At 42.6% G+C, this 144,179-nt stretch overlaps 1 protein-coding gene across 3 annotated transcripts; it reads right to left on the bottom strand.

Annotated features, from left to right (window-relative positions):
• Positions 1–49,716: 49,716 nt before the first annotated feature.
• minpp1b (multiple inositol-polyphosphate phosphatase 1b) lies at positions 49,717–143,674 on the bottom strand. 3 transcript variants are annotated; one of them, XR_009645879.1, is made up of 5 exons: positions 142,718–143,673; positions 120,884–120,981; positions 114,834–114,967; positions 67,846–68,602; positions 49,717–49,808 (listed from the first exon to the last, which is right to left on the bottom strand). XR_009645879.1 is itself a non-coding variant. In XM_060842345.1 (5 exons), the coding sequence occupies exons 1-5, from the start codon at positions 143,481–143,483 to the stop codon at positions 49,734–49,736; spliced, it is 1,425 nt and encodes a 474-aa protein (XP_060698328.1). In that variant the 5' UTR covers positions 143,484–143,674; the 3' UTR covers positions 49,717–49,733. The 3 variants fall into 3 exon arrangements, 2 of the variants coding, with proteins under 2 accessions (XP_060698328.1, XP_060698329.1); XM_060842345.1 differs by having other exon boundaries at positions 68,251–68,602; positions 142,718–143,674; XM_060842346.1 differs by having other exon boundaries at positions 68,247–68,602.
• Positions 143,675–144,179: the final 505 nt, after the last annotated feature.

Genomic DNA, 144,179 nt, shown 5'->3' with positions numbered 1-144,179 from the left:
GATAACTGCTGGATCACCACAGAAATTGTTTGTAACATTTACACACTGTGAATGGCCTGTTACCAAAGTCTAGTGATATTGAGTTGAACTGTTATTTACCTGGCCCACAGAGAGTAGATGGGATGGTGGCAGGGGTTCAGCAGGAAGTAAGGAACCTGGAAATCAGGATTTGCAAACACAATCTGCAGATTTCACTCATGAGGTCTCACAAATTTGTCCCCAGCTCAAAGCCAGCCTGACTGATAGAAGGGTGTCCCCTCGAGCGGGGAACCAGTTGGCAAAGGCTGCACAAAATTGGGTGTCGTCGTCCAGGGAGTGGGGATGGGAAGGTGATTAAAAAGACAGGAAGGGGAGTCGATCGTGGAAGAGAGGTGAAGGTGGAGGGGCTTGACTGGGGCTTATCTCAAAGGTCCATGTGTGACGTAAGTGAAACCCTGGACAAATTGAAGGCTGAGGAGCAGAGATCAGAAGTCTTGTGGGTAGGTAATGAGTTTGAAGGTCGGAGGAGGGGATTTGATGTGTGTGTGTGGGGTGGAGAGGTGTTGGGGTTACGGGGGTTGGGGGGGGGGGGAGCTGTGTTGCTAGTGGCAGGTATGCTGATGGGGCAAGGATGAAAGGCCTGAGGGGAGGATTCAAGGTTTTTGGCAGGGAGATAGGGCAATGGGGTTGAAACCTTGATCTTGTTTGCCCAGTCATTGAGGATCCTCAGGCTGGCATCTGATAAATGTCAAGGCATCTGCTTCCTGGTTTCACCAGGCCACTGTCTGGGCATGACTGCCAGGTTATAGTTGAAAAGCTGAATCATCATGAGCTCACAGGATCATTATTGGATTGAATTGCCCATAGGCCTCCTTGGAGTGGGTTGGGCAGAAGTGGATAGAATGGAAGCAGGTTAGAGATAGGAAACATTCAAACTTGCCCTCCATGCCTGACCCCAAGCTGTACTGTTCAATAATTCAATTGCTCTGTGTTTGATTATGTGAGCTTGATAACTGATCTAAGCTCACTGTCATTTTCTGTGCTTGATTGGCTAAACCTAGGTGTTGACTCAAGACTATAAAAGTAGACATGACAGAAGTGAGAAGAAGCTGAGATGGAAGACTTTCTAAACAGTGTACAACATTTCTAGGGATGGGCAATAAGTACCGGCCTGCCAGCAATACCCACATCCCACAGATGAGATAAAAAAAGATTTGCCACTAAAGTTCCTGCACACATTTAGGTGTGGCCATTTCTGCATTGCAAATCAACAGATGTGCAATAAAATCCACTCTTTTTATGTTGTTAATATTTCCCACATTAACACTGCACCCAGTTGCACAATCTCTTTGCTAAAACCTTTAGTGCTGACATTTACTGACCCAAATCATTTGAACAAGTGATGAGCACATGATGAGCACATCTTTAGTCCCAATGAGCACATCTTTTGATCTGTTTCTGAGCGAAACTCACAATCTCCCTGTAAGATTTTCATAAAAATGATGATACGAGCAAGCACCCAGTCCAGTTTCTCAAGCAAAGCGTCTTTCTAGAACTGGGGTCATATTTTAAAATTAAGGAGTTGTCTTTTTAAATGATAAGGATACATTTTTTCTCTCTCAGAGTTGTGAGTCTATGGGACTATCCCCCTCCCCCTCCCACTGAAAAGGCAGTGAATGCAGAGTCTTGAAGCATAAATAAGTCAAAGGTAGATCAATTCTTGATGGCTGTAGGGATGAAAGATTATTGGGGATATACAGGAATATAGAGTTGAGTTTAAAATCAGAGCAACCAACATCTTACTGAATGGCAGTGCAAGCTTGAAGGGCAGAGTGGCCCACTTTTTTTTCATGTTTTCACATTTGCAAGTTCCGTGATCTCAGTGAAGTTGATTAACAGACTTTCTCTATTGTTTGATGACACAGTTCTTGCAAGACAGTGAAGACTATCAATGGGTCTGCAGGTCTCCTTCCTTCCACTATAGGTTCCTTTTCTACACTGATTTACTAGCCCAGTGGGTCAGTTATGGAAATGCAGCTGAAGACCAGAAAAATATTTGGCTGTTTCATGGGTTGTAATTTGCAGAGAAGCGACTGAATGGTTTGAGACATCAATGAACTTTGGTTATTTTGTAATCATGAAATAAGTGATCAATACATGCAAAATATGTCAGTGATGTTTATGGAAACAGAGTAAGAGAAGACATTAAAACAAAGATGCTGGACAAACTGCTGGTTTCCCTCTTGGACAGTCAATGACTCTCTCACATACTCCCCATGTCCTGACCCATTAAAATGTGGTTGAGTGATAACGATTCTGCTGTTTCCTTGAGTTCGAATCGAGTTAATCTGGTACAGAAATCACAATGCTGGAGATGTAAGTGCAAAATACTGGTCATACTCTGCAGGTCTAATTATGTCAATGGAAAGACGAAGAGAATTAACTTTACAAGCAAAGTAGCTTTATTTTTGGTAGTTTGACACAACGAATGGGTGATTTCAGAGTGCAGTTAAGAGTCAAGTGCATTGCTTTGGGTCTGGAACCACATGCAGGTCTGATCAGGTAAGGATGCAGTCTATGCTCACCTAAAGGACATTAGTAAACTAGATTTACAACAGTTAACTATGCTTTCACAATCATCACTAGAGTTTTAATTTCTAATTTTATCAAGTTCAAATTCCAACATCTTAAGACCATAAAACCATAAGACATAAAAAATGGGAGTAAGGCCATTCGGCCCATCAAGTCCACTCCGCCATTCAATCATGGCTGATGGGCATTTCAACTCCACTTACCAGCATTCTCCCCGTAGCTCTTAATTCCTTATGACACCAAGAATTTATCACTCTCTGCCTTGAAGACATTTAGCGTCCCGGCCTCCACTGCACTCTGTGGCAATGAATTCCACAGGCCCACCACTCTCTGGCTGAAGAAATGTCTCTGCATTTCTGTTCTGAATTGACCCCCTCTAATTCTCAGGCTGTGTCCACGGGTCCTAGTCTCCTTGCCTAACAGAAACAATTTCCTAGCATCCACCCTTTCCAAGCCATGTATTATCTTGTAAGTTTCTATTAAATCTCCCCTTAATCTTCTAAACTCCAATGAATACAATCCCAGGATCCTCAGCCATTCCTTGTATGTTAGGCCTATTATTCCAGGGATCAACCGTGTGAATCTCCGCTGAACATGCTCCAGTGCCAGTATGTCCTTCCTGAGGTGTTGGGACCAATCTTCTTTGATGGAATTTGAACCAGGCTCCCTGGAACACTACTTTTTACTAAATTGGGAACGGGGGTGCACAGTGGCACAGTGGTTAGCACTGCTGCCTCACAGTGCCAGAAACCCAGGTTCCATTCCAGCCTCAGGCTACTGTCTGTGTGGAGTTTGCACATTCTCCAGGTGTCTGTGTGGATTTCCTCCAGGTGCTCCGGTTTCCTCCCACAATCCAAAGCTATGCAGGTTAGGTGAATTGGCCATGCTAAATTGCCCACAGTGTTCAGGGATGTGTAGTCTAAGTGTATTAGTCAAGGGTAAATATAGAGCAATAGGGTAGGGGAATAGGTTTGTTGGGGTTACTCTTTGGAGGATCAGTGTGCATATGTTGGGACAAATTGCCTGTTTTCACTCTGTAGGGATTCTATGATTCTATGTTAGAGGGCAAGGTTTAGGGTGAGAGGGAAAAAATTTAAAAGGGACCTAGGGATTCTATGATTTCTATGACTAAACCAGTGAGAAATATCACTGCATCACAGAGGAGGACAAAGCAGCCTGCTTGATTGGTGCCAAATCTATAAACCTTCACTCCCTCCACCATTGACAGTCAGTCACAGCACTGTGCCCTACCGACAAGATGCATTGCAAAATTCACCAAGGCTCTTCAGACCTTCCAAATCTACAAATGCTTACGTCAAGGATGACAAGTGCAGTAAGATGCATCGGAATACCGCCATCATCACTACCAAAACATTCACCGTCCTGGCTTGGAAACATATCCTCATTCCTTCTGTGTCATTGGGTCAAAATCCTGGAACTCCCTCCTGAGCAGCATTGTTAAAAAAAGAAAGTGGAAATTTCAAGAAAAGGAAAATGTAAAAGAAAGAATTAGAGAGGAAGGGAAAGAGCGAGGAGAAAGAGCATGAAGAGAACATGGAGTATCAGAGCACAGAGAGAAGGAAGAGGAGATATAATATAAAACTAAACCAGCTCTAGTTGAGGGGCAGGAATTCTGTTATCCCCATTGGGGTCACCGAATCCAGTTTGCTTATTTACTCCTTAGGTTTGATGAAATAGAGGTGGAAGTCTTCTTTTCAACCTCTTTCGAGTGAATCAGTTCAATATTGGTTCCTACTACTACAGAGTAAGCTATCAGGGAAAGTCCATGAAATCTATCCCTCTTGCTTGAGTTGAGTGCAAGGCAGCCAAAAGGGCTAATTCACGTGTAAAGCAGTTAGTACCAGGAGCATATGGTCAGAATTTTCAACCCTCAGTAAACAGCCTGACCAGGCATACCTAAAGTTTGAAAGGCCTTTTGACAAGTCGGTATGTAAAACAGAAGCCACCTTATGTCGGGACCAGTGATGATGGGAGCCACCTCTTGTTTGCCTGTGGATGAGGTTGATCTACCCCTTGGCAAGGACCTGGTGGGTTCAAGGGTCTTCAGAGGTTTTCCGAGATATACACGAAGGATATGGATACTGAACACCTGCAAGAGAAAGTGCCTGTCATGTTCCCTAACTGTGTTGTTCCCAATCTATGACTAGACAGACTGCACCACAGGAAGCTGAGACAGTACTGTAAACAGAGGATCTTTCGGTCTCATTATCTGAAGCCATTTTTGGGAACTGAAAGATCCACGTGAGGTAACACATCCATCTTCCTTGATAGTGGCTCAGCCAGGTGAGCACTGTTAAATACATTAGCTCACACTGAAGCTGAGGCAGGAGCAGGCTCAGAATGTTGCTACAGTAAAAATGAGGCGCTGATGAGGGGAATTAGTGACTCTCCCCCCCCCCCCCCCCCCCCCCCCCCCCCACCATTCACCAAGTAGAGATGCTGCAGAAGTACCTTGGGGAACAATTACAGCTACTTTTTCAAATAATGAAAAATCCAAGCTTGTGACAACCATTATTTTACTGGCCACACCTCCATGAATGTAGTGAGGTTTTGCAGAGCCTGATGGAGTACTGTGAAACCTGCACCAATGACTCTCAATGTAACTTACTTTGGTTCCTTTGATTTTTTCTCAAGTTAGGAAATACATGCAGAAAGTTTTGCAACTCCAAAGGGTTGAACCATTTCCATTAGAGTTGACATGCAATTCCCATTTTAAGGGAAGATGGCTAGATTTTCTCTTGTTGGTGATTGTCATTGTCTGCATTTGGGGTGACACTAATGTTACTTGTCACTTAACAGCCCAAGCCTGGATGCTGTCCACTGCAGGCAGCAATTGCCTCATTATCTGAGAAGTTGTGAAAGGCACTGATGGTTTTGAACTTACTGGCAAACGTCCTCACTTCTGACCTTATGATGGAGGGAAGGTCATTAATGAAACAGCTGAAGATTGTTGGGCCTAGGACATTACCCTGAGGAACTCCTGAAGACATGACCCGGGCTTGTAACAAGCACAACATTTCCTCTTGTGTTTGGCATGACTCCAACCAATGGAGTGTTTTCTCTTTGATTTGTATTGACTCCAGCTTTGCTAGGGCTCCTTGATGCTATATTTGGCTGAAAGCTGCTTTAAAGTCAAGGGCAGTGACTTTTACCTCTTCACTGGAATTAAACTATTTTGTCTATGTTTGGATCAAGCATGTAATGCAGTCAGGAATTGAGGGTTATGAAAGAACTGAACTGAGTAGTGATACTACTGAGGAAGCGTTAACTGTCAGCATTGTCAATGACACTTTGGATTATGTTGATGGTGATTATGAGAGACCCACGGGGCTAAAATTAGACTGGGGTTTCCTACTCTTCATGGATATGTACGAGGAGAAAGTGAGGACTGCAGATGCTGGAGATCAGAGTCAAAACGTGCAGTGCTGGAAAAGCAGAGCTGGTCAGGCAGCATCCAAGGAGCTGCGCAGTCAATGTTTCATAAGCTCTTCATCAGGAATGTGGGGAGGGAGGGAGCAGGATGGCCCCAAGGGGGCTGAGAGATAAATGGGAGTTGGGTGGGGCTGGGGGGAAGGTAGCTAGGATTGCGATGGGTAAATGAAGGTGGGGGTGATGGTGATAGGTTGATTTGAAGGGTGGAGTGGATAGGTGGGAAGGAAGATGGAGAGGTAGGACAGTTCAAGAGGGCAATGCCAAGTTGGAGGGTTGGATCTGGGATAAGGTGGTGGGAGGGGAGATGAGGAAACTGGTGAAACCGACATTGATTCCATGTGTTTGGAGGATCCCAAGGCAGAAGATGAGGCGTTCTTCCTCCAGTTATTGGGTGCCTTGGAGTTGGCAGTGGAGGATACCCAGGACTTGCATGTCATGGGGGAGTGGGAGGGGGAGTTGAAATAATAAGCCACAGAGCAGTGAGGTGTGTGTGTCCCTGAGATGTTCTCTGAAATGTTCCGGATGTTAGCGTCCTGTCTCCCCAATGGAGAGGAGACCACATTGACAGCTATGGACACAGTGGATGAGGCTTTCGGATGTGCAGGAAAATCTCTGCCAGATGTGGAAGGATCCTTTGGGGCCATGAACAGAGATGAGGGGGGAGGTGTGGGCGCAGGTTTTACATCTCTTGTGGTGGCATGGGAAGATGCTGGGAGTTGAGGGTGGGTTGGTGGGAGGGGGCATGCTACTAACAAGGGAGTCATAGAGGGAACGGTCTCTGCAGAATGCTGAAAGTGATGAGGAGGGAAATATATCCCTGGTGGTGGGGTCAGACTGTAGGTGGCAAAAATGGCGAAGGATGATGCACTGTATCTGGAGATTGCCGAGGTAGAATGAGAGGACCAGGGTGGGGGGTGGGGGTAGTTCTGTCCTTGTTGTGATTGGAGGGGTGGGTTCAAGGGTAGAGGTGTGGGAAGTGGAGGAGATGCACAAGAGGGAAGGGTAATTGTGGTTCTTGAAGTAGGAGGTTGAAGTAGATGTCCATTTTGAGTTGGTTGCCAGAAAGGAGATGGTGAGGTCCAGGAAGAGGATGGAGGTGTCTGAAATGGTCCATGTAAACTTGAGGTCAGGATGGGAGGTGTTCGTGAAGCTGATGGACTGTTTAACCTCCTCGTGGGAACACAAGGTGTTGCTGGTACACTGTAATGGAAGAAAAGGTGGGGATATGGTGCCAGTGTAACTGCAGAAGACATAGCTGGGACCCATGCGGTTGCCCATGGTTACCCCTTTGGTCTGGAGGAAGTGGGAGGACTCTAAGGAGAAATTGTTGAGGATGAGGACCAATTCAGCCAATTGAATGAGAGTACTGGTTAAGTTGGTGGGAGAGGAAGAAATGAATGACTTGGAGCCATGGCAGATGGATGTGTACAGAGACTGGATGTCCATGGTGAAGATGAGGCATTGGGGGCCAGGGAACCGAAAGTCATGGAGGAGGTGAGGGTGTAGGTAATGTCCTGAATGTATGTGGGGATATCTTGGACCAAGGGGTCAGGCCAGTGTCAAGATATGTGGAGATAAATTTGTGTGGCAGGAGCAGGCAGAGATGATGGGTTGACCTGGGCAATCAGGTTTGTGATGTTTGGGTGAGAGGTCGAACCGGGCAGTCTGGATTCCTGGACTATGAGGTTGGAGGCTGTGGGTGGGAGATCCCCTGAGGTGATGAGGTTGTGGATGGTCCAGGAGATGATAGTTTGGTGATAGGAGGTGAGTTAGTGGTCAAAGGGCCCGAAGGAGGAGGTGTCTGTGGGGTGGTCCTGGCTTCCGCAACGTAGAGGTCAGTGCGCAAAACTACAACTGTGCCCCCTTGTCCGCTGGTTTGATGGCAAGGTTGGGGTTGGAGTGGAGGGCTGCACATTGCAAGGGTGAGAGGTTGGTGTGGGTGAGAGGGGTAGGCAGGTTGAGGTGGTCAATGTCGCAGCGGCAGTTAGCGATGAAGAAAACGAGTGAGGGATATGTACTGTCTGCTCTTAGTGGAAAGTTGTTATTAAGGGAAAAGGATTCCAGAGACAAGCTACAGCCTCAGAATATATGGATTCTCTTGTCACCACGTTTTGAAAGAAAAATACTTCAGACGTTTATTTTTCTTGTTCATAGAATCCCTACGGTGTGGAAGCAGAACATTCGGCTTCTGACCCTTTGAAGTGCATCCCACCAGACCCACCCGTTATCCTATCCCTGTATATCCCATGATTAACCTATACATCCTTGGACACTATGGGCAATCTAATGTGGCCAATCCACCTAACCTGCACATCTTTGGACTGTGAGAGGAAACCAAAACACCTAGACACAGGGATGATGTGCAAACTCCACATAGACAGTTACTCGAGGGTGGAATAAAAGCCATGTCCCTGGCGCTGGGAGGCAGCAATGCCAACCACTGAGCCACCACTCTGCTGACCAACTTGTTGCATACCTCAAGCCTTCCAAAATATTTTTCTTCTTTTTTTAAAAATCTCTTCTTTACAACTTTGGCATATCCCTTAAACCCCAGCGCTGATATTCACTTGGAACATAATCCATTCAGTAAATAACCCTAAATTGTGTGAGCTGGAACCAAACGCTTATCAAAATACTGCATAGTGCTTTGGCAATCTCAACAGTCAAAATGGAGCCAGTGCAATCACAGGGCTACAGTTGTTCAATGTTCACCCTGCGTTAATTGCAGCGATCATGGTGCAGTTTCTCAATCCAGCTGTGGGTGAATTCACAATTAAAGCAATAGCAGAATATATAATGTACCATAACTTTTTCTGATCTGCATAAAATTGCAGGCTGATCAGGAAAACTACAAAGCTGATTCACAGAGGTCTATGCTGGGGAGTTGTCACATAAATCTCTTCATGCATTTAAGGTGACCTTTGGATCTGGGCCAGACAGCCACTGAATTCCAACTCATAACTTGGGACAATGCCAGGCCATAACATTGCCTTCTCCATTTAATATGACTGAGGATCACTGCAGCTGCCCAAGTACCATGAGTATATGCTTTCACCTGAAATTCAGCTATTTACTGTTAGTACAGTCCTACTCTTCACTCTCACAATGGACTGAAGACTTTAGCGAGGCCACTGAGTCAATCACTGGCCTTACAGTTTCTGACTACTGTCCTCATCTTCCATCTGATGTTAGCTATTGCAATGGGTTGCTATAGTGACGAAAATAGAATCACAGAATCCCTACAGTGTGGAGGCAGACCATTTGGCCCATCAAGTCCACACGAACCCTCTGAACAGCATCCCACTGAGAACCACCCTCCTACCCTTTCTCTGCGTTCCCCATGGCTAACCCATGTAGCCTGCACATTCTTGGACACTACAAAGTGATTTAACATGGCCAATCCACTTAACCTGTGCATCTTCGGACTATAATTGCCTAAATTTCTACTTGGTTTAAAAGCAGCTTTTTGTTTCTGAAATTCTTGAGCAACACTAAAGGGATTTTTTTTTGATCTTTTCCAAAAAGAATTACAATAATGTGTCGATGTTTTTAATCAAACTGTGTTACAACTGCATGTGGATCACATCTTGAAGCCAGACCTCCTGGCCAAGACACAGGGGCACTACCACTGCACCACAAGAATCTGCAAGCAGTAATCTTTATGTCCTCCCAGGAACCAGCGCAGGAAAGTATTTTCAATTTGAAGAGCTCTTTTCCCCATTTCATATCGATTAATGTGAGGAGAGCACTCCTCAAAATAACTGAGAGGCCCTGCTTAGTTCCTCATCTGGGAGTGTAGGATATGGAAAAATGCAATGAGGTGGGAATGAGTGGACAGCACAGCCTGTAGAGTGACTAGATCAGATGGGACGAGAAATCTCAATTCCCCACGACAAGTTGAAATGAGGTTGAGGGCAGCAGGTTTGCAGTGCATTGGGCTACATGCTGATTTGTACTTCTAATTACTCATTCCCACATCACAAACACTCATTGTTGTACCATTTTTAACAAAGTATGTCCCACTTTCAAGATAAAGTCAACATTACACGGGAATCTTGTGGCTCGTGGTTTGTATTTATTTAAAGGTAGCATTCAACAGTTAGTGCTAGGGCATGGAGAGTGCCAGAGAGATACAAGGCATTGCAGAGCATGGAGTCAGAGCATGGAGGACTAGAGGTGTCTTGGGTGTGGTGGAGAATGATGGGAACAGATGGCCAAGTGAAGAAAATTAGGGGTGTAAAGGGTGGTGTTAGCAACAACCAAACCCAGTCCATTTCTGGATGTTGGTTTCTTGTAAGACTTTGAGGTCACCCACAATAATTCAGTTATCCCCACTGAGGGACATCTCAAACTTTTAATATGCAAAATAGCAAGGGCCAGCCAAGTCTGCAAGTTCCGCCTTTCCCCAGACTAGTGAGTACAAGATTGGACACTAATTTGAGCATTCAATGAACACACAAATACAGCATTGTTTCTTCTCCAGTAAAGAATATCCCTAATTCAGCTGTAAACTAGTACAGTAGCTCAGTTATTCTGCAACAAAGCTAGATCAAAACTAACAATGGTACACACATGAATAAACTAATATAATTCAAATGTGAATTATACACAAGTACAATTGCAACTTGAAAAACAATCTGGCCATCTTTGTCTCCTCATGGTTTATGTAAATTTGAAAGGAGTTGACCAGAAATGTTGTGGACATATTGCTTGACCAGTTTGACCAGGAGGCTCTCCTATAGCTGACATGTACCTGCTCTGCAATTGCCTGTGCTTGCTACAGGCAATTTACATGTAAACTCTATTTGTGTGGGGGAAAAGGCAGCAGATGGGGCACTTATTTCTAATTAGCCACAAGGGGGTAAAAACAGGAATACTTGGAAGTGAATGTATTAGTTGAAATGGCCATCTATTTTGAAGTAGACTAGTATATCACGTTTGCCATTGGTAAGTTACTGATTTTTCCTCCAGAATACACTGTTGAAAAAGGCATGCCAGTACAAGTGCACAATTCTTTATCTGAAATGTTTGGGACCATCTGGTTTTTGGAATTCAGAAGTTTTCGAATTTCAGAATAGGTGGCAGTTTGATGGTGAAATTTTAAAAAACCTTTCTGAAGAACAGACTTAGTGTGAATAAAACGGGCCCTGAAACAAAATTGAGGCCTGCCAGTGCTGAGCCACGCCTCCACACATCACATCTGAGTGACACATATCGAGTGGGTGTGGAGTTGGGTTAACTATTTGCATGCTAAACAACTTTGTTAATGAGAAAAAAACTTCACAAAAAACTTCGGACTTTGGAGGTTTTTGGAGTTCGGGATTTTGGATAAAGGATTGTCTACCTGTAACACGTTATCTGAAACAATTTCTCTGCCCCGAATTGAAAAGGCATGTTACTGAGTTTTAGATCTTCACACGGGAGCAAAGTGTTTGTCCACTGAACTCGGTGAGCAGCCAGTCTGGCAGCATCAGTGAAGAGATCGCAGAATTAACGTTTCGAGTCCAGTGACCCTTCTTCAGAACTCATTGCTTCATTTCATCAGTGAACTATCTCATGAAGAATGGCCGAGAGTCTGGGTGAATGATGAGCACTCATTACTGCCGTATCACCAATGTTAACAATCACACTACATTAAGTTATAGTCCAACAGGTTTATTTGGAAGTACTACAACCTGGTGTTGTGTGATTTTTAACTTTGTCCACCCCAGTCCAACACCAGCACCTCCTCATCTTGGGTATCACTAATGGTTCAGTCACATTTTCTTCAATATAAGATGACTGTGGGTAATCCAAGATGAAGACGGGAAAAGATTATGGCTCCTTTTTTGAGTGTTTTCAGTGATGGAGCGGATTTCCTTGAATTCTAAGAGCAGTAATTACTATTTTATAAGCTGTTGGACTGTTTTGGAATTTTGGGGAAAAATATCAAACAACACTTTTAAAAGAACGAAGACAGACAAAGAGACATTTAAAAAGCTTCTGGATGGGTATTTGAACAGGAAGGATTTAGAGAGATATGGTCCAAATACTGGAAAATGGGCCTAGATTAATTTTAGATCTCTGGTCGGCATGGATGAGTTGGACTGAAGGATTTGTTTCCGTGTTGTATATCTTTATGATTCCAAATCACAAAAAGCAATAAGGAGTGTTCCATTATTCTCAGTAGGTTACTCCTTCCTTCCTTTCTTCCTCATTTTGGTTATTCCTCATTTTGAAGATACTGTTAGTAAAATAAATGGTAAGATTTACAGAGCAGTTAAAGTGCGATATACTGGCTACTTAATGCTGAACTAATTTGATAATCTAAATCACTACATCACAAAATTTGAGATAACAAATTCCTACAGAGATATGTACTTAAAAAAAATTATAACTGGTTACTAAAAGCCACATAACACTGGAAATAAATATTCTGTCCCTTCAGATCTGTACTGTACGGTAAATTAAACTGTTACCATATATTGCTTTCATAATTGCCCACACATCAACCTGCAAAAATCAGAAAAGCAGACTTAAAAACGAAATGTGCATCTGGAACAAACAGCCTTGAATTGTGTAGGAGAAAGTGAGGACTGCAGATGCTGGAGATCAGAGCTGAAAAATGTGTTGCTGGAAAAGCGCAGCAGGTCAGGCAGCATCAAAGGAGCAGGAGAATCAACGTTTCGGGCATAAGCCCTTCTTCCTGAAGTAGAGCTTATGCCCGAAGCGTCGATTCTCCTGCTCCTTTGATGCTGCCTGATCTGCTGTGCTTTTCCAGCAACACATTTTTCAGCCTTGAATTGTGACCAGGGCTACCTGCTTCAAAGTAATTGAAGAAGTTAAATAATTTTTCCCACATATAGGGCCCCAGGACATTTTATTCGTGATATAAGATTCTGCATGCTGCTATTCAGTTTGATATTCTGTGACAACGAAGATCCAAAATATCTAACATACAAAAACAGGTAGTTGCAATAAGAATGCAGTGGGATGAGAGCTTGTCACGATATGACTTGTAGTGCTTCCACATACAATGTTTTTTCCATTGTATTATAGGGTGACAAACCAAAAAAATACAATGAAGTGGCAAATCTTCTCAAAGGAGTGTGAGGTTAAATGGAAGATGACTTCATAATGCAACCTTCTGTTTGGACAATGACTACTCTGTCAGTTCCCTTCAGAGACTTAAATTTTCATCAAAATCACCTCTCATTCTGCACACTTTAATGAGTTGAAGCCCAACCTGTTTAGGCTTTTGTTTGAAGACAATCAGACCCCCATCCCAGGAATCAACCCAGTCAACGACCCCTTTCGAACCAATCGAGTAATCAAAACAACATCTTCAAGAATAGCTATGAAAACATAATCATTGTTCAAGGTCACATCCAAAGCGAGACACAAGGCCCATTACTTTAGGCTAATTCCTCATGTTCTCAAAACCCAGGTTTAAGAGAAGTTAAACTAGAGAGGAATGGTGTACCAGTGAAATATGGTGACAGAAATTGTGCAAGTCCAACTGTAGTAGTGCTCAAGTCAGACACAACTTCAAGACAACAGATTCTGGGTAATCCAAGATGAAAGACAGGAAAAAAAATTGTGGCTGTAACAGCTGCTCCTTTTTTGAGGTATTTTAGGTGTTGGAGGTGATTTCCTTGAATTCTGGGAGTCGTAATTACTGTTTTATAAACTGTTGCATTGTTTTGGAACTTTGCGGGGAGTAAGGTCAAAACAACAGCACTTTAAAAAGGAGGAAGACAGACAAAAGCAGCGACCATATGGTCAGAGGGAGAAACTTGCACTGCTGTCTGACACAGCAGTGAATCTGCACAGTTACTGCCTTTGCTGTTTGAGTTCAATTATGTCTGGACATCGGAGTGTGTCTAAGAAAAGTTAGCAATCGGTGAAATTCGCAGCTGACTTTGGAGGAAATTGAGTGGCGAACTCGCAGCACGGGATCAGATAAAGTGCATCGTTTTTAAACATAACCTTGCTGTGAATCTACGATAGTGAATAGAGTGGGTTCTTTTTTGATTATATGTTTTATTAAGATTTGTCTTTTGATTAAATTTTAAAAATATAAAACAAAGGTACTAAGTTAGCCTGGAGCAACTTTTTTTTAGAACAATAAGGTGCTATTTTCTGGGTCTGTAGCTTGTTCAGGAGCAAAGATGGCCTTTAGTAGAGTGATGTGCTCTTCCTATCACATGTGGGGACATAGTGAGAGTTTCCATGTTATTGATGATTATGTCTGCAGGAAGCGTCTTTGGTTGCAAATCCTATCAAATCACATGGATTGGTTGGAGCGGCAGTTAGAGGCAATGAGGAATCCACAGGAGCTAGGGGATGTGTTGGATGGTAGTTATAGGAAGGGAGAAAAGCCCCAGATAAAGTCAGGTAGATGGGTTAATTCCAGGAAAGGTAGGAGAGAAAGGCAGGTGGTGCAGGAGTTTCCTGTGGCTAACCCCATCTCAGACAAGTATGCTGTTTTGGAAAATGTAGGGGATGATGGAGTCTCAGGGGAATGTAGCAAGAACAGCTAAGTTTCTGGTACTGAGACTGGCTCTAATGTAATGAGAGGTGTGTCAGGTTCCAAGTGATTGATTGTGATCGGGGACTCTCTAGTCGGAGGCATAGACATATGTTTCTGCGGCTGGCAGTGATAAATCAGAATGGCGTGTTGCCTCCCTGGTGCCAGGATCAAGGATATCTTGGAGACGGTGCAGAATGTTCTCAAAGGGGAGAGGGACCAGTGAGAGGTCATTGTCCGCATTGGAACTAACAACGTAGGAAGGGAAAAGGATGAGATTCTAAAGGAAGAATATAGAAAGTTAGGCAGGAGTTTAAAAAGGAGGTCCTTGAGGGTAGTAATATCTGGATTACTCCCAGTGCTATAAGCTAGTGAGGGCAGGAATAGGAGGATAGAGCAGATGAATGTATGGCTGAGGAGCTGGTACAGGGGATAAGGATTCATATTTTTGGATCATTGGAATCTCTTCTGGGGTAGAAGTGACATGTACATGAAGGACGGATTGCACCTGAATTGGAAGGGGACTAATATACTGGCAGGGAGATTTGCTAAAGCTGCTCGGGAGGATTTAAACTAGCAAGAGGTTGGGGTGGGACCCAGGGAGATAGTGAGGAAAGAGATCAATCTGAGATTGGTACAGTTGGGAAAAAGAGCAAGTCAACCAGTCAGGGCAGGCAGGAACAAAGCAGAGAATGATTTAGGATTGATAAATTAAACTGCACTTATTTCAATACAAGAGGCCTAACAGGGAAGGCAGATGAACTCAGGGCATGGTTAGGAACATGGGACTGGGATATCATAGCTATTACAGAAACGTGGCTCAGAGATGGACAGACAGGCAACTTCATGTTCCAGGTTACAAAATCTCTAGGAAAGATAGAAAGGGGAGCAAGAGAGGAGGGGGAGTGGTGTTTTTGATAAGGGATAGCATTACGGCTCTACTTAGGGAGGATACATCCGGGGAAGTTATTTGGGTGGAACTGAGAAATAAGAAAGGGATGATTACTTTATTGAGATTGTACTATAGAGCCCCCCCAATAGTCAGTGGGAAATTGAGAAACAACTTTAGAAGGAGATTTTCGTTATCTCAAAGAATAATAATATTAGATTGGATGATTAGTTTACGTACAGTATGGAAACATGCCCTTCAGCCCAACAAGTCCACACTGACCCTCCGAAGAGCAACCCACCCAGACCCATTCACCTAACACTACAGACAATTTAACATGGCCAATTCACTTAACCTGCACATTTTTGGATGTGGGAGGAAACTGGAGCACCCGGAGGAAACTCATGCAGACACGGGGAGAATGTGCAAACTCCACACAGACAGTTGCCTGAAGCGGGAATTAAACCCAGGTCTCTGGTGCTGTGAGGCAGCAGTGCTAACCACTGTGCCACCGTGCTGAAGGGCCTGTTTCCACACTGTAAGTAGTCTAATCATCTAATCTAATTATTCTTTGAGATAACTATAAGGTGGTTATAGTAGAGGATTTTAACTTTCCAAACATAGGCTGAGACTGCCTTAGTGTTAAGTGTTTAGATGGAGACAAATTTGTTAAGTGTGTACAAGAACATTTTCTGATTCAGTATGTGGGTGTATCTACTGGATCAGATGCAAAACTTGACCTACCCTTGTGAAATAAGGCAGGACAAGTGACTGAGGTGTCAGTGGGGAAGCACTTTGGGACCATAATTCTGTTAATTTTAAAATAGGAATTGACAAAGATAGACCAGACCTCAAAGTTGAAGTTCTAAGTTGGAGGAAGGCTCATTTTGACGGTATTAGGCAAGAACTTTCAAAAGTTGATTCGGGGTGGATGTTCACAGGATGGCTGGAAAATGACAAGCCTTCAAGAGTGAGATAACAAGAGTCCAGAGACAGTATGTTCCTGTTAGGGCAAAAGGCAGGGCTGGTAAGTATAGGGAAAGCTGGATGACAAAAGAAATTGTGGTTTTGGTCAAAAGAAAAGAAGCATATATCAGGTATAGACAGCAAAGGTCGAGTCAATCCTTAGAAGAGTATAAAGGCAGTAGGAGTATACTTAAGAGGGAATTCAGGAGGGCAAAAAGGAGACATGAGAGAGCTTTGGCAAATACAGTCAAGGAGAATCCAAAGGGATTTTATAAGTACATTAAGGACAAAAGGGTAACGAGAGAGAGAGAATGCCTCAAAGATCAGCATGGCAGCCTTTGTGTGGAACCACAGGAGATGGGGGAGATATTAAACATGTAATTTGCATCAGTGTTTACTGTAGAGAAGGACATGGAATATTAGAATGTGTGGAAATAGATGGTGATATATTGAAAAATGTTCATATTACAGAGGAGATTAGATTACTTAGTGTGGAAACAAGCCCATCAGCCCAACAAGGAGGGGTGTGGAGTTTCTTAAAATGCATAAAGGGTGGTAAATCTCCAGGAACTGATCAGGTGCATCCTAGAACTCTGTGGGAAGTTAGGGGAGTGATTGTTGGGCCCCTTGCTGAATACTTGCATCATTGGTGATGTCACAGGTGAGGTGTCAGAAGACTGAAGGTTGGCTAACGTGGTGCCACTGTTTAAGAAAGGGAACTATGGACCAGTGAGCCTGACGTCGTTGGTGAGCAAGTTGTTGGAGGGAATCATGAGGGACAGGATATACATGTATTTGAAAAGGCAAGGACTGATTAGGGATAGTCAACATAGCTTTGTGAGTGGGAAATCATGTCTCACGAAATTGGGTTTTTTGAAGAAGTAACGAAGAAGATTGTTGAGGGCAGAGCAGTGGAGGTGATCCATATGGACTTCAGGAAGGCATTCAACAATGTTCCTCATGGTAGGCTGGTTAGCATGGTTTAGATCACATGGAATACAGGGAGACCTAGCAATTTGGATACAGAACTGGCTCAAAGGTAGAAGACAGAGGGTGGTGGTGGAGGGTTGCTTTTCAAACTGGAGGCCTGTGACCCGTGGAGTACCATATGGTTTGGTACTGCATCCATTGCTTTCTGTCATTTATGTAAATGATTTGGATCTGAACCTAGGAGGTATAGTAAGTAAGTTAGCAGATGACACCAAAATTGGATGTGTAGCAGAAAGTGAAGAAGGTTACCTCAGAGTACAACAAGATCTTGATTAGATGGGCCAATGGACTGAGGAGTGGCAAATAGAGTTTAATTTAGACAACTGTGAGGTGCTGCATTTTGGAAAGGCAAATCAGAGCAGGACTTATACACTTAATGGTAAGGCCCTGGGAGTATTGCTGAACAAACAGAGCTTGGTGTGCAGGTTCATAGTTCCTTGAAAGTAAATTTGCAGGTAGATAGGATAGTGAAGAAGGCATTTGGTATGCTTTCCTTTATTGATCAGATCACTGAGTATAGGAGTTGGAAGGTCACGTTGAGGCTGTACAAGCCATTGGTTAGGCATTCTGTGCAATTCTGGTCCCCCTCTTCCATACTGTGAAACTTGAAAGGGTTCAGAAAAGATTTACAAGGATGCTGCCAAGGTTGGAACCTGTGATCTATAGAGAGAGGCTGGATAGGCTGGGATAAATAGACAAGGTTTTTTCCCTGGAATTGGGGAGTCCAGAATTAGACAGCATAGGTTTAAGGTGAGAAGGGAAACCTAAGGGTCAATCTTTTCACGCAGAGAGTGGTGCATGTATGAAATGAGCTGCCAGAGAAAGTAGTGGAGGCTGGTACAATTACTTGATTTAAAAGGCATATGGATGGGTATATGAGTAGGAAGGGTTTAGCGGGATATGGACCAAGTGCTGGCAAATGGGACTAGGTTGGTTGAGGATATCTGGTAGGTATGGACGAGTTGGACCCAAGAGTCTGTTTACGTGCTATACATCTCTGTGGCCCTACATGGAGACGACAAAGTCACAAGAAATGGACTGTGGATGATGTACTGAGTCCATTACTGACTTTGCATGATTTTCATGCTGCATAAGTGTTTACAAGATCTAGTTGGAAATGTCACATGTTTATTTACCATTCAATGTAGAAAGTTAACTATTTCTCACAAGAGTCACATGTGAAATTATGCTCTTCTATGACCTGTCCTAAGATGTGCAGCCTTCCACAATGGATTGAGTTTGGGAAGCAGTTTTGCACTGCAACCAGGGCAATGTGTTGTTTATGACTACAAGAGAGAAGAGAATCTTTAAGTGTTGGATGAGGTGTTAATAAAATTCAGTGAAGCTGAAGAGGAGCAAGTGTATTTTTGTGCAATCTGTTATAGTGTAGTTAGGGTTGAAAATGAATGAAAAGCAACAACAGCCAGTGAAAGAGAATACCATGATTATCATCAGAATACCAAATCCGAAAGATATGTTTGAGCTTGGATCTTTTCCAGGCGCAATTTTATTCATGATTTATGGCTGAACTTGCAGCATTGTTAGGTCTCCAATATGCAGTGCTTCAGAAAGATGTGAAAGATGGTCCAAAGCACAAATAGATGATTATGATGCATGGATGTGAAGAGTGACCAGTGACGCTCTATTCATTCGTTATGACACAAATCACAACTTGAGACCAGTAGGTGGTACTTCAACGATGAAGATGGGGCAGTAATTAATAATGCCATACATGTTAGTCAAGAGAAACCCATTGTACTTACATCGCAGTTTCACGAATGCAAGTTTGCACAGGTTGAAAAAGAAGCAAAATTAATTCTGGAATCAAAACCTTTCACCAGGTTTTGTTAGGTAAAAACTTGAGCTACTTCATTTTTGACGGTCAGATCATAAAGATTGAGTAGCTATTACAGGAGCAGAATCTGCAAATATTGATAATGAGTTGGTGGACAGTACGTCTCTCAGCATGACTATAACATTTCATACATTAGGTTGAGAGTGAATGCTATTTGCTGACATAAACCAAGGATTCAGGTGTAGGCTGTGGAGCAGTAATTTTCACAAAAGGGTTAATAGGTGATGACTTTCCAACACTGAAACAGCATCTGTAACCCACAAACACTCTGTGTTGAAGAGAACTCATGAACAGTTGTTGAATTCATATTCAGAATTCGATAAGCATCCAGAACAGAAACCAATTGCGATAATGAGTTGCCATTTGGTTGCACCGGAGATGGTGGAGAGGAGACTTACCAGGATGTTACTTGAAAGCAGATTTGGTTTTACTGAGTTGTTTTCCTTAGAGCATTGCAGACTGAAAGGGGGGGCATGATTGAAAAGTATAAACTTATGAGGCGCATAGACAGTGTAGATGGAAAGAAACTTATCCTCTTGCTGGAGGAATCAATGACCAGGAGGCATAGATTTACAATAAGGGGCAGGAGGTTTAGGGGAGATGTGAGGAAAAGTTCTTTACATCCAAAGATTGGTGAAAATCTGGAACTCACTGCCTGCAAGGGTGGTAGAGGCTGAACTGTCGTAATATTTAAGCATTTTTTGATGTGCACTTGCGATGCCAAGGTCAAGTGCTGGAAAATAGGGTTAAGCTTTTTAGGTGGTTGTTTTTGACTGGGTTAAAAATCACACAAGACCAGGATATAGTCCAAACTGTTGGATATAACCTGGTGTTGTTATTTAAGTTTGTCCACTCTAGTCCAACACCAACACCTCCACATCATGTTGTTGACTGGAACAAAGGGCCTTGTTCTATGTTGTTGACCTCCATGATTCTATGTGGCACAGATGCATGGCAATGCAGTTGCACATTGGTAAATCCCAGTGGCATTTGAGAAATAAAATTCTGTACATTATTCCTATTTCTTTAGACAGTATCCCAATCTCACCAGTAACCAAAAATACTATGAGTCAATACGAAGGAAAAAAGCTGTCAAGCATCACATTGCTAACATGGGTATGGCTAATTTGGCTTTTTCAAAGAGTTAATGTAGACTTTTGTGAAATTGAAAATGTTAATGTCATTGTACTCATCAAGAGTCACTTGTGCAAGATGAATACAATAATACTGAGTAAGCATTAAATGTATTACAGTGTAATGTTGCTTGACACAGTTTACGGCATTCATAGCTATAGGTCAAGTGCTGGAAAATGGGATTGGAATAGTTAGGTGGTTATTTTAGAGCAATGTGGGTGCAATGGACTAGAGGGCTTTTTTTCTGTGCTATTGATCTGTGTGACTCTATGGTTTGCTGAGTGATTTGTCTTAGATAACAATGCTCAATTGCATTCTATTGCATTCTAGAATTTCATGAAACAAAATTATATCAGACATACCTTTACCTCTTTCAGCCATTGACATTAAATGAAGCAGCTGAAAGATCCACTTGGATAAAGTTAAATAAACATTCAAAAAATAAGCCAGATGCTGCAAACATGTTCAAATTTCATTACAAAACGATAACTGCCTAATTTTTGTTGAACAATTGAACAATCCCACCTTCTATCATAATGCTTCTGATGTTAGTAAGCAATGCAGATTATGTTGCACAGATTTAGTTTACTTGAAAATCTCATGCAGCTTTATTTAACACAATGTGTGGTTACAGATAACTAGCAATGCAGTGTGCTTCACGCATGCTTCTACTATTCTGCACATCGATGTTGATCAAGTGGCTTATTAGGTTATCTAGCTCTTATAACAAGGTCTTAAAATAATAATGCTAAACACTTGTACGGACAATGTTTCTGATGACAAAATGGATAGGTCATGTCTGAGTCCGGTTCCACAAAGCTTGAGTCTTTCTGGGCTTCAGTTACAATTTCAGTTGCTGTGTTAAGAAAGTCATCATCTACCTATTGTGAAAGTTGTACCTTCATAGTCTACATGTGAATCCTTGTACAGTAAGAATGATGGTATGAGAGCAATAGCATCCTCTTTCAAACTGCAATATGAACTGCTGTCATCATGCTGTCATTTGTACTGACATCACTGCATCCAGAATGTAAACTTGAACTATTACAGCTGAATATCAATAATTCATCATAAAGGTCAATATAACACAAACAAAGGGTGGCATGGTGGCTCAGTGGCTAGTTCTGCTGCCTCACAGTGCCAGAGACCCAAGTTTGATCCCAGCCTCGGGCGACTGTCTGTGTGGAGTTTGCACATTCTCCCCGTGTTTATGTGGGTTTCCTCCGGGTGCTCCAGTTTACTCCCGCACTCCAAAGATGTGCAGGTCAGGTGAATTGGCCATGCTAAATTACCCATGGTGTCTAGTGATGTACAAGGATGGGAAATTCAGGGTTACAGGGATCGGGTCAGGGGGTCGGGTCTGGATGGGATGCTCTTTGCAGGTTCATTGTGAACTCAATGGGCTGAATGGCCTTCTTTCACACTGTAGGGATTCTATGATTCTATGAAAGAGAATGCAGCTCCAGGTAAAATGAGCAGGTATGTGATTTGGATCTCCTCAAGAAGGATATGGGTAATATGATACATTTCTATAGAACCCAAAGACGTTAATGTGGTTTGAAATCGGTGGAAAGGCGAGATGTATTCCTGTAGATTGCATGATCCCTGCCAAGAATGAACTAAAACATAAGCACGATTCACTTGGTCACAAGTTGATACCAGAATCTGAAATAGGTTAGATTTCAATGTTCGAAAAATCCATTCCTGAGGAAGAAATGGAGTTAAAACTAATCACTAACATCTTGACTGCACACCAATAAAAAGATCTGCAAAGCCTTGCAAACTACTTGCCAAACAAGTTTTGTCAGTATAGTTAAATATAATTAGTCGTAGCTCTGGCAGCAAGAAATATTAAGTGCGTGTATTGCACTTGTTTGAAGAACAAAGAATCTGCGTTACATAAAATGCACAGCCATTGGTGTATGTATCAAAGAACAGAATACTGAAAATACTTCTCCTTTTAGAAATGGAAATGGTGAATTGTATTTGTGGATGTGGCAATGTTACTTAACACAAAGCTTACGTAGTCTGAAGTAATGAGATAACTACAGTAAGAACAGGTCATGCTTGGTGTCCCCCATCTTTGTTAGGAGTCATACTACAATTAGAGTTCAAAATTATAGCTCTTAGAAAGAAAAGTAATCTCAGATATCACAATTTGAAATAGAAGGTATCGACATGTTTTAAAGCACCTTTAAACTACACCTTTACTAAATGCTCAAAGGCATTATATATGAGCACCAAGAGGCAAAATGTTGCACGAAGGGCAAATTCTTCAAATTATACATTGCAAACAAGGCATCAAATTTCAGCTTCTCCAAAGAGCATTAAGTGCTCCGAAATACAACTTCAAGATTCTTGATATTGGCAACGTCCATGCAATATTGACCGTTAGCTGTGGAATTATACCCAATTTGCAGCCTTTTGGCAGACTATGGCTGAAAGGCCTCAGATATCAACCTGTCCTCATTATGCCTGTGAGGAGGAAGCCAAAACCTTTAATACATTTGTCAGCACAAAATCCTGGACCTACACATGCGCCAGTTTGCAACACTTGGTCAAGGGCAACTCGTTTGCACTCCACTCACAGTTGATGCTTGTCTTGGCACCTGGAAATAGACCGTAGAGCACAGATGGAGCTGCTCAGGTTAAACTGCAATCAAAACCACTGCATCTCTCTCCGCACCCTTTTTTGAAAATGCATAAGGAAGTGGACAACAGTCTCTTCTCCAGAACAGCTGCCTTCAGAGTGACTTGTGGAGGCACTTCGGGCATGTAGGGAGAATGTGATGGAAGCTACATCTTGGTTTGGAAGTTCTGGCAATGGGGCCACCTGCAAAATGGCTTTGGTGGTCTGCTCAGGAACCATCTGATTGAATCCTCTTTTCCCACAGAACTTCAATGACATTCCATATGCACTACTGCCTGGAGGCCTTGTGGTCACAAGTATAAAGCAATGGATTGATGGTTATTTTAATGTGATTGTGGTATACATCATAATGTAACTGTGTCATTTGCAATCATGTGCAAGAGTCTGAGAGGAGAAATGGGACAATGAAATAGTCCATATAGGAGAGAAATGTACGTACAAAGGAATATAAAATGCTCTATGATGTGACTAAAGAGGTGGTTGAACACTGGAGTTGGACCAAAGTCACTCATAGATAAAGGGAAACCCTGTCATTGCAGAAAAGGCAATAAATACCCAAGGAGAGATCCCAGGCATATTAAAGGTAGAACAAAACTATGTACACGTTTCCGTGAAGAATAGGTAATATGGCATGAAATCCCTATAGTGTGGAAGCAGGCTATTCAGCCAACCCTCCAAACAGCATCCCACATATACCCACTTCGTTGCATTGTAACCCTGCATATACTATGGCCAATTCACCTAACCTGCACATCTTTGGATTGTGGAAAGAAACCAGAGCAAACCCACATGGACATAGAGTGAATATGCAAACTCCACACAGACAGTTGCCTGAGGCTGGAATCAAACCCTGGTCCCTGGTGCCGTGAGGCAGCAGTACTAACCACTGAGCCACTGTGCTGCCAATGTGGCCCAACTGTATGGAGTGTTACATAGCATCTTTGACATGGACATCCAGTGCAACACTGGACAGAGGTAAAACCTCAGCAGGTAGCGATAATCGACTTTGTACACTGAACGTTCTTGCAGCCAAAGCGTTGTTGCATTCCCGGTTGGTCTTGAAGACTCATTAAACTATAGCTTAAAATGCCACACCTTGCCTTGAACATCATAATCAAGCCTGCAAGTGTTGCCAAAGGTTGATTGTGAAAGACTTGGTGAATTTTATTCGTACAAGCCAGAAATCAGTCCTATTCTTGTTTCTGTGTAAGAGGATTGACGTTTAACTGATGTAATAGTGATGATGTCAATACATTAGTTATGACTTGGTTTCTACGATTGACCTTTTTTTGTTACCAAGTATCTTTGAGCCTTCTGCTGCTTTGCACCTCTTACTGTGAGGAAGGCCAAAATCAAGTTTCCATTGGAAATTCAGCTTTTTTGGACAACAAAAAGGAGGGTAAAAAGTGAGGTCTGCAGATGCTGGAGATCAGAGCTGAAAATGTGTTGCTGGTTAAAGCACAGCAGGTCAGGCAGCATCCAAGGAACAGAAAATTCGACGTTTCGGGCCAGAGCCCTTCATCAGGAATGAGGAGAGTGTGCCAGGCAGGCTAAGATAAAAGGTAGGGAGGAGGGACTTGGGGGAGGGGCGATGGAGATGTGATAGGTGGAAGGAGGTCAAGGTGAGGGTGATAGGCCGGAGTGGGGTGGGGGCGGAGAGGTCAGGAAGAAGATTGCAGGTTAGGAGGGCGGTGCTGAGTTCAAGAGAATCGACTGAGACAATGTGGGGGAGGGGAAATGAGGAAACTGGAGAAATCTGAGTTCATCCCTTGTGGTTGGAGGGTTCCCAGGCGGAAGATGAGGCGCTCCTCCTCCAACTGTCGTGTTGTTATGTTCTGGCGATGGAGGAGTCCAAAGACCTGCATGTCTTCAGTGGAGTGGGAGAGAGAGTTAAAGTGTTGAGCCACGGGGTGGTTGGGTTGGTTGGTCCGGGCGTCCCAGAGGTGTTCCCTGAAGCATTCCGCAAGTAGGTGGCCTGTCTCCCCAATATAGAGGCCACATCGGGTGCAGCAGATGCAATAGATGATGTGTGTGGAGGTGCAGGTGAATTTGTGGCAGATATGGGAGGATCCCTTGGGGCCTTGGAGAGAGGTAAGGGAGGAGGTGTGGGTGCAAGTTTTGCATTTCCTGCGGTTGCAGGAAAAGGTGCCGGGAGTGGAGGTTGGGTTGGTGGGGGGTGTGGACCTGACGAGGGAGTCACGAAGGGAGTGGTCTTTGCGGAACGCTGATAGGGGAGGGGAGGGAAATATATCCCTGGTGGTGGGGTCTGTTTGGAGTTGGCGGAAATGACGGTGGATGATACGCTGTATACGGAGGTTGGTGGGGTGGTAGGTGAGAACCAGTGGGGTTCTGTCTTGGTGGCGGTTGGAGGGGCGGGGCTCAAGGGCGGAGAAGCGTGAAGTGGAGGAGATGCGGTGGAGGGCATCGTCGATCACATCTGGGGGGAATCTGCGGTCCTTGAAGAAGGAGGCCATCTGGGCTGTGCGGTGTTGGAACCGGTCCTCCTGGGAGCAGATGCGGCGGAGACGAAGGAATTGGGAATATGGGATGGAGTTTTCACAGGGGGCAGGATGGGAGGAGGTGTAGTCCAGGTAGCTGTGGGAGTCAGTCGGTTTATAGTAGATGTCTGTGTTGAGTCGGTCGCCCGAGATAGAAATGGAAAGGTCTAGGAAGGGGAGGGAGGAGTCTGAGACAGTCCAGGTGAATTTGAGGTCGGGATGGAAGGTGTTAGTAAAGTTGATGAACTGTTCGACCTCCTCGTGGGAGCACGAGGCAGCGCCGAAACAGTCATCGATGTAGCGGAGGAAAAGGTGGGGGGTGGTGCCAGTGTAGTTGCGGAAGATGGACTGTTCCACATACCCTACGAAGAGACAGGCATAGCTGGGGCTCATGCGGGTGCCCATGGCAACTCCTTTAGTTTGGAGGAAGTGGGAGGATTGAAAAGAGAAGTTATTCAGGGTGAGGACCAGTTCAGTCAGTCGAAGGAGGGTGTCAGTGGAAGGGTACTGGTTGATGCGGCGGGAAAGGAAGAAGCGGAGGGCTTTGAGTCCTTCGTGATGGGGGATGGAGGTGTATAGGGACTGGATGTCCATCGTGAAGATAAGGCGTTGGGGACCGGGGAAGCGAAAATCATGGAGGAGGCGGAGGGCGTGGGTGGTGTCCCGAACGTAGGTGGGGAGTTCTTGGACTAAGGGGACAGAACCGTGTCGAGGTACGCGGAGATGAGTTCGGTGGGGCAGGAGCAGGCTGAGACAATGGGTCGGCCGGGGCAGTCAGGTTTGTGGATTTTGGACTGGAGGTAGAAACAGGCGGTGTAGGGTTGTGGGACGGAGGTTGGAGGCGGTGGATGGGAGATCCACTTTACCCCAATATAGAGGAGGCCACATCGGGTGCAGCGGATGCAACAGACGATGTGTGTGGAGGTGCAGGTGAATTTGTGGCGGATATGGAAGGATCCCTTGGGGCCTTGGAGAGAGGTAAGGGAGGAGATGTGGGCGCAAGTTTTGCATTTCCTGCGGTTGCAGGGGAAGGTGCCGGGAGTGGAGGTTGGGTTGGTGGGGTGTGTGGACCTGACGAGGGAGTCACGAATGGAGTGGTCTTTGCGGAACGCTGATAGGGGAGGGGAGGGAAATATATCCCTGGTGGTGGGGTCTGTTTGGAGTTGGCGGAAATGACGGTGGATGATACGCTGTATACGGAGGTTGGTGGGGTGGTAGGTGAGAACTTTACCAACACCTTCCATCCCGACCTCAAATTCACCTGGACTGTCTCAGATTCCTCCCTCCCCTTCCTAGACCTTTCCATTTCTATCTCGGGCGACCGACTCAACACAGACATCTACTATAAACCGACTGACTCCCACAGCTACCTGGACTACACCTCCTCCCACCCTGCCCCCTGTAAAAACTCCATCCCATATTCCCAATTCCTTCGTCTCCGCCGCATCTGCTCCCAGGAGGACCGGTTCCAATACCGTACAGCCCAGATGGCCTCCTTCTTCAAGGACCGCAGATTCCCCCCAGATGTGATCGACGATGCCCTCCACCACATCTCCTCCACTTCCCGCTCCTCCGCCCTTGAGCCCCGCCCCTCCAACTGCCACCAAGACAGAACCCCACTGGTTCTCACCTACCACCCCACCAACCTCCGTATACAGCGTATCATCCACCGTCATTTCCGCCAACTCCAAACGGACCCCACCACCAGGGATATATTTCCCTCCCCTCCCCTATCAGCGTTCCGCAAAGACCACTCCCTTCGTGATCCCTCGTCAGGTCCACACCCCCCACCAACCCAACCTCCACTCCCGGCACCTTCCCCTGCAACCGCAGGAAATGCAAAACTTGCACCCACACCTCCTCCCTTACCTCTCTCCAAGGCCCCAAGGGATCCTTCCATATCCGCCACAAATTCACCTGCACCTCCACACACATCATCTATTGCATCCGCTGCACCCGATGTGGCCTCCTCTATATTGGGGAGACAGGCCACCTACTTGCGGAATGCTTCAGAGAACACCTCTGAGACGCCCGGACCAACCAACCCAATCACCCCGTGGCTCAACACTTTAACTCTCCCTCCCACTCCACTGAAGACATGCATGTCTTTGGACTCCTCCATCGCCAGAACATAACAACACGACGGTTGGAGGAAGAGCGCCTCATCTTCCGCCTGGGAACCCTCCAACCACAAGGGATGAACTCAGATTTCTCCAGTTTCCTCATTTCCCCTCCCCTCACCTTGTCTCAGTCGATTCCCTTGAACTCAGCACCGCCCTCCTAACCTGCAATTTTCTTCCTGACCTCTCCGTCCCCACCCCACTCCGGCCTATCACCCTCACCTTGACCTCCTTCCACCTATCACATCTCCATCGCCCCTCCCCCAAGTCCGTCCTCCCTACCTTTTATCTTAGCCTGCCTGGCACCCTCTCCTCATTCCTGATGAAGGGCTCTGGCCCGAAACGTCTAATTTCCTGTTCCTTGGATGCTGCCTAACCTGCTGTGCTTTAACCAGCAACACGTTTTCAGCAACAAAAAGGAGGAGCAATATAACATGACAGCCTCATCAGTTGAGCAAGGAATACCTGCCACTAACTCGTGTTAAAGTGCACTGAACAAGGTAGTGCTCCCCCACACCATCCAGAACAAATAGTTTTAATTGTGAATGGGTTTGATGTGCTTCGAAGGTAAGCTGTGATTTCTGTAATTATATGCTGGTGTTCTGCTAAGAAGCTAGATCCTCTACTACTCTCAGTATGCTGATCCCTGGCCTTACTGTCATGTACAGTTTAGCAATAAACAGAATCTGACTGTTAATAAAAAGTTTGGCTTGAGGTTCTGTTAGCACCTAAAGAACTAACTGTCAATTCAGAGAGGGGGGAGTATGGTGACATGGTGGCTCAGTGGTTAGCACTGCTGCCTCACAGTGTCAGGAACTCAGGTTTGATTCCAGCCTCTGTGTGGAGTTTGTACATTCTCCCTGTGTCTACGTTGGTTTCCTCCCACAATCCAAAGATGTGCAGGTTAGGTGAATTGGCCATGCTAAATGATCCCGTAGTGTTCAGGGATGTGTGCATTAGTTGGGGGGAATATAGGGGAATGGATCAGTATGGACTTGTTGGGCCTATAGGGATTCTATGATTTTTAAACATCTTTATGGCATTTTCAGACCTTGTATGTCATGTAGATTTAACCTCTTATTGTCTGAAGTTGACAACGACATAATATTAATAAAAAAAAATGCAACATTCTATTTAGGTCAAATTGTCAAAAAATCCCAAAGCCTGACAATCACTCCAAAGTGGATCATTGCACTAAGGCCCATCAACGACCATATATAAGCATACTGTGTGTACTGTAGATGCATTGACAGATGAAGTAGGCCAGCTAAATCTACATTCTTTCTGGGAGAAAGCCATTGGCCCACTTTTCCATGAAGCATGATGAATCTTTGAGGTTGAAATGGATTTCTGTAAACCCAAACAGACACAAACAGCTTACGAGATGTCTCCTTCAGTGGAGAAATGGCATAAACAACAGAATCGAGGGCACCAAAATCTTTCAAGTTCCAAAACAAATGCATTCTGGAAGAATCCTGAAACTTCCAGATCGCTTTTGTTTTGATGGGTGGGCCTGGGCAGCATGGTGGCTCAGTGGTTAGCACTGCTGCCTCACAATGCCAGGGACCCAGGTTCAATTCCAGACTCAAGTGACAGTGAGGAGTTTGCACATTCTCCTTGTGTCTGTGTGTGTTTCCTCTGAGTGCTCTGGTTTCCTCCCACAGTCCAAAGATGTGCAGGTCAGGTGCTAAATGGCCTCTAATGTTCAGGGATGTGTAGGTTAGGTGCATTAGCTAGGAGTAATATAAAGTAATAGGGTAGGGGAATGGGTCTGATTGGGACACACTTCAGAGGATCAGTGTGGACTTGTTAGGCCAAATGGCCTGTATCCCTACTGTAGGGATTCTATGATTCTACACCGTCTGCTCCTATCCCTCTCCATGACGATAGTAAAGGTCAGGGAGTTGTGATCACTATCACTGAAATGCTCTCCCACCAAGAGAGCTGTCCCAGAGGCTGATACAGCCTTAGTAGTACATTTCTGCTCTAGTATTCTAGTCCACTTGAAATGAATGCTAGCATTGCAGTTGCCTTCCTAACTGCCAGCTGAATTTGCAAGTTAACCTTAACAGAATCCTAAACTAGGACTTCCAAGTCCCTTTATGCTTCAGATTTCCAAAATGTTTGCCATTTGGAAAATAGTCTACACCACTACTTTTGCTACCAAAGTTCATAATTGCAAACTTTCCAAAATTGTATTCCATCTTCCATTTCTTTGGCTGTTCTCATAACTGACACCATCTTCGGTACAAAGTACCTTCGGTAGAAAATCCGAGATACAAAGTAGAAAAATACAGAAACAAAGTTAAAAGTTAAACATTACAGTCCTTCTTAATATAAAGTGGAAAAATAACAAAATTAAGTTGAAAGTTAAAATGTTGTCATTCTTAGAATAGTACAGGCTAAAGATTAATTCAAATACTTAACTTAAACTTAAGCAAGTATTTTCCAATGAAAATAAATCACGTTACATGTTCCAATGAATGTCCTTCAACAGATACAACTGCCTTAATGCTCGATTCTAATAGTTTCACCACAACAGATGCCAAGTTCACTGAATGATCGTGGTGTTGTTTTCTGACTTCCTCTCTTCTCGAATATAGGAATTATCTTTGCCACTTTATAATGAGAAGCGACATTTCCAGAATCTCATGACTTTTAGAAAATTAACATCATCGCATCAATCACCTCATTATCCACCTCGTTAAAACTCAAGGATGAAGTCTATCAGTTCCATCAATTTATTCATCACTGCTCCACTAATGAATGAAATTTTACCAGCTTCCTCATTTCTTTCCACATCCTAACTTACAGCTATCACTGGGATGTTTTGTTTGTATTTTCTATAGTGAAGGCAAAAGCACAGTATTTATTCATTTCATCCACTATTTCCTTCTTATCTACCTTTAATTCCCATTTTCTTCTCATCCACTTTAGTTACACTTGCTACAATTATCTAAATAAGAAAACTGTTGCTATTATATGATGACCAGTTGAGGAATTTGGGTCTGTACTCGCTGTAGTTTAGAAGGATGAGGACAAATGAATTGAGGGCATTGTCGCTAAGTTTGCAGATGACATAAGGACAGGTGGAGGGACAGGGAGTGTTGAGGGAGCGTGAGGCTGTAAAAGAACTTAGACAAGCTAGGGGAATGGGCAAAGAAGTGGCAGATGGAATATGATTGGGAAAGTGTGAGGTAGTGCACTTTGGTAGCAAGAATAGAGGCATATTTGGGACAGTCTGCTGATGGAGACATGTGTGTTTTCTGTATCTCTTGCTCGTAATTGTTCATGCTTTCAAGAGGTAATGTAACCTGTATACAGTGTTACTGCGATGTAATAAACTGTATCCTTTTATCAGGGAGAAGTGCCTCCTTTGCTAAGATTTATTCATAGCCAATGCTCCTCCACAGTTTGATGGAACAGCTCTATGGACCAGATTAAAAAGGAGGATTGGTGATCCCAATCCCAACTAGAAGCCACCATCTGTTGGAATCCAGGCAGCATGTCAAGTGACAACAACCTGGAAATGGGTGACTGGTTTTATGACTCGCTTCACACCTATTCGTATGAATGCTTTAGGTTCAGTAGCACATTGCACAATCTTTGTTGAAACAGTTGAAGTTTCCCATGTACTTGAATTAATTTTGTTGAAAGCAAAGTGAATGACAGGATCAGGATTGCCTAAGAAATGCTAATATTTAATCTTTCTTCTGGTGAATGTATTGTAACAGATGGCAGGCAGGCTGAAAGTGGAATGTGAATGGAACTCAGTGAACACGTTGAATAATAACAACATAAAAGTCAAAGTGTGATTGTTAAGTAGTTTAATGGTTTTAAGTGCATGCCACAAAATGGCTTCTCCTGATCAATAATTAAGAGGCCTCTTGGTTCGATCAGAATGGCTAGTTAAAGGTAATATGCGGTGACTACTTATTACCAAATAACTCCAAGATGCAGCAAGGTAGCAGGGCTGAGCCTGGGCCTCATCCAGCCCCGGCAGCAATGCCAGGCTGGGCCGGACATGGCCCCACCCCAACCCAGTGAGTGAGGAGCAGGTCCCAGGCTGACACCCCCAGCCTGGACTTGCAGGCTGTGCTGAGGCTCTAGGCCCACGGCGCCTGAGAACCGTAACCACCGATGACCAATGGCAGCGTCCAGAGCACCATCAGATGAGGAGCAGCAGGGATTGAACCCGTGCATCCCCAGACCCATGGCTCCAGCTCAGATGCGGTGTTGGTGTTTGTGGTAGTGCTGGAGGCCTGTGACTGAGACCCAGGGCTGCATTTTAGAGACTCCAGCTGATGCCATGCAGTGACTGGAGGAGCAGCGGAGGAGGAAGAGGAAGACGAGAGAAAGATGGAATCTATTGCAGTAAAGTCTTGCCTTATGTTCATTGTTTCAAGATGGCGCCAGAGTGTCGTGACACTTTATGTGTAACACGTGAAAAATCTTTCACTGTATTTTTATATACACATAACAATAAATCCAAATCTAAGAATTGCAGATGCCAACTCAGTCATGAGTCTTTCTAACTTCAGCCAAGCTATCAGCATGACAATATACACCAAAAACGTTATTGAGACAGAGTTTATTTTAAACAGTATCATCCCTACCATTAATAAAAACTATGATTTGGAGGAGCCGGCTGTTGGACTGGGGTGTACAAAGTTAAAAATCACCCAACACCAGGTTATAGTCCAACAGGTTTATTTGGAAGCACTAGCTTTTGGAGCGCCGCTCCTTCATCAGGTGGTTGTGGAGAATAAGATTGTAAGACACTGAATTTATAGCAAAAGTTTACAGTGTGATGCAACTGAAATGATATGTTGAAAAAGACCTGGATTCTTTGTTAAGTCTCTCCTCTTTTAGAATGACCATGAGAGACTAAAAGATGAGACACTTAACAAACAATCCAGGTCTTTCTCAATGTATAATTTCAGTTACATTACACTGTAAACTTCTGCTATAAATTCTGTGTTTTACGATCTTGTACTTCACAACCACCTGATGAAGGGGGAGCGAACTGAAAGCTAGTGCTTCGGTGCTTCCAAATTAATAAAAGCCTAAAAGTGGAAACCCAAAGAAGGGATTAAAAAGGTTTCCAAAATGACATAAAAAGAGCTGACATCTGTGCCTTTCAGGAAGGCCAGGCAGACCAAAACAATGTGGACTGAGGAGACAAACTGGATAGGTTTGGAAGGAAATAACTGCATTCATATGGTGCCCTTTATAAACAGCGGGGCTCCCAAATTGCTTGACCGTTAATAAGCATTTTTGAAGCGCAGTCCCTGTTATGTTGTATAAAATGCAGCAGCCAATGTGTATGGCAAAATCCCGCAAACAGCAAAATGATAATGACAAGACCATTTTTTTGTGGCGTTCATTGAGAGCCTAAAAGCACAGAAGGTAGGGGGTCTTGTGGTAGTGTCCTTACTTCTGGGCCATAGTCAACCTCACCTAGCCTCAATGTATCATAACATAGGGGCCTTACTCTACTACCTGTGGGCGAGGAGGCCTGGGTTCATTCTCAGTTACTTCAGAGATGTGCAATAATGTTACTGAACATGGTAATGAAAAATCTCTAAAAGCTAGAACATTAATGACACAAATAAGTTTCTCTGGCCTGTTATTTCTGTGCCAGTCAACTCAGCACCTTTCTGCATGATGGTTATTGCCATGGTCATCGAACAGACATCTAAATACTTAATATGTGATGAGCATCTCTACCTCTACCACCTTTTCAGACAGTGAGCTGCAGGCCCTTTGTATTCCCAGGTTTAAAAGAAACAAGTCTCAACCACCTTTTGGTGATTCACCCATTACTTTAAATCCATGCCTCCAGGTTTCAGCCCCGCTGCTCAGCTAAATTGGTTCGTTCCTATTTTCTTTATCTAGGCCCATAACTTAAAACCTCAATTGAGTCAGCCTCCCCTATTTCAAGGAAAATAAACCCCAGTCTTGCCAATCCTTCTTCATTGTTAAAGTTCTCCTCTGCCATGTGGGTGAGATCAGGTTTGTTCAGGTAGGGTAGAGGTTGTCCATAAGGTTGGCATCCAGTCTTTATTTGGTTCTATTGACTGAGAGAAGAGCACGTTGTGAGCAGCGCATATGGTCGACTGGATTGAAAAAAGTGCAAGAAAATCGCTGCTTTATCGTTAGGTCTATTTGGGACTTTGGATAGTGAAGAGGGAGGAAGTAAAGGGGCAGATGCTACACCTTTTGTAATCTTTGTATCTCTTCACCCTCTCTCCCTTTCAGAGGAGAGAAATGGCGTGAGGTGCAAAGATAAATAAATATAAAATATAAAGAACTGCTTTTAACCCTGCTCATGAAATGAGAGTGTGGTAGTTAAAAAACTAACAGCATGCATCCACTGCAATAGAATAGGAATAGATTATGTGGGAACTTTGATAGGAAAGAAAAACATTACTTAAATAGAGAGCAAGATGAACTGAAGTATAGAGGAATCACACCACCCTCATACCTGAATCACAATTTCGCTTTGAGGTACAGTAAGTAATTAGGAAGACACTTGGACTGTTGGCCTTGATTGTAAGGAGGGTATAATGTAAAGGCCAGGAAGTCTTATCCTAGCTGTGCAGGCCATTGATTTCACAACGAGATCATTATTCACTTAAGGAGGGATAAACGTGCATTGGAAGCAGTCCAGAGAAGGTTCATTTGGCTGATTCCTGGAATGAGAATGTTATCTCATGAGGACAAGTTGAGTAGGTTGGAACTATACTGATGGTCGTGGTAGAAGAATGAGGGGCAATTTTAAAGTCTGTAAACAATACAACATTTGGAAATATTGTGAACTTTGAGAAGGCTGGTATAGTACTTCAGAGGTCCACAGATAGGCCAAGCTAAGCCCTGTAAGCATGTTCCTTTGCAGCGGCTGTCCCATTACATTGCCAATGAGGGGCAAAGCCAATGCCAACAATTTCCCAGATGCACAGTGGGCTTTTAAAGATGGCACAGGCATAAGGAATGCCAATCTTTTGGCAGATATCCAGTGAGTGGAGAGTTGCTCCAGGGATGGCATATATTAAGGTGGGGCTGCAATCAGACATGAAAGATGCTACAGCAGCTTGGGTGGGTGGGGAGTGGAGAGTGAGGAGTTAATAAGGTGTATTTTGGACCTCATGGTGACAAACTCTCCAAAAAAAACCTCAGCATAAATCGTGCTTAGCCAAAAAATTAAGATTCAACTCTTCGATTTCCTTACCAAACAACAGTAAGCACTCAATCCAGACTGCAGAGCTGTGAGAGAGAAAGAAGGTTGGTGAAGGTATTAAATTTAAGGAACACAGGTTAAGCTGTAAGTGAACTGGCAGTTTAAGGATCACAGGATGAGACATTAAGTGAAGAAAATGGCCTTGGGTGAATGTAGAAATCTGCCAAAAAGAAACTGAATACAGGCAAGTAAGCTGAACAAAGAGCTTTACCATGGTGTTGGGTGACCCTTTACTGCGGTTACATTGTCTGTAACGTTGTTGGGAGGTGAAAGGGTTGAATCTTTCTTACAGATATTTGCAACAAGACCATTTCAAATAGCTCTTGTAGAGTATAATGTCAATGTTGTATGAGTGTAACAAACTTTTTTCTTTTCTTAAAGGTACACTGGCAGTCTCAAGCGAATGTACTTAGCGACTAACCACTCAGGTAAATGAAAAGAAAAATACTTATGGATTATGAATAAAAACAAAATACTATAGATATTGGAAACAAATACAAAGAATGCTGGATAACCTCAGTAGATTTGGCAGCATCTGTGGAGAGGGAAACCCCAAGTTAATATTTTGAGTCTAATATGACTCTCTCTGATAGGCAAGTTCTGAAGAAGAGTCATACCAGACTAGAAACATTAATTCTGTTTCTCTCTCCCCAGATGATGTCAGACCTTCCATGTTTCTCTAGCATATTTGGTATTCGTTGATGGATGATCAAACCATGTTTAATTTCGGGATCTAATCTATCCAGTAATACCATCAGCTGGGATCAAAAGAGTTTATTGGACAATATAAAATAAAGGGGGTGCAGGAATAGAGGGACCTGCAGGTTTATAAAACAAAGAACGGTATAGCACAGCAACCGGCCCTTCTACCACCAAATCTGTGTTGAAAAACAACTCCTTTCTAAACTTAGAACCTTTTACCTCTCTGCAATTTATATCCCTCAATTCCCTGCCTATTCATGTATCTGTCAAGATGCCTCTTACCTGTTGCTGTTGTATCCACCTCCACCACCTTCTCTGGGAACACATTCCAGGCACTTAGCACGCTCTGTTTTAAAAAAAACTTGCGCCTCACATCTCCTTTGAACGTACACTGTTTAACCCTAAATGTATGTCCCGTAGTAATTAACATTTCTACCCTGGGAAAAAGACTCTAACTATCCACTCTATCCAGGTCTCTCTTAATTTTATAAATTTCTATCAGGTTCCCCCACATCCTTCGATGTTTAAGTGAAAACAAACCAAGTTTGTCCAACCTCTTCTCACTAATACCCTCTAAACCAGACAACGTTCTGGTAAACAGGGATAGAAAGCTCTATAGCCAGATTTGTGGATGCCACAAAATTAGGCAAAAAGGTAAATTGCAATGAGGAAATAAGAACCTTACAAATAGATATAGATAGGGAAGGAGAGTGGGTCAAAATGTGGCAGATGGAGATTAACAAGGATGAGTGTGAGGTCATGCATTTTGTTTGAAAAGATTGGGAGGTGACCTATTATCTTAATGGGGATAACTTTGGGGTACTCCAGTGCAGAGGGATCTGGGTGTCCTTATTCATTAGTCACAGAAAACTAGCATGCAGGTACAGCAGATAATAAAGAAAGGGAATGGAATATTGGCTTTTATAGCTGAAATATGGAGGAGCCAGTGTTACACTGGAATGGACAAAATTAAAAATCGTACAACACCACGTTAAAGTCCATCAGGTTTATTTGAAATCACAAGCTTTCTGAAAGCTAGTACTTTCAAATAAACCTTTTGGACTATAACCTGGTGTTGCGTGATTTTTAACTTTATAGCTAAAGGAATAGAATATAAAAGGTAAGGAAGTGCTGTTGCAACTATTCAAGGTATTGGTGAGACCACACCTGGAATATTGTGCGCAGTTTTGGTTCCCTTATTTGAGCAAAGAAGTAGTAGCATTGGAGGAAGTTCACTAAATTGATCCCAGAGAAGAGGGGTTTGTCGTATGATGAGAGATTGAACAGTTTAGGTCAATTCTCTCTGAATTTAGAAGAATGAGGGGAGATCAAATTGAGGTATTCAAGATGATAAAAGGTGTGGATAAAACAGATGTGGAGGGAACGCTTCCTCTTGTGGGGCACTCTAGAACAAGAGGTCATAGTCTTAGGATAAGGAGTAGCAAATTTAAAACAGAGTTGAAATGCAACTACTTCTCCCAAAGGGTTGTGAATCTGCGGAATTTGCACCTCAAAGCGCGGTGGATGCTGATACAGTTTGTTCATTTAGGGAGCAATTGGACACATTTGAATTGGTAATGGGTTGAAGGGATATGGAAAGAAGACAAGAAAATGAGGGTGAGGTGTATATTAGCCATGATCGAATTGCGGAGCAGACTTGATGGGCTGAATGGCGTAATTCTGCTCTGATATCTTATGAACTTAGAAATCATTTCTGTATCCTCTCCAAAACCTCCACATCCTTTCGGTAGTGTGGCGACTAGAACTGTACACAATATTCCAAACGTGGCCTTAATAACATTCTATATGGCTAGCCAAGTCCTAGACTCTGTGCCCAGACTGATGAAGATAAGCATGCCGTATGACTTTCTTGATCACTTTATCTGGTAGTATGGAAGACAAAATTAAAAAATCCCCAAAGAACTGTGGAGGCTGGAAATTAGAAACAAGAACAGAAATCGTTGAAATCTCTCATCAGGTCTGGCAGCATCTTTGGAGAGAAATCAGAGTTAACGTTGCGTGACCCTTCTTCAGAACAGATGGTAAGCTACAAAAAAGTTTTTAAGCAGAAGATAGGGTGGGGAGGAGTTAAGGAGCAAACAATAGGTGGAGATAGAGCCCAAAGAGAGAGCAAAGCAGTTGGGCAGTTAAAGGAGTGGATGATGGTCTCGCTAGAAGAATGAATAGCTGCTAATGGGGACTATTAGTGGCTAAGAATGGATTATGGGTAATAGCAGACCATGGGCAACAAGATCTGGTGTGTGGGGATGGACTGAGGATATTGAAGAAGATGCCTCAAGTCCTAAAATTGTTGAACTCGATATTGAGTCCAGAAGGCTGCAGTGTTCCCATGCGGAAAGTGAGGTGCTATTCTTCCAGCTTGCACTGAGCTTCACTGGGGCACTGCAGCAAACTTGAGACAGAGATGTTGTCTGGGGAGCAAGATGGTGTGTTCGAGTGGCAGGCAACTGGAAGCGGACAAAAAATAAGTCACTGGATCTGAAAGGCTAACTTTGATTTCCCTCCACAGGTGCTGCCAGACCTGCTGACATGATGCAGTAATTTCTGTTTTTCTTATCCAGTGGTGTTGCCACTTTCGGGACTGTGGATCTATCTAAATCCCTCTCGATGCTGACACTACTAAGGGTTCTTCCATTTACTGTATACTTCCCTCCTGCATCACATCTTCCAAAATGCATCACCTCACATTTGTCTGGATTAAATTACGTTTGCCATTTCTCCATCCAAGTCTCCAGCTTATCGATATCCTGCTGTATCCTTTGGCAACCTTCCTCACTATCCACAACTTCCTGAATCTTTGTGTCATTTGCAAACTTACTAATCAGGCCACCTATAATCTCTACCAAATCATATATACTTCACAACCATCAGGGTTCCCAGCACTGATCCCTGCGACATACCATTGGTCACAGATTTCCACTCAGGAAAATACCCTTCCACTACTACTCTGGCTTCTATGACAAAGCCAGCGCTGTATCCATCGGATTAGCTCACCCAGATCCCATGTGACTTCACCTTCTGCATCAGACTGCCACGAAGCACCTTGTCAAAGGTCTTGCTACAGTCCATATAGACAACATTCACCGTCCTGCCCTCATCAATCATCTTTGCCACTTCCACAAAAAACTCAATCAAGTCTGTGAGACTTGACCTCCCCTACACAAAGTCATGCTGTCTGTCGCTAATAAGTCCATATTTTTACAAATATGAATAAATCCTGCACCTATGAATCTTCTCCAAGAAACAATATTGGCTGCTCTCCAATCCTGTAGGACCTCACCTGTTTCTAGAAGATAGGAGGCCCCAGCGATTTCCTCCCTCAGCATTCTGGGATAGATCCCATCAGGTACAGGGGACTTGTATACTTTAATGCCTCCAAAACACCCATCAACTTTTTTTCTATATTGACATGCCCTCGAATATTACGTACCTTTCCTGCGACTCAACATCCACTGTGTCCTTCTCCTTTATGAACACCAATGTATTCATTAAGGAGCTCACCCACTTCCTTTATCCTTGAGTGGACTTATCCTTTCTCTAGCTACCGTCTTGCTCATATATACGTATAATAAGCCTTGGGATATATGTGCATAGGTCACTGAAGGTGAAAAAATAAGAGTTTTTTTTTTACAAAGGAGGGAATAGACACCAGGAGCAGGGAGGCATTGCCCATATATAGGACAGTAGTTCAGTCCCAATATTGTTGTAATTTCTATGTGCCACACTTTAGGAAGGATTTGAAGGCTTTTGACAGAATTCAGAAAAACTTCACAAGAATGATTGGAGTGATGAGGAACTTAGGTAACGTAGGCAGGTTGGACAATGCCTTGGAGGAAAAGAAAGGAGATTTGACCAAGGTATTCAAAATCATGAGTGGTCTGGCCAGAGTAGACAAACAGAAACCGTTTCCACTGTTGAAAGAAATAAGACCAACATGGCACAGATTTAAAGTAATTGGTAAAGAAAGCAAAAGGAATATGAGAAACATTTTCCATGCAGTGAATGATTAAACTCTAGAATGCATCGCATGTAACATTAAAGAAAAACTTAGACTGCTAAGTGAAATAGAAGAATGTGCAGGGTTATGGGGAAGAAGGTGAGAGGATGGCAATAAGGAAAAGGCTCATTTCGAGCCATGATGAAGACACGATGGTCCAAATGGCCACCTTCTGTGTTGTAACAATTCTACATCTTGGCTGAAATATCTGACAGGGAGCTTGATAATAAGGTAACTTCACCCAACATTTCAACTCCCCCTCCCACTCTGCCGAGGACATGGAGGTCCTGGGCCTCCTTCACCGCCGCTCCCTCACCACCAGACGCCTGGAGGAAGAACGCCTCATCTTCCGCTCGGAACACTTCAACCCCAGGGCATCAATGTGGACTTCAACAGCTTCCTCATTTCCCCTTCCCCCACCTCATCCTAGTTTCAAACTTCCAGCTCAGCACAGTCACCATGACCTGTCCAGACTTGTCCGACCTGCCTAGCTCCTTTTCCACCCACCCACTCCACCCTCCTCTCCCACTCACCCATTGTACTCTATGCTACTCTCTCCCCACCCCCAACCTTCCCAAGCTTATCTCTCCACACTTCAGTCTCTCTGCCTTTATTCCTGATGAAGGGCTTTTGCCGAAACGTCGATTTCGCTGCTCGTTGGATGCTGCCTGAACTGCTGTGCTCTTCCAGCACCACTAATCCAGAATCTAGTTTCCAGCATCTGCAGTCATTGTTTTTACCTTGTTAACTTCAGAGAGTTCCTATCGTGAGAGGAAATCGAGAATGAGGGAATAAAACACAGCACTGTGGATGTTGAAAATCTAAAACATAAACAGAAATTGTTGGAATAACTCAGCAGGTCTTGCAGCGTCTGTGGAGAGAGAGAGAAACATGGTCATAGGGTCAATGTTTCGGATCTAGTGACCCTGAGATGTTGACTGACGAACTAAGGAACATAGATGGACAGGGGGATGAATTCCTTCTCTCAGAGGGTCACTCGCCTAGATTATTGGTGTTCAAGACTGAATGAGACAATTGTTCAATCTAGAAGAGTGAGGGTCAGAGGGAGATGCAGGAAAGTGGTGTTGACGTGATTGATTCTGGAGCAGAGTTTAGCATCAAAAGAAGCCAAATCTTTTCTTTGCTCCCCTAGAGAATCTCGAGCCTCTACTGCTTTCAGGCTTCCTGCCTTGTCTTTCATGACCACAAAACCGACCAATCTCTCCAAGCACCGTCAACCTCCAACCGGTCAGTGGGCTGAGGCTCCTGGTGTATTTAAGTGGAAGCCTCATGGCCAACACTGGGATGAGGCTCAGGAGTTTTTCCCATTACCAGGCAGTAATGGAAATGTAGATAACTTACCTCAAGCTGCAGACATTCACCTTCCCTCCCCCCACCCACCCAACTGAGCCTTATATTTAGATCATTCTTTGCTTTCTGTATAACTTGCTGTAGGCCTACAGTTCCCTAGATTTCCCATTGTCTGTGTCTGGCTTTGTGTATTGTCAACTCTTCAGCTGCCTAGGCTGTGCAGCCTGAATATCTCGCCACTAAGTCCTCCACTGCCTTTTCCTTGATGACTCTAAGAGCCACCTTATTGATCAAGCCTTTACATCTTTTTACTTAGTACCAGCTGCATTTTACTTGACAGCTCTGAAGATTTGTGACTCTCTTCTATATTAAAGATATTACACAAATGCAAATTGTGGTTGATGTTATTTCAGTTTTTTTGCGTTCCACAATAGATACGCTTCAACTCTTAAACATTGAAACATATTCTTTCATAGATGATTGCAAAGTTAAATGCCTAAAATTTCTGGGTTTGCAAAGGGTGTACAACTGAATTAAATCCAGGGAGCTCAGATAACATGGTCTAGAACCGTATCCTGTTGTGATCATACAAATAAAATTCAAGTTCTGAAGTAATGAGTGATTTCCCTTTTCCTCTTAGCTCATCTATTTCCCCCAAATTCTTTGTTATTCCACCTCAACCTGCAACCTATGCTTCTCAATGTTCTATTATGGGTCGAAAACTTACATTCATACAATATAACTTCTCTTTACAATGGGACAACCAAGTTCTCAAGTTACAGAATATTTGTTCAATTATGCTTCTGTAAATTGTCCCTGTGTATTTTTGCATGGTTTTTATAGATATTTTTATTGAAAAATGAAAATTTTAAAGATTTTTTTACAAAATTACAAAAGTAATATGAAGAAGTATAATCAATATAAAATGAAATAAATTTCACAAAATAATAACCAAAAAAGAAAACCCCAACTAACTACTAACCTATTATAGAAACAAACAAAACATAAAATAGAATATCATATGTTATTAGCAGTAAACAACAAAATAATTCAATAACTAGATGCATGCTCAAAATAGATTTACATCAAGTCACAATAAAACCCGTATTTATACGGGATTCCTCCTCCCGGGGGTCCCCAAACAATCCAGAACCACTACCGCAGCTAGACAAAAGCCCTGGACAGTATGGTTGAAGTATCTGTGTCGATATAGTTCAAAAAGGACTGCCGTGTTTTATAGAATAATTCTGTTTTTTGGTGCACCGTATTTGTAAGGAAGTCAAGGGGATATATTCCATGATTAACCTATGTCAGTTCGAGAGTCCTGGGGAGCCTTCAGCTACCCAATTCACTAAAATATTTTTCCTTTCACAAAAGGAAAGAATGGTAAATAATTTCCTCCCGTGCACATCCAGGGAGAGAAAATCTGAAGAGCCTAAAAGCAGGATCCGATTTAATCTCCGTACCCAAGATCCCTGTCAAGGCATTCGCTACTCTATCCCAATACCTACGGATCTTACAGCATGTCCATAGACAATGCGTGAGAGTGCCAACTTCTGGTTTGCATTTAGGTCACATCGGAGATACTCCTGCCTTGAATTTTGAGAATCATTCAGGTGCCATATGAGCTCTGTAGATTATCTTTAATTGAATAACCTGAGTTCTATTACAAATAGAGAGCTTTCTGGCATTTTCCCAGATGTCCTCCCACATTTCTGATGAGAATTCCAACCCGAATTCTTGATTGCAGGTTTTAAATATTCATTCCATGTCTTTAGATACTTTATTTTATAATGAGTGATAAAGAGTATTGACTGAGGGCGGGGCCCCATCAGCCATAGCACTCTCCTTTCCCTATCCGATTTAGCGGGGTTAATTATCAGTGCGGTCTTCTTTTGTTTATAGTCTCTTATTTGGAAATACCGAAAAAGGTCCCTGTTAGGTAATCCAAACTTCTGGTGCAGCTGCTCAAAGGACATCACAACCTCCCCATCGAACAGGTCCTCCAACCAGGAGATACCTCTGGGGTCCCAAGTTTTAAATGTAGCATCTGTCATCCCTGGCTGAAATCCCAATGCTCCCACTATAGGAGTATAAGGGGAGGTTTTTTGCAGGTTACCCTCACTTTGTCGCATTATCCTCCAGGCTTTAATTGTATTTAATACAATAGGGTTTTTACAATAGCCCATAATAACTCTCATCTTGTCCATAAATAAAAGATTGATGAGGGGACATTTTGCTTGGGAGGTCTCAATATCTAGCCAGATCGATTGTGGGTCACAAGAGACCCAATCAGCTACGTAAGGTAATAAAGAGCTCAATTGATACCTCCTAAAATCTGGAAAGTTCAATCCTCCCCTTGCTTGTGGAAGCTGTGGCTTTTTCTAATTTAATAAGGGGCCGTCTATGATTCCAACTAAAAGAGCCGAGCCAGCCATAGAGCTTACACAACGCTTGTCTCGGCAGCATCAGGGGGAGCATTCTAATAGGGTATAAAAGATGAAGTAAGATATTCATCCAAACGAGGGCTACTCTGCCTAACCAGGATATTGGAAGATCTCACCAGCATTGAAGGTCATTTCTTATTTTCTCGAATAAGTGCACAAAGTTAGCTTTATACTGCTGTGCAAATGCTGGAGTGATAAAAATACCTTAGTACAGAAAACCTTCTAGTGACCACCGAAAGGGAAAGTAAGATCCGTCCGGTAAATTAGATACACTGGCAAGACCTCCCAACGCATGGCCTCCGATTTCATGAAATTGATTTTAATGCCTGAGCTGAAAATGTGTTGCTGGTCAAAGCACAGCAGGCCAGGCAGCATCTCAGGAATAAGGAATTCGACGTTTCGAGCATAAGCCCTTCATCAGGAATGAGAGAGAGTTTAATGCCTGAGAACATACCAAATAAGCTGATCACTTGGGTTAGGTAGGGCACAGATATCAAAGGATCACTTAAGAAGAGGAGGACATCGTCCGGATATAGAGTGATTTTATGTCTACCTGATCTAACCCTCGGAGCTGTTATGTTAGGGTCAGTTGGTATAGCTTCCGCTAGTGGTTCAATCACTAGCGTGAGTAATAATGGTGAGAGTGGACATCCCTGATGACATCCCCTGCCAACACTAAAGCTATCTGAACTTAGACCATTAGTGATCACCACTGCTTTGGGATCATCATGTAATACTGAAACCCATTTACTAAATACCTCTTCAACACTGAACCTTGCCAGTGTATAAAAAAGATATGGCCACTCTACCCGATCAAATGCCTTCTCTGCATTCAAGGAGATAACTAACCCTGTTGATAGGCTTGTATCATATTTAAGACCCTTCTGATGTTATTAGTTGACCTATGGCCTTTTATAAACCCCGTCTGGTCCTCTTTTATGTTGTATGGTAAGACCCTCTCCAATCTTAATGCTAACATTTTAGAAAGAACTTTGAAATCCATATTTAGCAAGGATATAGGTCTATATGATGAGCAATCTTCTGGGGCCTTTCCCTTTTTAAGAATAAGAGAGATGTTTGCTTCTTTCAATGAAGGCGGGAGGCAGTCCTGACTATGTGAATAATTATATATATTTATGAGTGGCCCGGTCAGTTCCCCTATAAATTCTTTATAGAACTTGACCTGGAATCTGTCTGGTCTAGGCGCTTTGCCACTCTGAAGCTGCCTAACCAAGTTGAGTACTTCCTGGGTTGTCGGGGTCATTCAAGACTGACACCTGCTCCGAGATTAAGTCCGGAAGGGTCAGATTTTTAAAAAAGGATCCCATCTTCTCAGTTCTATCCTCACAGAGGAGCCTTTTTCTTTCTAGCAAGGTATGCTAGATATCTGCCAGGTTTGTTGCCATATACATATAATTTCTGCTTTGCAAATAATATTTCCCTCTTTGCTGTTTGGGTAAGTGCGGTATTCAAGGTTGCCCTAAGGGCTGTGCTCCTTTGTAGCTTAGTAATGGAAGGCCTGACAACATACACTGTCTCAGCTGCCTAGGCGCTGTTGCTCTCCCTTTTGTCTTTTCTGGGTCGCGGAATATGAGATGACCAAACCTCGCGCATATGCCATAATGGTCTCCCACATCGTCAACAGGTTACTGGCCGCACCTGAGTTAATTTCCGAGAAGGTTTTGAATTCCTGCAAAAAGTATTTGATAAATTTGCTATCCTTCAATAAGAAGGGATCCATATGCCAATGTTGGGGGCCTATCCAATCATCCCTAGTCTTGACTTCCATATATACTGCGGCATGATCAGAAATAGCTATGTTACCTATTTTACAAGACAGTACGGAATTCAAAAGGGTCGAGGGCGCAAAAAACATATCAATTCTGCTATGGCACTTATGTGAGTTAGAGTGGAAAGCAAAGTCTCTGCCCTGGGGGGTGAAGACACCTCCACACATCTACTAGCCCAAGCTCCTTATTCAGATCCGCCAATTGTCTAGATCTAAGAGATATGCCCATAGTGCTCTTAGGTATCATATCTGTCTCTGGGTCTATAATACAGTTAAAATCTCCACCGATAATTGTGTGGTGGACTCCAAAAGCCATAAACTTAGAGAACGCTTCCGTTACAAATTTAAAAGGGTGCACCGGGAGGCAATAGAGGTTCAAAATTCCATATTCCTCTCCATGTATTAGGGCTTTGATCAATATATACCGTCCTGACTCCTCTTTTATCGGGCTTAACATTTGGAAATGAAGATTCTTCCAAATAAGAATGGCTACTCCCCTACTTTTTGAACTGAAAAGTGAGAAAAAAAGCCTGATCAAATCCGCCCTGTTGCAGCTTTATATGTTCTTTGTCAAGTAGATGTGTCTCCTGTAACTGAGCTATGCCAACCCTTTCTTTTTTGAGACTTGATAATCTCTTTTTCCTTTTGATTGGTGAATTACTCCCCTTGCCATTCGCTCAGATGGTGCTTTTGGAATGGCTAGCCATGATTGTCCAGGCAAGTCCGAGACCCCCAGGAGGAAGAACCCCACTCAAAGAAACTTGAATAAAGACCGTAAGAATTTCACAAATACAAAAATTCTTTAAAACGTTTAAACCAGCACAATTAAAAGCTATTCCTAAGTGAAAAAAAAATGCAAAACATATTTGAAAGGAGACTTTCCCCTTTCTCCCAGGAGGCATAACTACCTATCGATAACCCCAGCATAATCGCCCCTAGCTAGGGCCCTGCCCTCGACCCAGGCATTATTCAAATATTATATAAAACCAGAGTTAAAAGTGAGTAACCCCCCACCCCACCCCCACATCAACATCTGGGTGCGTTTAGCACACTCAGTAAAAAAAATAGAAATATATAAAATTACAAACTTACAATATTACAACCTCAGCAAATTATTAGGCAATTAAGTAAAACGGGGAAAGAAGAAACCCCGATTCTTAAGAAAAGGGCAAGACAAAACAAACCCCCCTCGCCCACAAATCGAGTAATCTGCACAAACTATAAAAAGGAAACCAAAGGAAGAATAAAGAATAAGCCCACGCCCACCCCTGGGGAAAAATGAGTGGAAGAAGGATGAAAAAAATGAAAAAAGGGGTGTTAACAATGACGGGGGGGTAAATAAAAATCATTATCCATACAGTTCGAGTCCCGCAGTCTATTTAAGACAGTCCAAGAATTCTTTTGCTTTTTCCAGCGACCCAAAGTTGTAAATGGATCCTCCATGGCTGAAGCGCAGTGTTGCCGGGTAACGCATGGAGTATTGGATATTTAGGTCGCTCAGCCACTTCTTCGCCTCATCAAAAGCCCTCCTCTTGCGGACCACGGCTGATGAGAAGTCCTGAAATAACATTATCCTGGAATCCTTGTGCATCATGGCCTGGGGATCCTTCCCCAGAATCTGGAGGCTTTGAGGAGCATTTGTTTTTCTCTATAACATTGGAGTCGGAATAGAACCGGGCGGGGACGATGGTCTGACCCAGGCCTGCGTATAACAACCTGGTGGGCCAACTCCACTCGCACCCAGCCCAGTCCCGACTCCAACTTCTATATTTGTGGGAGCCATCGCTCCAGAAAGTCTACAAGCTGGCCTTCCTCTTCCCATTCGGGAAGGCCCAGCAACCGAATTTTTTTTGACAGCCCCGATTATTGAGGTTGTCAATATGCTCCTCCAAGGTCTGGACTCACTGCTCGAGAGCCCGGACCTGACCCACGGGTGACTCGGCAGCAGTCTCAGAGGCTGCGGCCCATTGCTCCGCCCCTCCAACATGCTGTTCAAACTTTTCAATTTCTCGGTCATGCTTCTGCAGCATGACCGAAAACAACTCCCCCCTAGACCTGGACTCTTCAATAAAGGCGTTGATCTTCTCTTGAAGTTTGTTGATTCCGGAGATCCCCCGAATTGGCCGCGGACATCTCTGCTGCTGTGGGAGGGGGAGGGAGAGGGGCCCCTGCCTGTTGTGAACTGCGGGAAGTTTTGCCTTGAGACATTTTCAAAACAACAAACTATCCAAGTTTATTGTAAAATGACTAACTGGACTGGGCAAAAGCTATTTTGAATGATTTAAAGGTTGAGGTGAAGGTGGGTGCCCCATCTTGCCCGAGTCTTAGGCAAAGCACTATAAACTCAGACTTGCTGGGTCGCCGCCATCTTGAATCCCCACTTCGTATTTTTGCATGTTAAAGGTGCATTTATACAGCATGTTATTGTATTGTGGATTTTCAATATGTCATAGAGTCATAGAGATGCACAACATGGAAAGAGACCCTTCGGTCCAACTCGTCCATGCCGACCAGATATCTCAACACAGTCTAGTCCCACCTGCCAGCATCCGGCCCATTTCCTCCAAACCCTTCCTATTTATATACTGATCCAGATGTCTTTTAAATGTTGCAATTGTACTAGCATCCACCACATCCTCTGGCAGCTCATTCCACACATGCACCACCCTCTGCTTGAACAAGTTGCCCCTTAGGTCTCTTTTATATCTTTCCCCTCTCACCCTAAACCAATGCCCTCTAGTTCTTGACTCCCCAGCCCAGGGAAAAGACTTTGTCTATTTGTCCTATCCATGCCCCTCACGATTTTATAAACCTCTATAAGGTCATCCCTCAGCACCTGACACTCCAGAGAAAACAGCCCCAGACTATTCAACCTCTCCCCGATAGCTCAGATCCTCCAATCCTGGCAACATGTTTGTAAACCTTTTCTGAACCCTTTCAAGTTTCACAACATCTTTCTGATAGGAAGGAGACCAGAATTGTATGCAATATTCCAACAGTGGCCTAACCAATGTCTTGTACAGCTGCAACATGATCTCACAACCTCTGTACTCAATGCTCTGACCAATAAAGGAAAGAATACCAAACGTCTTCACGATCCTATCTACCTGTGACTCTAATTTCAAAGAGCAAAGAACCTGCACTCCAAAGTCTTTTTGTTCAGCAACACTCCCTAGGACCTTACCATTAAGTGCATAAGGTCGGCTAAGATTTGCTGTCCTAAAATTTAGCACCTCACATTTATCTGAATTAAACTCCATCTACCACTTCTCAGCCCTTCGCCCATCTGATCACGATCCCATTGTCCACTCCACCTTCAATTTTGGCGTCACCTGCAAACTTACTAACTATATCTCTTATGCTCACATCCAAATCATTTATATAAATGATGAAAAGTAATTAACCCAGCACCGATCCTTGTGGCACTCCACTGGTCACAGGCCTCCAGTCTGAAAAGCAACCCTCCACCACCACCATCTGTCTTCTATCTTGAGCCAGTTCTATATCCAAATGGTTAGTTCTCCCTGTAGTCCATGAGACCTAACCTTGCTAATCAGTCTCCAATGGAGAACGTTGTTGAATGCCTTACCGAAGTCCATATAGATCACATCTACCGCTCTGCCCTCATCAATCCTCTTTGTTACTTCTTCAAAAAATTCAATCAAGTTTGTGAGACATGATTTCCCACACACAAAGCCATGTTGACTATCCCTAATCAGTCCTTGCCTTTCCAAATACATGTACATCCTGTCCCTCAGGATTCCCTCCAACAACTTGCACACCACCGACATCAGGCTCACTGGTCTATCGTTCTCGAGCTTGTCCTTACCATCTTTCTTAAATACATGATCTCATTTACAACCCAATATAGATTAGTTAGTACCATTTAATCAGAATTTGTATGATTATCAATGTACAGAGAAATTCACAGTGAATGTAATTCATCTTCACAATTTGCAAATGATTAATCTGTCAACAGTGAATAGTCATTATAATCAAACTGTGACTTGCGAGAATTCACTATTTCTTCCAAAGCTCTTTTTTTCCCATTTCTTCAGATTCAGATACAAAGAATGAACCGTGTTGCACTTTTTGTCACACGTTGTCCATTATACTTCCTTCCATTTTGGGCTTGTTATTTCAGGAGTTGACTGAAACGAAGTTGCAGTTTTCTCTTTCTTCTTTTAATCTTTCTCTCCTTCTGAACTGCCTTTCTTTTACATCTATCCCCTTAACCCAATTCCTGTCTTAGGCACTTGTGTGAAAGGGAATTGTTCCTGATAAATTTGAATGGCTGAGAAATGCTAATGTCATTGCTTGTAAAGGTCATAATTAATACCCAAAGCAAGAACTTCACTGTTCTACTCCGCGAGAAATCAGGTTGTAACCTGATTTCACCTCCGTCCTGTCATGTCAAAAGGTATCGTGTGGGGATGTGGAGAAATTTATTTACACAGCAAGTTACTGTGTTTAATTACAAATTTCCTTCAAAGACTTAAGGTGCTGGATAATTATATGTACTGAACTACAAATTCTGAATCAATTGTATAAGCATAAAACAAAGATGGGAAAAGTCTAATTGATGGCAATTTTAATAATAAATTAGAAACAAAAGAAGGAGAAAGAGAAATAAAATGAAATGGAAGTAACTGTGGTCATCACACACCTATAAAAGAGAGAGAGAGAAAATTGTTAGTGTGCAGGAACAAATATCATTTTAAAAATGAGAAACACACTAATTATCATTAGGATCCATATAGGATTATGTCTGACAAATACACTGAAACAGACCATTCTACCCAACAGCTCCATGCTGGTGTTTAATATCTATCTAAGCTTTCTCTCATCTAAAGCGAACATCATAAGTGTCTATTCCCTTCTTCCTTAGATCTTTGTCCAGTTTCCCCTTAATCTGTAATATTCTACAATAAAAGATGTTCTATTCTATTCTATTCACTTCAACCGCTCCCTGTAAGAGCAAGTTCCATATTCTCATTAGTCCTTGGGTAAAGACATTGCTTCTTGATTTGCTATTTTCTTCTTAGTAACTGGCTTGTATTATTAACCTGTTATTTTTCTCTTGCTCTCTACATTCATAACTATTCAGAATTCTACAGACATCTATTAAGTCAACTCTCAACTTTTTTTGCTTAAGAGATATTTTCTCATGTTGTGTCTTAAACTATTTGAATTAAAAGTAAGATAGTTGCCAACATGGGAAGTACTGTTATCCATTCCAAACCGCAAGTTCTATAAACTGCTCTAGCAAGAGATATAACACTAGAGGGGTCAAGGTCTGAGGCAGGTAGAAAATGATTATGTTACAATGTGTTCCTATTTAAGAATGAGTTCTATTCATTTTACATCAGATCGAAGGTGCGGTCCAAAAATTAGCAGATTAACCTGTGAAATGTATACACTCAAATTAACACATCGAACACAATACAAAATAATTAAAATATTTTTGAGGTAAAAATAAAAATACTCGTATTAGCATTAATTTCGCACCCAAGCACACTGAGTGACAGGTGATTTCTAATTTACTGCACTCAACTGATTTGATTAACCAAGCCTTTGTTTTAAAAATGAATTTATCATAGGGTTATAGAGATTGACAGCACAAAGAAAGACCCTTCAGCCTGTCAAGTCTGCAACAACCACCTAATTATTCAAATCCCACTTTCCCACACTTGGTCGGTAGCCTTATATGCTTTGGCACTGAAAGTGCACATCTGAACACTTCTAAATGTTAAGAGGGTTTCTGCTTCTCCCAGCCTTCCAGGTAGTGAAGTCCTGATTCGGATCACTCTCTGGACAAGAAAAGGTTTGCTCCTAGATTCTCTAAACCTGCTTCTCCTTCCTTTAAATCTATGTCCTCTCCAAATTTGGCCACAGTACACTTGCTTCTTCCTCAAAATCATTAATGCATTTTGGAAACAATCATAGAATCCCTACTGTGTGGAAACAGGACATTCGGCCCATTGCGTTCACATTGATCCTCCAAACATCATCCCACCCAGGCCCATACCACTACCCTATCCCTGTAACCCTGCATTTCCCAAGGCTAACCCACCTAGCCTGCACATCCCTGGACACCATGGGCTACTTAGCATGGCCAATCCACCTAACCTGCACATCTTTTGGACTGTGAGAGGAAATCGGAATATCCAGAGGAAGCCCATGCAGACACAAGGAGAATGTGTAAACTCCACACAGACAGTCACCTGAGGTTGGAATCGAACCTGGGTCCCTGATGCTGTGAGGCAGCAGTGCTAGCCACTGAGTCATCCAGTGTCCTTGGCCCAACATCTTCAGCTGTTTCATCAATGACTTTCCCTCCATCATAAGGTCAGAAGGGGGGTATGCTCGCTCATGACTGCACAAAGTTCAGCACCATTTGCGGCTCCTCAGATACTGAAGCAGTCCATGTTCAGATGCAACAAGATATGGACAAATCCAGGCTTGGGCTGACAGGAAGACTGGAAGTTGGCAAACGTGGAGCCACTGTTCAAGAAGGGCGGTAAGGACAAGCCAGAGAACTATAGCCCGGTGAGCCTGACCTCAGTGGTGGGCAAGTTGTTGGAGGGAATTCTGAGGGACAGGATGTACATGTATTAGGAAAGGCAAGAACTGATTAGGGATAGTCAACATGGCTTTGTGCAAGGGAAATCATGTCTCACAAATTTGATTGAGTTTTTTGAAGAAGTAACAAAGAGGATAGATGAGGGCAGAGCAGTAGATGTGATCTATATGGACTTCAGTAAGGCATTAGACAAGGTTCCCCATGGGACACTGATTAGCAAGGTTAGATCTCATGGAATACAGGGAGAACAAGCCATTTGGATACAGAACTGGCTCAAAGGTAGAAGACAGAGGGTGGTGGCGGAGGGTTGTTTTTCAGACTGGAGGCTGGTGACCAGTGGAGTGCCACAAGGATCGATGGTGGGTCCTCTACCTTTTGTCATTTACATAATTTGGATGTAAGCATAAGAAGTACAGTTAGTAAGTTTGCAGATGACACCAAAATTGGAGGTGTAGTGGACAGCGAAGAGGGTTACCTCAGATTACAACAGGATCTGGACCAGATGGGCCAGTGGGCTGAGAAGTGGCAGATGGAGTTTAATTCAGATAAATGCGAGGTGCTACATTTTGGGAAAGTAAATCTTAACAGGACTTATACACTTGATGCTAAGGTCCTAGCGAGTGTTGCTGAACGAAGAGACCTTGGAGTGAAGGTTCATAGCTCCTTAAGAGTGGAGTCGCAGGCAGATAGGATAGTGAAGAAGGCGTTTGGTATGCTTTCCTTTATTGGTCAGAGTATTGAGTACAGGAGTTGGGAGGTCATGTTGTGGCTGTACAGGACATTGGTTAGGCCACTGTTGGAATATTGCGTGCAATTCTGGCCTCCTTCCTATCGGAAAGATGTTGTGAAACTTGAAAGGGTTCAGAAAAGATTTACAAGGATGTTGCCAGGGTTGGAGAATTTGAGCTATAGGGAGAAGCTGAACAGGCTGGGGCTGTTTTCCCTGGAGCGTCTGAGGCCAAGAGGTGACCTTTACAAACTTATGAGGGACAAATAAGTTTACAAACTTATGAGGGGCATAAATCTTTTCCCTGGGGTCGGGTAGTCCAGAACTAGAGGGCTTAGGCTTAGGGTGAGAGGGGAAAGATGTAAAAGAGACCTAAGGGGCAACTTTTTCACGCAGAAGGTGGTATGTGTAAAGAATGAGCTACCAGATGAAGTGGCGGAGGCTGGTACAATTGCAACATTTAAGAGGCATTTGGATGGGTATATGAATAGGAAGGGTTTGGAGGGATATCGGCCGGGTGCTGGCAGGTGGGACTAGATTGGGTTGGGATATCTGGTTGGCATGGACGGGTTGGACCGAAGGGTCTGTTTCCATGCTGTACAACTCTATGACTCTAAGTGACAACTATAATTCCTGCCATGCAACTGCCAGGTAATGACCATTTCCAGAAAAAAGAATCTAATCATTACCTCTTGGCATTCAATCACTATCATTGAATGTCCCACTATCAACATCCTGGTGGTTACCATTGACAAGAAACTCAAATGGACTTACCATTTTTAAAAAATGAGGCTATCAGAGCAGGTCAGAGGTCAGGAATATTGCAGTAATTTCCCAAAACCTGTCCAGCATCTATAAGACACGAGTCAGGAGTATGATGGAACACTGCCCACTTGTCTGAATGGGTGCAGCTCTAAAAACATTCAAGAAGCTTGATACCATTCAGACAAAGCAGACCACTTGATTCACACCACATCCACAAACATTCAGTCTCGCCACCACTAATGCTCAGTCATAGCTGTCTGCACCATCTACAAGAGGAGTGCCCCAAGGATCGGTGCTGGGTCCTCTACGTTTTGTCATTTACATAAATTATTTGCAGTACTACAGACTGCACCTTCCAAAGCCATGAACATTACCATCCAGAAGGCCAAGGGCTGCAGATGGGAACACCATAGCATGCATGTTCCGTTCCAAGCCGCTGACCATCCTGATTTGGAAATATATCATCATTCCATCACGTTGCTGAGTCAAAATCCTGGAACTCTCTCTCTAAAGGCATCTCTATTGACACCAAATGGTCTTTGGTGACTCAAGACGTCAGCTCACCACCACCTTCTCAAGGGCAACCAGCGCTTTTCCAGCAACACATTTTCAGCTCTGAACTCCAGCATCTGCAGTCCTCACTTTCTCCAACCAGTGATGAGCAATTACTGGTGAGCAATTACTCCCTCATCCTCTAACCTAAAAAAAAGGACTCAGTCAGGTAAGCTACTAGCGTTCTTGTTTGGAGACTCAGTGTAGAGTTATGGCAGCGCAGGCAGTGGAATGTTCCTCCTGCAGGATGTTTGAGGCAGGGGTGACCGTCGATGCTCCTGCCGACTTCACCTGCAGGAAGTGCAGCCAGCTCCAGCCCCTCACTGACCGCGATAGGGAACTGGAGCTGGAGTTGGAGTTGGATGAACGGAGGATTATTCGAGAGGCTGAGAGGGTGATAGATCGAAGCTACAGGACATAGTTACGCCAGAGAACAGAGGTAGCTGGGTAACTGTTAGAGGTGGGAAGGGGAGGAAGCAGGCAGTGCAGAGATCCCCTGTGGTCGTTCCCCTCAACAATAAGTATACCGCTTTGGATACTGTTGGGGGGGATGGCCTAGCAGGGGTAAGCTGCAGTGACCGGGTCTCTGGCACGAGGTCCGGCTCTGAGGCCCAGAAGGGAAAGGGGGAGAGGAGGAGAGTGCTAGTTGTAGGAGACTCCATAGTTAGAGGGATAGACAGGTGGTTCTGTGGAAATGGGTGAGACTCTCAGATGGTTTGTTGCCTCCCGGGTGCCAGAATCCTTAAGGGGGAAGGTGTGCAGCCAGAAGTCATGGTGCACATTGGCACCAACGATATAGATAGGAAGAGGGGTGGGGAGGTCATTCAGGAACTCAGGGAGTTAGGCTGGAAGCTAAAAGCTAGGATGGACAGAGTCGTCATCTCTGGGTTGTTGCCGGTGCCATGTGACACTGAGGCAAGGAGTAGGGAGAGAGTGCAGTTGAACACGTGGCTGCAAGTATGGTGGAGGAGGGAGGGCTTCAGGTATTTGGACAATTGGACTGCATTCTGGGGAAGGTGGGACCTGTACAAGCAGGACGGGTTGCACCTGAACCAGAAGGGCACCAATATCCAGGGGGGTAGGTTTGATAGCACTCTTCGGGGGGGGGGGGGGGGAGGGGGGCGTTTAAACTAATTTGGCAGAAGGATGTGATCCGGACTTGTAGTCCAGCAAATAGGTTAGCTGTTTTTCAGGATGTCCAAGAATGTAGGGAGGCTGTGGGGAAGGTAGCACTGACAGGGAATACTTGTGGACCCAAAGATGGGCTCAAGTGTGTATACTTCAACGCAAGGAGTATCAGAAATAAGGTGGGTGAACTTAAGGCGTGGACCGGTACTTGGGACTACGATGTTATGGCCATCACGGAAACGTGGATGGAAGAGGGACAGGAATGGTTGTTGGAGGTTCCTGGATACAGATGTTTCAGTAAGATTAGGGGGGATGGTAAAAAAGGAGGGGGGGGTGGCGTTGCTAATTAGAAATGGTATAACGGCTGCAGAAAGGCAGTTTGAGGGGGATCTGCCTTTGGAGGTAGTATGGGCTGAAGTCAGAAACAGGAAAGGAGCAGTCACCTTGTTGGGTGTTTACTATAGGCCCCCCAATCGCAGCAGAGATGTGGAGAAACAGATTGGGAAACAGATTTTGGAAAGGTGCAGAAGCCACAGGGTAGTAGTCATGGGTGATTTCAACTTCCCAAATATTGATTGGAAGCTCTTTAGATCAAGTAGATTGGACGGGGCGGTGTTTGTGCAGTGTGACCAGGAAAATTTTCTAACACAGTATGTAGATTGTCCGACCAGAGGGGAGGCCATATTGGATTTGGTATTTGGTAACGAACCGGGACAAGTGATGGGTTTGTTAGTGGGTGAGCATTTTGGTGATGGTGACCACAATTCTGTGACTTTCACCTTGGTTATGGAGAGAGATAGGTGCGTGCAACAGGGCAGATTTTACAATTGGGGGCAGGGTAAATACAATGCTGCAAGACAGGATCTGAGAAGCATAAATTGGGAGCATAGGCTGTCAGGGAAGGATGTCGTTGAAATGTGGAACTTTTTCAAGGAGCAGATACAACGTGTCCTTGATATGTATGTAGCTGTCAGGCAGGAAAGAGATGGTCGTGTGAGGGAACCTTGCTTGACGAGGGAGGTTGAACGTCTTGTAAGGAGGAGGAAGGAGGCTTACATAAGGTTGAGGAAACAAGGTTCAGACAGAACGTTGGAGGGATACAGGATAGCCAAGAGGGAGCTGAAGAAAGGGATTAGGAGAGCTAAGAGAGGGCATGAAAAATCTTTGGCGGGTCGGATCAAGGATAATCCCAAGGCCTTTTTTGTGTATGTGAGAAACATAATGTCGAGAATGAGGGTAGGCCCGATCAAGGACAGTAGTGGGAGACAGTGTATTGAGTCGGAAGAGATAGGAGAGGTCTTGAATGAGTACTTTTCTTCAGTATTTACAAATGAGAGGGACTGTATTATTGAAGAGGAGAGTATGAAACGGACTGGTAAGCTAGAGGAGATACTTGTTAGGAAGGAAGATGTGTTGGGCATCTTGAAAAACTTGAGGATAGGCAAGTCCCTGGGCCTGACGGGATATATCCTAGGATTATGTGGGAAGCAAGAGAGGAAATTGCAGAACCGTTAGCAATGATCTTTTCGTCTTCACTGTCAATGGGGGTGGTGCCAGGAGACTGGAGAGTAGTGAATGTTGTGCCCCTGTTCAGAAAAGGGAATAGGGATAATCCCGGGAATTACAGGCCAGTTAGTCTTACTTCAGTGGTAGGCAAAGTAATGGAAAGGGTACTGAGGGATAGGATTTATGAGTATCTGGAAAGACACTGCTTGATTAGGGACAGCCAGCACGGATTTGTGAGGGGTAGGTCTTGCCTTACAAGTCTTATTGAATTCTTTGAGGAGGTGACCAAGCATGTGGATGAGGGTAGAGCAGTGGATGTAATGTACATGGATTTTAGTAAGGCATTTGATGAAGTTCCCCATGGTAGGCTTATGCGGACAGTCAGGAGGCATGGGATAGTGGGAAGTTTGGCCAGTTGGATAGAGAACTGGCCAAACGGTCGAAGTCAGAGAGTGGTGATAGATGGTAAGTATTCAGCCTGGAGCCCAGTTACAAGTGGAGTTCCGCAGGGATCAGTTCTGGGTCCTCTGCTGTTTGTAATTTTTATTTTGACTTGGAAGAGGGAGTCGAAGGGTGGGTCAGTAACTTTGCAGACGATACAAAGAATGGTGGAGTTGTGGAGGGCTGTTGTCAGCTGCAAAGGTATTAGATATGATGCAGATCTGGGCTGAGGAGTGGCAGATGGAATTCAACCCTGTCAAGTGTGAGGTTGTCCATTTTGAAGGACAAATAAGAAGCAGAATACTGGGTTAACGGTAGGGTTCTTAGTAAGGTGGAGGAGCAGAGGGATCTTGGGGTCTATGTTCATAGCTCTTTGAAAGTTACCACTCAGGTGGATAGAGCTTGTAAGAAGGCCTATGGTGTATTAGCGCTCATTAGCAGAGGGACTGAATTCAAGAGTCGTGAGGTGATGTTGCAGTTGTATAGGACCTTGGTAAGGCCACATTTGGAGTACTGTGTGCAGTTCTGGTCACCTCATTTCAGGAAAGATGTGGAAGCTTTGGAGAGGGTGCAGAGGAGATTTACCAGGATGTTGCCTGGAATGGAGAATAGGTCATACGAGGATAGGTTGAGTGTGCTCGCCCCTTTCTCATTGGAATGGCAAAGGATGAGGGGTGACTTGATAGAGGTTTGTAAGATGATCAGGGAATAGATAGAGTAGACAGTCAGAGAGTTTTTTCCCCGGGTACAACAGAGTGTTACAAGGGGACTTAAATTTAAGGTGAAGGGTGGAAGGTATAGGGGGGACGTCAGGGGTAGGTTCTTTACCCAGAGAGTGGGGGGGGGCATGGAATGCGCTGCCCGTGGGAGTGGCAGAGTCAGAATCATTGGTGACCTTTAAGTTGCAATTGGATAGGTATATGGATAGGTGCTTAGGCTAAGACAAATGTTTGGCACAACATCGTGGGCCGAAGGACCTGTTCTGTGCTGTATTGTTCTATGATCTATGATCTGTAATGTTGGTATAGCCAGTGATACCCATATCCTATGACCAAATGTTAAAAAAAAAGCTGGTAACACACAGGGCAGAGTTTCAATACTGACCTAAGCAGCTGGAAGTTCCACCTTGGTTTTTCAGGACGTCACCCCAATTGTGTCGACAGCTGTTCAGCTCTCATTTCCCCACTCATTCATCATGCCCCCTCATGTCCCATGTCACCTCTCAGGACATTCACCCAATATTTTTTTCTGGGCAGACCTCAGGAACCATGTGGAGATGCAAAAAAGGTTAAATTTCTAATGAACTACAGAACTCTCACCCCTACTCAAAAACTTCTCATCCATGAAACCTATTCAAAGATTTTAAATCATTTTAAGTGCTCAATATGTTGAAAAACAAACTTCTATTCAATAACCATCTCAAAGATGACTAATCATTTAAATATGGTCTTAAAACTCTTCAATCAAAATGTGAACTCAGCCTCCCCTTTCCTCACTGAGATCGGTTATTTTGAAGGTTTGACGGTCAGTCAAGTATTCTGAATGGGCACGGCTGCAGTAACAGCCCTAGGTAAATGGCAACAATCAATCTGAAATAAACTAATGGCTACTTCAACTCTAAGCTACACCACGTGGCCTGTCAACTAATGCCCTCTCAGCAGCATGTTCTTAACTGTTACTGGTGTTTGTTTGCCTTCAGAACACAAAAATGCTAGAGAAACTCAACAGGTCTGTCAGCATCTATGGAGAGAGAGAGAGACAGGGACAGCATTAATGTTTTGAATCTGGTTTGACTCTTCTTCAGAACTCCACTGACATGTCTCTTCCAAGTACGCTCACCTTCTCACTGTCAGGACTTCTGTTTTAATCTTTTGGCTCATTCACCTTTGTTGCTTTCTATATCCCACCACTAGTGTTGAATAAAATGTTTGTTAAACTCACTTCCACAGCCACGTCTCTTCACCTTTATGACTGTCTCCATCTCTGCCTTACCCCTCTCAGATTCCGACTAAAGCTCCATCCATTATATACCGAACCTAGCCCAGATTACAGGTATGTCCGAGGTGTGCAATAGTCAAATTGCCTGCTGGCCAGTTATCTGTGATCAATCTGGGAGTCTGTATACTGCAAAGGATGCATTGCAACATTTCAATCATCATCCTTGTGGTTGACAAATGAAATCAATGCACGTCCATTGAGCCCATGAAAAGACCTGCATAGTTGAAATGTAATCGAGTCCAGGGTTTACCCGGCCATTCCCACAAATATGGGGTGCTGCTGGCAGTAATATTTATCTTTGCTGGTACTCTGGGCACTGCCCCACCAATGTAGCCATGTCTCTATCCAATCCTGGCTGCGGATATAATGTCTCACCATTGGAAACCGCTGGATGACCCTAGTGGAGTTCACTGGCCATACCAACAGCTAGTATCTGGTGGTGACCTTTGTGATCACTCTTGCTCTCCACAGTAATATGCCGTCCTCTACAGTGATCTGGTCTCTCTGGGTCTGGACAGGTTTCAGTTCTGGTTGTGATGGTACTTCTGTTTCCCCTATCACCACCTGTTGTTTTAGTTTTGCCAGGAACAGATCTTCATGTGTCCACAGTTTGATGGTCAGTAGTGACCAGAAGCACGTCCAGAGAGTTTAAAATCAGAATGGACTCTTCCAGTGGTGGTACCACCGCTGGTGTATCTGCCAGTGAGAGGCAGCTCAATGTATCTACATGTGTCACTTTGCCTCCAGGACAGTGTTCCAACTTGTAATTATACTCATTTAGAATGAGACTCCACTGCTGAATTCAACCTGAACCTATGGCTGGCATGAACCTTCCTCTTTGAGTAGTCCTAATGATCTGTTACCATTACAAATTTACATCTGTAAAGGCATTGGGTTGAACTTTCTCCCACCCAAGATGACTGCCAAACCTTCCTTCTCTATTAGTGTGTATCTTCGTTCAACATCAGCCAAAGTCCTGGAAGCATTCACCATCGGGCGTTCCTCTCCGCTGGATTATCGGTGAGCTAACACTACCCCAATGCCATATGGGGAGGCAATGCATGTCAGCAACGCATCTCGCTTGGAATCGTAGTGGGCCAACACCTTAGACAATAGCTGCTTCTTCACTTCATTAAAGGCTATACCTGCAGCACAAGTAGGTCATACACAGTTTTCCGTCCGAGGATGTACCCCTGCCTTGGAAAAACATTTAAGCACTTTGCCCAAGTTTTCTAAGTGCTCTTTATTGGTCTTCCCAGTTATGAGCACATTGTTCAATGACTTGACATAGACCTTGCAAAATGTTCTCCATCATCCACTGGAGAGTGGCACAGGCTGACGATAGCCCAGAAGGCAGTCTTGTATATTGTTACAAACCCTTATGGGTATTAATTGTAGCATACTTATGTGAATCGTTATCTCATCATAATTGCATGTATGCTTGGCTTTTTCCCAGCTTTGTGAAAGACTGATCCCTCCCCTGACAATAAATCCTCCATGTGAGGCATTAATATTTATCCAGCTGCAAAAACTGGTTTGCCCACAAAAGCAAACTGACCCATTGGGCTTTACGACCGGTGCGCCCATTCAGCAATCTGCGCTGGTTTGATGATTTATTCGCTTTCCAGCCTTCTGATTTCTGCCTCTAGTCTTGCACGCAAGGCAAATGGAACTGGAGATGGGGGGCACTTGCAGAACCGTGGAATTGCTTCTTGGTCAACATGGAAGGTGGCCTTGGCCCCTTTGGTAGTCCCTAGAACACCCTGAAAAGCTTGTAGCTATTTAATTTGGACTTCACTCAGGCAGCCATAGTCTAATTGAACAACATTGGACCAATCTAGGTGAATCTTTCTCGACCAATTTCACCCCTTCAAGCTTGGGCCCGAGCCTTTTAACATAATCAGTTGGGAACTGAACCAGTTGCTTCTTATGAGAGGCAGGAACTGAAGTTGTACCTTCACTCTGTAAAGGTTCCCCAGTATGGGTTGTCAGTCTGGCTGAGGGCTTAGCAAACTTAAGGGTTGGAGTTCAGAGTGAATTTTGGGAAACCTGGTCCCGCACTGATTTCAACCTCCACTAGAACTAGGTGACCATTTAAACAGTTGTTTATTTCGATTGGTTCTGATTTGGAAGTTGTTAAGCAATTTAACTGTTTCAAACCAGCTGTAGGTGAGCTTTCCAGCATGTGCACTATCCGGTATACCAACTTTTGAATTTTCTTACTCAGTTTAGGCTTGGTGGAACCCTTTTGCTGTCTCAAGTCTGCATATGGGCAGCAACTACAATGGCCTGGATTCTTGAGAAAATTCGAACTGTTTGGCTGAGGCTGAGCTTTGATTTGGAACTTGCTGTGAGCTGACATAAGGTCCCTCAGTTCAGGATATGTGCTGAGTGAGGCTATGCAATTGCCTTCACACAAGCGGTGTTCAACAACTTAGTTGGACTACCAAGGGTGTCCACTTCCACTGGCAATCCCTGTAATTCATAAACTCCAATTGCTGCATTTTCTAATGACAAAGCCAATGTGAATGCCTGTTTGAAGTCCAATTGGGCTTCAGCTAGTAGGCTTCTGCATGGTTCTATCGTTAATTCACATACCAAATGGTCTGTCAGCATCTCACTTAAGTTTAAACCAAAATCACATGCTTCTGCCAGTCATCTTAAACTTGTCAAAAATCCCGATATGGATTCCTCTGGTTCTTGAATTGTTGAGTAAAATCAATAGCATCTCAGAATTACAGAAGGCTGTGGGTTGTAATAATCTGTAGCTAAACCCATCGGCTCCTGAAACATTTTAGTATCTGATGCGCCTGGGAAAGGTTAGGTTCCTAATACCAAAAAAGCTGTGGGTCCACTAGCTTTCAGGAGAATTACTCATTGGGGCAGATGAGAAACAATGTCATTTGCTCAGATAAAGAAACACCTACTTTCCACGTACCGAGCCCAGTCTTTGATGGCAGGATCAAATAAGTCAAGCTTCCCAAATAATGGCATAATGCCAGAAAAGCATACCCCAACTCAAAGACAACTGTTGCAAGTGAATCTCTTCAGGGGCATATTTTTCCCTCGACGGCACTGAAATAACTCCACCTAGGCCGGTATCCTGTCACCAAGTTCCCCTTTATTTACATGTGCATAATACATGACACTGATCCAGCTAGCTCAGAACTGACTCCTCGAGTGAGCCAAACCCCTGATACTCCTGTTTATATCTGTCCATCAACCAGGGCTCCCTGACTGGATCAAGTTAGCAGCTTCAGTCAGGGAACTCGTATTCTACGAAATCTACCTGGCTGACCTTGTTCCAATCACTACAATTACTTCACAGATCACATACAAATACGTAAGAGCTTCTGATGAATATCCAAATGTGAAGTTTGGATCCAGGCTTTCTTACAAGTACAATTGAGAGGGGTTCTCCCCCATATAATATGTCTAATACTGACTGTTGGAAAAATAAATAGGTATTGGATTGTTTGATGATATCTCTCTTTTTCAGCAAAGTTCTGGCAGCTAAGTTGGATTCTTGTGCATATGGAGCAGAGCGATGTCCTGTCCAGTCAGGGCCTTTTGTATTGTTTCCTGGATCATACCTTCCAGGGATTTGCTTTGCCCTGGATTTCCTCATCTCCAAACCCCACCTCCAATCTGTCAGCACTCTCCCTTTATTTCCTTAGCCACAGCTGCTCAACCTGATGTGACACTGTCTATTTTGGTGAGGATTCCTATACTTTCTGGTCAAGTTTGTGTTCAGCAAAACCCAAACTACACCAGATGGCCTGTCAAACAATGAACTCCAGCAGCATTTTAAAAAAAACTCTAACTGGTGCCTTGTTTGCCTCAAACAAGCAGAGAATGTTGGAGAACTCAGCAGGGATGACAGCCTCTGTGGAGATAAACAGATAAACGTTCCTCTCTAAGCACAAACCTGGGAAAAAAAAATCAATGGAGACTTTGGCTAATAAATATCAGGGTCTGCTTTTCACCTTCCCTCATTGGAACCAAAGGAAAGCATAGCTTAATGCTGGGCACTGGCTTGGTTGCAGATGTTGTGAGCTGAAAGTGTGTTGCTGGTTAAAGCACAGCAGGTCAGGCAGCATCCAAGGAACAGGAAATTCGACGTTTCGGGCCAGAGCCCTTCATCAGGAAGGCTCTGGCCTGAAATGTCGAATTTCCTGTTCCTTGGATGCTGCCTGACCTGCTGTGCTTTAACCAGCAACACACTTTCAGCTCTGATCACCAGCATCTGCAGACCTCACTTTTTACTTGCAGATGTTGTGAGACAATTTGACATGGGCACGTTTATGACCCCACACCAGATTTATTATTTACTCCCTTAGTCTTCATCTCTCGCAAAGTATCCACAAGGCAGTGGGCTCTTGGCCATTCCTGGGAGTTTGATCCAACATTGGTGAGCTCTCACGTTGCATGACTCGGGGCTAAACCTCCCCCAATTGGTGTATCGACCATACGTGTATTTCTCATACCTCTCCCAACATGGCTAATTTGGTGAGAATTAACAGTGAGGCTAAAAGTGGCATTCATTTTTGAATATGTGTGAGGAACTAGGAGCTAATATTTATCTCATAAATATGGTCTTTTAATTGTTAGTTATTTGGCCAGCTTGATTTATTTATCATTTCAAAAAGAAAATATCAAAGCAGTTGAAGAAACCGGCACAACTAACACATTCAGAGATGGCGTTCAACACTTAGAACAAAGGTGACCCACAACAGCACAGACATAGCATTATTGCTGGATATATTGTAGAACATGAAGCATGGACAGGTCTTAGGGAGTTTAAAGTGTCAGGCAGAACCTAAAAGCTTAGTACTACCCAAAGGACTTTCAGAACTAAATGTCTGTTTGACACCTGACTTTGAAATGAGCACCAAAGATAGGGAATGATCCCTGACCTGTAGACAAATGGACAGCAATGATCCAGAACCACATGTTCTCTGTCAAAGCAAGATTTTAGCCTCATGTTAAAGTTTGACAGGTTATCAGTTGGAGATATTGGCTGGAGGAAACAAGGGTCCCGTCAGTAATCCGCTTCACATTTGGGTTATCTTGTTAAATGCACTCTATAATGGGCCAATTCTTCAAATACCATCCTTTACTGCTTTAGCCAATGATCATTCGGTTGCAACTTCAAGTGGTCACAGATGGTCTTGCAGGATTCTGTAGCTGTCAGCATAAAATATTCAATAAACTTTGGAATAGTGAGAGGAAGAATAAAGGGTAACCTCTTACAGCAGCATTTCAAAGTTAGAGTGTCCATGGAAAGTCCACAACGCAAGCCGGAGGGAACAATGAGAATAATGAGCCAAATTTGCAGGCAATGTAGCACCGTCATTACAAACAAGCTTGAAGATGATGACCAGCTGTCAGGCTCCTGATATAACAGGAAGGATAGTGAACCTCTACAAGAATCAAGGTTTTAAGCAGAAACACCTCAATTGAGGAGGATAAAGAGAGATTCTCCTCACCAGTGCAGACATTCTGTTGATTACAATTTGTTTTCAAGATGTAGATGACCCTGACAAGAATACTTTTATAAAGGAGTGTGAGTTACTTCTGTGGGTCATTTCAGATGTTTACAACTGAATAGCTTCAGTAAGAATTGACCACGTAGTTTGATCTAGAGCCCCAGACAAACCGGACTAGGCTAGGATTCCCTGGTCAGTATTCGTGACACAGTTGAGAGTTTATGAAAATCTGATAAATGTTATGGTCACTTTGTTCTGGGGATTTATTGAACTCGGTTTCATGATTTATCACTGAGAGAATCTTAATTAGTAATCTCTGCATTTCTAATCATGAGAAACAAGAGTGGGTCACTGAGCTCTTCAGTCCTGCACCATTATTCAACTAGATTATGGCTATCTGAGGAGATACAGTATCAGAGGCCAACAATGAAGCAGGACAACTGATATCAGATAGTGAGTGTGAGGGGAAAGGGTTTAGAAGCTAAAGTCAGGATCAGACTTGGGTTTCCAAGAATGATGGACTTTAGTTATGATGAGAAGTTGGAAATGTTAGAAATATTCTGTTTGGAGCATGGAATGTTAAAAAGTGACTTATTGGAAATGTTCAAGGCATTGAGGGGTTCTGACAGAGGAAAATCTATTCTTTCTTGAGAGTTGGCCATTACCCAGACATTACAGACTTCAAAATCGATGATTTGCACCAAGGGAATTATTTCACTCAAAATGTGTCAAGATCTGAAATGTTGTCCTTGAATACAAGGTAGAAGCTGATATGCAGAACCATTTGAAAAGGGAGTTAGACGGTATATCGAGAAACCTCCTGAAGAAGAAAAAGCTGGGAAATGGGACTATGCACAACCAAACTCACAGAAAGACAAACTGATTGGTTTCTTCCTGAGCTGTAAATTTCGATGATTCAAATTTCACACCTGAATAGTCAAACTCGAATATTAAGATTGTGTCCCCCTTGTTCTTTATTGGTCCTCTGGAAGACGTGGTTTTGTAGAGGAGCTTTCATGTCATTAGGTCACCCCCAGAAATGTCCCATGGAAAGCCATGAGATAGTGAACAGATAATCTATTTCAGTGGTGGTGACTGAGAGACAAATGTTTGTTCGGACACTGGGGATCGTCTTCAGTATAATGCGGTTGAAAGTTTTATATCTTGTGGGGATTGGGGACCAGGGTTTAGCTTCTCAGCAGAAAGCCAGCATCTTTTTGTACGTCCTGGTTTCCAATTATGTCTTTGCTTGGACTCACAAATAATGATCTGCATCTACCGAAAATTGCACAAATATTGGCCTCAAGGTTTGTGACTATGTTGTTGCTAACATGGCTTAGAGTTCTTTATCCATTTTCTTAAACTCAATGTGACTATCACAAGATACCTGCCAGATATTACAAACATTCCATTCACCCCCAGCCCGGTTATATCATCCATCATCTGTCAGGCAGAAGACACAAAAGCTTAAACACATGAACCAATAGATTCATAACAGCTTCTTCCCTGCTGTGATTAGACTTCTGAATGGACCTCCCAAATTTAATACTGACTTCACTCTTTGTGCACTTTCTCTGCAGCAGTAATATTATATTGTTCACACTATTCTATTACTCTTATGCACTTTGTATGGTACGACTGTGCACAGTTTTGGGCCCCATATCTCAGGAAGGATGTACTGGCCCTGGAGCGTGTTCAGAGAAGATTCATGAGAATGTTCTCAGGAATGAACAGTTTAACAAATGAGGAACATTTGAGGACTCTGGGTCTATGCTCAATGGAGATTAGAAGGATGAGAGGGGATCTAATTGAAACTTACAGAATACTAAATGGCATGGGCAAAGTGGATGTTGGGAAGGTATTTCCCTTGGTAGGAGAGACAAGGACCTGAGGGCACAGCCTTAGAGTAAAGGGAATACTGTTTACAACAGAGATAAGGAGAAACCTCTGGTGAATCTATGGAATTCACTGCTACAGAAGGCTATGGAGGCCAGGTCATTGAGTATGTAAGACAGAAAATGATAGGTTCTTGATTGTAAAGGGGTCAAAGGTTATGGGGAGAAAGTGGGAGAATGGGGTTGAGAACAGTATTAGCCATGATTGAATGATGGAGCAGACTTGATGAGCTGAATGGCCTAATTTCTGCTGCTATGTCTTATAGTCTGTCTGTACAGCAAAACAAAAAACTTTTCACTGTACCTGGATAAATATGGCAATAATAAATCAAATCATTATATAAGGCAGGAGTAGGCTGCTTTTTGGGTGATCTTGTGAAACAAACCCTAGTAATGAGACATTTCTTCTATTACCGTCATATGTGTCCATTACTACTACAGCTGCCACTAAACATATTGCTTCACCTTCTTCCCCATTAATACTGGGCTTAGTGCTTCCAGTTTGATTTCCTGATCCTAATGAGGGACGAATATATTTTGTATGGTGTGTTCAGGTATAGTTATACAATAACTATGACTACATAAATAGGAAAGGATTTTACCCCTCATCCTCTTTCTCACAGTGATGTGAACAAAACACAAATCATCACAGTCAAATTTTAGCAAAGTTCGAAGCCAAATCCTTGTGAAAAATGGGACAAATAAGGTTTGTCATGATGATCCAGAAGAAATTGTATCCTGTATTTAACATGAAAGGGTTCAGAAAAGATTTACAGGGATATTGCCAGGGTTGGAGGATTTGAGCTATAGGGAGAGGTTGAACAGGTTGGGGCTGTTTTCCCTGGAGCATTGGAGGCTGAGGGGTGACCTTATAGAGATTTATAAAATCATGAAGGGCATGGTTAGGGTAAATAGACAAAGTCTTTTCCCTGGGGTGGGGGAGTCCATAACTAGAGGGCATAGGCTTAGGGTGAGAGGGGAAAGATATAAAAGAGACCTATGGGGCAACTTTTTCACGCAGAGGGTGGTACACGTATGGAATGAGCTGCCAGAGGAAGTAGTGGAGGCTGGTACAATTGCAACATTTAAAAGGCATTTGGATGGGGTATATGAATAGGAAGAATTTGGAGGGATATGGACTGGGTGTTGGCAGATTGGGTTATCTAGTCAGTATGGGCAGGTTGGGATATCTAGTTGGCGTGGACAGGTTGGATCAAAGAGTCTGTTTCCATGCTGAACATCTCTATGACTCTATGACTATATTGGTCTTAACTGTCAGCTCAATCTAACTGTCTGCAATCCCTGGGAACCAACTACTACATTAAGTTATTACACAAAAACTTCAACAAACAAAAAAGGTTATATTGTAAACTTAAACTTACTTGGCTGTATCATTTCATGAAACTTGGCCAATTAAAACATTAGTCTGTAATAAACAATCTCAGCAGTACAAGCTCAAAAAAAAACTAAATTTTGCAGTTGACTTTGGATGTTCATCTCTTCTAATCCCCAGATCAACCAGAAACTCTGTTGCTCTATGAACAAATACTTTCCAACTGGCTGAGTGCTTCTAGTTTTTATTTCACCAGAACCATTGGTTCATTGTCAAAGTTACTTACAATTCAGTTTTCTGACATTGGAGGTTTAGCAGCAGTTTCAGTCCTTCAAACATCCATTATTAACATACTTTCTGATAGAGTCAAGAAACGTGAAATACACAGGATACTGCTTACAGACACGGTCAGTTGACTAATACTGAAGTGTGCTGTGACATTCAAAATCCCACAGGATAAATTCCTGCCTCAAAACAGAGTGATCTGTCCCAAGTGCTGACAAAACAGATGCAGCGACATCTACAGTGTGTGTCAAGTATCTGAGGAAACCTTCCCATTAAAAACAAAACAAATCCATATTCTAGTGATTTGGTGGCAAATCTGAGCCCATCAGAGCAAACAGACACAGCTAGCTCATAATTCATCACGTTCTAGTGAAATTAAGTCTTCTCTTGTGGCAAACTCACATACGTTGTTGAATTTCAGTGATTCGGTGAGGTGCTCATAGCTGTACTTTACTTCCTCATAGTCGGTCACAAGCTTTCCACTGTGAGCAAATGGCAGTGGCTTCTCATTCAGAAACAGCTGGAGTTTGTACTTTTCTCCCAGGCCCCGTGCTTCATTGCACCTGTACAGCATGAGAACAAGGTTTGCAGCAAACGGAGAAATCCATCCGCTTCGGAACTTGCGACCTTTCTGTGCTTCAAAATTATTCGCCAGTAACGGGTATTTGTCCTTAAAGTAACCCATGAGAGTCAGGACTGGCAGGAGAGTCTCTGCGTGTCCGAAGCGTATGACAGCGGTGTGAGATATGGACTGGTTCCTGTGTGCAGAAGAGAAAAGAGAGTGTTAATCAGCAGCCTTGCTGCACGCTTGCTAGCATGACCATTTTAGTAACAGTTTCCATGTTACTGTACAAAGCCATTAATCATTGTCAAAGACACTTTCAACTGGGGTTCCAAGCCTCAGGAATTCTGCAAATGAATGCTGTCCAACATTTTGAAATTATTTCGGGACCAGTGATGAATCTGGCATTTATTATCCATCCCTCGTCGCTCTTGTTTAATGGATCACGGGGCAGTTGTATCCCCTTATTATGTGGCTCAACACAACTTTCCTGCACATACTCAGTGACTGCCAATCCCCAAGATCACTTCCGTCTGTCCACCTGACTCCTTTGTCCATGATAGAATCCCTACGGTGTGGAAGCAGGCCATTCAGCTCATCAAGCCAACACCAACCCTCCGAACAGCATCCCACCCAAACCCCCTGCATTTCCCAAGGTTAGCCTGTACATCACTGATGATGGTGCAACTGTTCTACAAAGCAACACACAAGTCATAGGAAAAAGGCACCACATCAAAGAAGAGAAGCACATCTTTAACAAAGAAGATTGTCTTAGCTCTAACACAAAATTCTTGCACTGCAGATGCAGGATGGACATTGGTAGTGAGGAGAGGAAAGGCAAGGTGGGGAATGAGTATTGGTCTAGAACTAAGGTCACGACCTCAGGACAAGGATCAGACCATTTGTGAGTGAGATGAGAAGGAATTTCTTCACTGAGTAGGTGGTGAATCTTCAGAATTCTCTACCTCAAGGTCTGGAGAAGCTCAGTCATTGAGAATGTTCATGACAGAAATTAATAAGAATTCTAAATATTAAAAGACAAGTTATTAAGGGATATGGGGATAGTGCAGCAAAATGGGGTTGCAGGAGAAGTTCAGAAATGATCTCATTGAATGGTAGAGCAGGCCTGAAGGGCTGAATAGCCTATTCTTGCTCCTATTCCTTAAGTTCTTCATTCATTGATCGCAGATCATACCTCTGACAGATGAATAGGTTCTCAGTTTGAGTTGGCAACTGCACACACATTTGGTTGGGGGTACAAAAGGTGAAGTGGACAACTTCCCCACTGCAAACTGGATCCTATCTCAATGAAGTGCCATTTTCAGAGCCAGTGCAACATTTCCCATTTCCAACAACAACTTCCCACCTCTTCCTGACAAGCCGCTCCAAATTACTATCAGCTTTGTCCTGCAGGACTATGTCCAATGTCTTCTCACTTACCACAAGTCAGATAAAACACAGGAACCTGGAACCAAGTACACAAAAGATCTAATGGATTGTGCAGTATTGATGGGCAAGGCACAATTCAGGTGGAATCGAATGAAAAGTTATGTTTGATACACAAATAAACTCATGTGACAATCTAAGGTAATTAAAAAAAGACTTATTTTAGTCCTTTGAAACAGTAACCTTCATCACAGGACAACTCTGGTATGTAAAAAGTGAGGTCTGCTGATGCTGGAGATCAGAGCTGAAAATGTGTTGCTGGTTAAAGCGCAGCAGGTCAGGCAGCATCCAAGGAACAGGAAATTCGACGTTTCGGGCACAAGCCCTTCATCAGGAATCAACAGGAAATTCGACGTTTCGGGTACAAGCCCTTCATATATATATATCCAGGACACTCATTCTGATTAGAATGGTACACATACATCTGCTCTAGGGGTAGGTATAACTAGTACACCATGCCTTGGACTGCAGGCTTCCTGCCCATCTTCAGTGCAGATTTAAACTAGACCAGTAATTTAATGTTTACTAATCAATGCTTTCATGATAAAACTAATAGAACCATTATTACATGAGTGCAATGAGCATTCAAATTCTGTTACAGAATACTCTTACTTCCTATGCTAACTAACTCTTTACAATAAAATTGTCTGTTCTCAGCCTGATCTAACACAATTTCCAGTATTATGACTGAAATTCTCTTTTCCATGTCATTACATGGTATCTTGGTGGTTGGTATTGCTGCCTCACAATACCAGGGACCCGGGTTTGATTCCAACCTCAGGCAAGTATCTGTGCGGAGTTTGTACATTCTCCCCACATCGGTGTGGGTTCCCTCCGGGTGCTTCGGTTTCCTCCCACAGCCCCAAGCTGTGCAGCTTGGGTGGACTGGCCATGGGGAATGCAGGTTTGGGTTGGGGGCTAGTGTAGCTTCAGGGGGTTGAGGTGGAACAACGAATGGCCAGTTTCCAAACTGTGGGGATTCTATGATTCTAACATTGCATTAATACCAGAACACACATTACAGTATATTTTCGTTTTATTGTTACCGCCTTATGAAGGGTATGAGACTTTGAATGACCAGTTGATCTATTGTTAGCACACAGGCAGTCAGGTCAAGCACAGCACAATGAGTGAAAGTGAGGTAATTGGATCCAAGGGGAGATGAGAACAGAATGTAGTTGGGAAGCCCAATGATGCTGGGAACAGTTTAAGCATAGAGGAGAAAGGGGCGATGGATTGGAAGAGGAAAGAGGAGAGGTATAGATGGGCAACAGTCTGTGTGCAAGGGGAACGAAGAAGATGAAGGCAGTTGGGCAGACATGAATGCAGGAAGAAGGGGAGGGAGTAAATTGGAGAAGGGGTAAAGAATGGAATTGAGGGGGAAAGGAAAAAAAAGTTGCTAAGGAGAAGATGGTGTAAGAGGGAATGAAGAAATTAGAGGGGTAGGAAGAAAGGGTGGACTATAAAGATAACAATAATGAAACATGGGCATAGAAAGCAAGAGGAAAGAAGAGTGGGGATGATCAGGAAAGTATGAGATCAAGGTGATAGCTGGGTGTTAAAAGGTGAGAGAGGAAGGTAAAATAGTGAACTCACAGACCTGGGTCTGCAGAGGACACTGAAGGGTAGAGTTTCCCAGGACTTGTTTCTTTTAGGTGGGCAGAAAGTAATGGATTATTTATTGCTGTCGATAAGTGGGTGAGTGGGGTTTGAAATTGGTGAGACAGGTCTGGAACAGCCAGGCCATACATGGACTGCACAGAGAAACTGAGAATTCACTCACTGAGGGGATGATGACAGAGGAGAAGATATTTATTGAGCAGTTGATGGAGGAGGTTGTAATAATGATTGATTGCAGGAACATAGGAATTTCAACATGCATGGACTGTGATGGAGGATACTTTCTGGGGTTGGATATTACTTAACTTGGTGATCAGTGTGTTTCCTTGAAATGGCAACACCTTACCACAGAGTGACTGTTAAACATTTTCAGATCAGGCCTCTTGCTTCACTGTGCAGGAACAACTCTGACTTAGAGGAGGAATAATTTGGCAATGCTTTGGTTTTATTATATTGCGTTTCTAACTTCGACAGTCTAAATGCAAAAGATAATTGTAAGTGAGACTGCTACAGTAGTGGAGTCTGATGTACCCTGGGAGGCAAATACTGTTTTCTCATCAACTTGTTCACACCTCAGGAGCAGGTGGGACTTAACCGTAGGTCTCCTGCCTCACACTAATACCACTGCATGGTTTTGGTATGACTGTGCTAGTTAATTATTAGTAGACAGACAGAAGGCTGGAAAAACACAGCAAGCCAGGCAACATCAGGAGTGCAGAAGTCAACATTTCAGGTGAAGCCCTTCTTCACCCCTTCCCAGAAACAGACAAACACCCATTTGTCACCAGATTGAAATCAAACTCTTGACAAAAAGTGATGCTACTGTCTTTATCAAACTCATATACCTTTCATCACAACAGCCCTTATCTGTCCAATATCAACAACTTTCATGTTAAATCAATTAAACAAAACTAAGATGAATGTTAATTACATAGCTACGTCTTATATAACATAAAGGTACTTGTGTGTTACAGATGGACATAGAATGGGGCTTCCCACAAAGTTGAGAACCTCTGAGTTTATTAAGATGATCTCTTAACAACTCCTATGAGAATGATAATTGCTAAATGATTCACAATTGCTTCTTATAAATGTAAAAAAGGAACCATATTCTCGGCAATAAGGAACACTGAGTGACCTCCAGGGAAGATGTCTTTTTAATCAACCAGCTAAGTAAAAGGAAAGCGTAAAACCAGAATAAAAAGGAAAAGAATAAATTTGTGACAAGATTTGTAGCTCGGATGCTCGTCGTTGTGGTTCTGTTCGCTGTGCTGGGAATTTGTGTTGCAGACGTTTCATCCCGTCTAGGTGACATCCTCAGTGCTTGGGAGCCTCCTGTGAAGCGCTTCTGTCATGTTTCCTCCGACATTTACAGTGGTTTGGCTCTGCTGCTTCCGGTTGTCAGTCCCAGCTGCCCGTTGCAGTGGTCGGTATATTGGGTCCAGGTCGATGTGCTTATTGACTGAATCTGTGGATGAGTGCCATGCCTCTAGGAATTTCCTGGCTGTTCTCTGTTTGGCTTGTCCTATAATAGTAGTGTTGTCCCAGTTGAACTCATGTTGCTTGTCATCTGAGTGTGTGGCTACTAAGGATAGCTGGTCGTGTCGTTTCGTGGCTAGTTGGTGTTCATGGATGCGGATCGTTAGCTGTCTTCCTGTTTGTCCTATGTAGTGTTTTGTGCAGTCCTTGCAAGGATTTTGTACACTACTGTGTATAAGCAGCATGGGTTCGACTGGGACAACACTACTATTATAGGACAAGCCAAACAGAAAACAGCCAGGGAATTCTTAGAGGCATGGCACACACCCATAGATTCTCTCAACAAACACATCGACCTGGACCCAATATACCAGCCACTGCAGCGGACAGCTGGAACTGACAACCGGAAGCGGCAGAGACAAGCTGCTATAAATGCCGGAGGAAACATCACAGAAGCGCTTCAGAGGAAGCTCCCAAGCACTGAGGATGTCACCTAGACAGGGGACGAAATATCTGCAACACAAATTCCCAGCTCGGCAAACAGAACCACAACAGGAAAAGAATAAGTCAGTCATTTTGTTGTATCCTAACATTTGTAATCATAAGATCCTCATATTCATCTACTTTCTTTAGCCTTGTGTTTCAAGAATACCTTTTACCACTTCCCAAATCTGGTAAGACTTTCCTGCCTTTCTTGTACTGATGGATGGCACTGACTCAGGATTACTTAGCAATTGCTGGTGTATGAATCCAAGTACGGAATGTCCTACCTCCCTTCTGCAGCAGTGATTGCTTCCAGCTTTTTAAATCCTCTTGTATATCCCAGTGCTCAGTCAGCACCCTCCCTCCTCCATTCCTGGTGTCAGAGCCCTCAGCTGGCTTGATTGTACTTTCTTGAATCTATTTCTTCAATTCCTCTGCTGGTCTACTTCCCTTCCATTTAAATGCATTTAAAAGCTTTCTGGAAACTCGTCTCTTTGACCCAAATCTTCGCTCAAAATCTGCCTGCATCAGTGAAGCATATTTTGAGACACATTCTATATCAAAGATCTTAAATGGTGACAAACCTGGAGACTTACTCTCTTACATATCCCTCATGGCCCTTTCCATCTGCATTAGCTCCAAAAAGGACAGGGACAGGAATCTTTGAAACAGTAGGACTTTCAAAAAATTCTTGTATCCCAGGGCTACTTACGTGATTCTGGTTGATACGAAAGCTTGTGGACTTCACCTTTGTTCAGTCTGACCGCAGTTCCCAACCTCCCATCCGCAAACCCCACCCCTCGCCCATTCATTCCTACCTACTGCAAAACAACATGAATTTTGTTGGTCCACTATTAGAGGGTTAAAATTTGGTTTAATTGTAGCCTTATTAACTCATTACATGGTAAGTGTGCATGAACAGCTTTGTGCTGCACTTTCAACTTGAAGACTTCAGCACGGACAGTCCTTTTTAACATTCTCACCCTTGCTCACTACTGATGTACTGACTGTCCCTTCCTCTAGTATCGCTTTGACAGTCTTCTATACCTGCAGAATTCACCAAGACCCTCTTCTGTAGCAGCTAACCATGGGTTACAAACTCCAGCTTCGGTCTCAAGTTGGTGGGGCAGTACAGTTCTTTTTAACTACAGAGCTATGAATACACTGGGTTATTGATTTCTACCAATAAAAATGGCTAAAATGATGTTTTTGTTAAAATAAATGACAAAGAAGGCATTCACCTTAGTTGGGGTCAGTGCCATTTAGGGTAGGTTATTTTCCTTGCTTTCAGATGGGCTTCAACTAAGTGAAAACCAATCATGGAAGAGTACAGTTGCCCTGAAAAAAAATCTATATCAACGTGTGATATTCAAACTGCTTTTGTGTGAGTGCTTGCTGTCAGAAACAGATGTCTTAATAATGCTCCAGATCCCTGGATATCCTAGGAACACCAAGTTTGGTGTGATTTACACATAATCAGTGGACATGATATAAAGCTAAATATTACTTGTTAGCCATATCAGCTGTCGAACACAATAGATTAAAATAACATGCTGCTAGACTGTTAGCTTCATGCAGTTACGAGACTGTTTATGAACTTATCATAGATTTAGGGGTGGCACGGTGGTTCAATGCTTTACACTGCTGCCCCACAGTGCAAGATACCCAAACTCAGTCTGTGTGGAGATTGCACATTCTGCCAGCATCTGCATGTATTTCCTCCGAATACTCCGGTTTCCTCCCACAGTCCAAAGATGTGCAGGTTAAGCGTATCGGCCATGCTAAAATGCCTATAGTGTCAGGGGAAGTGCAGGATTATGGGGATGGGCTGATTACAGGCTGGGTGGCATGCTCTTCGCAGGGTTGGGTGCGGACTCAATAGGCTGAATGGACTGCTTCTGCACTGTAGGGATTCTACGATTCTATGATAATGGTCTGAATAACAAGCAAGCAGAAAATGTTAGGATAATAAATTAAGAAATTGCCCATCATGATTGTTCATTGCTCAGAGTATGGGAGTTGGGTCGTTCTGTCTCCCTCTTATAGAAAGGATATAATTAAGCTGCAGAGGGTTCAGAAGAGATTTGTCAGGATGCTGCCAGAAATGGAGGGTTTGAGATATAAGGAAAGGTTGGAACTTACTTCACTGTATGTAGCATGGGGTTGAGTGGTGACCTTAAAGAGACTTCTCAAATAGTGAGGAGATAGATAAGGTGAATGGCAGATGTAGTTTTCCTAGGGTAGGCATTTCAAAACTAGGGGACATACTTTTAAGGTGAGAGAAGAGAGATTTAAAAAAGGAGTGAGGGGCAATTTTTTACACGGAGAATGATTCATGTGTAGAATGAACTTCCAGAGATAGTGGTGGATGTGGGTACAGTTATAATGTTTAACAGGCACTTAGATAAGTACATGAATAAGAAATGTGGAGGGATATGGCAGGTGGGACGAATTTAGTTTGGGATCATGTTTGGCATGGACTGGTTTGACCGAAGGGTCTGTTTCTGCGTTGTATAATTCCAAGACCCTATGATTACCAATACCAATTCCCATACATGAATGCCTTCATTGTAGACACTGGTGTTACACTTGAAGGAGAAATGCAGTCACCTGCAAAACAATGTCAGCAACAAAGTCATATCTTGTCAAGTGGATTTCCTATGGGATATCAAAAAGCCTTTGCCAGGGAACGGAGGTCTTTGCCGGGTACTTGGTTGACAGTTATGAAGAAGGCTGGCCACACTGACCTAGCTCTGGTAAAACTGTTTGGAATAGATGTGAAATATGTGTGAACTGTTCAGTTGCTTAACACAGAATCATTCTGAATGGTGAACAGTTTGCATTTGTTTTGGTAGCCTGCTAAGAGGCACTGAGCTATCATATAAATAAACCATTGAGAGCTGAATTAGGTGAAGCAGTCAGTAGGCCTCGGTCTCTAACGCTGTACACACTGAGGGACCTATTTGGGACCTCACAGAGAGAGGATGTTAGGAACACTGCTTCTCAAGTTGTTCATCAGCATTGTGGTCAATGTGAATGATAACTTTAATCAAAAACAGGAAGATATTCAATGAATAATAACTCCTGCCTGTGGTTCTCAGTTGAATATTTGTTCTAGGAATAAAAACAGCAAGCAGAGCAGGAGCTGAGCTTTTTGGATTTAACCAGTTGCACGTCAATAATCCCAACTTGCATAATCATTTCAAGATGCTCCTTTTGATATGACACTAATTTGGGCCAGAGACAGTACCAGAATGTGAATGCAGCAAGCTTGTGATCTGCAGGAAGGCACAAGATATATTCGACAACATGAAAGGATTTGTTATTTTCTCCTCATCCCCGCCCTCCTCTCTTTTTCTCTGACTATGTATTTGGTTATGGACTGCTCACACTCGAAGGGTTTCCAGTTCTGATGGGAATTAATTGACTGAAATTTTCACTCTTTTCTTTCTTCGCAGATGCTACCGGACTTCCTGACCCTTACCAGCAGCTGCTTTTCTCTCCTACTTACATAAAGTTAACTATGAACAGAAATTTTACTGGAAAAACATTTTATTTATAAAGGGCCAGAGTTGAACATTGCTAAAAAAAATCAGGATATCACCAGAGCTGTATACCAGTGGTTTCTCAACTGCTTCTGTGTTAAAACCTTGAGAGACTTCCACGAAGCTGTGTTGTAAGTTCCAAAGGGTAATGCAAGTTGCCACAACAAAACAGAGGACTGTTTTATTCAGACGAAACGACAGGAATATCTCGTAAGTGCATGATCAAAAAAAGCAGGCAATGGCTTTGGGATATCCTGGTTTTAATCCCTAGGCTGTCAGTTAATGTGCGTAATCTTGATTCATTCAGGTATTGAAAGGAGAAAATACAATAGTAAAACTAATTCACGTCAAAAGGATTGTTAGAAGTTTCCAAGGAGAAATGTGTAACACCACAGATGTTCCTGTGTTTAAATGTGCCCTGTATTTTTTAGAGGATGAAAGGTTCTGAAGTGAAAATGTACACAACACAAAAACAGCCTTCAAAGATTCCTTCAACCAAACAATTCAGAGTAATTATTGAAAGAAATGTTTACAATGTAACTCCATTTACAGAGCTTAATGAATGGAATTTAATTTAAAGGTGGGACATTGGTGAGGTGGTGGAGATTTCAGAACCATACTGTCTGGTTCTCTCATTATGAATTAAGAGATTACATAGAGTGGGTGACAAAGTGAAGTTAAAACCTAAAATCAGCTACCATTGTACTGAATGGCAGATTATGTTTGACATGTGATCTACCTCTGGTGCTCTTAATGTTTACTTTGCTTCCTATGGTGCTTATTTATCTGACAATATTCCTCACAATGATGTAAAATAAATGAGGTGACATTATTTTCAAGATCCTTATGAAATGGTGCTTTCCTGTTATCACAAAGACAGTGTGAATACCACCTCTAGTGCTAACCTGCCATTCTCTATGATACACAAGCTGGTGTTCAGCTTTGCTGTTTATGCAGACTATCCCAAAATATGGAGGCAGTTCAGGCAACTGAAAACATAAAATCTGGATTCAGAGATTTCAGGATCTGCATATGTATTGTACTCTCTCAAGCTGCCATTGTTGACAACAAGACTCAAGCAAGAATGGTCAGAAGTGTAGCCTTCAACACACTTTGAATGCCATCCTAGGAATGAATGGAAGTCATTCTGCATACCAAACTAAGAGTTTGTTAGGTCACAGCCCTGGCTACTCTGCAGCAAGCATGTGAAGGTTAGACTGTGTACCAGTGGCATGTCAATTAAGCTCAACCACTTTCACTTGAGCTGCCTTCAGATGTTCCTAAAGATCAGCAGATAGCTCAACAAGCCAGATACTGAGAAACTCATCTGAGCTGGCATATCTCCACCACACTGAGACAGTCACAACTGAGTATGGCTGGTCAGACAGGCACAACGTCTGACGCTGACATACCAAAGTCAGGGGTATGTTCTGATGGTGGGCCAAGGAAGTGCTACAAGAACACTAAGGCCTAATGGTAGTACCGCTGGACTGATAATCTCGAAACCCCCAGGTTTGAATCCCACCACAGCAGATAGTGGAATTTCATATCAATAAAAATTTGAAATTAAGAATCTAATGATTCCCATGAATCTATTATTGATTGCTGGGAAAAAAAAACACTGGTTTACTAAATGTCATTTAGGGAAGGAAACTGAATTCCTTGCTTGATTTGGCCTACATGTGACTCCAGAATCACAGCAATATGGATGCTCTTAACTGCCCTCTGGCCAATTAGGAATTGGTAATAAATACTGGTCCAGCCAGCAACACCCACATCTTATGAATGAATCAAAAAAAGACACCGAAGGCTTCACTGAGGAGTTTTGGCACTGACCGGAGTCCACAAGGTCCTCCAGGATCGCTGTACCTGGAACACCTAATTAAAAAGGCTGTGGCGTACTTCAAAGGCAAGAAATATCAGAGACAAAGAAAAATCACAAGAAAAGAAAATCTTGAGTCAGCAAATCATCTGAAACTCTAATCGTTTGCACTATCCTGTCCTGTTCACAGCTGAACCTTTGAATGCAGATCACCCACAGCAGTCACATATGTACCTATCAAATATCCAAATGATAAACATGGTCATATTTGCCTTGAGTAATGAACAAGAGCAGTGGACTACATTTCTGTAGTCATTGCTCTACGTTATTTTGTCTACCGTAGTTTTCAACAAACCAGAGTTTGAAGAACTTAAGCAAAATATTTTTCACTCTGAAGAGATTGTTCAAATATATTTTGTTTCATATGACTGCATTTCTTTTCCTGACTAGTTTGCATCCAAATTTACATCACTAATTTTATCTCACTAGTTTAATCATGGAAGTTTGGCAACTAATTAACAGCCACATATTAAGATTTTCTTGATATTTAAGGGAGGAGGACTTTCAGCTCATTTATTAAAATATTGCATTTTTTGAAAAATTAAATTTGTTTATAAAGGGCTGAATTGATAAAAACCTATACAATGGGAAGCAGTCAAAGCCTTCACCTAGAATAGTCATCTTTATTATCAACAACAGCTTCAGATAATGGAATTCAATGGCACATTTCAGAAAGGAGACCAGTGCTGGAAGTGTCCTGTTTGCTTGACTCACTATCGGGAATTCATGCCGAGCTCAAAGTCTTCGTCATGTTTCTCACGCCAAATGTAGTGGCGGGGGTGAGAGCTGGTGTACCAGGGTTATCTGGACACGATCCTGGAAACTGAGAGCAATGGATGAGTCAGAGGTCAAGTTGTGGCTTCTAGGGTAAGCTGCTACAATGTCAAGAGGTAGCAATATCAGACAATGCCCTCAAATTGGTACTGTCTAGTTTCAGGAAAATGCTAGTTCCTAAAATATATATTTAGCCTACGACAGAGATAACGTCCTTGTTTTTTTTCTATTATAAGGAACACAAATTGCAACTCACCACAAAAGTTATTAACTTGCATTTAATTACAGAACTTTCTAATGCATTTAATACAATGGAACAAATAGCCTATTTATGTTGAAGTGCTGGGATCTGTGAGTGAACAGTTCTGCTTTTACTGAGCACCTTATAGCAAATGAGCTCCACATTTGTGTATATATTTCCATTTCCTCTACATGCTAATACTTACATGATTTAGTCTCCAACAGATGTTTAGTTTTTTTTCAGGTTTTGCCTGCTGTTCTTAATTTCTCTTTATACTGGTTTGAACCCGAAAACGGAGCCTCAATATCTGAAAGTATTCTCTGGCAGTATTTTAAACTATGCCGCAGATGTCTGGGTAATCCAAAGTGCATTATAGTGCAACAAAAACTGCAGCCATAACAAAATGAAATCTTAAGGTAGAAGTGGATGTTCCATACTAACTCCCCCCCCTGGTAAGAGAGATTAAGTTACTCCCGCTCAAATACAGTACAACTGTAGATTCCATGATACCAAGTCAGACAAACCTAAATAAAGGAAACACCTGCCTCTTGAGTGATAGGCAGAACAAAATTTATGTCAGAGCCAAAAGCAGCAGACTTTTGTTTTAACGTATAATATTTTGACCCTGCTTCATCCCAATGATGTTTTTGACAGACACTGTGAATTTAGAATGGTCACCTCAAGGCTTTAGTCTCAAAACAGTTGCATTGTTTACATGGGAGAAATTATACAAGAAATAAATCTGTCGACATAGCCATTTGTTTTATGAGGAGATGGCTACTTACCTTTCTGGAGGGAAGTCATTCCCTGTACTCACAAGTTAATTGCACCAGACGTTAGCTCATGAACTTGAAATATTAAAATGATGAAACACTCACACGTAAATACTATACAGAGGTATTCTTGAACCCAACTATTCGTCAAGTGTAGAATCAAGTGTACCGCATAGAAACATGCCCTTTGGTCCAACTCATCCATGCAAACCAGATATCTTGAATTAATCTAGTCCCATTTGCCATCATTTGGTCCATATCCCTCTAATTCCTTCCTATCCATGTACATATCCAGATCCCTTTTAAATGTTGTAATTGTACCAGCCTCCACCACCTCCTCTGGCATCTCATTCCATACATGCACCACCCTCTGCATGAAAAAGGTGTCCCTTTAGATCCCTTTTGAATCTTGCCCCTCTCACCTTAAAACAAATCCAGTGGCAGAAGAAAGTAAATAAATAAGATGACCAAAAGCTGCTGTAACTGACTTATGGAAACACTAACATGTACAAGTTCCTCTCCAAGCCACTAACCATCCTGACTTGGAACTGCATTGCCTTTCCTTCAGTGACACTGGGCCAAGGTCCTGAAAAGCTCTTCATAACAGCACTGTGGGCATCGCCGTAGCGCATGGACTGTGGTTCATCAAGGCAGCTTGTTACCACCTTCTCAAGGGCAACTAGGAATGGGCAATAAGGATGTTGTGAAACTTGAAAGGGTTCAGAAAAGATTTACATGGATGTTGCCGGAGTTGGAGGTTTTGACCTATAGGGAGAGGCTGAGTAGGCTGGGGCTGTTTTCCCTGGAGCGCTGAGGGGTAACCTTAGAGAAGTTTGTAAAATCATGAGGGGCATGGATAGGATAAATACACAAGTACTTTTCCTCGGAGTCCAGAATTTGAGGCCATAGGTTTGGGGTGAGAGGGGAAAGATCTAAAAGAGACCTAAGGGGCAACTGTTTCACACAGAGGCTGGTACATGTAGGGAACAAGCTGCCAGAGGAAGTGGTGGAGGCTGGTACAATCACAACATTTAAAAGGCATCCGAATGGGTATATGAATAGGAAGGGTTTGGAGGGATATGGGCTGGGTGCTGGCAGATAGGAGTAGATTAATTTGGGATATCTGGTCGGCATGGACGAGTTGGAAGGGTCTGTTTCCGTGCTGTACATCTCAATAACTTTATGACTATAATGCTAGCCTGGCCAGTGACGCTAACTTCCCATGAATGTATAAATTGAAAAAGAAGATTAATTGACCATCTTCCAATATGAAATTGATACCCTAATGAATTTACCTCCCAGGTTTATTTCAGAGCAATACCCTTCCATGAACAGCAGAAATATGAATAGTATAGTTGTCATGTAACATTAGATAACAATTCACCCTTTTGTAAGTCCACAGCATGCATTATTTAAACTGGCCACTAGTTCTGCAAGGAAACAAACTTGCATATATTGACCTCTGCATGAAATGTAGTTTGGAAAATAGACTGACTATGAAGTGCATAGTGATTCATGGTCTTCTTCCCCAAGATGTTTTACTCCACCCTGAAACCAAATACTGAACAAGCAAGCAATTTTACTTTTACTAGACTTAGACAGCAAACAAACTCTTTCATTCTCCCTGAAAATATTTACTTAGAGATTTAAATGATCATGTAAACCTTTACACCTTGGTCAACACTTAATATTGATATTGAATACAATATAGCATATTTCAAACGCAGCAAATCTCCCTAAAATACCAGGATATCACTAAACAGGATATTCTGTTGTTAAATGCCCCTTTCACTCAATCAGAAAAATAAAGCCTGGACATTTCCTAGTTCCCCAAAATAACCACTGAATTACTGCATTTCTACAATGGGAAATGGAACACCATTGCAGTCTCCATAACCACAAAAAGACTGTCGCTCTGTCTTATAATCATGAGCAGGAGAGAGTTCTGCTCAAAATGTATCACCAGTAAAGTATTCTGTCTGACCTTATTGTAGAAGCTCGTGAAAGGTGAAAATTCATGGTATACCCTCTCCAACAAAGACAGCGATGATAACAACATACGTTCTGAAAAAAGGTCACTGAACTCAAAATGATAACATTCTTCAGTTCAGTAAATGCCTTTGAACTCCTTACCTTTGCTCAGCAAACAATAACAAACTGTACTTTGTATATCTCATGGAGGAAATCTTGTGGGGAGATGGTGCCACAACCATGGTGTCATTGGACTAGTTAACCAGACCCGGGGGTAATGTCTTCAGACATTATTCCACCACAGCAGCTGGTTTAATTTAAATTCAATTCATTAATCTGGAAATAAAAGTTAGTCTCATTAACAATGAGCATGAAACCATCACGGATTGTCAAAGAAAAGGTTTAATCTGGACAAATGCTAGGTGATGCATATTGGAAGATCTAACACGGGAGGGGAGAACACAGTAAATGGCAAAACCTTTAGAAGCATCAACGTACAGAGGGAACTAGGCATACAGATCCCTGGAAGTGGGAAGACTTGTGGATAAGGGATCCAGAAGGAATAGCACGCTTGCCTTCATCGGTTGGAGCACAGAGTGCAGAAATTGGCAAGTCATATTGAACTTTAATCAGACCACATTCAGAATGTTGTGTACAGTTCTGGTTGCCATTCTACCAGATGGAGGTTTTGGAGAGGGTACAGAAATGGTTTACCAGAATGTTGTCTGGCTTCGAGGGTATTAGCTAGGAAGACAGACTGGAAAAACTTGGGTTGGTTTCACTCGAACATCGAAGGATGAGGGGGTGACCTGGTCAAAGTTTACAAAATTATGAGGGCACAGATAGAATGGATAGTTGGAGTGTCTTTTCCAGGGTAGCAAAGTTAATTACTAGGGGCCATAAGTTTAAAGGTAAAAAGAGGTGCATTTAAAGGAAGTATGAGGGGTACGTTTCTTTTAAAAAACAGGGTGATAAGTGCCTGGAATGTGATGACAGAGGAGTTGGTGGGGGCAAACATAATAGTAAAGGTTAAGAGGCATCTTGACAGATATATGAATAGGCAGGGGATGGAGGGTTTGGACTGCCTCAGGTAGACGGTTTCTAGTTTAGAAAGGCATCATGTCAGTACAGTTTGGGGGCTGAAGGGCCTCTTACTTTGCTGTACTATTCTTTGTTCTCCGTTATTAAAGTTAGTGATGCTCACATTACAAAAGTAGGGAGCGGCAATGTATGGAATTATAAGAATTAATAACAATCTTTCAAGTTATTAACAAGCAGCTAATGTAGGTCAGCATGTACATGAATAGCATTTGTATGGACTCGGGCACAGGTAGCAAAGGTTTGGATGCCCTCATGTTGATGTAGGGTGCAAGGTGGGAGTCATGCAAAGACAGTCAAGAATAGAGGTGACAAAAGATTTAGTCGTAGAGTCATAGAGATATACAGCACGGAAACAGACCCTTCGGTCCAACCCGTCCATGCCAACCAGATATCCCAACCCGATCTAGTCCCACCTGCAAGCACCCGGCCCATATCCCTCCAAACCTTTCCTATTCATATACCCATCCAAATGCCTTTTAAATGTTGCAATTGTACCAGCCTCCACCACTGAGGGTTTCAGCAGGAGATGAGCTGAGGCAGGTAAAGTTGCAATAATGTGATGTAGGTGGCGGTAGGGCCCATCTTGGTGAGGGCGGTGATGTCTGATAGCAAGGTGAGCTCAGGGTCTGGCGTGGCACCAAGGTTGTGAGAAGTCTGCTTTAGTGTCAGACACTTATCAGAGAGAAGCTGGTAGCTGAGAGCTGAGAGACTCCAGTAGCTGGAACCCAGGGATTGTAATGGAGACTGAAAAGCAACCACTTGATTGTTCAATTGCAGAATATTAATACTCATTTAGTGCAGCATTTTGGATGAACCACCCAAGAATTTAGAGAAGAGAGAAGGGACAAGAAAGCTGGCAATGATATACATCAGTGAATATATGGTTACTGACAATATACTGGTCAGGCTATTTTATTGATGGACAACACATAAATATGAAATCAGATACATTCTTGAGGAAGTTCCAAGATGATGGCGCAGGAATGTGAAGAGAAGTTAAATGGGCAAATGACACGTAAATAAGAAAAATTAAATGAGTTTGGAACTAATGCATTCAGCTGGATGACAACAGTGAGGCAGTGATGGAGGTAGTGTAGTCAACTGTCAAAAGCTGCAGATAGATTGAGTAGGACAAGAGAGGAAAGTTTAGTTTTGCGCGCCATGCAGGATGTCAAGAATATTCAAAGCTGAGGTAGACCAAATTTTAATCAGTAAGGGGATCAAAGATTATAGGGGAAGTAGAATGGAGTAATATCAGGTCAGCCATGATCTTATTACAAGAAATTGATAGGTTGAATGGCCTAATTCTGCTCTTATGTCTGTTGGCCTTACATGGTTTTGAGAAGTCAGCAGTGTGATGCTAAAAAAGCATAGCAGGTCAGGCAGCATCCGAGCGGGAAAATCAACATTTTGGGCAAAAGCCCTTCATCAGGAATGTTTGCCCAAGATGTCAATTTTCCTGCTCCTTGGATGCTTTTCCAGCACCACACTCTTGACTCTAATCTCCAGCATCTGCAGTACTCACTTTCACCATGGTTTTGAGAAGCGCCATTTTGGTCCCGTGGCAGTGATGGGAACCTAACTGAACATGGCATTTCAGGAAATTAACACAAAAGCTTGAAACATTTCTTGGCTGACTATTAAAGCAAGCAATTTAGAAACCTTCAAAATCTCTGACTGAGAATTAGAGAAGGTTTTTGAAGTGTTCCAGATAGAAGGCGATTGCCCAAGATTTAACCTCTCAGGCAATTAATTCATAGCCAGGGCACCAGGATTTCAGGACATGCCCGGTTTCTGACAATCTGGAGTCCCAAAGATGTGGACCAATATTCTGTTCTTTTTAAAATTTTTTAAATTTTAAAGCAGAAGTAATAACTTCACTCATCTCCAAATAATATTTTCTTTGGCACTCACTTCATCTGTTTATAGCTTTGTGTCTTCCTAACAGCTTATTTTTGCACCAGAGTACGGTTCAGAAACTTAGATACATCACACTGGATTCCTCATCTCAGTCATAGACACCAATTGTGAGGCAGCTGTACAAACTCTGTATTTGAAAGCGTTCCACTTGACTAATTTCTCTAACTTACAACACCCTGCTGTCCCCTTCCCATGTTGGGAAGTTGGTAAATTCCACAAAGCTGGGAAACCCCGACAGTTAAAGCCAAAATTAGAGATAAAAGATGCAGACAAACTCGTTTTCCTCTTGAGGTTTTCCCCACTGTAACATGTTAAATGTTCAAGTCAATGAGCTTCCCAGCAAAATGACATTTTGTGCGACTTTAACATTCCAGTGACCTCACACCCATTCATCTCAGTAGATGTAACATTTCAATCCAATGGCTCCCTGACTCCGATTGCTTATCAGGATTCCTGATGAAAAGCTTATGCCCAAAACGTCGACTCCCTTGCGCCTCGGATGCTGCCTGACCTGCTGTGCTTTTCCAGCACCACACTCTTGACTCTGATCTCCAGCATCTGCATCCTCACTTTTTCCTGCTTATAGGTGACCCCCTTTCAACCCATGCCTACATTGAGTAAGAAAGCTCTGGGAAAAATCTTTGACTCATTTTTGAGACAAGTCAGTCAGCTACACCAGGCTAGTCCAACCTCTCCACACAGGTGCTGAGCAACTTTCAGAAAGGGAACATTTGTCACAACAATCAACATGGATTTTAGAGGGGCAGGGGGACGTTCTGAAACAATAAATTGATCCTTTAAGTGAATTGATTCATAAAAATGAACATTCAAAAGTATCCAAGCTAACAGAATAAAAGTCTCTCCTCACTTCCAGTTAAGAAACAGAGCTCAGGAGAGAGGAAATTACTAGGGCCTATTCTGCCCTATTCTCTGCACCTTCCCCCAAACACCACCACTCCTCCACCCCAAAGCACCTTCTGCACTGAATCTTAGTCCGCTTTCTCTCCAGACCCAGCATAGAATGCTGTCACCCTGTCGTATATGGACTTTAACTGAATTCACCTTTACAGAATCCATGTGCTGTGTGCTGCTAATTAGTCTGTGGCGGTTTGCAAGCTGCATACACAGAAATTGGTTGGTTTGCTGCAATATCTGCTTCATTATAATTGATGTGTTTTACCATTTTCAATAAACTAACCAATGGAGTTAATCGGTCCCTGACCAGTGACTGATCATTTGACCATTACCATTAACATAACATGGTGAAACAGCAGTGGGAAATATCATGGAGAGGCTTATCCTTCTTGTTATTCTACAGGGTAAGCACATGGTTAACAGTCTCATACAAACACAGAATCCTACAGCACCAAAGAGGGCCTTTCACCCACTGGGTCTGACCCACCGAAAATACTACTAAATTTCCCACACCAAGGCCTTGAATGTTATGATACTTCAAGTGCTCGTCCAAGGACTTTTAAAAGTTGTGAGGTATCCCACATCAATTACCCTCCCACACAGTTCTTTCCAGATCCCCACCACCCACTGGGGAAAATATTTTTCCTAAAAACCCCTGTAAACTTCCTGCCTTTCACTTTACAGGTATGCCTCCTTGTTGTTGACCCTTTGACTAAGGGAAACAGATGTTTTTTATTCGCCCTGTCCATGCCCCTCATAATCTTACACAACTCTATCAGGTCACCCTTCAACATTCTCTATTCCAAAAAAAACAACTTGAGCTTATCTAGCATCTTTCCTGAGCTAAACCGCTCCATCCTAGGCAAATAACTGCAAAGTTACCACAGTCCTGTTGGACTACTGGGCTACTCTCTCATTAGGGAGAGAAGACTGGTAGTGGTTTAACCCGAGGGCCAACATGCCTCAGGCAATGGAGACGTTGAGAAGGAGAGTCACCCCAGCCGGTGCAGGAATTGAAGCTATGTCATTGGCATTACTCTGCAGTGCAAACCAGGACAAAATGACCTAGTGATATTATCATTGGACTGTTAATGCAGAGACTCAGACAATATTCCGTGGACCGGAATGGCAGGTGGAAGAATTTGAATCAATAAAAGTTTGGAATTCAGACAATGATGATGACCACAAATCCATTGTTGGTTGTCGGGAAAAAAAACCCATCTGGTTCATAATGTCTTTCAGGGAAGCAAACTGCCATCCTTACCTGGTCTGGCCTACATGTGACTCCAGACCCACAGCAATGTGGTTGACTCTTAATGCCTCTGGGCAGTTAGAGGTGGGCAATAAATGCTGGTCGAGACAGTGACACTCTCATTCAATGAATGAATTAAAAAAAAACAGCATCCAGCCATACTAAGTTATGGTACAACACATGAGATAACCTTCAATATCTTTTTCACTCGAGAAGAGTGTGTGGAGAACATAGTTTGGTGATAAGGGGACAAATCCTTATCATGCCACTTTGGCTGACTTGAAAATGGTAACTGACTGAGCAGAGTACATGCCAGTTTAATAGCAAGCAAGGAACTATGAAAGGAATATTATCAGAGTCTGCACAAAACTTTCCTTGTTTAAATTGGTGAGCAGGACAGACTTCTTAACATAATTTAAAATGTTTAAACAACCTTCAGAATTAGGGTTTCTACATTCCTGTGCATCCAATGCAGAAAAGTACCTGTGAGGATTTGCCTAGTATTTGGGAATGAAAGTCTGCATAGATTTAACACGTGTGGAGTAACAATCGAGGTGCTAATAGATCGGCAAAAGTTATGAATCATATTAGAAGATCAATTCAAAGTCAGATTAAATTTCTGTACTCATTGACTCGAATCCATCTCATTTGGACAGTAGCCTATGTTTTGTGAGCAGATGCACGTGAAAGCTTTCCAGAAAGACTTGGGAAACAAACTGAAGACTTACACTAAAGGCTAAATGACGGGTGCAAGTACAAAACGATCTGCCCAGTTCTACAAAACTAATAGGCCCTAATTGACAATTGATAAAATCACTGGAACACTTAAACATGTACGAAGTGTAGCTTTCTTATTTGCATCATGAAAAGCCCTGCTTTCAATCAATCAACCTGGAAGGACATGTGGCAGGCAAGGCTGCTGACAGCAGCAATGCACCAGATCCATGGCTGATGCAGCCACCATCAGCTGCACGCTGACTCAAACCAACTATGCGCAAGGAGTATCTACAAGCTAAAATGAAGACTATCTGGGATAACATCAGAGCAGTATACATGAAGCATCTGACAAACCAGAATCTGATGATTTACACGACAAGAGTGGTAAACACATGTTCTGTACGGTTAGGCAAAAGTGAGGACTGCAGATGCTGGAGATCAGAGTCTAGATAAGAGTGGTGCTTGAAAAGCACTGCAGGTCAGGGAGCATCCAAGGAACAGGAAAATCAACGTTTCGGGCAAAAGCCCTATCAGCCCTTTTCTGATGAAAGGCTTTTGCCCGAAACGGCGATTTTCCTGCTCCTCGGATGCTGCCTGACTTGGTGTGCTTTTTAAGCACCACTCTTATCTAGACACATATTCTGTCCTGTCAACCTTGGGGAATACATTAATGTCATCACACTGTCTGAAGTATTTGCACATTTTATTAGCTGTCCCAGAAACGATGACTATCGTGACAATCCTATCGCTTCAAGGGGTTATTTTGCCCTGATTTCTTTTGAGAGAGAGATGGAATGAGAGATGCCGAGGTTGTGACTGAACACCACTTGAGTAAACAGCTTGGGAGACCTTTTTTTTTTAAAACAGCCTGAATAGGTGTGGCAAGCTCTTAAAGATTAAGATTTCTGGGTTTTGAATTTTCAATAACATCTAAAGCTATTGGGGCCTCAACACAGTTGGAAGCTTCAGTGAATGCCTCCTGGCTGCTATTCTCTCCTAATTTTCTCTTGAAGATCTTTCCTCCTGGATTGGAGAACTGCATGTGAGAATCTTAGTCTGAATTTTCATTTCTTTGTCAAGGGATGTGTTTATGAGATGTAACTATATTGGAACAATTAAATAGTAATAGTTAGTGCATCTATTATTCTGTTTCCAGTCAAGTTGTTATTCTAAATTCCTCTTTCTTTGGTTGTGTGTAAATAAATTGTGTTTTGTTTAACGTGAGTAGTTTGACCAGCCGCATTACATCAGGAACACACTTTACATTTAAAATAAAAAAAGTGTTAGGGTCTAGGTTATCTTCTTAAAGTATTTTGAAGAGTTCTGGTTTGGTCCATAATACTGTTATTTTAGGCTAAGGTTGAAACAGATGTGTCCATGCAAATGTCAGCACACAATGGTTAATCAATTCCATGCCCAGCTCGTAAAGATGAATGAAGTACTAAAAGACAATTAAAACAACATGAACGATCACCTTCAATCTCAATTCAGTGTAAAGATTGCCATTTTACAGGAAGATCCAAAACAGCGTGCACACATCAGGCTCAACAGGAGGAGCTGCAGACACAATGGGTTATGTTGAAAGCAATGTTGGAGAAAACAACAGCCCTGCTAAACCAATGCACACAATAAAGAGCTGGAAATCACCAAGGAGAGATCACAAATAAATGTCAACAATGATGCTTTAGTCAACAACTCAATTAAGATGCAGAGCGAATCAAATAAGCACTGCAGCAGCAAGGGGTCGAGGGTCTCAGCTTCAAAGCAAGCAGTATTAAGACAGAAAGAAAAAACACTTGAATAGGCTGGACAGTTATTCAAGCAGGTTAAGAAAGAGAAACTGGTATGGGATGAACAGAAGGCTAAATCTTGGATAAATGAATGATTTGGCTGTGAATATCGAAGATATGATTAGTAAGTCTGCGGATGACACTAAATTGGTGGTGCTGTGGAAAGTGAAGAACATTACCTAAGAATACAATGGGACCTTGATCAGATGGGCCAATGAGTGACAGATGCAGTTTATCCTACATAAAGGGGAGGTATTGCATTTTGGTAAGGCAAACCTGGACAGGACCTATACAGTTAATGGCAGGCACCCTAGGGAGTATTGCTGAACACAGAGACCAAGGGGTGCAGGTGCATAGTTCCGTGAAAGTTGAGTAGCAAGTAGACAGGGAGGTGAAGAATGCATTTGGTACAGTTACCTTCATTGGTCAGAAGACTGAGTACAGGAGTTGGGATGTCATGTTATGGCTATACGATCCATTGCTTAGGCCATTTTTAGATATGCATATAATTCTGGTCTCCCTTCTATAGGAAGGAGGTTGTTAAACTTGAAAGGGCTCAGAAAAGATTTACAAGGATGTTGCTAGGGTTGGAGGGCTTCAGCTATAGGGAGAGATTGAATAGGCTGGGGCTGTTTTCCCTGGAGCATCAGAAGCTGAGTTGTTATCTTATAGCGGTTTATAAAATTATCAGGGGCATGGATAGGGTGAATACTCAAGCAAGTCCTTTTCATAGAGTGGGGGAGTCCAAAACTCGAGGGCATAGGTTTAAGGTGAGAGGGAAACATTTATTAAGGGGCTGGGGGGTAATTTTTTCACACAGAGGGTGGTGCTAGAGGATGGCATCTGGACGAGTATATGAATAGGAAGAGTTTAGAAGGATATGGACCAAGTGCTGGCAAATGGGACTAGGTCAGATTGGGGTGTCTGGTCAGCACGGACAAGTTGGACTGAAGAGTCTGTTTCTGTGCTGTATTAAGTCTACAAAGAGTTAAACTTTCTTTTAGAAAGGCATTGTATGTGTACCTTGCCTTTAAGAAGTCCAACTTGAAGTGCTGTGTATATGTAATACTGTAATTCTGTCAATTAGATTTCTATAGGTTTGCAAGCTACGCACATAGAAACTAGTTGGTCTGCTTTATAACTTGTGCTTGACTGTTTTAAATTACAAACCTACAAAGTTAATAAAGTGCCTGATGAGCAACTGATTATGAGGATATTATCAAAAATACGTCAAGCTCCTGCCTTAGGCTGGGCTGAGACAATCACACCTTCCCACGCACTGCTCTTTCAATGAAACACTCTTTCTCGCCCATGTTTATTGTTGACAAGTTCACTAGGGAACCTAGCTGCAGGAGAGAAACAACCTGTTTGGAGAAGCAGCTCATTTTAAAGTCTTGTTGTGACAATTTACTGGACTCAGAATCATGAACCTCAGAGGACCTTTGGTAGGCCCCATTGGGGCCCACAGGCTGCCTGTTGGACTTGTTTGGTCTAGGCAGAAATCCTGTTTGTGACTCCAATGTTATCCTTCAATGTACTTCAGACATAAAAATACACCATGTATTACAAGCATTATAGAACCTTCCCATGGTCTTCCAACAGGCAGTTCCTATTATCTTTTTGGATGTACTGATGATATATAATTCAATCTTTTAAAAAGAGAAAAAGCTTTTAGTGACCTTAGCTTCAAATGTAGCTCGAAGATGCCATTTATTTTATGTGAAAGATTTAAGAACTGCCATACTATTACCTGTATGATTCCAGTTTTAGCTTCATGAAATTGACATTTCTGATCATTAATCTTATTGTTACAAGGACAGCTGCAATCTAGCTATGAATCGAATTACAAAGTATCCTAGCAAGGCCAGAATTTTTATTGTACCTGCATGAAAAAGTTAGCAGAGAGATTACGCTGCAGCGCTAAGCTATATGGATCAATACACCTGGGCTGGTATTTACACATTCGCCAGAGTTAACTACTTTAAGGCGATTTACTTGTATCATGCGTCTTATTTCTCAACTGGTGTCCTGCTCTTTTCTAGTGCGCAGTCCGTGTCGCAACAATCATTTACAGTAAGATGTTCTGTGTTCAAAGCCCTCTGTGAAAGAGAGTTCTTCCTACATTCTCTTTTATCCTTTAGTAACGATTCACAGTCTGTGCTTCCCTGTGACTGTTCCATTGATCTATAAACAACATGCAGCTTCTCAATACTTTCCACTTCTCTCTAACCTATTATTTGATTCTCTCATGGATTTCCTTGAGCAGTGAAAAAGCCATCACTGCCTCCCCCCTTTCAATAAGTCAAATAGTCATAGCGTAGATGTATAGATTGGTGCATTAATCAGTGTTTACAAGCTCTTGTTACTTATCCTCTGGACATCAATGGCATTTGATTTGCAAATTTGCCCGAAACATTGATTTTCCTGTTCCTCGGATGCTGCCTGACCTTCTGTGCTTTTCCAGCACCAGTCTTATCTAGATTCGGATTTCCAGCATCTGCAGTACCCCCTAACTGCAAATCCTGTTTACCATTCAAAGGCAAGATTTCAATTGTTAGGAAGAGTTTCTATGGTGCATTGGTAATGTCCATACCTCTGGGCTACAAGGAGTTCAAGAGCCACACTCCCTCACTTCCAGAGGTGTGTCATAACATTCCTGAACAGGTTTATGAGAAAATACCTTCAATTGTTTCGATGCACACATTAATTAATTTCCTTTCAAATGCTTGAACCACAAAGGCACCAAAAAAATCAGTCATAGAGTCATAGAATGTACAGCACGGAAACACACCCTTTGGTCCAACCCGTCCATGCTGACCAATTATCCCAACCCAATCTAGTCCCACTTGCCAGCACCCGGCCCATATCCCTCCAAACCCTTCCTATTCACATACCATCCAGAATCCTTTTTGGGTGGCACAGTGGTTAAGTGGTTAGCACTGCTGCCTCACAGCACCAGGGTCCCAGGTTCGATTCCTGCCTCGGGTGACTGTCTGTGTGGAGTTTGCACATTCTCCCAGTGTTTGTGTGGGTTTGCTCCAGGTGCTCCGGTTTCCTCCCACAGTCCAAAGATGTGCAGGTCAGGTGAATTTGCTGTTATAAATTGCCCATAGTGTTAGGTGCATCAGTTAGAGGGAATGGGTCTGGGTTACTCTTCAGAGGATCGATGTGAACTTGTTGGGCCAAAGGGCCTGTTTCCACACTATAGGGAATCTAATCTAATCTAATCTGAAATGTTGCAATTGCACTAGCCTCCACCACATCCTCTGGCACTCATTCCATACATGTACCACCCTCTGTGTGAAAAGGTTGCCCCTTAGGTCTCTTTCAAACATTTCCCCTCTCACCCTAGACCTATGCCCTCTAGTTCTGGACTCCCCCACCCCAGGGAAAAGACTTTGTCTATTTATCCTATCCATGCCCCTCATGATTTTATAAACCTTTATAAGGTCACCCCTCAGCCTCCGACACTCCAGGGAAAACAGCCCCAGCCTGTTCAGCCTCTCCCTATAGCTCAAATCCTCCAACCCTGGCAACATCCTTGGAAATCTTTTCTGAACTCTCTCAAGTTTCACAACATCTTTCTGAAAGGAAGGAGACCAGAATTGCTTGCAATATTCCAACACTGGCCTAACCAATGTCCTGTACAGCAGCAACATGACCTCCCAACTCCTGTACTCAATACTCTGACCAATAAAGGAAAGCAGACCAAATGCCTTCTTCACTATTATACCTACCTGCGACTCTACTTTCAAGGAGCTATGAACCTGCACTCCAAGGTCTCTGCTCAACAACACTCCACAGGACCTTACCATTAAGTGTATAAGTCCTGCTAAGATTTGCTTTCCCAAAATACAGCACCTCGCATTTATCTTAATTAAACTCCATCAGCCCATTGGCCCATCCGATCAAGATCCCATTGTAATCTGAATCACTCGTTGTTTTAAAATATTGACTGATAATCAGGAATAAATCAAGATGCCACTTCAATACCTAGCAAGTGTCTCAAATGCACTTTCAGTAGTTCTGGCACCTTTTTTCAAGTCGGAGCATCAATATGATGACTATTTGTTTCTAGTGATCTTTAGTTCTCCATGTTGAATTATCTCAATTGTGCGAAAGACCTAACAGTAACTCTATATGAGGTCCCCTTCAAGTGACATCATATTAAAGACCTAGTAGCTACTGAGAAAAGTCAACAGCACGAGACAAGGTCGCCATCCTGAAATCTGAACATATCAGTAAATTACTGGTAAATTACTGATACTTGCACACTCACTTGTTATTGCAAGGACTTTTTGCCTCTCCCTTACCTTGCAGCAGTGAGCACTGGAAAAACATGACATTGTCCATTCAGTAACTGATCTTACCAAGGGAATAAATTAAGGAACGTTCTGACATTCAAGTTGGTAGTTGAGAGGTAGAGGGTGGGGTGTGGAGCATTCTGGTGTGATTGTATTGGTGGGAGACAGGGTTGCCGGTGTGTATGTGAAGGAAGTGGTGGAGGGCATTTGGAGAAGGTTGACAATGGACCTATGAGGTCAAAGAGCAGGGGAGGGAGCATGCTGGTGAGGTTCTCAGAGTCAGGGAATTCTGACAGACTGTAAGGAGAAAGACCAGCACACTGGAAACCTTGTTACGGGGAGGTTGCTAGTGATCCTGTGAGAATGGCTGGTGACAGCAAGCACACACATAAAAGCTGGAGATCGGACACAAAGTGTCTGGCAGCAATCAACCACCTCAGGCTCCTGAAATTGGCTGCTCACTCTGCATCTCACCAGCTTCCAGAATAGTGAGGAAAACGCACTGAGGATTCTAGTGTTGTACTCAAACCGAGCAGTAATTGTTGGTCCCCTAGGCTAGATCACTCCAGGTTCTGCCCTGCTGACAATCTGGTTGGATTAGAGTGTAGCACACTGGCCAGAAATAATCATAACCGCCAATGAAATCCTGACTTCCAACAAACCTTGCAATGTCTGGGATTGCTAATCAACTTGCCTGCCTGCTAAAATAACAGCTTTGTAAAAAGAATTCCAGTCCTTTCATTAGTCCATTGTGGATTTTTTAACCCACTATTCAGCTATTAGTGGTACAGTGTTGTACTAAACTGCCTAGTCAAATACCAGCACTAATATTAGATCAATGACAGTGGCAGTGTGACTTTTGTAGTACATTCAATGTCAAAAAGATGGATATTTGTTGCAGGCTAATATTGGTATTAATCACAAAAGAAGACAGGCATCTGCTAAGAGACGGTTCTGTAACGTCTTTCCATTAGATTTAGAAAGTTCAAGTTTGTTAAATTCAACAAAAGCTTTCCTCATCTGATAGTATTAAGTCAGTGCACTGTTCCAGCTCTACAGTGACCTTTCTGTAATACATAAGACTGAACATCAGCTCATGTGTAACTCTGATACTAAGTGATTAAAAGGGAAAAGGCTCACTCTAGTTGTGTTATGGGTCAGACAAGGCCTGGATTTGTGTCTGTGACCCTGCAGCTATACTTTGAGCTTACAATCTCCTGTCCTTACCCCAAGCAGGCCTCTGAAGCATTCCCTTAAAGTCGACAGAATAACTGCAGCTTTTAATTGATTTTATTTTGTAGACTAAAATGGGAAAACAACTGTTTTGAAAGCAAGGATTGTAGGAGGAATTTCTGCATTGTGAAGCGGAGGAGCTAGTGTTGGACTGGGGTGGACAGAGTTAAAAATCATACAGTTATAGTCCAACAGATTTATTTGGGAGTACTAGCTTTCAAAGTGCTGCTCCTTCATCAGGTGGCTAGTGGGGTAGGATCATAAGACACAGAATTTATAGTAAACGATCAAAGTGTTATACAATTGATACAATGTATTGAACAAATCTAAATTGCTGTTAAGTCTTAATCACTTAGAATGGGTTCAAGGTTTTGATTTATTAATATGGAAATCCCAGAACTTCTTTCAAGTCACATTCCAGAGATAACTTAAGGTTTTATTAAAAACAAGGTGACATCTCAGCTCAGAAAATGCATTAAAAGTATGAAGTTAGAGTCTGTCCATATTCCAATCTTGAGTCAAACTGGTTCTATTTCCAAAGCAGGAATTTATAATATGTTACTAGGATTGACTGCCTGCAGATTATGTGCTTTTTGAACACAATATAACAAATTCACCCCATAGACTTATATGGAGGACTCTCAACATGTAAAACTTCACCTTGGGATACTGGTCTCGGTGGAGTTACTTCACTCCCTATTTGTTTACATTACCCCACTACCACTAAATGGGGAAGGGAGGCACTGATTGTGGATGAAGGCTTTGATTGCTGGCCTAGGTCTCTTTGAGAAGACTGCACCTCAAGTTCATGCCAATTGCCAGACCTGTCCTTATTGGCTTAAGAGGACGTGCTTTCCTTCCCAGCATTCCCTTTGTCCCACTTCCTTGTTGTCAATGAAAGGCCATGCACAAAATGTGCTTTTGGCCCTTCCTTTTTTTTAGGTTATTTGCCAGAACAACAAAGTGCAGCTTACAATATCCAAGGGTTCCTTTGTTCCATGTTACAAATCAAACACCATACCATGCTTAAAATTTTCAAGTGCAACTTTACATATTGTGCTATACTGTAAGGGTAAAATTACCTGGATTTATGCTTACATTCAGAAAATGAGTGCCCTTACAAACACTGCATGGAGGAATGGAAGACTAAGAAGGTTTTGGAGGGCAGTTCCAAACGAAAAGTGAGTTAAGCTGGAACAGAATAGTGGACTGTTCAGATGGGCAGACTGTGCCCAATCTGTTTTACTATTATGGAGTCCAGGTGTTACCCAGCTGGTACTGGGGAGTTGGCAGGGACCTGAGAGTAGGATACCAGCCAGGACAGCGTGCTGATGCTGGAGCAGCGGAGATTGATGCAGTCCCAGGAAAATCATGAAGCAGCAGCTATGACAATTTCATAGCAGTTCTAATCGACAATGTAATGTTCACCAGTTATTTGATTCAGTGGATAATTACAGTCAGGGAATCATAGACAATGCAGAACTTGGACTTACTGGATATACTAACCATGTGCCTGAAACATGGGGATGCTCAGGCTGCCAATTTCAAGGCCTCGCCCACGACGGTAATGGCGAGAACACCAGTGGGCAGGTGGCTATTGTTGACCAGATACCATTTTCCATTCTGTACCATTCCAGTCACACTGGTCCCTTAAAATCAACTCTTGGATGAACAATTTTGCTTAAATACACAATGCATTATTACAGACATACTTGACTTCAACAACAGGTTAATGGATATAAAATTTTGGCCTTTTCTGTAAATGCACAAACAAAGTAAATGGCAACAATACCCTTTTACAAGTATGGATGTATTTGGACAAACACTATCTTTCAGGGAACATATCCATCTCTGCGTAGCCAGTAAGAAAAACAAAATATTTTTTGTCCAAGAACCAAGACAACATCGAAGTGACTGACTGTTGGCGGATCTTTCATCAAACTCTTTCCAAATATTTTTAGACCATTGCTGTCATTCGCCCATATGCCAGAACCCTTCCACTCAAAACAAAATAACCTTTTATACGTCATAAGCAATGAGCAAGAGCAGTGCTGATGCTACGTTATAGTTATATAGATTTTTGCCTTGTTACATGATGCAAAAAGACTTTAATAGCTGGAAGAGTGGAGTAAAGTTTAGTAACAAGTGATTTCTTTCTGGCTGCTTCCAGGCACCATTTTCAAGACTTTGTGGTTTTGAGGAATAGTCAGCTTTGTTACTTTTACAAACATTTGGTCTAAATAACAATTACAGACGAGAAATAAAGTAAGAACTGAACTACTGAAGTCAGGTTTGAAAGCTAGGGATGGAAAATATTAACATGCAGAGGATGTCAAGATGAAACTATCTTAAATAATTCTCCCTTTGATCCCTGCTCAGTTCGAGAGGATGAAGCAGCTTTTTCCAATCATACAGCTTTCCAGAAGCTGTCAAGTCTGTTCCAGACTGTTGCTGTCTACGTGCTTGCCAGCAGGACCACTGACAAGTCCTCAGAGGCTTCCTAACCCCAGCCTAGGGGGTGCTGAGGCCAACTGTGCAGCCTGAGCTGCTGGGTTAGGCTGATCAGGCACAAACTGGGAAGATCACATTCACTTTTCTCTGCTGCAAGGCTGTGTACTGCAGCTCATTTCAACAGAGAGCTGAAATGAATGCTTTTGGAAAGCCCCAAGTAATAAAAATGTCAGCTTCTTGTCTTTCACCACTTGATGCAGACAACACCTCACAGAGCAGAAAACAAATGTTTGTGGCTCTTTTTAAATTTACATCTTTGTTTTAACTAGGTCAAAGTTTACACTGTTGCCTACTCAGTGCAAGAACAGGTCAAAGGTTGGGAATTCAGAAGTCATTCACCTCTTGCCTCTCCAAGGTTTTCCCACTATCCAGCAGTCTGTGGTGACATATACCCCACTTGCCTGGATGGGTACAGCTCCAACAACCCTCGGGAAACTCAACATCATCCAGGACAAGGCGGATGATTTAACTGGTCTTTTGTTAAGTGGGGGTTTGATGTCCAAGAGTTTGGCTTCAAGACAGACTGGTCAAGGAGAAGGTGAAGTCAACAACTGTCTTTAGATTTAACCTTCTTTATAACACAGCTTATTACCTATTAAGGCTAAATACTACTATACACGATAGTCAGAGATGTACCAGGCTTTCATCTTACTGTTACATTATTGAAAAACTATTCTCCATATGTGTTTCTCTCTATTTATCAAACTCCACCCACACTGTCTTATTTATGCCTAGTGCGGGGTGGCACGGTGGCTCAGTGGTTAGCACTGCTGCCTCACAGCGCCAGGGTCCCGGGTTCAATTCCAGCTGTGGGTGACTGTCTGTGTGGAGTTTGCACATTCTCCACGTGTCTGCATGGATTTCCTCCCACAGTCCAAAGATGTGCAGGTTAAGTGAATTGGCCATGCTAAATTGCCCATAGTGTTAGGTGCATTAGTCAGAGGGAAATTGGTCTGGGTGGGTTACTCTTCGGAGGGTCGGTGTGGACTTGATGGGCCGAAGGGTCTGCTTCCACACTGTAGGGAATCGAATCTAATAAGCAGATTCATGACACCATCACAAGATTCCTGAAGGGTTCTAAAGCCCTTAGACAAGAACACGCCCAAAGTTTTTCTCTCTCTCTGTCACAAACATTGATTAGCATTCTTAAATGAATCAACTATATTACTTATTTTTTCAAAAGTAATTGTACATTTTTTTCCTTATATCTGATATGGACCAGACTAAACCCCCTGAAAACATGCCAAGTACACAGCGTAGACCTGAACTTTTTCTTACTTTAAAGTGCCAGGCATTGAGTTCCAGATGCAATTCGATTGGTTAAACTATCAGGCTTAAAGCAAAACAGACTTTATTTATACTCAAGTTAAAACACAGACAAAATAGAGTCATAGATAAAAGACCTGGCTTATCTATAACTCTACTGAAATAGTTAAAACAATAAGCCAATCATTAACCGTTTCAATATAGTTACATCCCTTAAGCACACCCTTGACAAAGGCAGATTCAGTGAAATAGATTGCCTTCTATGTAATTTGAGCAGCAGGAAGAGAATTCCAGCTTTTAGCTGTAGCAAAGGGAGGGCGAGAGAGAGAGTCAGAGAGAGAGAGTGTCAGAGAGAGAGTGTCAGAGAGAGAGCGAGAGAGAGAGAGAGAGAGAGGAACCTCTGTCTTAACTTCACTTTATAATAAAAAAAGGATGAAATACATCTCTTAAAGCCATATCATCATGACACTACTGTCCTTAAAAAAATTAACCATTAATGTATAAAGATGGCTTCATTTTCAAAACCCTTTAACCTTACGTTATGAAGATACTATATTACATTACATTGGTTGGCATTTGCAGAGTCATTCACTCCTACAGTCCATTTCAGTCTGTTTTCTACTGCCACCAAATACCTCACCTTGCTTCACCAAAGATGTGACAACGCATATTACATTCTCTTGCATTGCCACATGCTCAGTTTTCAAATTAAATAGCTGCTATAACAAGTTCCAGCTAAATAGTATGGAATTTCTATCCTTAAAATTTTCCATAAACGTTAAGCAGTTTAGATCACCATCTCCAACACAATACTGGCAGTATAAATGTTGAAATGTTGCGACATCAGCGCCAAACTCAAGGTCTCCTTCTCAGTTGTGGAATATTTCTGTTGATGATTATTCAATTTTCTGGAAAAATACCCAAAAATACCCAGTTGGTTTTTCTATCATCTTGTCGGCTTCTAGTATGAGTACAGCACCGACAGCCACAACACTTGCATCGACAGCCACTTTGAATGGCTTTATGTAATCAGGTGTGGCTAACAGTGGGGCAATAGTTAACACAGCTTCCAGTCTGCCAAATGCCTTCTGACATTCCTATGTTTACAGAAATGTTTTGCACTTCTTCAGCACATCAGTCAGTGGAGCAACCAAACCAAACTGCTAAATTTCAATAGGTATTCCTGATGAAGGGTTTTTGCTCAAAACGTCGATATTACTGCTCCTGGGATGCTGCCTGACCTGCTGTGCTTTTCCAGCACCACTCTAATCTAGACTCTGGTTTCCAGCATCTGCAGTCATTGTTTTTACCTAAAATTCAATAGGATCTTCTGATAAAAACACAATCCCAGGATTCGTAGTACTTCTCTCTTCATTGAAGGTATGGGAAACTCCCCAATCACCTTTGCTCTCAACTGCCACTTGTCCATGTTCAATGACATGGTCCAGGAATGTGACTTGGGCTTTTGTGACCTCATTCTTAGCCAGGGTTTTATGACCAAGCCCTCATTCTGAATTCGATCAAAAAATTCTGCGAGATTGTCCAAATGTTCCTTATATGTGCAACTAAAAATCACCAGATCGTCGATGTACAACACACAATTACATAATCCTGAAATGACTTCATTGTGTTTATCACATTTTTCAGCCCAAATAGCACAACTTTAAACTGGTACAGTCCATTCGACATTACGAAAGCCAAAATTTCCTCCACAGTGTCCTCTGACTAAGTCCCACTTAGAAATATAAGTTGCTTGTCTCACCTTCTTAATGTAGTCTTTCAAACACAGAATACAGTATGAATCAGATTTTGTAACTGCATTGACTTTGAGATAGTGCATGTTTAATCGTTGGGTACCATGGCACCATTCTTATAGGTGAGCTCCATCTGTTGCAACTCACTTTGATTACTGTGACTTTGAACACGTGTGCAGTCTCTTTGAATTGGTGCCAACTTTAAAGTGCTAGTCCATAACTATGGTGCTTAACTAGAACAGTATTTCCTACACCTACATCATACATTATCAGATTAGTACCTCCCAGCTTATTCCCACATGTCTCCCCATGTGATTGCAATAACTCTTTCAGGTCATTTCAATTTTTCTCTGGAAGATAACTCAATAATTCATCCCAATTTTTCCGAACTTCCTTGTTGTCCAATTCAATTAGAGGAATGTCCAATTTAGAATCATCTGAACTTGATTTTTAACTCTGTTGTAACCAGTTACAGATTCTCCTTTTACTTTCCTTCCCTGTTAAAAAAACCTTTTGAGCATTTTCTTAGGACAAGACTCAGATTTATTTTTTTCTGTCTGGTGTTCTTATTTTTAAAAATCACCTTACTCAATTTCCTTTCAATTTGGTTAGACCCAATAAACATTTCTTGTCAAGATTCACTTATCACTGCAAGTAACACTAACGTATTATCTCCACAAGCAAAATTGTGAATTTTTAATTTCTCATCTGTTTCCTGTTTCATCACATGCTGTGCTACTTTTAAAGGCTATCTATCCAACTCACTCACTCTATTTATCCTTCCTAACATTTGATACATTGTTCAAATATGTAGCCTCTGAACTCTCACTCACCAATTTCTCCTTAATTACTTTGTCATTCTCTCACATTATCAAACTATAATTCAAATGAACTGAATTTAGTTAATTTATTACATACATCCCTAATTGCAAAAAGTACAAATGGAATTCCTTTGTGCCAATGGCTTGCAGAGTTTTTCAAGCCTTCTGTTTGTCAGGTTTGACGATAAGCCCTCAACGTGAATTTAATGCTACTGTTCTAATGCAATTCTGGATGGTACGCAATGGATTTGAACTCTTTTCTATTTCTAATCTAGCCATAACTGTCCTGAATAACTTTGGTGTAAAATTTGATCCTTGATCTGATTATATCTCTGCGGATAGTCTCTACCGAGTTAATATTTAAGTAACTTTTCTACAACCCTTTTAGCTGTAATACTGCAAAATTGAATGGCCTATGGGCATCTAGTAGACACATCCATTATGGTCAACAAATACTGATTCCCACTTTTTGTTTCAGGTAGGGGTTCTACCCAATCAATTAAGAGTCGTGTAAAATGCAGGAATGAGTATTAAAGGTACTAGCTTTATCACTACCTGAGGTTTTCCAATTACCTGACACATTAGACAAGCCTGGCAAAAGGTAGCTCCATCCTTACGCAGTCCTGGCCAATAAAAGCGTTTTATTTTTATTTTGGCTCGAGTGTTCATTACTCCCAAAAGACCTTTAACACGAATTTCTACCCATTTCTCATCCACCTGAATATATGATGGTCTCCATTTCCTCATCAAGACATCATTTTTAAGATAGTAACTTTCTGGGATACCCTCAGATTTTACTTCTGTGATGCTTTTTGATACAACTGCTTTAGTTTTTCATCTTTCTGATATAATTCAGCTAAATTCTCTGAATTAATAATATCCACTTTGTCCTCCAGATGTTCTTGTTTTTTTTTCTCACAAATTAGATCAAACATAGTTTCCGATAACTGAACTTCAACTTTTCTATCTTTACTCTTTGATTTTTCCTCCTGATTCAGCCTGTAGCTTTGCGACTTTGTTACTACACAGTCAGGAAAATTCCCACACTGTACTTCCTGTAACACCTCACCTGCCTGATTTTCCACTGGCTTTTCAATCATAGTAAGCATCACTCCCACCTATGATCCACCTATATCATTGTGATTGATAAACTGTATTTCAGGAACCGAGAATTTCTCTATTATTGCTACCACCACATTTCACCGAACTCTCCAACCTCACTTTATATAATGGAACACTGCTGTTCTCACCATGAATTCTATACATTAGACATTTTTTTTGGCAATATTCATTCAGAATTACATATCTTCTGATCAAAGATTGATTTGCTTCCATATCTCATGAAATTTTAATTTCAAAACCTACTCTTCCTGGTGCACATAGCAAACCTAACCAAAGAAAGTAAATTCTTTAAAGAGATCTAACACTTTCTTCCAGCCAACCCCTGACCAGGTTGTACATACTTTTGCAGTTTTTTAGCTTCCACTGTGCTTTCCTTTATCACTTTAACAAAACTCACTGGTTTATCCTGTTTTTCTACATCAATCTTCCCAGTGCTTTTTCTCACCCACCAACACGGTGCCTTCATATGTATGCCTACTTTATAACAGTGAAGACAACAGAGTTTTTTACTTCTCTTCCCCCTCATGGGTTTCCTTTTTACTAACACTCATTATTCACTGCCTTTGCATCCAATAAACAGAATCCCATCCTGGACTTAAGACTTTGATCCTGACAAGAGCCCCCAGTTTGTTATGGACTGGACGAAAACACGTCAAGGAGATAGCCTCCACCTGAACCTTCTCTTATTTTAAAGATGAGTGCCAGGCATTGCAGTCCAGATGCTATTCAATTGGCCAAACTATCGAGGTTAAAGCAAAACCCACTTTATTGATACCCTGTAGTTAAAATACTGACAAAATACAAATAAAAGAATTGCTTAACGGTAATTCTATTGAAATACTTAACAAAAAATAATAAACTACTTATTGACTGTTCCAGTATAACAACATCACATAAGCATAAGCTTGGCAAAGGCAAAGTCAGTAAAATACACTGTTTCACATGCAATTCTAGCAGCAGAAAGAGAACCCCAAGCTCTGAGCTGTAATAAAAAAGACACTACCGATAGTACCTGATTTCATTCTGGCCGGGAACGGGGGTCCTGTGATCATGAAGGGCAGTGAACAATCAGGTGAAGTGACAGAGTTGGCAACAAATGGAACCTTTATAGGATCTAAAAAGGTAGAATCTGTACTACCAGGCAGTTGCTTTCTGACAGTACATTTCAATGGAGGTCCCTTATCCAAACCGATTGCCTACTTACCCACGCAGATAATGCTTAGATATGGTAATGTTCAATATAATCCTATACTTCTCTTTCAGAGTTGCCAATCAAGAATTACATATATCTTAGAGTCATAAGAACTATATAGCACAGAAACAGATCCTTCAGTCCAACATGTCTATGCTAACCAGATAGCCCACATGTATCTAGTTCCAGCTGCTAGCATTTGTCCCATATCCCTCTAAACCTTCCTATTCATATACCTATCCAAATGCCTTTTAAGTGTTGCAATTATACCAGCCTCCCCCACTTCCTCTGGCAACTCATTCTAGACACGCACCACCATCTGAGTGAAAAAGGTACCTCTTAGGTCCCTTTCCTATCTTTCTCCTCTCACCTTAAGCTAATGCACTCTAGTTTTGGATTCCCCAATTCTGGGAAAAGAGTTTGGCTATTCACCTATCCATATCTTTCATGATTTTATCAACCACTATAAGGTCACCCCTCAGTCCCTAACGGTCCTGGGAAAATAGCCCCAGCTTATTAGCCTCGCCCTATAGCTTAAGTCTGCCAACCCCAACAACATCCTTGTAACTTTTTTCTGAACCCTTTCAAGTTTCACAATACCCTTTCTATAGGAGAGAGAACAGAATTGCACACAATAATCCAAAAGTGGCCTAACCAATGACTTGTACAGCCGCAATATGACCTCCCAACTCCTATACTCAATGCTCTGACCAATAAAGGAAAGCATATCAAATGCCTTTTTCGCTCTCCTGTCTACCTGACTCATCACTTTCATGGAACAGTGGACATGCACTTCAAGGTCTCTTTGTTCAGTAACACTCCCCTGGACCTTACTATTAAGTGTCTAAGTCGTTCCCTGATTTGCCTTTCCAAGATGCAGTACCTCACATTTGTCTAAATTAAACTTCATCTGCTACTCCTCAGCTCATTGGCCCATCTGACCAAGGTCTTGTTGTACTCTGAGGTAACCTTCGCTGTCCACTACACCTCCAATTTTAGTGTGAGTGAGTGAAAGAAAATCCCTGGTTTCCATTGCTAAATGAAAAAAATAATATTTTCCTAACTCTAACAGTGAACACTAAACAAAAACTATGAACAAAACTGAGCCCCCCCTTTCTTAACTAATCACTATCTGACACTAACTCTATAAAGATGTTGCTCCAATTACACAATTATTCAATACTAAAACAACTTAATCTCTCAAACTCCACACAGTCATTTATGCTGTCTTCTTTCTGTCTTTCCGATTCTGCTGTCTTCTCCCTGGCTGGTCTTACTTTTTCTCTGTGAGTATCTTTGTACACAATTTCTTTGATACCTTTAATAGATGATGTCTTCTGAGAGTTTTCTTTTGAGAGCAAAATGTTTATTTCTTCGGATGGCAGTTGGCTCTCATGCTTGATGGCAGTTAGCTCTGACCAATATTTAAAATGCCCTTCCTTTTACACTCCCAATATCCTACCTTCCCATTGGTCCACTGTTGCAAAAACAATAAAATTCAAAATCAATTAGTTTTTTGGTATCCTGTGCAGAATTTAAATAAATTGGTTAAATCCAAATCCGGTTGCCTTAACATCAAAACACAACCACAAGCTGATGGTTACATATTATCAATTCTCAGCACCTGTCAGCTAATGACAGTCACATGCGCCGTCACAATTGCGAAGCTCAGAAAGGGCACCTCTCTTAAAGTCACCATACACTGTTTTCACTTCGTAACAATATAAATGACAAAAAGCAGTGGACCCAGCACCGATCCTTGTAGCGCAGCGCTGGTCACAGGCCTCTAGTCTGAAAAGCAACCCTTCACCACCACCCTCTGTCTTCTACCTCCAAGTTCTGCATCCAAATGACTAGTTCTCCCTGTATTCCATAACCAATCTACCTTGAGGAATCTTGTTAAACACCTCACTGAAGTCCATATAGATTAGTCCACCACTCTGCCCTCATCAATCCTCTTTCTTACCTCTTCAAAAAAACTCAATCACATTTGTGAGACATGATTTGCCACACATAAAGCCACGTTGACTATCCCTAATCAGTCCTTGCCTTTCCAAATGCATATAAATCCTGTCCCTCAGGATTCCCTCCAACAACTTGCCCACCAGCGACATCATGCTCACTGGTCTATAGTTCCCTGGCTTATCCTTACCACCTTTCTTAAATAGTGGCACCATGTTAGTCAAACTCTAGTTTTCTGATACCCCATCTGTGACTATTGGTGATAAAATTTCTCAGCAACAGGTCGAGCAGTCACTTCCCTAGCTTCGCACAGAGTTCTAGGTTACACCTGATCAAGTCCTGGGGATTTATCCACATTTATGCGTTTCAAGAAATCCAGCTCCTCCTCCTCCTCTGTAATATTGACATTTTCAAGATGTCACCATCCATTCCCCCACATTCTATATCTCCGTGTCCTTTTACTGATGCAAAAATACTTGCTTAGTATCTCTCCAATCTCCAGTGGTTCTGCACATAGGCTGCCTTGCTGATCTTTGAGGGGTCCTATTCTCTCCCTAGTAACCCTTTCATCCTTAATGTATTTATAAAATCCCTTTGGATTCTCCTTGGCCCTGCTTGCCAAAACTATCTCATGTTCCCTTTTCGTGCTCCTGATTTCCCTCTTAAGTATACTCCTACTGCCTTTATACTCTTCTCAGGATTCGCTTAATCTCGGCTGTCTATACTTATATGCTTCTTCTTTCTTCTTGAGCGAAGCATCAATTTCTCTCGACTTCCAGCATTCCTTGCTTCCTACCAGCCTTGCCCTTCATTCTAACAGGAACATACTGTTTATGTTAGAATTCCTGCCTCAGGCAACTCTCTGTGTGGAGGTTGCACATTCTCCCAGTGTCTGCGTGGGTTTCGTCCAGTTGCTCCGGTTTCCTCCCCCAGTCCAAAAATGTGCAGATGAGGTGAATTGGCCATGCTAAATTGCCCGTAGTGTTAGGTGCAGGGGTAAATGTAGGGGAATGGGTCTGGGTGGGTTGCTCTTTGGAGGGTCAGTGTGGACTTGTTGGGCTGAAGGGCCTGTTTCCACACTGTAAGTAATCTAATCTAATCTAATCTAATCTGAACAGACTGTAATCCAAGCTCCAGGACATTCTTAATCCTTCTTTTGATCTTCTCAGACTAAGTGCAGCTTGTTTGGTGAATTTGGCCAAGATAACACTGTTGCCCCAAGATCTTCATCACAGATTGAGCACATCAACAGCGGCTCCAGAAAGAAATCTGCCAATGCTTGAATTTGCCCTGGACATACTGAGTCTGAGGCAAAATCATTGTACACAAAAGTACATTTTTACTCACTCTTATTGATTGAGTCAGGCGATCAAATGCTTATGAGAGGAATCAATCATAACTTTGAAGTCCAAGATGTAAAACAAAACCTCTCACAGCTGTCTGGATCATAGAAACACAGAAAATAGCAACAGAAGTAGGCCTTTGAGACTGCATTGCCATTTAATAAAATGGTGGCTAATATTCAAGTCAGTATCCTGGTCTTGCTTTATCCCCCAATTTAGATCCTAAGAACAATATCTGACTCCTTCTTGAAAACATGCAAACTTTTGGCCTTAACCACTTTTTGTAGCTGTGAATTCCATGAGCTCACCACTATCTGAGTGAAGAAAATTCTTACTAGTTTAAATCCTCCCAAGCAACTTTAGCTAATCTCCCTGCCAGTGTATTAGTCCCCTTCCAATTTAGGTATAATCATCCTTCTTCGACAGGTCACTTCTACCCCAGAAGAGATTCCAATGATCCAAAATATTAAACCTTCTCCCATGTACCATCTCCACAGCAAATCATTCAGCTACTTTTTCCTCTGTACCTCTGACCAGAGAGTTCTTATCACAATCGATCGCTTGGAACCTGACGTACGCCTCATTACATTAGAGCCAGCCTCGGTACCAGAAACTTGGCTGTTTGTGCTACATTCCCCTGAGAGTCCATCACCCCCAATATTTTCAAAAACAGCATACTTGTTTGAGATGGGGATAGCCACAGAAGACTCATGCACTACCTACCTACCCTTCCTACCTTTCCTGGAGGTAACCCATCTATCTACCTAATTGTACCTGTGGTTTTTCTGCCTTCCTGTAACTGTCATCCATCACACACACCCCCCCTCTCAAAACTTCCTTATTGCCTCTAACTGCCGCTCCAACTGATCCATGCAATCTGATAGGATTTGCAACCAAAGACACTTCCTGCAGACAAAATCATCAGTAACATGGAAACTCTCTCCAATCTCCCACATCCAACAGGAAGTACATATCACTCTACTCAAGGCCATCTTTGCTTCTTTACAATCTACAGACCCAGAAAATAGCAGCATCTTGTTTCCTGGGCTAACTTAGTACTTATGGTTGATGTCTTTATAATTTAATCAAGAAACAGATCTCAATAAAACATATAATCAAGAAGGAACCCAATTTACTCACTACTGTAGACTCACAGCAAGGTTACACTTAAAAGCTATGCACTTATCCATTCCTGTGCTATGAGCGCTCCCCACAGGTTCCTCCAAGGCCAGCTGTGAATTTTGCTGTTTTTTAATTATTCCTAGACGCACGCCGATGTCCAGAGATACATGAACTCAAACAACAAAGGCAGTAACTGTGCAGATTCACTGCTGTGTCACTTAGCAGTGTAGATTTCTTTCTCTCTCTCTCTCCCTCACTGATCATGTGGTCATTGCCTTTTGTCTGTCTCCTGGCACAATATTGATGGCAGCCAATCCCATCACTGTCACCATTGTTTGTCATGTGTTTTTATGCCACATGTAGGTGTTTGAGTTCAAGACATTCTGCCTGAAGAACAGGAATGGTCAAAAACGGTCTTGGGGCTTCTTTTTCAACAGACCTTATGACATATTGAGTCTAGATCCTACTACATATGGTAATCAGAGATATACCAGACTGTAAACTTCCTATTCCACTACTGAAAACACTTTTCATGCGCTTCTCTCAATCAGAATTCCCATTCTGTGCTATTTATACCCAGTGAACAGCAGCTCCGTGGCATCATCAAAAGGTTGCTCCAGGTTCTGAAAGGGCTTTTACAAAATCTGCACTGCCTCCACCATTGATGCATTTGCCATCAATATCAACTACAAGATGCACTGCACCAATTTACCAAAGCTGTTCTGAGAATACCTCCCAAACACACAACCTTTACCAATAGGAGCCATGATTTGGAGATGCCGACGTTGGACTGGGGTGTACAAAGTTAAAAATCACACAACACCAGGTTATAGTCCAACAGGTTTAATTGGAAGCATACTAGCTTTCGGAGCGACGCTCCGAATCACCTGATGAAGGAGCGTCGCTCCGAAAGCTAGTGTGCTTCCAAGTAAACCTGTTGGACTATAACCTGGTGTTGTGTGATTTTTAACTTTACCAATAGAAAGACAAGAGCAGCAGATTCAGGAGAACATCACCTGGACATTTCCCTTCAAGTCACACACCAGTCTGACTTCGCTATCATTGGGTCCAAAGTCCCGAAGCTCTCCTGCTCACAGTGCGGAGGGTACAAACTACACCACACAGATTGCAATCGTCTGAGATTGCAGCTCACCAACACCTTCTCGAGGGCAATTTGGTGCAGGCAATAAATGCTTGATTTTAGGTATAATAACAAAACAATCTTCAAATTTTTGCAGATCTCAGGCCAATTCAGGAGAATCGGCGACTCTCCGAGCCTCTGTTATTTGCTGTAACAGCAAATTCTACAGTCTGATGAACTTTAATAAACCATATAAACACGCTTACTTGGAGTGCAAACCGTTATTATTATCCTATAAACTGCAGTAATAACTTTAAAAAAACTAGGTTAAAAAGTTACAAGATAACATGTTCTTTCTATTTATCTTACTGTACTGATTACACCAGAGTTCAAGACTCCAAGCATGTTAAGCAACACTATAAAAGATCAATATAATTTATCCACTATCAGCATTATTTTCTGAATATGGACATGAAATGGACAACAGCTATCTAAAAATCTGCTCAGAGACCAGCATACCTCCCAGACAAACCACACTTATGTCAAGCTAGAAACCCAGCAAAGGCTAACAGCTGAAAAACACTTGTCATCCTGGGTCCAATGGCACACAAAGGCAAATAGTTCAGAGTTCAAGTGCAGTGGAACTTTCACCGCATTCTGAACCTCCCAAGACCATCGCCCTTCGAGATCTCTGCGCTTCACCAATTTTGTCCTCTTGCATGACCCTAGCTGCCAGGACTGCATCATTATAGGCTACTGCTAGAATATTGCGTGCAATTCTGGTCTCCTTCCTATTGCAAAGACGTTGTGAAACTTGAAAGGGTTCGGAAAAGATTTACAAGGATGTTACCAGGGTTGGAGGATTTGAGCTACAGGGAGAGGCTGAACAGGCTGGGGGGGTGACCTTATAGAGGTTTACAAAATTATGAGGGGCATGGATAGGATAAATAGACAAAGTCTTTCCCTGGGGTCGGGGAGTCCAGAACTAGAGGGCATAGGCTTAGTGTGAGAGGGGAAAGATATAAAAGAGACCTAAGGGGCAAATCTTTCCACACAGAGGGTGGTTTGTGCATGGAATGAGCTGCCAGAGGAAGTGGTGGAGGCTAGTACAATTGCAACATTTAAGAGGCATTTGGATGGGTACATGAGTAGGAAGGGATTGGAGGGATATGGGCCGGGTGCTGACAGGTGGGACTAGATTGGGTTGGGATATCTGGTCGGCATGGACAGGTTGGACTGAAGGGTCTGTTTCCCTGCTGTACATCTCTATGACTCTATTATCAACTAACCCCTCATCTGGGAGAAAGTGAAGAGTGCAGATGCTAGAAATCAGAGTAGAGAGTGTGGTGCTGGAAAAGCACAGCAGGTCAGGCAGCATCTGCGGAACAGGAGAATCGATGTTTCGGCATAAGCCCTTCATCGGGGCTTGTACCTGAAACGTTGATTCTCCTGCTCCTCAGATGCTGCCTGACCTGCTGTGCTTTTCCAGCACCATCTCCAAACCCTCAACTGCCCAGGCTCTAAGCTCTAGAATTCCTTCCTCACACCTCTATGCCTCCATACGTGTCTCTGCCTTCTTTAAGATGCTCCTTATACCTCCTTATACCAGTGGTTCCAATATACAAAAATATTATGCAGCTGGTTGTCAAAGTTTGTTTGATAACACTGAAGTGAAGCATGTATTTTTTTTATAACATTAAAGGAGCTATATCAAGGCAGTTGTTCTTGTTTTTATGGAACTGTACAAACAGTACTATAGTACATCCAAGGTTTATATAGTCAGTGGAGATTGCAGGCACAAGATAACATTTCAGTTCACATATTAGGGCCTCATGTACTCCCATATAATAAGCTGTACTTGGTATAGAATTGACTAACAAAACTTTGAAAGCAATCTTAATGATATTTATCTTCCAGATGAGGGCTTCAATGTCACAGGAACCCATGAGCTAAGAAAAACAAAGTTGCAATGTCAGACAGAATTGAACTAATTTCCTAAAGACAAAAGTAAAGTTTGTATAAGGGCCTCCTGTACTTTTATTTCATTTGGAATATGTCGATACCACAGAGTTCCCCTCCACAAGATCAAATGGAAAAAGACATGGGTATACACAGGTGATGGTTCATGGTGCCATATCGCCATCTGTTGACAGGAATATTGCACAGCATCAAGCAAAGAGTCTTGGGCTTGACCAAATAAAACTTAAAAGAATCATGTCCTTATAAGAGAAGCAGAAATTCTTTTCTTTGCAAATCATCTTGTGACGACCTTGAGATCTTTCTCCAGGAATCTAACTTTCTATTCTTTGGAAATGTTCTTTGACAAAGCTCAGTTCTTCTGCCTCTTGATTGAATCCTCATGTGGCCATTGTTTTCACCTGTACACGGATCAAGCTGGCTGGAAGGGAAGCAGACAGTGGGGGTGGTGCTAATGTCACTGGAAGATAAATGCAAAGGCCCAGGCTAGTGATCTGGAGAAGTGGGTTCAATACCCACCACTGCAGTTGGTTGAATTTCATTTTAATTCAGTTAATTAAATGTGGAATATAATGATGATGATGATTAAAAGATTGTCAAAAACGTAACAATCAAATTCTCCAACATTCTTGGGAAAGAACAGTGCCAACTTACTCAGTTTGGCCTCCACATGACACCATACCCACAGCGACGAATCGGATTTTGAATTGCCTTTTGAAATGGCCACAAAGGGCAAACGGGGGGGGGGGGAGGGGGCAGCAAATGGTCGAGTTTCTCTCTACAGATGCAGCCAGACCTGCTGAGGTTCTGCAACAATTTTTGCTTTTGTTTTAGGTTCCCAGCTGCCACAGTCCTTCAGATTGATGCCAGGATGTTGGGTCCTGAAATACCTCTGGTTTGATCCCAGAGTTGACTGGGTCCTGGCAGCAATGCCCACGTTCCACGTGAGGAGGAAAAGGGACACATCCTTTCGCTGAGAGGTGTGAGACCATTCCAACGCTGACTGCACTCCTTAGGCTCGCTTCGTTCAGTTGGCTGGACTGTAAAATCACATGACTTCTCACAATGCCGAATGATGCCAACAGGGAAGGTTCAATACCCATGCAGGCTCAGATCACCATATGAACCCTAACTCTCAATCTCGTCCTGAGGCACAATGACTTTCAGGTAAAACCCACCACTAGCCGCCACTCTCTAAAGAGGGGGCAGCCTATGGTCCTTTGAGACTATAATGACTTTTACTTCAGATGCCTACTTTGCAGTTTTCACACCAGTGGTAGTAGTTTCTGGTTCAGGTAACTGGAACCCAGAGAACATTGCATAATTCTTGCCTTGCCTTTACCATCACCAGTCCAATGAACTCCTCAAGCACTCTAACATATAGTCATCTGCCAATCAACTGAACTGGGGCAAAGTTTCACCCTTCAGGGCTCCTGTTTAGCTTTACTCTAGAATAGACTGAAATCACTGCAAAGTATTATCAGATAGGCATTCATTTTTATTCTAAGTTTGTACTGGCCAATGCAAATGGACATCAGAGTTAATAAATTGGAGGCAAAGTATTATCAGCATTTCAACCTGACCACATAGATGAACCTCTGCATTTTAAATTCAAGGAGACTGAAGAGAGCTCCAGGGCTCCAATCAAGTACCAAATGAAATCAACTGCATCCCAGCAGCTAACATCCTGGCATTAAACACAGAACCGTGAATACCAGAAATCTGAAAGGAAAGCAAAAATTGCTGGAGAAACTCAGCAGGTCTGGCAGCATCTGTAAAGAGAATCTCTGCTTTCTCTGCATAGATACCGCAAATCCGGCTACAATTTCTGCTTTTGTGCTTCCATCTTGGTAGCAGCACTGCCCCTACACCACCCTGACTGCAGTACGGTTAGGATGGTACACACCCATCTCCTTTGTAGGGGCAATTAGGGATGGACAACAAGTGCAGATGCAGCCACTTCATGAATGTATTAAGAAAAGCTACATAAAATATAATTGCAAAATGAATTCATCAGAGCATAAATAGCTGCAGCCATTTGGACCACATTCATTCACTGCGGTAAATGTGCAAAATGTACCAGGGTTTCTCATTAGGATTGAGGCACTGACAGTTAATCCATTAAAGTCTGGTTGAAGATTTGTAGCTCGGGTGTCCGTTGTTGTGGTTCTGTTCGCCGAGCTGGAAGTTTTTGCTGCAAACGTTTCGTTCCCTGGCTAGGGAACATCATCAGTGCTATTGGAGCCTCCTGTGAAGCGCTGCTTTGATGTTTCTTCCGGTATTTATAGTGGTTTGTTCTTGCCGCTTCCGGGTGTCAGTTTCAGCTGTAGTAGTTTGTATGTGGGGTCCAGGTCGATGTGTCTGTTGATGGATGTTCTTGCCGCTTCCGGGTGTCAGTTTCAGCTGTAGTGGTTTGTATATGGGGTCCAGGTCCATGTGTCTGTTAATGGAGTTTGTGGATGAATGCCATGCCTCTAGGAATTCCCTGGCTGTTCTCTGTCTAGCTTGTCCTATGATGGTAGTGTTTTCCCAGTCAAATTCATGTTCCTAGAGGCATGGCATTCATCCACAAACTCCATTAACAGACACATCGACCTGGACCCCACATACAAACTACTACAGCTGAAACTGACACCCGGAAGCGGTGAGAACAAACCACTATAAATACCGGAAGAAACATCAAAGCAGCGCTTCACAGGAGGCTCCAATAGCACTGATGATGTTCCCTAGCCAGGGAATGAAACGTTTGCAGCAAAAACTTCCAGCTCGGCGAACAGAACCACAACAGTTAATCCATTCTCCAGCAAGTTTCAGAGATGATGATCTTTACCTCTCACTCTCCTCAATGGTCTGGTCCATATAGTGGAAGAGATCTTGGAACAGCTTGTAGCTAGACAGACCATTAATTTTGTATCCATAGCTTCTCTTCCAGTATTGCTTCAGATCACCCAGATATTCCAATACCTGAGGGACAAATTGATAATTAGAATAATTAATTCAACAGATACAACTTTTCTTTATTTTACCAGGGAAACATTGTTTATGCTAATTAATCCTTATTCAAGGAAATAATCACATTTAAATGAACAGAGCTCACAATCAGACTTGCAAATGTCTTGCTGGAACCAAAACAATGGTTCTTAATGTTTGCTGATGCTTTATTGAATTTTCTGTAAGGAGTCTGCAAGTTTACCCTGGGTTTCTTACCACAGTCCAAAGATGTGCAGGTTGGGTGGATTAGCCATGCAAAATTGTCCCGTAATGTCCAGGGATGTGTAAGCTAGGTGGGTTCGCCAAGGGAAATGCAAGGCTTTGGGTAGGGGGTGGGTCTGCATGGGATGCTCTTTGGAGGGCTGGTGCAGACTCTTCAGGCCAGTGAGAACTCACAGTGGTGAGGGCGTCCGTGGAGGTGAGATGGTGCCAAAGAGTGATGGTTGTTGTTCCAGTGTCAGTGGTGTGGCAAGGAGGACTCATGCCTAGCCACCAGGCCGACAGCCTGTGACATAGCTCTTAACAAGAAGGACTGTAAAACTGGACACTTCCTTTATTTCGTCGTTTTTCTACCTTTATATTCAGTGTTTCGGTTTATTTTATTTTTCTGTGTTTTAAGATGGTGCCCTTTTCATTACCTTGGAACAAGATATACGTGACAATAAATCAATCAAATCAAATCAAATAAATCAAATGGAGTCTATCTGCATTGTAAGGATTCTATGATTCTATGCCTACATCTGTAACATGATGGTTGCGTTCTTGTGCAACTCCGCATTGTAGAAAAATTACGCTTTAGAAACAGTGCTTAAGAGTGTTGGCGACATAATCGTGTTACAGCCAACACATGTTTTAAAAGTTTGCACTTTAGAATCACTGTCTCCAATTCTTCAATCATGAATTCGAGTTAACGAACCACCCATTACAGGAGACCGACCTGTCCAGTGTGGATGCACACACAGCTTTCTTAACAGTAAGTAGTAAAAGAAAAAGCACTTGACAACGTCAAACTCTAAAAAATGATGTATAAATCATACAGACCCTGTCCTTTTTGACCAAGTATTGGTGCTGACATCAAATCATTGTATTTTGATGAGTCACTGGGCTCAAAAAGGCAGATTGAATTTTAATTCTGCGTTACTTCCTGGTGATCACTTAGACTTAGAATTAGCTTTATTGTCATGTGTACTCACATGAATACAGTGAAAAGTTTACAAGTCACCATTTTCAGCACCATTTTAGGTTCAAGGTACCGAGGTACAGATTCTTCAGTACAAGTTCTTCGGAAAAAAAATGAGAGAAGAAATAAAAAGTCCAGCATTACAGATTGCAGAAATAAATTAGAAAATAGAGAAATGAAAAGTTCAGGTTCCTGCTGTCTGCTGGCACTAATGGCTCTGACTGTGGACATTCCAATCAGCTCTTTTATGACCGCAATCGTTTTAACAATCCTGGTTGGAATTTTTCTTATTCAGCATTTATTGACCCACCTCAAACATGAATAGCTTGCAAGGCCATTTGAGAGAGCTATGATGAGTCAGCCACTTTGCTGTGGGTCTGAATTTACATGGAGGCTGAACCAGGTAAGAATGGCAGATTTCTTTTCCTGAAAGGAGATTAGGTCTTTACAGCAATTGATCATGGTTACATGGCTGCCAATGGATGAGCTTTTAATTTTCTTTAAATTAAAAAGATGAATTTCGTCATCTGCTATGGTGGGATTTAAACTCACATTCTCTGATGTATAATTCTGCACTATAAGTCCACTGATGTTAAACTATATCAGCAGTATTAGTGAAGCCTGGGATCATTCCCGTGGTCCTTGTTGGGCCTATACTCAGTCTACTGGCCCTTGCCGAGGTCTTGTTGCTAGACACTGTGAGAGTTAAGACCTTGGCCATTGTTATGACGGACCCGCGGGGTCCCGTCTTTGCGTGTTCTTTTGGAAGGAGAGACCCACACTGGCATCTTTAGTTTGGCGCAGACTGTCGTTTATTCACAGAATCTTAACTGGGAAACGATACAACGAATTATCAAGCATGCATTCGTTGGAGAAGGCGTTCTGCCCCCCCCCCGTTCGGACTTGGCACAGTTATACTTCGCGCTGCCTGGAGTCCCCGGTCAGATTTTCCTTGTCCACCTTCCTCATTGGTCCGTTCATCTGCGCGCCATGGGATCCGTCTTCCCATTGGCCACATCGAGGTGCCTGTCCAGCTCCTGCTGTGCTTGACAATGGCACAGACGTCCTGGGGCCAGCGGTTCCGATCCCGTAATCAATAGTTCATTGTTTAGAGAATCAACTCTCATTACTATGTGTCTGACAGGCTAGTCGTTTTCCGTGATTTAATCAATAGTTTCAGCAAGTAAATTAACAGGTACTTTTATCAACTATGAGTTCCGATAGAGCAATTCACACTGTCTGACAGTTATAGGTTCCTTTATCAATCATGAGTTTCGATGGAACAATTGACACTGGCTGGCAGTTACAGGCTCCATGATTTAATTAACAAAATGTATATCAATTGCGAGCTCCAGACAGGTAGTCATGCAGTTGCCAGCTTCAGCCCGCATGGCTGTTATTAACCGTTTCAGGGCTGGAACTAGAAGTGTCTGTTGCAGTAATAGTATTACCCTCCCTAGCCCTACATTAAACACCCTAGTAGTGTAATCACCCCAACACCATGATGGACTTTTTGCCTGCTGACCATTGCTGTTCAAGACACACCAATGAATGAAGGCTGTCGGATACAGCCTTTCAGGAATGGAGGCGAACAAAATTACAGGATAAAAAGAGTGAGGAAGAATAATGGTTCCAAACGTATCCTCAAAATTAGTGACTCGTGATCTTCTTATGTGATGACCCACTGCTACTTTAACAGGCAGTATGAATAATAAAAACTGGTCAGGGATGCCCACATCACCGAAAACAATGAAATGTTTCAGAAAAAGGCATCCCCGAGCATTCAGCAGGTAAGGTGACACCTTCAGAAAGCAAATGTAGGGAAAACAAGGCCAAGGGCAAATATCTGATCAACTGAACTAACACTGAGCCCGTGATACTGTCCCAGATTAACAGCAAATTATAAAATCCAAAGTGTAATGTGCTGCAGTATTGGTAACAGGCTCACAGTAAGGTGTCAAAGATTCATGACATCATTTCAAAAAGTAAAGGAGAAAAATTATCCCACAAAGGACTGTGGATACTGGAAATCTGAAACAGGAACTAGAGTTGATGAGTGTCTGGCAACGTCAGAGGATAGAAAGATTTTATCATTCGGGTTCAGTGACTCTTCTTCATAAATTTCTGTTTCGTTTTGACTAGCCCTCGGCCAACATTTGTTCCTTAATCAATCGTTTTAAACAAAATAACTATTTCCATATCGTGGTTGGTGGGAATTTGCCTTCAGCAGGTCAGCCTCCTTACTTTACAACAGGACCAACTCTACGAAAGTACTTCACTGAGTGGCAAATGCTTCGGGGCATCCAGAGGGTGTGAAAGGTGCTCGCTTTTTCTTCTCTTCCAGGTATGGAAAGCAAGAAAAACTTGCCATTTGCAATATTACTATTTCTTCCAAAAAAAAGGAATGTTTCAAGTTTTCTGTAACTCTTCACTCCTCCAGCTCCAGCACCGAGAGTAACTTCAAGAAAACGAGAATTAGAACCAGATAATGGGCCATTCCACGATTTGGGCCTCCTCTGTCCAATGATAAGAACATGATCGATAGGACTGGAGCCTCAATAGCTCATGTCTGTCTTCTCCCACTAATACTTGCCTCCATTATCAATCAAGACTCCACCTATGCAATGATCTAGCCTCCACCACATCCTGGGGAATAAAATTCTACAGGCTAACCACCCTCTGAGACAGAAACAAAACTCTTCATCTCAGTCTTATATCTAAGACCCGAATAGTTAACCTGTATCCCCCAGGTGAATCCTCTTCCACAAGAGCAAACACCCTTTCAGCATCCAGTCCTCTCTGGATCTGACATCCTTCAATAAGATCACCTCTCATTTGTCTAAACAGGTATAGGCCCAAGTTGGTGCAACTTTTTCTCATAAGTTCCTTGAAAGTGGAGTCACAGATAGATAGGATAGTGAAGACAGCATTTGGTATGCTTTCCTTTATTGGACAGAGCATTGAGTATAGGAGTTGGGAGGTCATATTGCGGCTGCACAGGACATTGGTTAGGCCACTTTTGGAATATTGTGTGCAATTATGGTCTTCCTGCTATAGGGAGGCTGTTATGAAACGTGAAAGAGTTCAGAAAAGATTTACAAGAATGTTGCCAAGGTTGGATGATTTGAGCTATAGGAGAAGCTGAACAGGCTGGGCTGTTTTCTCTCGAGCATCGGAGGCTGAGGGGTGACCTTATAGAGGTTTATAAAATCATGAGGGGCATGGATAGTGTAAATAGACAAGGTTTTATCCTGGGGTGGGAGAGGTCACAACTAGGGGGCATAGGTTTAGTATGAGGGGTAAAAAATTTAAAAGGGACCTAAGGGGCAACTTTTTCACGCAAAGGGTGGTGCCTGTATGGAATGAGCTGCCAGAGGAAGTGGTGGGGGTTGGGACAATTACAACATTTCAAAGGCATCTGGATGGGTATATGGGCCAAGTGCTGGCAAATGGGACTAGATTCATTTCGGATAGCTGGTCAGCATGGGAGAGTTGGACCGAAGGGTATGTTTGCAAGCCATACAACTCTATGACTCTATACATTAACTCTTTCATCCCAGCAATTAGTAAAAACAAAAGTTCTCTGAACTGCTCTTAAAAGAATTATATGCTTTCTTATGTAAGGGAACTAAAACTGTACACAGTACACCAGGTTTGGTATTACTAACACAATGCACAACTATGGTAAATTTTCAATACTTATATATTCTGTTCCTCTTCAGAATCCCTCAGCCCATCAAGTCCACACAGTCCCTCTGAAGAGCATCCCATCGAGACCCACCACCCCACCGAATTTCCCATGGCTAAGCCACCTTACTTGCACATCCCTGGATACTGTGGGCAATCTAGCGTGGCCAATCCACCCTAACCTGCACATCTCTGGAACATGCGAAGAAACCAGAGGAAACCCATGTGGACACAGGGAGAATGTGCAATCTCCACACAGACAGGCACCCAAGGTTGGAACTGAACCCAGGTCCCTAGTGCTATGAAGCAGCAGTGCTAACCATTGAGCCACTGTGCCACCCTCACAATAAACACATTAAGTTTGCATTTTGAATCACTTGCTGCACCTGCACACTAATATTCTGTAATTTATGTATGAGCACATTCAGAATACTCTGTGGAACTCTGCAGTTTCTTTCCGTTTAAATATCATACTGCTTTTCTGTTTTTATTCTGCAAGTGGAGAATTTTAACATTTCCAATATTGTACACCAGCTGCCAAATTATTCCCACTAATGTGACATATCCAGATCCCTTTGTAGACTCTATGTTTTCCTGACAATCTACCTTCCTGCCATCGGCAAACTGAACTGCATACGTTCAATCTTTCCTTCCAAGTTATTCATTCAGATTGTAACTAGTTAAAGCCATTGCACTGGACCCTGGGGCACTCCAACAGTTACTGTCCATTCATCCCGACTCTCTGCTTCCTATTGGCTAAGCGATCCTCTATCCCGGATCCTCTGCTACTCCCGAGACCACAAGCTTTTATTCTGTGCAGTTACCTTTGATGTGACATCTTATCGAAATACTTTTTGAAACCCAAGTACACCACATCTACAGACTTCCCTTGCTCTGTAACTTCCTCAAAGATGAGATTTTCCCCTAACACAAAAACATTTTTTCTAACATTAATTTTGAAGGACTTATTTGGCAAGTGTCACAAGTAAGAAATACGGCTGAGATTTTCTTTAACTTTTTACCTCGGCATCTTCCTTTTCAAACACGTCACACCAGGGGGAAACGATGCCTTTAAGGATGAACTCATAAGTGCAAAGATAAAATGTTGCTTCCACCATATCTGTAGCAGAAGAAAGACAGCATATCTAAGTTAGAATTCTCTGCTCTTAAATAATGCCCCATTCCGTGCTGGGACAACAGATTATAATTTCACCGTGTTGAGCTCAAGTTGAGTTACTTTACTGCACAAAACATAATGCTCATTAAGGAAATTAATTTTCGCATTAATCTGATTGAAAATGCAGATTAGATTTAACTCCTACCATTCTAAATTTGGTTCAGTACTTAGGGCAGCACCCAGTGACATTTCCAAACTGCTCCAGTTATCTGAAATTTTGCATTGGAAGCAAATCAGAAGGAATTTAGCACCACCATGTGGTCCATACTGTATATGACAGCAAGTGGACAAATTAAACACAAGGCGTTTAATTGAATCTTCGGTTCAATTTCAGCTGATAATTCTTAAAGCAGTATCAGATAAAAAAAAAAGAACAAGCATTTCACAGGACACTCAGTGACTTGCAAAATGACACATAATCTACGATATGCCCTAACTGCACTCAGTTGATGAGCTGGCATCGGGGCAGAATTAGCTGACGTTACAGAGGTGGAAACGCTGCCATGAATATATGGTCAGAAGCTCATCTCAGAGTCCGTTGTGAAATTAATACTGTTAACAGTCTAATTCAGCCACAAATAGAGGTTCCAGGGACATGGAGGGCTGCAGTCAGTAGTTAGGGAATGGAATCTCGATGCCTGAATCACTGCAGATTGCCATAATCGATGGTAACCAAAGACAACCAGCAATATCCCTGGAGAATCATAAATTATTTAAAAATTGAAATTATTTGTAAAAGAAGAAATAGTAACATGAGTAAGCCAAAAGAAAAAGCAATTCACAAAAGCAGGCTGATTCAGAGACTTCAGTTAATAAGCCTCTCAGTTTATTTTCTCAATAACACCTCTTTGTATATTGCATTTATTAATATGTAACTTGGTATATCCTCAGCTGATGGTAATATTGAACAAGTCAGACCACAGAGTGATATCTGGTTTGACAGATGTTTTTCTTTGATTTTGTCAATATGGTCTCTAGCTGAAACATAAGCATGCAGCGCAGCAGACTTTGTATTAATAGCAAAACAGAAGTTTATTTACAAAGAAATGAAGGGGGAGGCACAGTGGCTCAGTGGTTAGCACTGCTGCCTCACAGCACCAAGAACCTGGGTCCAATTCCCGCCTTGGGCCACTGTCTGTGTGGAGTTTGCACATTCTCCCCGTGTCTGTGTGGGTTTCCTTTGGGTGCTCCAGTTTCCTCCCATAGTCCAAAGATGTGCAGGTTAGGTGAGCTGGCCATGCTAAATTGCCTGTAGTGATAGGTGGATTAATCAGGGGTAAAATGTAGGGGAACGGGTCTGGGTGGGTTGCTCTTCAGAGGGTTGGTGTGGACTTGTTGGGCCGAAGGACCTGTTTCCACACTGTAGGGAATCTAACCTAACCTAAAAATAAAATAAACTAAACTATCTATTAATAATAAAAATGTAAAGATTTTTAAAATTAGCAGTAGAATATAACTCCATTAATCCCAAAACATTTTATAATTTGAAAAAAAGGGACAGCTTTTGTGTAGTCTCACCCTCTATTCCAGTACCCAAAAACATATGCTATAAAGTACACAAAAAACACTATTCGTATTGTATTCACACCAATGTCCCTCTCTTTAACCTTATAATACATTTGACGTAAGCTTCCTGCTGTTAATACCATCCTGTAGGAAGAAACCCTCGATTGGATTTGCTTTGCTATGGCCTGATTACCATGTGAGACGGTTTTAATTGATTTCCGGCTTTTTTAATCCCCAAGTCCCTTTCCTCTCCTTCCTCATTTAGGCTTTTATTATCTAAACAGTAGATGACCTCGTTATCCTTTCAACCAAAATACAGCACCTCTCATTTATCTGCAACAAAACATTTTGCCAATTAACCATTCTTCCAGTTCATTAATATCTTCTTGAATGTTATTACTTTCTTCCCCTGTGTTATCACACTTTCCCAATTCAGTATCACCTCACAGATGTTGATTTATCTTTTGATTCTGGAGTTAATGTAATGTCAATAATGTGAACAACAGAGATTGCTGGGCTCCTTGCTGAGATATTTGCATCATCACAAGCCACAGATGAGGTGCCACAAGACTGGAGAGTGGCTAATGTGGTGCCGTGAATTAAGAAAGATGCTAAGGAAAAGCCAGGGAACTATAGACCAGGGAGGCTGACGTCAGTGATGATAAGTTGTTGGTGGGGATTCTGAGGGACAGGATTTAAATGCATTTGGAAATGCAAGAACTGATTAGGGATAGTCAACATGGCTTTGTGTGCGGGAAATCACATCTCACTAATTTGAGTGAGTTTTTTGAAGAAGTCATCGAGTCATAGAAATTTACATCTCGGAAACAGATCCTTCGGTCCAATCCGTCCATGCCGACCAGATATCCCAACCCAATCTAGTCCCACCTGTCAGCACCCAGCCCATATCCCGCCAAACCCTTCCTATTCATATACCCATCCAAATGCCTCTTAAATGTTGCAATTGTACCAGCCTCCACCACATCCTCTGGCAGCTCATTCCATACACATACCACCCTCTGCGTGAAAAAGTTGCCCCTTAGGTCTCTTTTATATCTTTCTCCTCTCACCCTAAACCTATGCCCTCTAGTTCTGGACTCCCCTACCCCAGGGAAAAGACTTGGCCTATTTATCCTATCCATGCCCCTCATAATTTTGTAAACTTCTATAAGGTCACCCCTCAGCCTCCAACACTCCAGGGAAAAGAGGCCCAGCCTGTTCAGCCTCTCCCTGTAGCTCAAATCCTCCAATCCTGGCAACATCCTTGTAAATCTTTTCTGAACCCTTTCAAGTTTCCCCAAGAAGATTGATGAAGGCAGAGCATGAACATTGTCTGTCGGGGCTTTAGCAAAGCATTTGCCAAGGTTCCACATGGTAGCTTAGTCAGCACTATTAGATCCAATGGAATCCTGTGAGAGCTAGTCATTTGGATACAAAATTGGTTTGAAGATAGGAGACAGGGTGGTGGTAGAGGGCTGTTTTTCAGGCTGGAGGCTGTGACCAGTGAGGTGCTGCAAGGATTGGTGCTGGGTTCACTGCTTTTTATCATTTATGTAAATGATTTGGATGTGAACATAGGAGGTATAGTTAGTAAATTTGGCAGTGTAGTGGACAGTGAAGAAGGTTATATCAGAGTACAAAGGGACTTTGATTAAATGGGGCGGTGGACTAAGGAACGGCAGATGGAGTTTAATTCAAATAAATCTAAAGTGTAGCATTTTAGTTAAATCAAATCAGTGCAGGACTTTTTCACTTAATGGTAGGGTTTGGGGAGTGTTCCCAAACAAAGAGACTTAGGGGTGCAGGCTCATAGTTCCATGAAAGTGGAGTTGCAGGCAGACAGGGTACACAAGTTTGGTTAACTTGCCGTCATTGGTCAGTGCATTGAGTATAGGAGTTGGGAGGTCATGTTGCGGCTGTACAGTACATTGGTTAGGCCACTTTTGGAATACTGTGTGCCATTCTGGTCTCCCTGTTGTAGGAAGGATGCTATGAAACTTAAAAGGATTCAGAAAAGATTTACAAGGATATTGCCAGAGTTGGAGGGTTTGAGCTACAGGGAGAGGCTGAATAGACTGTGGCTATTTTCCCTGGAGTGTCAGAGGCTGAGGGGTGACCTTATGGAGGTTTAGAAAATTATGAGGGGTGTGGATAGGGTGAATAGCTAAGGTCTTTTCTGCGGGGTAAGGGATTCCAAAACTAGAGGGTATAGGTTTAAGGTAAGAGGTGAAAGATTTAAAAGGGACCGGGACGGGCAACTTTGTCACACAGAAGGTGGTACATGTATGGAATGAGCTACCAAGTGGTGGAGGCTGGTACAATTACAGCATTTAAAAGGTATCTGGATGGGTATCTGATTAGGAAGGCTTTGGAGAGATAGGCCCAAATCCAGGCAAATGAAACAAGATTAATTTAGGATTGGCATGGACAAGTTGGACCAAGGTTCTGTTTCTGTGCTGTACATCTCCATGACTCGGTAACGGTGATGCCAGTACCAATCTTTATGGAACAGGTGTCCCCATCTTTTGCTAGTAACTATTGCACTGTAATCATCACCATTTCCTGTTTGGTAGCCAGACACTATTCATTTTATTTTTGTCCCTGACGTTGCATGCTCTGAGTTGATCCTGCTTATGACTTACTACGTATGACATTATCAAAGGCCTTATGGAAATTTTATATCACCAATATAAATACTGTATCTACTGACTGCTATTATCTAGCAGTTCTGTACTTCTCAAAATAATCACATAAGCTTGGTAAGTTTTAAAGGATCTGCTTTGAAATATGGGCTGTCTACTTTTTGCTGGATATTCAGTTTCTTCAGTACTTCAATTACATCTTTGATTAAATATTCCATTATCTTTCCTGCCACCAATATTCAAGTAATTGAGCCGATAATTCTCTGGTCTTCTTCTATGCTTCCTTTTATTCCTAAAACTCGTGTTTATTAATTGGCACTGTATTTTATAATTATTTTTTATTTATATCTAAAATGACTTCCATTTCTTCCCAAATTGCTTTAATGTGCTAGACACGATCCATCCCAACCCAGGGGTTTATCTTTTCTCAGTTTGATTAGTTTAACAATTTAATCCCCCTTTCTACTTTGTTCCCTTCTACTGCCTTGTCCACCTCTAGAAAAGTAAATATATAATAGTCCAACCAGATTACTGTCAGACCTTGCATCTTTATGTTGAGCAGTTGTTGATAGCCCCCACTCCTGATCTTTCTTTATCAATTAATCTGTAGTTTACCTCTGCTTTTATTTTTATAGCTTTTGAGAACTTAATCTCATAGTTCCTCAATGCTTGCACATTGTTTTTTCTTTTATAACTTCTTTATTTTCTATTAAGCATTATTGGCTTGCTTGTTTTCTGTTTTTGAGAGGAATATGCTTTTCAACAAATCTACTCCTCAATATTTGATCTCTTTATTTCCAGTACACTTTCCAAATTACTTTCGCTCATGCTGTCCAAACCGGCATTTTCTTTGATTTGGAGATGCCGGTGTTGGACCGGGGTGTACAAAGTTTAAAAATCACACAACACCAGGTTATAGACCAACAGGTTTAATTGGCAGCACTAGCTTTCGGAGCGACGCTTGACAATCTTTGATATTTGTCATACTTTGACTGATTGATAATTAATTGACTGAGACAGAAACGTTATAAATGTCATTGCCTAGACTTTGCATGGCTAGCTTTGTTATCCACTCTGGTTCACTTTACGTTATCATATCCAACATGACAGTTCTCTAGTTGAGTCTTTTGTACACTGAGTAATAATGCTCCTGATCACACTACGAAAATTACCGAACTCTTCCACAGCAGAAACAATTTGCCTTTATATAACACCTTTAATCTAAAACATCACGATGCGCTTCACAGGGGCGAATTGCAAAACCAAATTTGGAACTAATTTGGAGATCGTGCATGAAATAATCAAAGGTTTGATAAAAGAGATTAGTTTTAAGCAACATCTTAAAGAAAAAAAGAGGGGCAGAGAGGCTTACTGATGGAATTCATAGTCTAGGCCTTGAGCAGCTGAGGTCTCATTCACCAGTGCTGGAAAGATTAAAACGGGATTAGATGTGTCCAATTCTTCTGAGATTCTGAAGCTAGAGATTACCTGGGATTGGAGGTGCAAGGCCACAGAGAAATTTGTTCTAGGTCTAAGTTAGGACAGACAGCAGATTTCCAAAGTTTTCATTTTACTTAGTAAACTAATTGATGGAATGAGCTGCGAGAGAAAGCAGTGGAGGCAGGTACAGTTATAACATTTAAAAGACATTTGGACAGCTACATGGATAGAAAAGGTTTAGCAGGATATAAGCCAAATTCAGGTACGTGTGACTTGTTCAGTTTAGGAAATCTGGTCAGTATGGTTGAGCTGGGCCAAGGGGCTTGTTTCTGTGCGGTCTGACTTTATGATTCTATAACTTAAAAAACTAAGAATGGTGCCAGATGACTGGCAGATAACAAATGGGATTTCTAGATTTAAAAGGGGAGGTGGATTAAGACCGAGGAACGATAAACCCAGTGGCAGAAAAGATAATGGAATATTTAATCAAAGATGGAATTGAAGTTCATCTGGAGGCTGGAATGCAGATGACCAGAAATGAGTGTTCTGCAATACTCAAGTCTGGAGAGAACAAAGGCACAGGCCAGGCTGGGAGTTTCAGTTTAACACGATTTGTCAAGGTTCCTGTTCTGTGGCAAGCCTGCTTTCCAGGCCTTTCCTCATGTTCTGCTCCCATTGGCCTGCCTCCTGTTCCTGCTATGCCTCCAGTCCCCTTTTACTACCTGCCCTTCTCCACCATAGCCCAGCTCGTTTCCACTCTCCTCTGACCTTTAAACTCTCCAGTGCCTGCTTCTGGCCTGTCTCCCATTCTGAATTTGCATTGAGGGTCATTCTCACTGCACTGACCAGTTTCTGACACCAATTGAAGGCTGGTCAATTAAAGCTTCAACAGACCATAAAACCAAGGCCATTTGTCCCATTGAGTCTGCTCTCCCATTCATTGAGATCATCGCTCATCTGACAATCCACAACTCCACTTTCCAACCTTATTCGGTAACCCTTGATTCTCTTACTCATTAACAATCTGTCTGTCTCAGCCTTAAATATAACACAATCTCAACAGCTCTCTGTGGTAAAGATTTCCACAGATTCACTATCTGCTCAAAGAAGAAACTCCTCCTCATCCTGGCCTTAAATTAGATTAGATTAGATTCCCCACAGAATGGAAACAGGCCCTTCGGCCCAACAAGTCCACACCGACCCTTTGAAGGGTAACCCACCCAGACCCATTCCCCGAATTTTACCCCTGACTAATGCACCTAACACTATGGGTAATTTAGCATGGCCACTTCATCTGACCTGCACATCTTTGGACTGTGGGAGGAAACCAGACCCCCTGGAGGAAATCCTTGCAGACATGAGGAGAATGTGCAAACTCCACACAGACAGTCACTCGAGGTGGGAATCGAACCCTGGTCCCTGGTGCTGTGAGACAGCAGTGCTAACCACTGAGTCACCGTGTCGGCCCAATGTGCAATCCCTTATTCTGAGATGATGTCCTCTGGGCTTAGACTCTCCCACAATGGCAAACCACCATTCTGCATCTACACTCTCAAGTTCTTGAAGAATTTTGTATGTTTCAATAAGATCGCCTCTCATTCTTCTAAACTAAGATAATTACAGGGCCAACCTACTCAACCTCTCCTCATGAGGCAATCCCCCAGTACCAGGTATCAGCCAAGTGAATCTTCTGTGGACTGCCTCCAATGGCAGAATGTCTTTCCTTAGATAAAGGGACCAAACCTGTTCACAGTATTCCTACTGTGGTCTGGCTAGAGTGACATATATTTTTAGCAAAACATCCCTATATTTATGCTCCTTTCCCTTTGAAATAAATGGCAGCATTCTATTTGCTTTTCCCTATTACACATTGAGTGTAATGTTAACGTACACTATAATTACCATACCTGTATTTGAAGTTATTCTGCATTTAATTTATTTTCTTCTAGCAGTTATTTCATTTACAAATTTACATTTAGAAATACACACCATTTCAACTGAATAATGTTGTTAATTTGTTTTTCCAGTGAGAAAGTCTGGATGTGCCCAGCTGTAAAGGGATTCTTCTGTATTTATTGATTTTTTTTTGTTTTGTGAGTTATTTCAACTGTAAATACATAAATATAGTAGAGTACTTCAACTTATTAATTATTTCTTCCAAGCAAAAAAATCTCTGCAGGAAACTAATTCTGGCTTTATTATCAATTTCTATGGGAAACAATCCTTCACTTAAAGTTGTGATTTTTAGACAGATAATTTTAAGTGAGGGCATACTGTCCCTTTTCTTAATTTCTTACTAAGTAATGTTTAGTCAATGTTGATTTTATTTGTTACAGTAAAAGTCTTAAAATATAGTAGCTTGCTGTGCAATTCATTGCTTCATTCCATTTTAAAAAGATTTGAGTCTTTGCATGGACAATAGCATGGGAGAGTTGGGGAAGGATTTGAAAGATGACAGCATGTATAAAGTATTTGGAAAGGAAAGATGGGGAATTGATCTTTGTACTTTATTTGTAGCCTAGATGTTTTCTCCATGGTGGGGGGGGGGGGGCTTATGGAGAGTTGGTGATTTACTGATAATATCCTGGGGTGTTATGGCCCAGACCAGACCCCCTCAAAATATATTAAGAAGCTGGCCTAAGTCCTAACTTTTTGTAATTTAAAAGGCAAATGTGAGATACTGTGTTCCAGGTGCAATTTGATTGGTCAAGCTCATTAATGTTAGGCAAAACTCAATTTATTCAAACACTATAGTTAAAATACAATAAACTGGAATAGCGTAACTCTATTAGAAAACTTAACAGAAGAATGGATTATTTTACTAATAAACAGTAACTGTTTCATTGTAGTAATCCGAGGCAAAAAGACAAATTCAGAACAACAGACTGTCTCCTATGCAGCAAGACAGAGATACATGCAGCAGCTCCCCAGACTGTTGCAGCCAGAAGAGATCCACTGCCTTCCAACCCAACTGAGACCCAGCAACAACTGCCGAAAGCTAACTAAAAATCCTGGAGCTGTGAGAGCTTGACGACACTCACTCAGGCTGCTTCTATTATTCCAACATTAGAAAAAAAGCTGTTTATCTTCTTTTAGACTACCTGGCATTTGTCCCACAGTCTCTCTCTCTCTCTCCCTCTAAAAGAAACCAGGACACACCTCTTAAAGCACAATATCGTCACAGAGACAGGAGTCAAATCCCAGCATGGCAGATGTAGAATTTAAATTCAATAAATACCTGGATTTCAAGGCTAGCCTCATGATGATCATGTAACCACTGCTGTCAAAACTCATCTGGCACATTAATTCCATTTGGGAAGGAGCCTGCCATTTTTGTCTGGTCTGACTGACATATGTTACCTCATAGCAATGAAGTTGACTCTTGCCTTCCCTCTGAAATGGCCAAGCAAGCTACACTGTTATATCAAAACTGTTACAAAGTCAAAACAAAGCAATGAAACTGGACAGATCATCTGGCAATTGAAAACAAACATGGCTGTTTCATAGAGTTTTATAGCATGGAAACAGGCCCTTTGGTCCAACTCATCCATGCTGACCAGATGTCCTAAATTAATCTAGTCCCATTTGCCAGTGTTTGGCTCATATCCCTCTAAAACTTTCCTATTCATGTACCCATCCAAATGTTTTTTAAATGTTGTAATTGTACCCGGCTCCACCACTTCCTCTGGCAGCTCATTCCATACATGCACCACCTTCTGCCCCTCAGTTTCCTTTCAAATCTTTCCTCTCTCATCTTAAACCTCTGCACTCAAGTTTTGGACTCCCCTATCCTGGGTAAAAAGACGCTGACTATTCACCCGATCCATGCCCCTCATAATTTTATAAAATTCAAGGTCACCCCTCAGCATCTGATGTTCCAGGGAAAGAAGTCCCAGCCTATTCAATCTCTCCTTGTTGTGCAAACTCTCCAATCCCAGCAACATCGTTGTAAATCTTCTTTGAAGCCTTTCGAGCTCACAACATATTTCCTATTACAGGGAGACTAGAATTGAACACCGTATTCCAAAAGTGGCCTAACCAATGCCCTGTACAGCCACAACATGACCTCCCAACTCATTTACATGGTGGCTCAATGGTTAGCACTGCTGCCTTGCAGCGCCAGGGACCTGGGTTCAATTCCAGCCTCAGGCGACTGTCTGTGAAGAGTTTGCACATTCTCCCCGTGTCTGCATGGATTTCCTCCAGGTGCTCCGGTTTCCTCCCACAGTCCAAAGATGTGCACGTTAGGTGGATTTGCCATTTAGTTAAATTGCCCATAGTGATAAGTGCATGAGTAGGGAATGGGTCTGGGTGAGTTACTTTTCGGAGGGTCGGTGTGGACTTGTTGGGTCAAAGGGCCTGTTTCCGCACTGTAGGGAATCTAATCTAATCGAAAAAGAAATTTACTCAATATTATGAACAATGTTATCACCACCCTGTCACCCAATGACTCCATTTTCAAGGAATTCTGCACCTGTAAGCCAAGGTCCTTTTGTTTGGCAATATCCCCCAGAAGGTTTACAAGGATGTTGCCAGGATTGGAGGATTTGAGCTATACAGAGAAGCTGAACAGGCTGGGGCTGTTTTCCCTGGAGCATCGGAGGCTGTGGGGTGACCTTATCAAGGTTTACAAAATTATGAGGGGCATGGATAGGGTAAATAGGCAAAGTCTTTTCCCTGGGGTTGGGGAGTCCCGAACTAGAGGGCATAGGTTTAGGGTGAGAGGGGAAAGATATAAAAGAGACCTAAGGGACTATTTTTTCACACAGAGGGTGGTACAGGTATGGAGTGAGCTGCCAGAGGAAGTGGTGGAGGCTGGTACAACTGCAACATTTAAGTGGCATCTGGATGGGTATATGAATAGGAAGGGTTTGGAGGGATATGGGCCAGGTGCTCGCAGGTGGGACTAGATTGGGTTGAGATATCTGGTCGGCATGGACGGGTTGGACCAAAGGGTCTGTTTCCATGCTATACATCTCTATGACTTTATATAGTTGAGAGGGCATTCCCTAGGACTGACTCCAGACCCCAGGAAATCTCATGGTATCAGGTAATGTCTAATGCTGATAAACACTGTCCCTTCTCCTTACCCTCAGCGGGTGAATTAGTAGTCCTCCATCTTGAAAACCACTTGGAGGAAGCAGTGCAGTTAGCAAGCACATTGAAAGTGCGCTGAATGAGGGGATTCAATGTTCAACACCAAGATTGGCTTTGTACTTGGTCACCCATGAGGCATTGTGGGCCATCAACAATAGCAGCAGAATTGCACTCCAGCAGAATCTGCAACCTCATGGGCCAACAGATCCCCAACTCAACCCTTACATCAGGCCAAGAGATCAACTCTGGTTCAATAGAGAGTGCAGGAGGGCATGCCAGAAGTAATGACAGACATACCGAAAAATAAGGTGCCGACTGGTGAAACTACTTACATTCCAATCATTGGAAGCAGCAAGCAATTGTCAAGGCTAAGTGATCCCTAAGCCAACGAATCAGATCTACGATCTACAATCCTGCCACGTAGGGCAGCACAGTGGCTAGCATGGCTGCCTCACAGCGCCAAGGACCTGGGTTCAATTCCACCCTTGGGTAACTGTCTGTGTGAGTTTGCACATTCTCTCTGTGTCTGCGTGGGTTTCCCCCCACAGTCCAAAGATGTACAGGTTAGGTGGATTGGCCATGGGAAATTATTCGTAATGTCCAGGGGTGTGCAGGTTAAGTGGGTTAGCCATGGTAAATGTGGGGGCAGGGCGGGGCTACTGCGTCTGGGTGGGATGTTCTTCAGAGGATCAGGGCAGACTCTATGGGCCAACTGGCCTCTTTCCACACTATAGGGATCCTACGATCAGTCAGGAATGGTGGTGTGCAATTAAACAGCTCAGTGGAGGAGGATACTCCACGAATAAACCCCATCTTAAATGCTGGTGAAGCTCAGTGCATCAGTTTAAACAAAAACTCAAGCATTCACAAGACAAGGCTGTTTATTCAAAAAGTGGGGAAGGTTTCTGTAGATGAGCTGGAGTCAGGCAGTGTGTATGAATGTTGATTTGGCCAGCAACAAGGAGCTGATTACTCAGTGGAAGGGTGACTGGTTATTGATGACAAAGGCTTTCTGCCTGCCAACAACAATATGATAGGGAACTGAAAAGCTTGTGGGTAAGATTCAAAAACAGAAATTGCTGAAGAAACTCAGCAGGTTGGGCAGCATCTGTGCACAGAAAGCAGAGTTAACATTCCAGGTCCAGTGACCCTTCTTCGGCTAGATTGTGGAATTCTGCATACATTTACTGCATGTTTAACTTTTGTGATGTCAAGGAATAGTGGGGCTTGATTTCCAACACACAGTGCTCCTTCAACAATCCTCGTTCTTTTAAAGCAGTCCTTTTCCAATTTAAGTCCACAATCAAAAATACTGAAAAATAAACACACAAGTCTGAAACATGATGGAATACTCCCCACTTGTCCGGATAAATGCAGTGCAACCAACGACACTCACTGAGTTTCACCCCATCCAGGATAAAGCAGTCCAATGGACAGGTACCCCTCATCCACAATCTACAACATTCACTCCCTTCACCACTGACGCATAGTCACAATGGCACATACTATCTACAAACTGCACTGCAGCGACTCATCATGGCTCCTTCAGCAGCATATTCCAAATGCAAGACTTCTACCATCTAGAAGGTCAAAGACAGTGCATGGACAGGAACATCACCATCTGCGAGTTCTCGTCGTAAGTTACACCGTAAACTTTTGTTGTAAATTCTGTGTCTTGTGATCTTATACTCCACACCCAACTGATGAAGGCGCAGCACTCTGAAAACTAGTGCTTCCAAATAAACCTGTCGGACTACAATCTGATGTTGTGTGCTTTTTAAATTTTTAAAATTCCTCCTCCAATTTACTTCCATTATTAGGTGGTCTACACAATACCCCTATTAATCTGTTTGGTCTCTTATTATCCTTATTCCCAATATATATATAGATTCTGTTTCTACCTTAATGCAAGTTAAATTCTGTTTTTGTGTTGCCACTAGTCAACATAATTATTTCACACCCAGCTTCTTCTTTCTTGATCCTTTTATATGCTGTGATAATTAGCTGCCATTCCTCTTTATTATCTTGCCAATAGTTCAGTCAGCCTTATAACATCTGGGTGGTTCACCAAACATTATTGCCTGCAGCTCCACTGTTTTGTTGCATCTCCCTTGCACTTTGCTCTACAGTGAATATAACTTTTCAGAAATTGTTCATGTTACTTTACTTTTAAGCAGCCACTTACACTAACCTTCTAAAACTGTATCTTTATCCTAAAAGCTTACAATGGTCTAATTTCTTAAGTTTGCTTGCCCAGAGAAATTTTGAATTTACATAAAAACTTTCACAATCTCAAGATTGTCCAAAGCATTTTACAGCATTTGAAATAATGCAGTGTATTTGACAGTTTCATTTTCTCCCTTCTTGTTCTCAGATTACTTAGGTGTATTTAATTTCCTTTATTTTCTGGAGATAAACAATTCTTGCATTGCCTGTTGGTGTGATACCGTAGCAGTGCACAGTTTTTAAGACAATAAGATGTAGGAGCATAATGTAGGCCATTGGGCCCCTTCAACCTGTTCCACCATTAAATGAGATCATGATTGACCGGATAATCCTCAACTCCACTTTTCTGCCTTTTCCCCAAAACCCTTGATTTACTGGCTAATTAAAAATCTGTCTGTGTCAACCTCAAAAATATTTAGCAACCCCAGTCTTGTGTAAAAAGAAATTCCAGCGATTCATTATCCTCCTAGAGAATACCTCCCCATCTCTGTCTTAAATGTGTGACCCCTTTCTCTGAGATTGTGCTCTCGGGTCCCAGACAGAGGCTCACGAGGGAAAGTAACCTCTCAGCACCTACTCTGTAAAGCCACCCGGAGAATCTTACATTTTTCATGAAGGTTACCTCTCATTCTTCTCAACTCCAGGGAGTACAAGCCCAACTTAGTCAACCTCTCCTCATAAGAAAATCTTTCCATATCTGGGATTCACTTCTTGAACATTCCCTGGACAGCTTCTGGGACAATATTCTACCCAATTTCATGGTCTCTTCTCTTATTATTAGGCCTTACGTGGAGTTCTTCACCAAACACCGTATGGAAATCTAACTATATCTCACTGACTGGTTCCCCATTATCTATCCTATTTGTTCCCTCCTTAAAGAACTGTAAAAAAATGTGTCAGGTATGTTTTCCCTTTCATGAAGCTATGCTCACTTTATTATTTATTTCTAAATGCATTTCTATGGTATTCTCTATATTAGACTCTTGCATTTTCTCAATGACAGATATTAAGCTGGCACACAATTACTTGTTCTTCATTTTTTTTGGATAAGGATGTTACAATGATACTTTTCTGATCCTCTGAGGCTTTTCCTTAATTGAAGGATTCTTGAGAGATTACTACTTGTGCATCACTATCTCTGTAGCTATTTCTTTTAAAATTCTAGGAGATAGCCAACCCATCCAGAGGACTCATCGGCCTTTAGTCCCTTTAAATCCTCTAGTACTTTGCACTTAATCTAGTTACTGTGTTTATTTTGTCCCTGCTTTGGGCCTGTTGAATGTTTAGTATTTTGGAATGCTATCAATCTCTTCTACTGTGAAGCATGATGCAAAATACTTCCATTAAACCATGACCATTTCTGGTTCCCTATTATCATTTCCTCACCCTCATTCTCTTCACTTTGGTTCAATTTGGCCCCTCTTTTTATTTTTATATTTTTAAAGATCATTGTCCATTTTTATGTAACTTATTAGTTTGTCCTCATAGATTAATGTTAATTTTTGATTTGGTCATTTTTTTGTAAGGTTTTAAAACTTTCCCAGTTCTCTTGTTTACTCCTAATCTTTGCCACGTTGTATCTTTTTGCTTTCAATTTGATACTATCCTTAACCTTCTTGGTTAACTATAGTTTGTCCACTTCCTAGAATCTTCCTTCCTCACTGGGATATACCTTTGGTGTGAGACTTGAACTATTTTCTTACATGGCTCGTATTATTGCTCAGCTTTCTTTTTGCTAACCTCCTTTCCAGTTCACTCCATCAAACTCACCCTCTTCACCACATGTAATGACCTCTATTTAAGTTCAGCACAGTTATTTTCGTGCCAAGTTTCTCACACTCAAACGGAATGCTAAATTCTACCATGTTATGGTCACTGTTTCCTATGGGATCTCTTATTCTAAGATCATTTATTGAATCTGCCTCATTTCACATTACCAGATCAATAATAGCCTTATCCCTGGTTGGTTCCACAACATATTTTACCATTCTCAAGTGATGCTTAATGTCTGATGGATTGATTCTGATGTGAATAAACTGACAACATAGGTTAAAAGACTACCAAGTTGATGGCATACAGGTAAAAATTTCCAAAGCTTAAAACATTTCTGTTTTATTGAAACATCTAAAACATACTACCTCACACTTCACAGTTAAATAAGTGCATTAACCCAAAGTGCTGTCACTATGAGGTGACAGCACTTTGGGTTAATGCACTTATTTAACTGTTGCCCTCTATGCAGTCTTTGAGAACTAGACTATCTTTCACTTTCAGCCAGGATTCTGAGAAAGCACTTTTCCTTCTGAATTAGACAGTTATGATTTCAAATTCAACTCTAAGACTTGAGGACGAAATCAGGCTGATTCTCCAGTACATTTCTGAGCAAGTGCTGTGCTGTCACAGGTGCCGTCTCTTATGTGAGACATTCAATTGAAATCGCAGAGGGCTATTTCAAAAAAAAGCAAAGGAGTTATTGTCGGAGTCTCCTGGCCTTTATTTCTTTTTTAAACACCAAATAACAGATGATCCAGTCAAAGCTCAGCTGGTCTGACAATACCCGTGGAGAGAAATCAGAGTCAACATTTCAGGTCCTGAGGAAGGGTCACTGGACCTGAAATGTTAACTCGGATTCCTCTCCACAGAAGCTGCCAGACCTGCTGAGCTTTTCCAGCAATTTTGTTTCTGATTTGCAGCATCTGCAGATCTTTCGGTTTTTAAATAATCTGGTCACATCTGCTGTTTGTGAGAACTTGCTGTGTTAGGTTTGCTGTTGTACGTGGCAGACTGCAACAAGGTCTACACATCCTGAGTCTGTCCAAAACGCTAAGAAAATATCAGTCATTCTTTCTGTGGGACAGGTCTCAAAACTCACCTGGATTCACTCTCCTAACAGAATGGCATAAACTGCCAAGGCGATAACAATAGGTCATCAGCCGGCTAAGCTTAAACAAAGCCAGTACTTGTAGTTTGTCTCTCTCTCTCATATTTTCACAGAAGGAAATAAAACATGACAGAACAAAGATGCACAGAGTGAGGTAACTCAATGAGCTTCCTTTAGCCCTTGCCTCAATTCAGCAAAGATATACAATCCTTTGTAAGAACAGTAATCCAGTACAACATGAGGTTAAACCCTATATTCATTTCAGAATTTGATCACGGTTTAAAGAAAAATGGAGAAATAAAAACCTGATCGCAGTAAAGTGGTTGTGAAGCTGTGAGACTGTGATTTAAAACCTGACTCATTCACTCTTGTGCTCTAGGGAAGGAGACAAGCTGACCTTATCTAATATGGGTCTATATACAACTCCAGTCCCACATGAACACTGCTGACTCCTAACTATCCTCTGAAGTTACTTGCTAATCTACTCAGTTGTGGCAAATTGCTACAAAGAATTACAAGGTCACATTATAAGAGCACATTCACCCCAGGAGGCAGCAGCAATTCACTAGAAAGGCCCACTTCCCTGTCATGGGGCAACATGGAAGACTAATAAATGCTAGCCTTCAAAACAACCCCCATATCCTGGGAGTTAGAATGCAAGTGATCACTGAACTGCACTGCTTTTTCAGCAGCTTTGCTTCACTGAACACTACTGAGAACATGTTCTGTGAATTTTCCTGTGCCCAGCACTTAGCATTTATGAAGCCAGAAGAGAGCACTAAAAGGTGTTCAAACATTGAACTAATACTTCTGTGCACTTTCTTTCCTTGGTAAGCTGATTCCACACAAAGGTCCTTGACAGAATTCAGGAGGGGTCAGCCTAGAGTTAGTCTCCGTGTCCTGCATTTGGAAGTGCAAAATTATCAACTCAGGTTCCTTCGCTTGACTCTGCTGCTGCAGCCAAGTGTAACAAAAGATGTCAAAACATGAAACATCGCCATGCAGTGTTCAGACACACGCGGCCATTATATTTAGGATCAAGTACTGCAACAAAGATTCTCTCAGCGGGCGTTTATTCACCAACAACTGACAGCTTTGGAGTGAATGTGGTCAAATATTCCTTGTTAACTTTTCACAGCAAGCCACTAGATTAAGAATAAGGACTGGACGCCAGTCAAATATTAATCATACCCCCTCCCCAGGACAGAATGTCTCACCTCCACCTGACCTCTCCTTCTGGCCAAGGTTGAGATCGACATGAGAACAAGGAACACGAAATCTGTGCCTTCCGTTCTAATGCCACAAGACTTTAACCCTGTCATTCTTTGAGTGGTGTTGTGGAAATTCAAAGTATTATATTCAACGTCAGCTTCACATGCTAAAAGAAATACAGCAAAAGTGATCTATTAACTTGCCCACAATCAATTTTGTCAGCTCCACTGAATATTGACAATAAGATTGTAACACATAGAAGCAGATGGAGGCCATTCAGCCCAAGTCTACTCTACCACACAATGTGATCATGGCATATTTGAAAATCCTCAACTCCACTTTCCTGCCTTTTCCCTGTAACCCTAGACTGCCTTACCGATTAAAAATCTGTCTATCTCAGCCTCGAATATACTTAACAACCCAGTCTCTTCAGGAAAGAATTTCACAGAGAAATTCCTCCTGATCTTCTGTCTTAATTAGGTGACCTTTTATTCTGAGATTATGCCCTCTAGCCCAGGATTTCCCATAAGGGGAAACAGCCTCTCTGCATCTACCCTGTCAAGGACCTTACATGTTTCAGTAAGTTTGCCTCTTATTCTTCAAAATTTCAATGAGTCTCAGCCCAGCATACTCAACTTCTTCTTGTAAGACAGTACAATACCTCCAAACCCAGGATCACCCCAATGAACCTTCTTTGGACTGTGACAAAAATTGTGGCGCTAGAAAAGCACAGCCAGTCAGGCAGCATCTGAGGTGCAGTAGAGTCGATGTTTTGAACATAAGCTCTTTGTCAGGAATGTGTCCAATGCCAAGATATTAGATTAGATTACTTACAATGTGGAAACAGGCCCTTCGGCCCAACAAGTCCACACCGACCCGCCAAAGCGTATACCACCCAGACCCATACTCCCACATTTACCCCTTCACCTAACACTACGGGCAATTTAGTATGGCCAATTCACCTGACCTGCCCATTTTTTTTGGATTGTGGGAGGAAACCGGAGCACCCGAAGGAAACCCACGCAGACACGGGGAGTATGTGCAAACTCCACACAGAGAGTCGCCTTAGATGACAGGACTGAAAATATAAGGACTGAATTCAGGTAGATATAGGGACATTCTGGATTAGTGGTGCTGGAAGAGCACAGCAGTTCAGGCAGCATCCAAGGAGCAGCGAAATCGCTGCACCTCCGATGCTGTCTGAACTGCTGTGCTCTTCCAGCACCACTAATCCAGAATCTGGTTTCCAGCATCTGCAGTCATTGTTTTTACCTCAGATATAGGGGCATGTTACACTACATCAAAAAACTGTTCCAAAATAGATATCTGGTCAAAACCAACTTCAGGGTAAAAAATGAGGTCTGCAGATGCTGGAGATCACAGCTGAAAATGTGTTGCTGGTTAAAGCATAGCAGATTAGGCAGCATCCAAGGAATAGGAAATTCGACGTTTCGGGCATAAGCCCTTCATCAGGAATGATTCCTGATGAAGGGCTTATGCCCGAAACGTCGAATTTCCTGTTCCTTGGATGCTGCCTAACCTGCTGTGCTTTAACCAGCAATACATTTTCAGCCAAAACCAACTACAGCATGGGACAAGACGTTCTGTCGTCTACTGGAACTACAGCTGGAGTGGAACTGGGGAGGGTAAAATTGGATGGTGGTGGTGGGGACTTCCTTGTGTTTATATATTATCCAAGTACAGGAACCTTAGCACAGATTCAACCGTGGGACAAACTCTGCATGGCTTTGGAAGTATTTGGGTCTCACGTCACTCTCCTGCCCCAGGAGACAGCCACGCTGACATTTGCTCCATCCTTTCATGCATGGCTCAGAATAAGAACTGGGCACAGCAAGGTCTCGAACAACATTCATCCAGAATTCCACAATCTTAGCCGTGACGGTTCGCATCTTTGCATTCCTGTGTAAAGTGGAAGCAGAATGAATATGGCAAGCAACATCTTTTTGCAAGATTTATTTAGATGTGGCTTTTTTAATTAAATCCACCATGGAGGTTTTGCTAATGTCAGATACAGTATTATACTTCATTTTGCTGATGGTCACTGTACCATAGCTAACCAGGACTCGATTTTGATGAGTCAGTGTTACAGCACAAGGACTTTGTGGATGGTTCCATGCTGGCAGTCATGCTGAAGGAGTTGCCATAGTTGCAGCTTGCCAAAAGAGAAAACTATTTATTTTTAAATACCATGTTCCTCATGAAAAGGTAGGTCGAGCTGCTTGTTATACAGGCAATTAAGTTGAAGCTCAATAGAACAGTGAGGGAGAGGGAACAGAATAAAAGGCTGCTAGGATTAGATAAGGTTTGCATGTAGCTTTAATACTGGCATGACCAGTTCAGTCAAATTTTTGTTTCTGTGCTGCAGCCTTCATGTAGTCTATCTCACTATCGTAAAACAAACATCCTAGATTGCATATATAATAAGCATTGCCTATAATCATACACCTTAGTATTTAGATTTCAGTCCATAACAGGCATTGGCTGTTGAGGTGCAAAATATGCAGCCAGGAGAAATACCATTAGAAGAGTTGTACAGATGGAAACAGACCCTTTCATCCAACTCGTCCACACCGACCACGTTTCCAAACTAAATGCGTCCCACCTGCCTGCATTTAGACCATATCCCTCCAAACCTTTCCTATTCATGAACTTATCCAAATGTCTTCCATAAGGTGTAACCGTACCTGCATCTCTGTTAGTTAGTTCCACACATGGATTTCAGCTTTTCACAATGCTTCATTCCATTGTCCTTGATAGCAGCAATGGTCTAACCTCAAAAAAAGGTTCTTATTGGTGTATTGGTAGTATCATGTCCCAGGACGCCAAAGAGGGGCATGGATAGGGTAAATAGACAGTCTTTTCCCTGGGGTGGTGGAGTCTAGAACTAGAGGGCAAAGATTTAGGGTGCGAGGGGAAAAATGTAAAAGGGACCAGAGGGGGAACATTTTCAGACAGAGGATGGCCCAAGTATGGAATGAGCTGCCAGAGGAAGTGGTGGAGACTAGTACAATTATAACATTTAAAAGGCATCTGGATGGGTATATGAATAGGAAGAGTTTAGAGGGATATGGGCCGGGTGCTGGCAGATGGGACTAAATTAGTTGAGGATATCCACCTGGGGTGGATGGGTTGGACCGAAGGGTCTGTTTCCATGCTGTACATCTGTATGACTCACATCTTCCATTCCTCTGGGAAATTAAAAAGCTTTTAAAACCTAAACATAATGTTACCAAATCACCAGTTCCTTATTCACCTCTCTTTCCAATTTCAACTTTGATGGTGTTCTTGATTTTTTTGATTTTTAAAGACGTGATTCTCCCAGGGGAACATAAAACATTGTGATTATTTCCAGAGTAAATTGCCAATTTCAACCCATAATGGGAAGCAGGAAAATGACTGCCAGGCTCCACAAACCTTACTTCATGGTAGAATATGTGCCAGAACCATGCAAAATAGATACTTCTGTAGCTCGAGAATTAGACATGATAATCTTCACAAAACAGAAATTAAACTGTTCTAGAGTTTCCAAATAAACAGCAAACATCAAGGCTTTGGGACGGCAGGGTGGGGTAACAACTTGTGTTTAAAAACATCTGCTGACTTTGTCAACACTGTTATCACTCAGCAGAAGAACTTCAAAATGCTGTCAACTGAGTTGTGAATTCAGTATTTTCAATTGCATTCAATTGCACAAATGAACACAACCAACTCAACTGCTGCGATTCTGCGTTGGCTGTGGACAAACAGGAGAATACACAGAACCGCAAAAGGCAAGTTAGCATTAGGGTTTAGAGCTGAGAATGTGTTGCTGGTTAAAGCACAGCAGGTTAGGCAGCATCCAAGGAACAGGAAATTCGACGTTTCGGGCCAGAGCCCTTTTCCTGTTCCTTGGATGCTGCCTAACCTGCTGTGCTTTAACCAGCAACACATTCTCAGCTCTGATCTCCAGCATCTGCAGACCTCACTTTTTACTCTAGCATTAGGGTTTACACAACAAAACTTGTGTGATGTTCTATAAACAAAGTTAAGAAAACAGGCAGAAGTAAATTACACAACAATATCAAACAAGCCATGGCAGTACCAACCAACAGTCAACTGTTTCTTTCAACGTGCTTTTGAGTTACTATATTAAGGAGACTGTTGAACATAGGCCTCATGCCTGGGACTAGAGTTTTAGCTCTCCCTTTGTTGTATGGCTGGCAGTTGGTGTTAAAATTAAGTAGATTAGGTTAGTGCAAGTAATTGCTGAAGTGTGGAAATGGGACAGTGATATAAACTGGCAATTACTTCTGTTTAAATTCACAGAGGTTAGTGTATATTTAGAGCTTTGTGGAGCGTGAGCCAATGTCACAAACCAACTTACCTTGTTATGGGTTTGAATGTAGTTCAATTATTTTTTTCCACACTTTACATACTTTCATTTTATGTGAACATTGTTCCTTTTTTCTCACCCCAAAGCCCAAGTAAAGGCTAACAGTCGCTGAGTAATACCTGCCCATCATACAGAGGGTGAAATTGGTCAGAAGGAAATCTGGAATCAGAGTGGTAGTCACACAACAAGGTGAGGCACTAAACCGTTCTTGAGGTTGCCCTCTTTTTGTTTACCAAAGATCCTATACTATTTGTTGAAAACGGGTTAGTTGATCGTACTTACTGGTGGTTAGAGCCTCCGGTGAGATGCCAAGTTTCTTTCCCATGTTTCTCATGACTCGTTCCATCTCTGGGCCCCTCTTGAAGAGCTCCACTTGGTGCAGGGCTGTGTCGTTGTTTTCCACTCGGTTTATGAACTTTTGGCAGTGGTCGAAGAAGCGCAGCAGCCCATCGTTGACCTCCCACTGCCCGCCCGCCTGCTCCCGCAGGTTCAGGTAGCTCTCCACCCCCTGGATGAAAGCCCTGGTGCTGTTGACGCACCTGTGCTTGGAGCTGGTGATGAATTTGAGCCGGCCCTCCCAGTAACACCGGGCGGTGAAGAGGGTGGGGAACTGGGCGGCCAGCCGTTTGGCCAGCCTGACCATTTCGGCGGTGCCCAGGGGGTGGAGGTTGCCGTCCATGCGCTCGTTGTACCACATGTGCCAGCCTGCCAGAGCCTGTACCAGGCTGTTGCCTGGGTCACCCTGCTCTTTGATCAGCTGGTGCACCTCCCTCATACGGGGCACATTCTTCCTGGTGGGGTACCTGGTGCCATGCCGAACCAGAGCATTGAGCTGCAGAGCGGTGCAGTTGGCAGGTGCCAGCCAGCTGGTGCCAGGCAGTGGCTCTGCACTCGGTCCCTCATACCTGGACTTGGTGCCGTAATGGTCAGCCCAGGGGAAGCGGCCGCCTGACGCGGAACACAATCGGATGCTCTGCCAGAGCAGCAGCAGCAGCGAGCCCGGGCTGCTGGCCGCAGCTCCCGGAGCCGCTCCGCTCAGACACAGCATCGCACACAGACAACGGGAGAGCCCAGGCCGTCCCGGCAAACACAGCACAGCCAAAAGCCGTGCCTCCTGGAGGCAGGCCGGCTCCAACACAGGAGCAGCCCCCGGCTCCGATTAGCGCAGCACCGCCGCTAAAGCACTGAACACATCCGGAAACTGCTCTGGACCAACACACCCTGGGACAGACAGCACAACCCAGGAACACTCGGGGAGAGAGAGAAATACAGTCAGAAATACTGGGGGGAGGGGGAGAGACAGATAAATACAGTCAGAAATACTGGGGGGGGGGGGGGGAGAAAAAATACAGTCAGAAATACTGGGGGGGAGAAAAAATACAGTCAGAAATACTGGGGGGAGGGGGAGAGACAGATAAATGCAGTCAGAAATACTGGGGGGGGGGAGAAAAAAATACAGTCAGAAATACTGGGGGGGAGAAAAAAATACAGTCAGAAATACTGGGGGGAGGGGGAGAGACAGATAAATGCAGTCAGAAATACTGGGGGGGGAAGAGAGAAATACTGGGGGGAGGGGGAGAGACAGATAAATACAGTCAGAAATACTGGGGGGAGGAGGAGAGAAATACTGTGTGGAGACAGACTGAGAAATAGTCAAAAGTACTGGGGGGTGGGGAGAGAAATACAGTCAGAAATACTGGGGGGGGGGCGAGAGAGAAATACAGTCAGAAATACTGGGGGGTGG

Source organism: Hemiscyllium ocellatum, chromosome 22 (genome assembly GCF_020745735.1).
Source record: "Hemiscyllium ocellatum isolate sHemOce1 chromosome 22, sHemOce1.pat.X.cur, whole genome shotgun sequence".
Taxonomy (NCBI): domain Eukaryota; kingdom Metazoa; phylum Chordata; class Chondrichthyes; order Orectolobiformes; family Hemiscylliidae; genus Hemiscyllium; species Hemiscyllium ocellatum.
Note: the sequence above shows the minus strand (reverse complement) of the source record. Positions and strands in the feature narration are given on the sequence as shown.

What these genes read in the sequence shown, in the direction of transcription:
- minpp1b (XM_060842345.1), bottom strand. Translation starts at nt 143,483, where the DNA reads ATGCTGTGTCTGAGCGGAGCGGCTCCGGGAGCTGCGGCCAGCAGCCCG. An exon ending in ACCGGAGGCTCTAACCACCA is followed by an intron (nt 120,982 to 142,717) that starts GTAAGTACGATC and finishes CTTCTGCTACAG; the next exon opens with ATATGGTGGAAGCAACATTT. An exon ending in TTGAAAAGGAAGATGCCGAG is followed by an intron (nt 114,968 to 120,883) that starts GTAAAAAGTTAA and finishes TTTGTCCCTCAG; the next exon opens with GTATTGGAATATCTGGGTGA.